At 44.1% G+C, this 120,972-nt stretch overlaps 3 protein-coding genes across 15 annotated transcripts; 1 reads left to right on the top strand and 2 right to left on the bottom strand.

Annotated features, from left to right (window-relative positions):
* Positions 1-7,180: 7,180 nt before the first annotated feature.
* On the bottom strand, positions 7,181-30,183 carry GGT7 (gamma-glutamyltransferase 7). Of its 7 annotated transcripts, none has more exons than XM_032607090.1 (15): positions 29,960-30,183; positions 23,576-23,811; positions 23,046-23,197; positions 21,680-21,797; positions 20,600-20,667; positions 20,312-20,385; positions 19,785-19,981; positions 17,776-17,863; positions 15,716-15,843; positions 15,457-15,545; positions 13,665-13,814; positions 13,427-13,544; positions 12,517-12,654; positions 11,270-11,362; positions 7,181-8,133 (listed from the first exon to the last, which is right to left on the bottom strand). In XM_032607090.1, exons 1-15 carry the CDS (start codon positions 30,126-30,128, stop codon positions 8,071-8,073), a joined length of 1,881 nt encoding a protein of 626 aa, XP_032462981.1. In that variant the 5' UTR covers positions 30,129-30,183; the 3' UTR covers positions 7,181-8,070. The 7 variants fall into 7 exon arrangements, with proteins under 7 accessions (XP_032462981.1, XP_032462976.1, XP_032462977.1 ...); XM_032607085.1 differs by having other exon boundaries at positions 11,263-11,362; positions 20,312-20,475; positions 21,668-21,797; positions 29,960-30,182; XM_032607086.1 differs by having other exon boundaries at positions 11,263-11,362; positions 20,312-20,475; positions 29,960-30,182.
* Positions 30,184-30,309: 126 nt separating this feature from the next.
* ACSS2 (acyl-CoA synthetase short chain family member 2) lies at positions 30,310-80,982 on the top strand. 5 transcript variants are annotated; one of them, XM_032607079.1, is made up of 19 exons: positions 33,150-33,517; positions 39,528-39,723; positions 66,616-66,707; positions 66,926-67,029; positions 67,277-67,349; positions 67,631-67,706; positions 67,868-67,982; positions 68,775-68,813; positions 73,184-73,321; positions 74,658-74,828; positions 75,137-75,270; positions 75,468-75,600; positions 75,682-75,738; positions 75,934-76,014; positions 77,144-77,252; positions 78,709-78,777; positions 79,135-79,311; positions 79,895-79,969; positions 80,110-80,982. In XM_032607079.1, exons 1-19 carry the CDS (start codon positions 33,172-33,174, stop codon positions 80,235-80,237), a joined length of 2,313 nt encoding a protein of 770 aa, XP_032462970.1. In that variant the 5' UTR covers positions 33,150-33,171; the 3' UTR covers positions 80,238-80,982. The 5 variants fall into 5 exon arrangements, with proteins under 5 accessions (XP_032462972.1, XP_032462974.1, XP_032462970.1 ...); XM_032607081.1 differs by lacking the exons at positions 33,150-33,517; positions 39,528-39,723 and adding an exon at positions 30,310-30,427; XM_032607083.1 differs by lacking the exons at positions 33,150-33,517; positions 68,775-68,813 and adding an exon at positions 30,318-30,427.
* A 450-nt stretch (positions 80,983-81,432) lies between these two features.
* Positions 81,433-114,967, bottom strand: GSS (glutathione synthetase). Of its 3 annotated transcripts, none has more exons than XM_032607092.1 (13): positions 114,880-114,967; positions 112,025-112,159; positions 96,746-96,891; positions 94,394-94,469; positions 93,952-94,091; positions 93,147-93,263; positions 89,725-89,805; positions 89,550-89,627; positions 87,978-88,044; positions 85,119-85,313; positions 84,551-84,632; positions 82,884-83,073; positions 81,433-81,998 (listed from the first exon to the last, which is right to left on the bottom strand). In XM_032607092.1, the coding sequence occupies exons 2-13, from the start codon at positions 112,151-112,153 to the stop codon at positions 81,875-81,877; spliced, it is 1,425 nt and encodes a 474-aa protein (XP_032462983.1). In that variant the 5' UTR covers positions 112,154-112,159; positions 114,880-114,967; the 3' UTR covers positions 81,433-81,874. The 3 variants fall into 3 exon arrangements, with proteins under 3 accessions (XP_032462983.1, XP_032462985.1, XP_032462984.1); XM_032607094.1 differs by having other exon boundaries at positions 82,884-83,032; positions 84,579-84,632; XM_032607093.1 differs by lacking the exon at positions 114,880-114,967 and adding an exon at positions 114,643-114,701.
* Between the last annotated feature and the right edge of the window lie 6,005 nt (positions 114,968-120,972).

The raw sequence follows: 120,972 nt of genomic DNA, 5'->3' as shown, positions 1-120,972 counted from the left end.
CATGAGGATGTGGACTCCATTAGGAGGGAAACGTTATCGAATTTGCTTACCCCCGTTTCCTCAGCACATAGCACAGGGTCTGGCACAGAGGAGATGCTCAGTAAATATTTGTTACTGTGCTGAGCCCAAAACGGCAGAGAAAAATAAAGAGAACCACAGGTGGCCAAAAGGGGGCACCTCAGGCACTTGAGCCCATGAAATTAACATCAAAAGGATTTACAAGAGCCTGGAAAAAAATTTTTAAGCTTTTTCTTTTAACTTTCAAACAGTGAGGTATAATTTACATACATGAAAATGCAAACCTCTTAAGTATATACCTAATAAATTTTTATCTACGTTCCTGTGTTACTACCACAGCAGCAGCTGTGGAAAACAGTTTGACGTTTCCTCAAAAAGTTAAATATAGAATTACCATCTGATCCAGAAATCCTGCTTCTGGATATTTACCCCAAAAAAGTAGAAGCAGGGACTTGAACAGATATTTGTACACCCATGTTCATAGCAGCATTATTCACTATAGCCAAAATGTGGAAGCAGCCCACGTGTCTATCAAATGAATAGATAAATAAAATGTGGCATACACATACAATGGAATATTATTCAGCTTTAAAAAGGAAGAAAATTTTGGCATGTGCTGTAACATGGGTGAACCCTGACGACATTATGCTTAGTGAAATAAGCCAGTCACAAAAGGACAACTACAATATTACATGAGTCCTCTTTCATGAGGTTCCTAGAGTAGTCAACTTCATAGGGACAGAGTAGAATACTGATTGCCAACAGCTGGAGAGAGGGGGTAATGGAGAGTTACTCTTTAATGGGTACAGAGTTTCAGTAGGGAAAGATAAAAAACGTTCTGGAAATGGATGGTGGTGATGATTGCACAGCAATGTAGTGTACTTAGTGCCACAGAGCTATACACTGAAAAAATAGTTAAATGGCAAAATTTATGTTATATATTTTTTAATCACAATTTTTAAAAATATGCCAGGGCCTAAGCCAATATCCTCATTTTTTCTGCCTTATTATTCATGTCCTTAAACCAAAGGAGGTTTTCCTGGTATTAGCAAGGATGTAGGGAGCTAGCAGCCAGGGACCCATTTGGGCACCTAAACATCCCGTAGGTGAAAATAGCAGGAGCATAGGTAACATAGATATTTGTTGCCACATGAAGGCAGCAAAGGAACAGAAACAGGCCATGAAATGGCACTAGGTAGAGCACAGTGATTACAAGATTGGGCTCTGAAGTCAAAATCCTCAAGTTCTGAGACCTTGAGCAAATCCAAAGTTCTCGTCATACAGATGAGGGAACTTGGACCAAAAGGAAGAAAAATGACTCATCCTATAGTGTCCAAAGTATTTTTTCCTTTATTTTGTTTGTTTGTAAACCCTTACATGGTTTTTATTTTGTTTTGTGTTCCCAACAGACTATAAGCTCCCCAAAGAAAGTATTTTTGTAATATCATCACCTGTAATATAACTTAACTTTTTTGTGCTACAGTTGCCTCATCTGCAAGGTGTGGATAATAAGGGTACCTTACAGATGAGGATTAGAAGATTAAATGAATTAGTAGTGGATTAAATGAATTAGTAGATATGAAATGTTTAGAAGAGTGCCTAGCACGTATGATAGCCTCAACAAGCAGCAGACTAATAGAGGCCTCTGAAGAGGTTATCAGGCTATTTCACAAAATGTTTTGAGCAAGAGAAGCAGTCCTAAGACATCGAGGACTATTCTGGATTCAGATTTAGATAAAGAAAAAGCAAATCAATTATTCTTTGATGTGAACAATTTGATTGGCATTTATTGAACTTCTATCTTTATATGTTTGTCCAATGGGCTTAAGCTTTGCAGTGATAAGATTGATAGTGAATACTTAAAACCATGTTTTTAAGAACATCAAACAGGAAAAAAATGAAGAAAGAATAAAATCACTTAGAGAGCATAACATTCTACTGTCTGTGGGATTCATCACAACAGTGCCAAATGACAAGGCTATCACATTTGGTTAGGCGAATGGTGTCTTGCAGGAGGACATCACTTGTAAATGGGTGCCACTCACTGGTAGACATTGTAATGTGTAACTTTATTATGGTAATTTACCAGTAGATGGCAGTAAAGTGCCTTGTTATTACAAAATCAACTCAACAATTTTCAGACAATAGGAGAAAGATTGCTCTTAGGAAGAAAAGATTGAAAAATAGAAATAGAGTGGTAACTACACAATTGAAAAAATGGAATAGTATCAAGAAATGACCACAAAAAAAGGAGAAGTATTCTTAGGACTTAAAAACCTGATCTCAGGGCTTCCCTGGTGGTGCAGTGGTTAAGAATCCGCCTGCCAATTCAGGGGACATGGGTTCAAGCCCTGGCCCAGGAAGATCCCACATGCCGCGGAGCAACTAAGCCCGTGCATCACAACTACTGAGCCTGTGCTCTAGAGCCCGCGTGCCACAACTACTGAAGCCCACGTGCCTAGAGCCCGTTCTCCGCAATAAGAGAAGCCACTGCAATGAGAAGCCCGCACAATGCAAGGAAGAGTAGCCCCCGTTCGCCGCAACCAGAGAAAGCCCGTGCACAGCAACGAAGACCCAACGCAGCCAAAAATAAAAAACAAACAAAAAAACCTGATTTCAAAAATATTGTGAAATTTTAAAACTTTTTATTAGAGTATAACATAACGACATGAAAATACACAATTCATAAGTGTAAATCCTGAAGAATTTTCACAAAACGAACACACGTCCAAACATCCAAATCAAGAAATAGAACACTACCAGCCCCACAAAAGCCCCTTTGTTCTCCCTTTCCAGTTATTACTCACACCCCTGAAAGTAAATAATATTCTGACGTCTAACTTCATAGATTAGGCTCATTGGGTGTTAAACTTTATATAAACGGAAACATACAAAATGTGCTCTTTTGAGTCTGGCTTCTTTTGCTCAATTTTGTGTTTTTGAGATTCATCTATATTGTTGCATGTAGTTGTAGTTTGTTCCTTTTCATTGCTTCATATGGTTCATTATCTGAATTTGTCACAATTTATCCATTCTACTGATGATGAGCATTTCAGTTTCCACTTTAGGTCTTTTTAAAAAATTTTGGCTGTGCTGGGTCTTCATTGCCTGGGCTCTTTGTTTCAGGCTTCTCTCTAGTTGTGGCACGTGGGCTTCTCCAGTTGTGGTGCACAGGAACCAGAGCACATGGGGTTCAGTAGTTGCGGTGCACGGGCCTCTCTCTAGTTGCCGCGTGTGGGTTTAGTTGCCCTATGGCACGCGGGATCTTAGTTCCCCGAACAGGGATTGAATCTGCGTCCCCTGCATTGGAAGGTGGATTCTTAACCATTGGATCACCAGGGAAGTCCCTAGTTCTATTTTTTTTTTTTTTTTTGTGGTACAGGGGCCTCTCACTGTTGTGGCCTCTCCCGTTGCGGAGCACAGGCTCCGGACGCACAGACCCAGTGGCCGTGGCTCATGGGCCTAGCCGCTCTGCGGCATGTGGGATCTTCCCGGACCGGGGCACGAACCTGTGTCCCCTGCATCGGCAGGTGGACTCTCAACCACTGCGCCACCAGGGAAGCCCCCTAGTTCTATTTTTAATAGTACTGTTATGAACATTCTTGCCCATGTCTTTGGGTAAACGTGTATAATTTTCTGCTAGGTATATACCTAGGGCTAGGATTGCTGGGTTTTAGAGTTTGCATGTGTTCAGCTGTAGTTGATATTGACATATTCTTTGTCTTTCTTAAACAGCTTTTTTGAGATACAATTCACATACTATACAATTCACTAATTTAAAGTGTACAGTTCAATGGTTTTTAGTATAGTCACAACCAGATAGGTCCAACCATCAACACAGTCAAATTTTTAGAACATTTTCATCATCAAAAAGAAAGCCTTAGATATCTAGATATTGCCCTCCTCCCAATCCCCCATTTTCCCATCCATAAGCAATCATTAATTTGCCTTCTGTCTCTATATATTTGCCTATGCTAGATACTCCATACAATACATGACCTTTTGTATCTGGCATCTTTCACTTAGCATAATGTTTTCAAGGTTCATCCATGTTGTAGCACATATCAGTATTTCATTCCTTTTAATGGCTGAATAATATTTCATTGTATGAATATACCACATTTTGTTTATCATTTCATTTGTTGATGGACATTTGTATATCTTCTTTGGAGAAATGTCTTTTCAAGTCCTTTGCCCATCTTTTAACGGTAAGTGTTCTTTATTTATTTGGGGTACTAGACCCTTATCAGGTATTTGGCTGCAAACATTTTTCTCATTTTTGGGGTTGTCTTTTCACCTCTTGACAGTGTCCTTTGATACACAAAAATTTTAAATTTTGATGCAGTTTAGTTTATCTATTTTTTTCTTTTGTTGTTTGTGTTTTTGGTGCCATATATAAGAAACCATTGCCAAATCCAAAATCATGAGGATTTACTTTAATGTTTCTTTCTAAGAGCTCTATAGTTTTCAGTCTTACATTTAGGCCTTCAATCCATTATGAGTTACTTTTTGTATGTGGTATGAGTTAAGGGTCAAACTTCATTCTTTCGTATGTGAATATTTAGTTGTATTAGCATAGTTTGCTGAAGAGACTATTCTTTCTCCATTGAATGATCTTGGCACCCTTGTGAAAAATCAATTGATCATAGATAGGTTTCTGAACACTCAATTCTATTCCACTGAGATGTTCATCCTCCTGCCAGTACCACAGTGTTTTGATTCCTATAACTTTGTAGTGTAGTAAGTTTTGAAATTAGGAAGCTTCATATCTTAACTAAAATATGAAGGAAATACCAAAAACATCCAACTTAAGAAGCAAACAGGTATATCCTGGAGTTATTTGAGGTGCGAGGGAAGAATATCATAAAAACTCTTTAAATTTCTAAGCTTATTATCTCCTTATTTCATAGTCAGCTAAAGTTAGCTTCTCAATATGAGGTAAATTTATATTTTCTACGGTAGATCAAGATAGTACAACCTGAATAAAGTAAAAGTAATTAAGAATATAATGTCCAGGTGAACACGGACCTTGTCTGTCTTGTTCATCAGTGTTCCCAGTGCATCAGGCAGTGCACGGCACAGAGTAGACACTTAAGAAAATATTTGTGGAATAAAATATGATATTTCATATACTGAGTGAGAAACAGGTTTTCCGAGATATCAGAATTTTGCTTTGATATATAAGAATTGTTCCACTGAACAAATCTTTTATTCAAAGCTGTCCTGTCATTATATATATATATATATATATATTTTTTTTTTTTTTTTTTTTTTTTTTTTTTTTTTGGCGGTACACGGGCCTCTCACTGTTGTGGCCTCTCCCGTTGCGGAGCACAGGCTCTGGACGCCCAGGTTCAGTGGCCATGGCTCACGGGCCCAGCCGCTCTGCGGAATGTGGGATCTTCCCGGACTGGGGCACGAACCCGTGTCCCCTGCATCGGCAGGCGGACTCTCAACCACTGCGCCACCAGGGAAGCCCTATTTATATATTTAAGAAGTAAAATGACCCCAAGATACCCCAAAAGCCTGCTGAGTGGAAGGTCCTATAACATCACTTGAAAGACAGCATAGGAGAGTTGGTATGACCACAGGTGTTACTCAAGCACCTAAAGATATCAGGCAAGGATATTCAAAGTTACATTGGAAACCACCCAAATATCCATCAATAGGAAACTGGTTAAACTGTTTAATGACCTATGGATGCATTGTTATAAATAATTAGGTAAATCCATGTATCTTGATATTGACATGGAAAAATGTCCATGTTATACTGGTAAGTAAAAAAAAAATGGATGTTGTAGACACTGTGACCAATATAATCCCATTTTTACTTTTAAATAGAATGATAATATATGTTATATCTACAGAAAAAAGTAGTTGGAGGAATACATACTAAATTATTGCCCATGAGATTTTTTGAAAAGTTGAGATTTTGAAGGCATGGATCATCTCTATTATATACTTATGAAATGTCTGATATTTGAATGATGGTTACATCTGTAATCAGATAAAGTAATAGTTTTTTTTTCAAAGAAGAGAGGGACATGATCTTTGGAGTCTGAGTGCTTTTATATCATGGATCTACCAACTATCAGCTGGGTGACCTTGGACAACTTACTTCATGTCTCTGAACCACAATTTCCACATCCATAAAATGGAGAAATTAATATCAGCCTCATAAGAATGTTGTACCTACCTCATCAGTTTCATCACATACCATCATTCTCTTAGTATGCTCTAGAATAGGGGTTGGCAAACTAGTGCCCTTAAGCCAAATTGGACCCTGTTTTTGTAAAATAAAGTTTTATGGGAATACAGCCACAGCCATCTGGTTACATGTCTATGCCTGCTTTTGCACTACAACAGCAAAGTTGAGTAGTTACTACAAGGACCATATGGCTTGAAAGACTGAAATATTCATATCTGGCCCTTTGCAGAAAAAGTCTGTTGACTGACCCCTGCTCTAGGAAGAATACACTGGCATTCTTTCTCCTCTTCACCATGGGACCTTTACACACACTGTTCCCTTTGCCTAAAATGACACTCCCACACCCCACATCTAATCCTTTTCTGTCAGTATTACTCATCTCTTCATTACCTTGGGGAAGCCTTTGCTGATCCCACCCCACAACTGAACTAGATTACCTTTCCTGTTATACATTCTCATAGCATTCCTCATATAGTTTATCATGATGGCAATTACCCTAATTATCTGCGCCCTTATTTATTTAATGTTTGACTCCCTATAGACTGCAAATCCATAAAAAAAACTGTCTGTCTTTTTCAATCCTGAATCTCCAGTGCCTAACAAAGTACCTGTAATATAATGGATAGGTACATTCATGCATGAACGATATAATTTGTAAAAGGTACTTATTGTCTGATATATACTGTATAAAGTATACTTTATAACAAATATTTTACCTAGTAGATGTGCAAATGGTTAAGAGCATAGATTAGGGGTTCAACACCCTGAGATTGAATCCCAATTCTTCCACTTAATACATGAGGAACATTAGACAAGCTCCTTAATCCTTTTTGCCAGTGTCCCATCTGTAAAATGGGAATAATATTAGTACCAACCTCATAAAGTCTGTAATGAAGATTTATAATGTAATTAATATTATCTACATAAAGCATTTAGCATAGAGCCTGGTACACATTAAGTGTTCAATAGATTCTATCTATAATTGTAATTATTTTTATTAGTGCAAGTCTTTGATGGACAGCAGATATTGTTACAACCCCCACAAAGTTGACTCCAGCTTGCCCTGGAGTCAGGGCTACTGGGACAAGGTGAGCCAAGATCTCCTCTTTCACTCCCACTCCCAACACAGCCAAACATAAATCAGGTCAGAGCCATGGTTAAGCAATATTCTTTCTTTAATTCCCCTTTGCAAATGGAAGCCCCTGAGCTGGTCCCCACCCCCACCCCTACCCCACACCTTGGGCCCACCCCAAATGAAAGGCCCCCAAATCAACCTGATGGGAGGAGGAGAGGAGCGCCCCCTCCCTAGGATGGTCCATTTAAAAAAATCCTAGTCATTTAAGAAATGAGGCTGGGGACAGGAGAAGGGAGCTGGAAAACAAGGCCAGGTCAGGCCCAACTGGAGATGCTGGGGTGGCGAGGACCCTTGAGAAGGGTTTGCAAGCACAGCCCTAAGCTCAGAGCCTGCATGGCTAAGGGAAAGGAGACAGACAGACAGATAGTCTGACTCCTCAAGGTCCTGCCTGCCTGGTCGTGGACACTGACACTCACCACCACTGCCACCACCACAGGCCTCCAGATGGAGAATTTTCCAGTTACTCTGAGATAGGGTTTGCTAAGCATCCCCTCTGGCCCCTGATCTGGGGCATCCCTGGGGTCCCTCTGAGACCAAACCTGGGAGAAGGAGGGACTCTAGGAACATGCAAAGGCGGGGAGAAGAGACCCCCGCCCCACCCTGCTGCTCTACAGGATGGTAGCTCCGGCTGCATCTGGGCTCCGAGGGTCCTTCACACCGATGATGAAGTTGTTGGTCCTCCGGCTGCCATGGACCCAGGACAAGACATCTACCTTCTCCACGTGGTGACCCCTGGCTTCCAGGAACTCAATCTCTTCCTCTGTGAACTCACCTGAAAACCATTCCCCAACATATACACATTCAGAGAGTTTAGAACACTGGCTCAGGAGTCTGACGGTCAGACCTGAGTCCTGGTCCTGGATGCCCTACTAAGGAGCTGTATGACCTTGGGCAAATTGCTTTACTACTCTGAGCCTCAGTCTCATCATGTATAATAAAATGGGTATTATCTGAGAACCTACCACATAAAGTTGTTGCAGGGATTAAAGAAGACAAGGCACACAATGCACAAAGCTCAGAGCCTTGCATATAGTAAGTGATTGATAATGTATAGTCATTCTTAATATTGGAAAAAGGGCTTGGCTTTGGGGGTCTTCATTCCACCTGCCTAGGCCAAGCTGCCATCATTACTTGCCAGGATTACCACATAGCCCACTAACGGGTCTTTCTGCTTCCAGTCCTGCTTCCTTACAGCCTATTCACACAGCAGCCATTAGTCAGCCCATGTCATTTGCCCTGCTCAAAACCTTCCAACAACTTTGATGACTCTTAGAATAAAATCCAAAGTCCTTACCAAGGCCTCTAATGCCCAAAATCATCTGGAAACTTGTAACCCTCTAAACTCCTCTCCTCATTTCCTTCTACTCTCTCCCTTGCTTAACTCTGCTCTAGCCTCCTTGCTGTCCCTCAAGTAGGCCAAACATGCTCCTACCTCAGGGCCTTTGCACTTGCTGTTCTCTCTGCTTAGAATGCTCTCCTACTAGATAATCACAAAACTGGCTCCCTTACTTCATTCCAGTCTTCAAGAACTTCCTTGGCCACTATCTAAAATAGCAGCCCCTGTTATCTTTACCTTGCTTTATTTTCTTTCAAAGTACTTGCTGCTACCTGCATCTTGTTTATTTATTTACTGTGTCTCTCTCCACTAGAATGTAAGTTTTTTGAAGGCAAAAATGCTGTCTTGTTCACTATTGAGTCCCAGTGCCTAGAACAGGGTGAGGACACAGTAAATGTTAAACAAGTGTTTTCTAGATAAATGAACAAATCCCCTCTCTCTCGCATAAGTTCAGGTCTTCATCATCTCTTGCCTGGACCATTATCCCAGTTTCTTCTTGTGTTTCTCTGACTTAAGTTCTCCTCCCTTCAATCCACCTCCCCTACATAAAACAAATCGTGTCATATCCCTCCCATGCTCAACTAGATGAAGTCCATACTTCTTAACATGAACCTCCATGGTAAGCCCTGTAACCTCACCTCCCAATGCTCCTCAGCAAAAATCTGATCTTCTTACTTCCCCAAATGGGATGATTTGGGGTAGTTCTTGAGATAAAGACACACATTAAACAGCATTACATCACCAAGTTGGAAATATATTCCCTTTGTGGTTCACTTTCAATCCTTTTGATAATAGAAAGGACTACGTTCCAGTCTGGTCCCCAACATTTCTAATCTCCTTTAAAAGAGAGAGCAGACCTCAGAACATTCTATGGGCAAAAATGTCTAACTAAAACCTAGAAACATTTGATTTTTTTGTAGCTGTTTATCATCTATTTGAGGCAAATGATGCCATTTTTCCATTTGTGATTATGATATAAGGTTTAGTTTTAAAATACATTCAGGTTAAAAAGGAAATCCATTTGTAGACACACATTATGTAAATAATGCTTTAGATGGTGTGCAAATCTGTCAAAAGTCATGAAGGTACTGGATAAATTCTGAAGTTTGGGAAACAATGTCTCTAGTCCAGCTGGCCCCCTGGCTGTTCTCTGAGCCATTTTTTCTGGCTTTGCCCAAGCTGTTCCCCTCAACAACCCGACCCCGTCCAGAGTGTTCTTTACCTCCACATGCCAAATTCCTGCTCATATATCAAGGTCCAGCCAGTTGTCACCTCTTCCATTAAGCCTCCTGGAGCCCTCAGGTGGGTGAACTTTCCTTTCACCAAGCCTCCGCTCGTCATAGCCTGTCTTAGACTGTGTGCCCTTCAAGGGAGGGCTGGGATGAGCACCCTCACCCCCACAGTAACTGAGCACAGAGCCTGACATTCTACAGAGACCTGAAGATGTTAGTTGAGCAATATTCATTTTCAAGGACTTGGCCTCATCACCCATCAGCCGGGATCCAAGTGTCACTGAGCAACCACAGGGTGTGACTACTGAGGAATTAGGTCTGTGGCTTCTACCATGCTTCAGTCCAGGAGGTATCAAGAGCCATGCGGTAAAGAACTGAGTCTTTGGTATCAACCAGGTATGTATCTGATATCAATTCTGCCATTTATTGGTTTGTCTTTGACTAGTTTATAACCTCTGTGAACATCAGTTTCTTTATCTGTAAAATGGGGAGACCGGATAAGCAAGGACCATGTCTCATGCAATTTTGTAGCCCCTTTGGACTAGCATAATACATTGTTCTAATAAAAACTCCTCAAAGGTGCACATACTTTCCCAGTTATGAAATTAAGCTGTGTCCAAAATTAAGCACCTGTCCTTTTTAGAGGAAAGTCTATCTCCTCACCATAATCTGTAAGGTCTATGACCTGACCCCTGCCTGCTTTCTGATCTGATCTTACCCTCACTCACCCTGGTTTCCTTTCTACTCCTAAACCACCAAGCCCATTCCTGCAGTGAGTTCTTTGCATTTGTTCCCTTGGCCTACAAAGCCTGCCACAGTTCTCTGCTTGGTGGGCTCTCTCTCACTCTCCAGATCTCAGCTTCAATGTCACCAAAGAGAACGCTTCCCCAGTCATCGAGTTAGTCATATACATCATCCTGCTTTAATGCTCTGCAGAGCATTTGTTTTGCTTTTTTATATTTCTTTATTTCTTTTCCTGTCTGCCTATAAATGCAGTATCCCTAGCACCTAGGATAATGCCTGGCACACAGTAGGTACTCAATACAAACTGTTGAATGAATGGTTTGCAAAATGAACAACTATATCTTATTTTACAAGTGAGAAAACCGAGGCTCAGAGTGGAGACGTGAATTTCCCAAGGCCACAGCCAGGAAATGGCAGGACAGGTTCCAATCCGCAGATCTTCCACTGTTCCAGTAGGAGTTGGTTAAAAGAAACCAAACTTTCACTGGCACAGAGTTGGTGCTGGGAGAGGCAGGGGCACCCTTGGGAGGAGCCCCTTTCTCCACCCTGCCCTGTGCCCACCCCATGGGGACCTTTGCTCTTCACTCACTGTCCACCTGCAGGAGGTTGGTCTGCAGGTCGGGGTGCAGGCGGCCACGGGCCAGGCTGTCACTCAGGTTCCGGTTCAAAGTCAGGACATTCAGTAGGACCTGTAGGCAGCCAAGGGGCAGAAGTCAGGGCTGTCCCAGAGGTGTGGGTTCAGGAATCCACAGCCTTCGTCCCTGGTCCAGACTCCTTAGTCTTTTGAACACTTATACCAGGGATGTCATCTGAGTTTCTCAACAGCCCCAGAAAACAGGCAGGCCTGTGATGACTGTCTCCATTTTACAGAGGGGAAACCACAGGCCAGAGAAAAAAATCCATTCATTCCAGAGTTTGGAGAGAGCTAGGGAAGAGGCATCACTAGCACCCAGTCTCCTTTAATACAATCCAAGGCTCTCCTCCCTTCCTCTTGGCCAGGAGAGGGCTAATAGCTGGGGCTGGTCTAGGGCACAATGTGGGTACTTTCAGCTTAGTGGCTGGAAGTATGGGTAGGCTCTGTAACCAAACTGTCTGCCCATTCTTACTAAACTGAACCTAACTTCTTAACTTCTCTGGGTCTCAGTTTCCTCATCTATGAAATAGAAGTAAGGATTCCTCCCAAAGTTGGGAAGCTTAAAAGGGTTACCACATGTAACACTGTGCCTGGCACTGAGTACAATCTCCATAAATGTTAGCTATTTGTTATTATCTTCATTTTACAGATGAGGAGACTGAGATTCAGAGAGGTTAAGTGAATTCCCCAACACCACACAGTTGGAAATTGGCAGGGACCCAGAGGTGTCTGATTCCAAAGCTCAGGTTTGTTAACTCACCATCTGCCAAAGTACGGGCCTGACACATATATCAGATGCTCAAGACATTCGTGGAACTGTTGTGAGGTGTTTTAGAAGGTAGCAGGCCCTTCCTTTCAAAAGCAGACCCTAAAGAAGGCTGCTTGTTATTCAGATGTTGACTAGAGGCATGATGGGACTAGAGATTGACAGAACCCAGGCAGCCCAGATGTTCTATCACCTCTCAATTCTACTGGTCCTGCGATTTCCCTGCAACCTGAGAAGACATGGCGATTCAGGGCTCCATTTTTGCTAAGAACAATGTAGTTCACGTCCCCAGTGCTCAGGATGGGCCTGGCACAAAGCAGCCTCAGCCCACGTTTGCTGCGTGAGTAGGAGATGAGGACAAGTCAGAGACATGAGGGGCATCTGCAGCCCAGGTCACAGCTTGCCTCCTGGCCACAAAAGGCCCATCATGGGGGAAAACTCACCTGGGTCAGGCCGCTGAGGCCCCGGGCAGCTCCATTGGCCCCCAGAGCAAGGTAGGTCCCACAGAGTCCTTCTGCTGGCCGGACCACAGTGGGCAGCAGGAAAGACAGTGGCCGCTTCCCTGGCTGCACCGAGTTCTCCTGTTGTCAGAGGACCGAGACCACAGGGGAATAAGAGGCGGGACAAGACAGGAAAGGGCTACTCCACCATTCTTCCAACATCTCCCTCTCCTGAATCTTCCACAGGCGCAGTCTTCATGGGGACTGGCCCATCCCCAGGCCACAGTCTGCTGTTTGTGAAATGGGCAGGGTCCCTGGATAACTGAGGTAGATAATGGGCCCACTGAGCTAAGGGGCTGCTATGGGGCTACCATGGGTGGCAGGAGAGGGATCAAGCCAAGAAAGATGACTATGAGAAAGAACAGAATAATCCCCACCCTGGTCATCTCTATCTGTCTTTGTCTTGCTGGGGTCCCAGCCTGCAGGGAGTTAAGAATGCTGCTCTCACAACAGACAATAATTCACATCTCCTTTCTTCTTGGGTCCTTCTTCAGTGCCCCTATAGTGCTCAGCATCACACAGTCATAAACTACTAATGCTGAAAAGTACCCAAAGCATCAAAAGGGGGCCAATATCCTCACTGTAAAGTAGGTGAAGAAACTGAGGACCAGAGAGGGGGGAAGACTTTCCCTGTGTCACACAGTGAGACAGTAGCAGAATGGGATGAGGTTTCTTTGCAGCCAACAGGCTCCAAGCCCTGGACTTGGGCTGGGGATGAAGTGGACACCTTGTTTAGGCTGTTTTTCTTTATAATATAATTTCATAGAAGAAGTGGGGAGGGAGGAGCAGTTATACTACTGCATCTTCTACCTAGCCTCAGGGTCCCCAGGGGAGGAGGAAAGCAAGGCCCTACCAGGCTAGGCGCAGGGTGGTTAGCAGTCCTGTTAGGCCAAGAGAAGTCCAGCATCTGGCTGTTGAGCAGGATCCCCGAGGGGGTGATGAGGCCGCTGCCAAAGGGCCGGTTCAGGGAGCTGGGGGCCGAGGTTAGGGCCAGGTGAGCCCTGCGCCCGCCCTCACTCCCACCCCCCGCCCCACCTCCTTCCTGGTCCAGATGATCTCTTGTGCCAGGTTCTAAGTCTGAGCTGGCATACCTGACCATGGCTACAATGAAGTCGTCAGGGCCCATGATCAGCACCTGGGCAGCCGTGGGAGCCCCATTTAGCTCATAGATGGGCAGGAGCGGGACAGGGGCTGTCTGGGAGTCATTGATCTGGCCCCGGAAGTAGGCAGCCTCCACTTTGCTGAAAAGACAAGAGGTAGGAGATGAACACACAATAGGCTCTCATTACACCCCACCTACCACACTTTGTGCTGTCTGTTTGTGCAATTATTTGATTAACATCTGCCTCCCCCCACTGAACTGTTAGGTCTATGAGAGCAGAGGCTCATTTATTCCTAGCATATAGAGAATAAACAGGAAATAGTTGTTGAACTGAATGAATTTACTTAGGTGTTATTCAGGTTTTCTTCTAGAGGCAATGTTGAATTCATTTCATGTTTAAGTCAAGTCTTTTAGTTACTTGACTATATTTATTGAATCCTTTCTATGAAAGTACCTGGAACACAGGGGATGCTCAGAAAATATTTGTTTTGAATGAACAAACTGAATTCATTTAACCTAGGGTTTGTAGTCCAGAACTAAAGTTTTATTAAGAGTTTAGCTAGAGGAGGGTTTTGTATACAGGGACCTTTACTTGCTATTAGAATTTTTTGTTCAAGGCACAGGAGGACTTGGCACAGCAATAACTATTTATTGGATAAATTAGTTAAATTAATTTAACATAAGTGTTCGTGTTTTAGAGCTAAATATGCATTGATCTTGAAAACATGAAATTTTCTATTTTTAAAGTTCAACTGAGGGTTTTTTACCTGATAATGGTTAGTTAGTTATTCTAACTGACTAGAGAATGACAAGTCACCAAGGATTACTGAGGACGTCCATTCAGTTTTCACCCACGAGGGCTAGTGGCCACACAGAGAGGGCACAGAGGGTTTTGTTTCAAGTGGTTTGGGGGCAGGCAGCGAGGAGGCTTGGTTTTTACGCTTTATCCTTGTGGCCTTGAGCTGGTTTTCGTTTTTGGTTGCTGCTGTTTCTGCTTTTTAATTATTAGCTGTTCATTTAGTTTCATCATTTGCAACTTAATTCATAGAGGGTTGTTTGAGTATCCGTATAAATTTATATGAACTATATTTTTGGCTTCTGATTTTTCCTTTAGCTAGCCTTTAAGTCAGTTATAGTAGCAGCTAAATAGTAATCAATCTTACCTCTATTGCCAATTGAGAATAACAATGATATTTGTTGAATATTTATTACGTGCCAGACAACTTACTAAGTGCTTTGCATGTATGATCTTGTTTAGTCCGCACCACAACCTCATGAGGCTGGCACTGTTAATGGCAGGCCCTTGTAGAAACTGAGACTTAGAGAGTTTAAATGACTTGCCCAAGGCTGCACAGCTAGTGGATGGTGAGGCTGGGATTTGAACTGAGACAGTCCGACTAGAGCCCACAATCTTACTATGTTATGCTGCTGATGTAAGTACATTTGAATCAAAATCCCCACCACCTCTAGTATTTGCTTGGGGGCTCTTTTCATTGTTATTAGGCTTTCTTTTTCTACTCAAAAGGGGGAACAGATGGGTCCATATAGGTGCCTGCTAGGGTCAAAAAAATTTGAGAGCCATATAAAGTAGACCACCTTGTACAGATGCGGAAACTAAGGCACAAGGTGAGGCAACTAGTGTCACACTGTGAGTTGGGGTTGAGCTGAAATTGACTTGGGCCTTCAGGCCTTATTGCTCCACCAGCTGCTTTTCACCTGATTCTTTCCCCACACCTGCCACCGCCTCTGCAGTAGCCAGGGTCCTGCCCCTCGGGACCCACCTGAGCATGTCATCCATGCTCTCAGTGATGGTAGAATCGTAGACGGGATCTCCCAGTCTGCTGGCCAGAGCTAATGCGATCTTCAGGGTCTGAAAACAGAGCAGGAGTGTGGAAGAGGTTGCCAAGCCCCTCCCAGCACCCACACCAGGTGCTGTGTGAGAAAACTCGGAGGTGATTTAGTCAGGCCTTCTGGCACTACCCCATCCCCCCACTCTTAGTGTCCCCAGGCCCAGGGTGGAGTGGAGGGGGTCAGCCTTACCTCCGCCACCCAGTGAAGAGCCTGTTCCCGGGATACCAGGCTGGTGAGGTTGAAGCCCTCGAGGATGTTGAGAGCACTGATGAGGGCAGGGCCTGTGTGTGGGGGTCGGGGACTGAGAACCAGGTGGCCTGAAAGGACAGGAAATTACCGACGGCAGGGGAGAGGTCAAAGCATCTCCACATCCCTCCATCACACAGACTGAAACCACTGCACTGAACCCCCTCATCAGGTAGGAAAACTACACTGGGAGGCAAAGGGACCCACCCAAGTTCACACGGCAAGTCAAGGGCAGGGCCAGGACTCCAACCCAGAACACTTGTCTTTAGTTTCCTCATCCATATGAGGAAACTAAGGCTCAAGAAAACTGTGATTTGCCCAGAGTCACACTGCAGTCCATTGGCAGAGCAGGGACAGGTGTCCAGATGTCCAGTGTCCTGGTCCACCATGTGTCTCCTTTCAGCTCCTCCCTTAGGCCAGGATATTATTCAGGGCTCCTGCTGGTCCCACCCCTGAAACTTCCTGGAAACAGCAAACTTCTCTTTCTATTTGAGGCCCCTGTTATTGGATGTTTGGACATCAAAGGAACAATAATAATACTTGACACATGACAGTTACGTTAACTAATTAACTCATTTAATCCTCATAACGGGTACTGTTATCATTCCCATTATACAGGTAAGGAAACTGAGGTACAAAGAGGCAAGCTGGTCCAAAGTTACAAGAGGTAAGGGGAGCCCAGAGTACTCAAGGTACTGACATTGCCAAGAGAACCCAGGCTGCGGAGGGCAAATGGAAATCAAATACTACACATTCAGTACCCATTCTGATCAGGATAACTTCCAACATCATCTCATCACCTCCTCGTGGGCACCCTGCGCAGTAGGCACTATTATTATCTCCATTTTAAGGAGGGAAACAAGGCTCTGAGTGGGAAGTGGCTTGTTCAAGGTGAATGGCACAGCTGGTACTCAAACCCAGGTCTTCCTGGCTCCAAAGCTATGCTCTTCCTCTGCTCAGTATAACACCACTTCTGGTAGAAGAATCAGGCTTAAGAGATTGAGGCCTGGAAACCTGAATGCAGAGGCAGCCTCTCCTGGAGCTTGAGGTTATCTGGGCCTCCTCGAGGGGAGAAAGCCTGAGAACCTTCTGAGGGACTCAGGAACCTACCACTTTGGGTTTGCAAACATGGCATTTACGCATGTCATAATGCTTGGCTTTCTGGGTTCCTCACTGGTTTTGAGTTTGGCAGGTTAAGTTCCATTCCTCCCCTGGGTCTCAGCTTCCTTTTGGCACAATGAGGGGGCAGGTCTCTGACTGTCCTGAAGGGTTTGTTCTAACCTGAAGCTAAGATGGATTTTGGTCTTATGGACTCTTCTTAGGAAGCATAGGGCAGTGAGTGTGAGGCTGGGGAGCGGGCTGAGGCAACACAGACCCTGAATCAAGAACACCTATGGGGCTTCCCTGGTGGTACAGTGGTTGAGAGTCCGCCTGCCAATGCAGGGGACATGGGTTCGAGCCCTGGTCCGGGAGGATCCCACATGCCGTGGAGCAACTAGGCCCATGCGCCACAGCTACTAAGCCTGCGCTCTGGAGCCCGCGAGCCACAACTGCTGAAGCTTGCACACCTGGAGCCTGCGCTCCGCAACAAGAGAAGCCACCACAATGAGAGGCCCTTGCACCGCAACGAAGAGTAGCCTCCGCTCGCTGCAACTAGAGAAAGCCCACGCACAGCAATGGAAGACCGAATGCAGCCAATAAATAAATACATAAATAAATCTATTAAAAAAAAAAAGAAAACCTATGGCCAGAACCCCAAATTTCAGGCCTTAGCCTTTGACCAGACCTCCCTCCCCATATCCTAAATATTTGGGGTAACCGACTCCACAACTACTTTAGAAGTAGGCTGACTCTGGCTTGCTTCAACGGTTGGCTGTTAAGGCAGCTCATTGCTTCGGTTTCTCTCTTGTGAAATGGGGAGGAGCCACTAGGCCAAACGGATGTGGCTGTGGACTGGGAGGCCTCTCCTGAGTGGGGACCCTGGGAGCTGGGGGAGAGGTCACCTCTGTACACGCCACACACAGGCTTCTCCAAGAGGGCACTGTAGTTGCTGAAGTCCTCCTCAGTTATGACACCCCCTGCATGCTGAGCCTGGAGGGGAGAGAATGACCCCCACCACTGTGAGTCACACACCACACTGTGAGCGTGCGGTTTAGCCTAAGGTATATGTTTGGATCATACACAGATCAAATGGTTACAAATATTGTGCCTTCTGCAGTTCCCATCATGGCCTTTAGGGACCCCATCAGCTGTGGGTACCCCAGGAAAAAGGAAGGGGAAAAGCACTAACAATAAGCACCCACTATGTGCCAGACATTGTACTGGATACAATCTATGAATGACCTCCTTAGCTTGGCATTCAAGGCCCTTAGTGATCTGGCCCCTGCCTACCTCTCCTACTTCACGTCCTGCTATTCCCCAATGAGCTCTGTACAGCGACCCAGAGTGACCTGCAGGTCCTGAACTCATGACTACATGTCTTTGCACATACTGCCCTCTGCCTATGTAGAAGGAAGATTTTCCACTTACAGCAGCACTTGCCTAGGAGATATCAAAACTGAATTCTGCATTTCACTATAACTAACTAAAACCACTCCAAAACCATGAACTCTGGATGACCCTCGTAGGACAACCCTTACGGGACATAACTGAGCACTTTACTGACCAATGATCTAATCTTGTACAAACTGATGGGCTCATTCTATCCAGCATGCTAATTTTTAATTCTAAATTAGCATAACCACTAGGAATCCTCTCCTTTTTTAGTACTTTTAAGTACCTGAAGCCTGTGACGTCTAATCTACCCTCAGTGACCTACACATTGAATTTCTTGGCTTTGTCTGGTAAGTTAATAAACTCAGCTTTGGGTTTTTCTCTCTTAAAGCTCTGATGGTCTTTGTTAGAGTTTCCTTCATCCCCTTCTCCACCACCAGGAGAGGATATGCAACCCAGGTCTGGCTAATCAGATCATTCCTTTTCTGTGCTACCGTGACTGGTTTGGGAATAGTCATGAGACCTATGATGGCCTGTGAGACATAACCTTGAGGCTTTGCTGGAACTATTTGAATGAGAAAGGCTCTTTCTCTGGGATGGCTTGCCGGAAGGATGGCTGCTGGAGAGCAGGTGTGGAAAGGATCTGACAGAGTGATTTCAAACAGAGGAAAGTAGAGTTGTGAGACGGAAAGAAAGAGATACAGAACAAGTCCTTACAATGTGGAAGGGGTCCCTGGACCCAGCAGATCTAAAACCAGTACGCTGCTGGACTTTCCAGGGATGTCTGTTTGAGACAGGCATCTATCACCACATCCGTAACTCCAATGCCCAGCACAGAAGCTGGCACAGAGCAGGCTCTCCATGAAAGTGGAATGAATGGTGGACCTGTTTAATTCCCACAACTGTATGGCAGAGATAGACATAACCACTCGCATTGTACAGATGAAACAATCACTGAGTTGGTCTGTGTATCCTTATCTTGAACATAATTTTCCGTTAGTGGTTTCGAACTATCAACAGTAGTTCTCAGAACCCATTACTGCCTCAGACTGAGACTCTTTGGGGTTGGGTGGTAAAGCCCTTGTGTCGATCCTCCCCAGTCCTGAGTCATCAGTGAAGATGGTGTCTCCCTCGGTCCCTAGAAAATCCAGGGAGCAGGGTGGGATTGTGGGCTCAGGGAAGCTGAGGCTGATCCTGGGTCTCCACCAGGCCTGGGAGGGCCAGGACAGGCCACTATACAGGTTGGTACCAGCCCTGGGGAGCTCAAAGGTACCTCTCACAATCAAGACAAAATATTCTCATCACCCTAGGAGGTTCTTTGTGCCTCATCCCAGTCAACCCCTCCAATTCCCCAAACTACTGATCTGATTCTGAGGTTAGTTTTGTCTATTCTAGAATTTCAAGTAAATGGAATCCACAGTAAATATATGCAGAAAGAAAGACAGGGAAGTAAGGGGGAAGAGGACTTCTCTGCAGTAGGGTCCTCCGCCGCAGGGCCGGGGGTGCCCCACACGCTCACCTCTGCCACCATCTCCAGTGTGAGGTTGCCACCGGCATAGAAGGCAGCGGGGCCATAGGTGCCAAGCACATCCAGCACCGCCGCCAGGTCAGGCCGTCGCAGCAGTGAGCCAGGTAGCGGCGGGTGACCCGAGGGCAGGAACGTCTCACGGAAGCGCTCAGACGCATTGGGTGGCGGCTGTTCAGCCAGGGCTTGGGCTGCGGGCAGGGACACGAGGCTGGGATGGGGGTGTCGGGACTGTACACGCAACAGGTGGGGTGGATGAGGGCTGAGAGGCCGGCCCTAAGCCCTCCGGCCCCCCAGAGCCTGTTACGGGGGTGGGGGTAGTGGTGGTGTATATGGGCCAATCCCAGATCCCCCTCCCCATTGGAGGATCCCTCCCAGTGAAGGTAGGGTGGTGTGGGGAGGGGGTCTGAGGAGCAAAGTGGAAGAGAGGCACTTCCTGGCTTAGGACCTAAATCGCAGAGGTTCCCTCTCCCCTCTCCATCAAACTCATGCCTTTCCCTCCACCTCCAGGCCCCACTGACCTAGATCATGGGTCATGTTGAAGCCATCTTGGGCCACAGCTGCTGCGAAGGCGAGGACTTGGGACCATGGCAGCCTGGGGGAGCCGGAGAGCAGGGGTGGAGGAGGTCCTGGGGGGAGGAAGAAGGGTCCTGGGGGGGGAGGGGGGTTCTTGGGAAGGAGAGTCCTGGCAAGGGAAGGGGATATTAGGAGGGGGGAGTTGGGAAGGGAAGAATCCAGGAAGGTAGGAGAAGGCCACCCAAGGAGGAGTGCAGGCAGGGGCCCCTGGTCCCCAGGGGGAGAACCTTTACCTGCCATAGAGCTGGTGAGCTTCGTGTAGCCCCTTCACCATTCCGGGAACCCCCACCAAGAGCCCAGGCTGGGCAAGGCGGGCAGGTGAGGGAGAGAGGAGACCAGGTCACTGGAAGGGGGGGCGCTGGGCTGAATTCCTCAGAGCCCCAAGCCAGGGATGGGGGCTGGCACAGGGGAGAGACACAGGCCAAGTATCCCAGAGGAGGGACAAGCTGTCCCCAGCAGGCATCCCTCCCACCTCCCTGACTTCCTATCAGCAAATGCAGAAAGGCCTCCTTTATCTGTCATAGCTGAGGGATTTATAAATTAAGCAAACCCTTTTAAGAGTCAAGACATAACAATTTAGATGGAAACCTGTCTAGATTGGATTATACCTACTCTTGCCTTTTAAAACAGTGGACAAGTGACCTTCATTTAACCTTTTCATTAACACAGCACCATTACTCTGAACTGTGATAATTCAGGGGTGTGTTTGGCTTTTGCCACTGCACTAAATATCTATTTTCCCAAGTAATTCTATTTCCTCCTTTGCTCTCAGTAGATAGTGGGCTTGCCTCCAGCAGTTCCTCTATGTCATGTCAGTTCCAATACGTCATGGGCTATAGGAAAGTCACCAATGACAGCCTCAGAATGAGATGTGTGAGTGATAGTGCAGCTACTTTGTGACATCTCAGACTGCTCGATGGCTCTTTTTCTTCCTTCTTATGTGCCAGATGGGCAAGGTCATCAGAGAAGTAATGTGGTGCTGCACTGCCTGTCATCAAACAATCAGATTTTCTGGTTCATTATTATTATTATTATTATTTTTGGCTGCACCTTGCAGCATGCGGGATCTTTCCCCTACCCGGGATCAAACCCGCATCCCCTGCAGTGGAAGCGTGGAGTCTTAACCACTGGACCGCCAGGGAAGTCCTGGTTCATTATTTTATTTTGGGGGCTGCCTATCTCCCTCAGAGCCTAAGAGCATCCTGCTTAACTCTTTCCCTCACCTCCATAGTAAATATTCAGCAAGGTAATGCTTGGGTTAGCAGAAGGGCAGTGAAGGGAGACACCCCCCACCTTCTCACCAGGGTCCCCACCTTGGTCTCCCAGGATCTCTGCAGGGCCTCTTCTCTGAGAGCCCCTGGGGCAGACTCTCGGAAATCAATTAGGTGGCTCTTATTCCGTCGGATGTCATGTACCAGCATCACACCCCCACTAGGAGAGACACGGAAGGGGGAGGGTGATGATAAGATGCCACTCCTCTGAACAATTAGCCTGCTGTTCCTCAAGCCCCCCACGCTGATGGCTAAAGGCTCAGTCTGTCATCAGGAGTCAGGTGTCTGAGCTCCCTCCCCAGCAGAGATTCAGAGACTCAGCTACCCTATTAGGGTGGGGAGTGAAATCAAGGGGTTGGGGGACCCAGAGTCCATGGACCTCTTCCAGCCTGTTATTGGAGCCTTTAATCCCTGACAAGGGAAAACCCAGAGACTGGGAAAGCGGGATGTTCTGCTCCCCCTCCACCCCCACCTCCTACCACAGTTGGACCCCTGCCAGCTTCCTGCACCTGCCTCTGTGGTACGTCCCTCTCCCTCTCCCAGGACTGAATTATGTAAGGACAGACTGTACACAACCAAAAGTGGAATTTCTTTCGTAGGGCCTGGAAGGCTGGTCTTTCAGGAGCCAAGATATGGACTTAGTCAGCTTGTCCCTTTTCTGTGGTTTGCTTCCATCTGAGATGGGGGTTACATCTGAGATAACTGGGCTGCCAGCTAACATAATAGGGAAAGCAGGACAGCTAAACAAAAGGGAGTGGTAGGAACTATGGCCAAGTGGACAGTACAAGCCCCATCATGGGAAACAGCTTCTATTCAGCTCCAGATAACTGCAGCCGGGTGAGAATGTAGGCCCAATGTTATTAGGTCTCCTGATTGTTCAAGAAATGTTAGAAATCTGGATTTTTATGAAAATTCTCAATTTTTTAACATCAGCAACCAAATTTTTAAAAATTTAAGTGTGCAAACTAAACCAGGCTGTGTGCCGGGTGTGGCCCATGGGTGGCCGGTTTATAGTCTCTGTTTTAAGAGGTCTTACCCTGGGGTGTATTTTTTGAGGATAGAGGATCCATTGCTTTCATCAGACTCACAGGGATGTGTTTTAAGGATTTGTAAACGCTAAAAGTTGAAGTATCACAGCCTTAATTAATGACAGTATACCCCCAACTGTGTACCTCACTTTAGAGTTTATGAAATCCTTTTCCCAGTTAAAGAAGAATCTTCTGAAAACACCTCCTTGGACTCCATGTAAAGAGAAAGGGGTAAGATTGGGTGTAGAAAGAGAAAATGCAAGGAGATGGGGCCCAGTTGCTCCTCTGCTCAAACTGGGAGAAGCGCACATGAGGCCCACAGACCAAGAGAAAGAAGGAGGCCTGGGGCACCCCAACCTCCGCAGCTGGGAGCTTCTTACCCGCCCAGGCCAGAACTGTGAGGAGCCACGATCCCCAAACACAGGGCTGCTGCCACAGCTGCATCCACGGAAGATCCCTGTTTACTGAGCACCTCTATGCCCAGCGATGTGCAGTGGGCGGCATCAGTCACCACAGCGCCCTGGTGAAAGATCTGGAAGGGGGAGGGGACTAGGTGGGGGCAGAAGAGGCCCCCTGCCTCCCTAAGGCAGCTCCACTAACCCCAGAACCTCCAACAGAGGGTAGGGATGGGAGCCCTGCCCTTTTATCCCCTTGACTCTCCCCTAAGAGTCTTCTTTCCTTACCTCAAGTGCCTCCTACCTGATCAGTTCCCTTCTTTGAGCTCTGTCCGCCTCACGCCCCGGGAGGCCCTCCCTTGAGACCTTCCTCTCCCATGTCACCGCCCTCTCCCCTTTCCATTTGCTGGTCCCCTTTCACCACTCAGCCAGTCCTCAGTTCCCAAGGTCTCCTTAAGCGCTTCTTCACCCCTCCTCCCCAGGTTCTCTCCTCTCCCCCTCCGCTTCCTCCTCACCTGGGGGTCCCCGAAGTAGATCTGCATGATGAGCGCCACAGTGACACCGGTGGCAAAGGTGAGGCAGGCTGTGACGATGACCGTGAGCCCGTCCTGGCGGCAGGAGCACTCGGACGCTGCCGCGGAGAACGGGTCTTTGCGCGTCTCCCGCAACGGCGACCCGTCCTGGCTGCCCATCTCCGACGACGACGACGGCAGCCGCTGAAGCCGCGCTGACTTCAGGAAGGAGTCCGGGTCTGCGGGCGGCGGGGGTCGGTCGGGGCGCCTCTTACCCGGCCCTACCCGCCCTCTAGGCGGGGCTATTCCGCGTCCCCCCCTCTCTCGGCCCCCACCCCCCAAACTCCACTAGACAGCACTGCTCCCCTTTCAGCGTCTCCCCATGCACCCCAGGGAGGGCGGTGGGGGGTGGGGGGTGGCCCTTGTTTGGAAGAGACAGGGAGGGAGCCCCAACTGGGCAGCAGGGCGGCTGGATTCCCATCCCTAGGCCACATGGCCCGGGACCCAGGACCCAGGGCTGAGAACACTTCCTGGAGAGGCAGGGGTTGGGTCCTCCCTGGAAACCAGATCTTGCCTCAGCTGGGGCCCAGCCTTCTGTGCAAGGAGGCAGCTCCATAAACTGAGCGGAGGGGCCCTGTCTTCCAACCTTGATTTCGCGATACATCCATCCATCCATTCATTCATTCAACAAATACGGAGGGCCTGCTATTTGTCTGGTCCCATGCTAGATGCTAGGGGAAAGGAACAAACAGTTCCTGCCCTCATGGGTTTTGAAAACCAGTGGAGGAAGAAGATAATAAACAAGTAAACAAAGGAGTATATCATTACAAGCTGTGGCAGGTGCTATGAAGAAAGAGAAGGATGACAAGGTCCTACTGTATAGCACAGGGAACTATATTCAATATCCTGTGATAAGCCATAATGGAGGGACTTCCCTGGTGGTGCTGTGGTTAAGAATCTGCCTGCCAATGCAGGGGACACGGGTTCGAGCCTTATCCGGGAAGATCCCGTCCCGGGATGCCACGGAGCAACTAAGCCCATGCGCCACAACTACTGAGCCTGCGCTCTAGAGACCGTGAGCCACAACTACTGAGCCTGTGGGCCACAACTACTGAAGCCCACGTGCCTAGAGCCCATGCTCCGCAACAAGAGAAGCCACCGCAATGAGAAGCACGCGCACCACAACGAAGAGTAGCCCCCGCTCGCTGCAACTAGAGAAAGCCCGCGTGCAGCAACGAAGACCCAACGCAGCCAAAAATAAATAAATAAATAAATAAATAAATATTTTTAAAAAGCCATAATGGAAAAGAATGTGAAAAAGAATGTATACGTGTATATATGTATAACTGAGTCACTTTGCTGTACAGCAATAATTAACACAACATTGTAAATCAACTATACTTCAATTAAAAAAAGAATAGAATTACAACAACAACAAAAAAGGATGAAATGATAGAGAATAATGGTACATGTTGGAGGCAATTAGCTGGGGAAGTCAGGCAAGGACTCTCGCAGAGGTGACTTTTAAGCTGAGAACTAAGGGATGAGGAGCCAGCCATATGTAGAGCAAGGAGTGAGTGTGTAGAGTGTTCTGCAAAGAAGGAACAGCAGGTGCAAAGGCCTTAATGTAGGAATAAGTTCGGTGCATTAGAAAACAAATAACCAAGGTTGGGGTGGCTCTGGTGTGGTGAGCAAGGGGAAAGGAAAGAGTAGTAGGTGGAGGCTAGGACAGATGCGCTGGGCCTTGAGGGCTTAGTGAGAAGGTTGGATTTTACCCTGAGAGCCACAGGAGGCCACTGGAGAGTTTTAAGCAAGAATGTGAAGCCTTCTGTTTTGTGTTTTAAAAAGATCCCTCTGGCTGCTATCTGGAGAACGGATCTAAGGATAATAAAAGTAGAGGCAGGGGACATTTGAAAGCTACTTACTTGCTGGGTGACTATGGACAAGTCATTTCAAGTCATGAGCCTCACTTTCCTCATCCTAATAATGGAGCTGATCCCTAACTGGCTGGATGGTACAAGGATTCAAAAAGGTGATGTATACCAGGCACTCTGTAGGTGCTCACTCAAAGTTATTTCCATTTCTTTTCCACCCTGGCCAGGGCTGAGACCCTCTTCCATCCCATAGTCTCCCTCCTCTGGGATATATTAGCGTTGAACCCAGGTCTTTAAATGGTCTAAAGGTCCTGGGTGTTTGTGAATAGTAAAGAAATAGCCTGATACCTTGACCTTAATATGTGACTGTACTCACATTGTGTTTTTAAAAGTTCATTCATTCAAAATATTTTTGAACACTTGCTACTATGGCCTAGGAGTATAACCCCTTTAAAAGTCTGTGGGATAATATTAAGAATTGACTGTTACATTTTCCTGTTTAAAATACTATCATGGTTCATCAATGCCAAAATGATAAAAATCCAAGCTCCTTAACCTGGTGTTCAAGGACCTCCATAATCCATACTCCCCTCTTTTGTATAAATAAGAAACCACATACATATATAGATAATTTTTAGAAATTCTTCATGGTGGTTACTTTTGGGGGAAGATACTGAAGATGGGAATGAGATGGAGTGGGAGAATTTTTTGTTTGAAATTTTTACCACTTACATATATTTCTTTTGTTTTTTAAAATCAATACATATATTTTTAAATAAATAGGAAAAACTGCAGGAGATAAGAATGGAGAAGAGGACTTTTACATTTTCTCACTGTTCTTTTTTTTCACCATGAACATATAATTTTTTTTTAATTTTCTATTTAAAAAAAGAGACTTGTCTTCTGGAAGCCTCCCTCAGTTGATCATGCTTGCTTCTAACCCTCAGCACCAGCACCAGAGTCTGTAAATAAAACTGATTTATAGTTGATAAACTAATTCAAGTTGATATTTCCAGGCACTTGTCCTTAAATCTGTTTTCTCCAATCAGATATGAGGAGCCAGGAGGTGAAGATGCTATGGCCCCATCAGAGTTAGATATATTCAAGACTTCTTATTCTACCAATAATTTATTATGAATATATAATATAAATGAATATTGTTTTCCATTTATTCAATAAAAATATTTACTGAGTATCAACTGTGTAAGTGGTGGGGAAGCAATACCATTGATTTTGCTGATGTGTAAGGACAACAGCAGGACATTGGGAAAAGGCTAGTTTGGGACCAGAAGAAACAAGTCATTTGGGAGAAAAAGGATGAGTTTAATTTTGGCTGTTCTGAATTTGTGGGACAACAGCAGAAGTTGTCTGAAGGCAGTTGGCTTAGTAGGCATCTAATTTTTATCTGCTTAGTCACCATTCCCCACTCAATTTTCTTTTAGAGAACACCAAATCCCCTCTCTCCTTCCTCATTCCCTCATTCCTGGTCAGAGTGAGTATATGACCTAGGCCTAGCCAATCAGAACAGGCACCTCTGTACAGTGATTGGTTCACGTTCACGTGACCAGCACCAGCACCAATGATTTTCAAACTCTGTTTTGTTTTGTTTTTTGCTAAAATATTGGGAAAGAGAAAGACTTTCTTGTCTAGGTTGCTAAGGTGGTAAGATGTAAGCCTGTTGCTACTGGGGACATCTTGCTCCCACAAGATGGGAGGTTTTCTGAAGATGAAGCCCATAAAAATGAAGGCAAAGCAAAAGATGGAGAAAATCCAAATCTTTTTCAGGTACCTCAATGCAGCTATGCCTGAAGCCCTATATCCTGAACTTTTCAGTTATGCTACCCAATAAAATTCTCTTTTTAGATGTAGCTCAGTTTTAGTTGGGTTTATGACAAATGAACCCTGAACAGAGTTGACTTGGTCCCTGGCTTGCTTACTCCTTTGAGGGGAGAATCACTAAAGATTTTTGAAACAGGGAGTGACATGATCAGAAATGCAGGGTGCTGGATGGATTGGGTTGGGAGGGGGTGGGGGAGAGTCAGGAAGCAGGAAGAATAGCTAGAAGCCTATGGGTAATAGAGATAAGAGAGGATGGTGGCTTAGTCTACAGTGGTGATGACAGGGATGGTGAGATGGAATTTGGAAGATACTTAGGAGGAAGACAGAGAGCATCTGACCACTGTTTAGAAGTGAGCAGAAGGGAGAGAATCATGGGTGGCTCCTAGGCTTCTACCTTGGGGACTGGATGGATGGCAGTGTCATTAATTGAGAATGACATTGGGGGAAGAACAGGTGTATGGGGAAGAGAGGATGAGTACAGCATGGAACATGTTGAAGGTGAGGGACTTTCAGGACATCTAGAGGCAGATGTCTGGGAGAGAGAAGAACACATGGGCTTGGAGCTCAGGAAAGAGCAAAGAAAGTTTTCGCCAGTCTTGGAGTGGTCACCATCTAGCTCTGTTTTCCACAAGGCCTGCTGTGGGGTGCCTGGCACTTGGTTCTGTGGAATGGCAGGCTAGAGGCTAGCTGGGCACAACCAAAGTCCTGCATAAGAGGATGGGGCAGTACCATCAGGTGGCACCAGCAGGTTCAGAACACAGGGGGTCATGTTAGCCAGCAGGCTGGTCCAGCTGGGCCAGAGGAGTCTTGGGGCTTGGAAGTAGTGCTGGGAGACATGGTATTGAAATGACTACACAGGTAGGATGGCAAGGTCCTTGGAACCTTAGTGCACAACTTGGCATAAGGTGCAGCTTCCTAGAAACTCAGGTGACCAGGGTCTCTCCTGGATTTTTATACAGTTGAGGGCAGAGCCTGTATTAACTCCTCAAGGAACTCCCTGAGGTGTGAGAACCCTTCCCTTGCCATTCTTTCATCCTGAGATCTTCTCTTTCATTCATTTATTTCTTCAACAGTTTTTATTGAAAGCTTAGCACTGCCCTCGATGGTGCAGAAAGGATGGTGAACAAGACAGTCATGATCCCATCCTCACAGGGCTTATAGACATGGAATAATCAAAGGTTGCACAAATAAATAATCACAGGTTTTGATAAATGCTAAGACATTCATAGGAAAGGAGGATAAAACATATCAGGGGTTTCCAATCTCTAGATTGGGAGAGATAGGCATTCCCAGTTGAGCTGGAAGAGGAAACTAAGACCTAGGTCAGGGTAGCTGTGCCCATTGACACACAGTGAGTCAGGGCAGTGCTGGGACCATAAGTGGTATTCTTGGCTCCTGAACAAAGGACCTGGTTTCAGGCTGGTATCCACCAGGACACATCCTCCCACTTCTCTCCCGGCTACCTCCTGATTCCAGGGCTACTCCCTTCAGAAAAGAAGTTTTAATCTGCGGCTTTGACATGTGATGACCATAAGCCTCCCCACCCTCCCCTCAAACCCCCTCCAGGAAGGGTACAAGATAGGTTGGCAGGGGCTGCTGGTCAGGGCCAGGTGACTGGAGAATTGTGGAGGGGGAAAGAATTTGGGGCTGTCAGGCTAGGAGTAGCCATAGAAGGGCCAGGCCAGAGAGGGCTGGGCAAGAGAAGCAGGATCTGCCAGGCTGGTGAGGGATAGGGCTCAAGTGCAGGCACTGAGAGGAAGAGAGAGTGAAGTAGAAGGAGGCTCTAATGCCAGGAAGTGACGTTGAGGGAATGGGGGATGGAGGATGGAGGATGAAGAATGGAGGGGAGGACAGAGAGCTGAGCCACATGGACAGGAGAAAGAGCATTAGGGAAGAAATGCTCAGAGAGCTCTCAGCCCCAGGTGTCCCCCAAGCCCCGTCTCCTCCCTCCCTACTCCCACCCCTTGCAGTTCCTGAAGAGGGCTGAAGAGAATACAGTAAAATTCTGGAGCCTGCTTCCTAGGGGGCAGGGTACCTTACTAACATCCTGGCCTGATCCACTGCTCTGGGAGGGGTGAGGTATCCACAGGGCAGTGAAGGTGCTCTGGTCCCCAAGGACTTTGAGAGGTCATGCAGTCCATCCCCCTGTCTCCCAGAACCCATCACTCGCAGATGGATGGGAATCATTTCTCTTTACCCCTCCCAGGACACGAAGAGATTCTCAGCTTCTTCTCATCGTCTCTCCTTCCCACAATCCCTGGCTGTGGGGAAGTTCTTCTCAAGACCTAGCTTCTATCCATCCTGCTGCAGTCTCTGACTTGGTTTCTCCTATCCTGTTCTCTGTGACTAGAGAAAATCCTCTTCTAGGTGATCACAGCTGTTCCTTAGGAACTCCCCGCCAACATTCCTTCCTTATTAGTTGGTTCTTCCCAAGGGGGTAACCCCAACCCCTCCTACTGCAGTCCCTAGCATCGTTCTCCCTTGTCGCATCCTAAGCCTCCAAGGAAGAAATGCATCCCCAGCCCCACCAGATAATGAACAGAGACAAGGGAGAAGGGAGAGGTCCAGAAGGAAGGGAATGAATTAGGGAGATGGAGCTGGAGGTGATGCTTCGCGTAGATGAAGGAGGACCGGGGACGTCCCAGGGGGCAGGGACGGGGCCAGCGGGCCTCACCGGTATCTGGGTCTCCCAGGAAGGCGTCCTCGTCCTTGCGGCTCCTCAGAGGGGCCGCGGGCGCCGGCTCGTCCTCCGGCAGCCTCGGGAAGCTGGTGATGCTCATGTAGTCCACCGGCGAGTAGGCGCCCAGGGCGCTCTCCTGACTGGCCTCGTTCTCTGCCGCCATCCTCGCCCGCGCCCCCAGCAGCGCAGCGCCTGCCGGAAGTGGGGCGGCGGGGGCCGGGCTGGGGCTTGAGGCCGGGGAGACGGTGGGGAGGAGGGAGGAGGGCGGGGCCTGAGCTCCTGGACCGCCGGGAGGGGGCGCCTCAAACCCAGACCCTGGAGGGTGTCGGGGTTTGACTCGGCCCCGCCTGCTTAGCGTTGTCAGCCTGCATTGAGAGCGCAGGCTGGGGTGTGGGTGTGGATGCAGAGCCTGGAGGACGGGTCCGGGCCGCGCAGTCGGGGGTCAGGAGGGAAGAGCACGCGGTAAGCGCGACCTTAGTGGCTCGGGGCACCTTACGTAGCCCAGGGACCAAACCCCTTCCTCCTTCCAGTTTGAGCTAGGATCCTCCTCAGACTCCAGGCTCCTGCCTCGGCTCGCAGTCCCTTTCACTGACTGCAAACCTCCTGTCGACCCCAGATACTGTCTCTAATGCCAAACTCCTCGAACCTCAGACCCCTCCTTGGACTCCAAGATCCTTATCCTCCTATCTCAGACTCTTCCTCCGACCCCAGACCCCTCTTTCGACTTCAGACTCCGCCTTCACCCCCGACCCCCAGCCCCAGCCCCTACTTCATGCACAACCTGCTTCATTTCGAGGCCCCTCCTTGGACATCTCTCCTCGGACGTCAGATCCTTCCCTGGACCCCCCACACTTCGTCGACTCCTCTTTCAATCACAACCGCTTCTAGAACCCCTGACCTATCAGCATAGGGCAGTGAGCCTAAACTTGAGCTTGTCTTAGGATCTTAAAAGCGGATCCCTAGATTCCACTCTAGCGATCATGATTTAATTGGCTGGAATGGGGTCTCTGGAACTTGCATATTTACCATTATTTAAAGAGCTTTTATTTTATGTGGTTCTGGAAAGGAAACTTTGAGAAAGAAATCATGGTGGTGGTGATATGGTAGGAGTGGGCTGGGTTGGGGGAGGATAAAAGGGTAGGGAATGGGTCTAAAGTCTAGGTATCTGGGTTCTATTCCCTCTGCTACAGCTTACAAACTGTGTGATCTTGGGCAAAACACTTAATCTCTTTGAGTATGGGTTTCTTCATTTGTAAAATGGAGAGAATGACTGTATCCATCTCTGGGTTGTGAGGACTAAATAACACATGGAAAGTTTTTAGTATATGGCTTGACACCTACTTAATACAGTAAATGCCATAATCATTATTAACATTTTTTTCTTAATCTCGTGGATTCTCACCTTGTCCAACCGGATCCGTCCTCTTCTCACTGAGGAATTCCAACTACACCATAGTTTGCACTACTACCCCATTTCCAGGGATGGGGTGTTGGTTCCCTATATTATTAGGCCTCTTTTCCAGACTTCCATTTCACAGTCCACAGGCAGAGGGAGGGGACTGGTCAAGCTCCTGGCCACACATCCCCTCCTTCCCCAACCCCAGGCTCCAGGCTCAGAGATGACCTGAACTGCTTGTAAATCCATTATGGGCCCAGCATCTGCAGTGCCACCTGTAGACAGGAGAGGGCAGCAGTGTGTTGGGAACAGCTCTGGGGCCTGAAAGAAGGGCTGGGAAGAGAGGGGAGAAGGGAGAGTGCTGCCCAGAACTTTGTGTGTGGGATGGAAAGATGACCATTTATAGTAGGACTGTGTGCCATTGCATATGCCTTTCTCTTCACAGAGAGGTTCCTGTCTCCTCAGTGAGGTCCATAGGGCTTATTATGCTTCAGTGAAGTCTGATCCCCTGAGTAGGGTCTGTCCCCACTAAATAAGGTCTGTGCCCCCTCAGTGGTGTGCATTCTCTCAGTGTAGTAAGAGGCCCTTCAGTGGGGTTGAGTCCTCTCAGTGGGGTTCATGTCTCTTTAGTAAAGTCTATATATTTTGTATCTCTTTGGAGGAAGCCCATGTGCCCTCAGTAAGGTCAGTGACCTTCAATGCCATTCATGTCCTATTAGCAGGGTCCACAGCCCTTTCAGTGAGATCTGAGATGCCCCAGTAAGATCTGTGTTCCCTTAATGGAGTCCATGTACCTTCAGTGAAGTGTGTGTCCCTTTTGTGCAGTTAATGCCTCCTCGATGAAGTATCGTCTTCTCAGTGGGGTCCATGTCTATTCCATGAGGTCTGTATCCCTTCTGGGAGCCCTGAGACCCTTTCCTCAGGATTGGGTAGGCTCTGGATCAAGGTCTGACCATGGGGAGGTTTGTTTGTTTGTTGTTTTTTTCCAGTTTAGGGTGTGCTGGCCTTGCAGCTAGCTGGACAAAGAACAAGAGAGCAGGTGGGAAGGGAGGCTGGGCCAGGTGGGGTCCTGTGTAGGCTTCAGGAAGTGGGGGCTACCTGCTTCTGGGCCTCAGAATCACTCTTGGAGTTGGATACTTAAGGATCCTTCCTGCCTTGACGGCCATTCTGTGAACCGATGGGCAGGAGTGGGCCCTTCTTGGTGGTAAGTGCAGGTGGGAGATGGAGGGTCCTGGCTGGTCTTTCCTTTCTGGAGTGGAAGAGATAGAGAGAAGCCAGAGGTGTCTGAGCCCAGGTGTGGCAGGAGAGGGGTCTCTTGGTGAAGTAAGAGACTGGGAAGGAAAGAAGGGTGTGATTCCTTCTACTTGCATAGACTTTGTCATTTCACAAGCCTTAGCGTCAGCCTGATGAGGCGGTAAAAACACCTGGAGTCAGGAGACCTAGGTTTGGCCCAAGTTACGGTCGTTGTTTTTTCTGTGACCTTGTACAAAGCCCTCCCTTTCCCTGAGTTTACCATTTATGCACTGAAATGGGTTTACTAGCAAAGACTGAAGGCGCCTCCTAGTCTTCACTTAATGAGTCTTTGCATTTTAGGTCTGGATGGAAATTCGTAGACCCTGTCACAGCCAGCCTCGCCACTCCCCGTCACTCCAGGGGCCCACCCTCTCTCCCGTCACGCCTGGCCCCTCCCCTTCTGCTTTCAAGCTGCGGTTCCACCCTTTCCGCAAGTCAGCTCCGCCCCATCCCCCAAGCAATGTTCGACTTTTCCCTATCGGTCTCTTTGCTAGCCCTGGTCCCACCTCCACCAGGCATGGCTCCGCCCCTCCGGGCCACCTCCCCCGCCACATGCCTAAGCCACGCCTCTGCTGTCAGGCCCCGCCCTTCTCTGAAGGCCCCCGCCCCTCGGTCGGCCTGTTTTCCCCCTCCTGGCCGTCCGCTGAGACCGCCAAGGCTGCAACGGTGTTCGGAACTTGAGGTGATGGGGCTTCCCGAGGAGCGGGGCCGGAGCGGCGGTGGGAGCGGGGTCCGGGAGGAGGCTGGAGCCCGGAGCCGGTTGCTGAGTTGGTCTCCGCCGCCCGAGGTCAGCCGTTCCGCGCACGTCCCCTCGCTGCAGCGCTACCGCGAGCTGCACAGGCGCTCCTTGGAGGAGCCGAGAGGTGAGGCCGGGCCCGGGCGGGCCTGAGAGACGTCAGGGAGGAGAGAAGTGGGGGGCTCACAGGAGAGTGAGGAGTTGGGGTTCCCTTGGGAAACTGAGGGGTCCGTGAGAAGATAGAGGTTTTGTGAGGGAAGAATTGCGGTTCTTTAAGGAGACGGAAAAGGGGTTCCGGGAGGAGAGGGGGGTTCTCTGAGAAGGAGGGTTCTGTAGGAAATGAGGGTTCCCTAGGAATTGGGGGGGTTCCTTGGCGGCTTGGGGGTTTCGTGAGGAGATGCAGGTTTTGTGAGGAGAGTGAAAGTGTCCTAAGAAGAGAACAGTTCCTCAGGTGAAAAGGCGGGTTCTTAAGGGCGCAGAGCGCCTTGAGGAGAGGCGGGCCACAAAGAGAATTTTCTTAGCCGCTTTTCAGACCAGCCTACCCAGTGCCTCCTGACATCTTTAACCTGTGAGTTAGTCTCCACTGCTGAGGGGCAGTAGGGTCCCATCCTGGGGTCCCCAAATTAGTAATGGAGTCCCAGATCTATTTTTAGTATTTTAGCAATCCCAATGGAAACTACCATATAAGACTGAACAAGTCACTAAAATGTTGTCTTTTAAAAAGAAATTAGGGATGGGATTGTAATAACTCAGAAATTCTGATAGGTAGTTCCATGTCTTTAAGAACGTGTGGGGAAAATTCCCCATCTGCCCTCAAGCTGGGTTAGGGGTCACAACTGTAGCTGAGGTGGGAGGCAGCATGATGTTGGCAGTGGGACAAGCTTGAGCCACTGAATCAAACTCAGAAAAATCTAGATTTAGATCCTGGCTCTACCACTCATTTACTGTGTGGCCTTAGGCAGATTTTAAAACCTGTCTGGAATTCCTTCTCTTTATCTATAAGACAGAGGTAATAATACCTGCCTCACAGTTTCGTTTGAGGGCAAAAATGAGTAATAAGTGAGGTGTGCATTATAGAGTGCCTGATGCACAGTAGTGTTCACTAAATAGCGGTTAGTCTGATAACAATAGGAACAAAGTGGATGAAGCAATTATTGAGTAATGCCGGATGAGACTGAATCAAGTGTAGAGTGGTTGATTGCTGCATGCAGTGTCCAAGTTTGAGTCCTCAGACCTCTTTTATTTTTTTAAGGTGTTCGTATAGATATTTATTGACTAAATTTGCCTACATAGAGAGTGTCTTACTGCTCATTAATGTATACCACACCTTAGACAAATATTACACTTAAAAGAGTCAACTGGTTGGTAATTCTTTCCTTGCCAAAAGTTTCTACGCTTTATAAAAGAATTCACAGTAGGCTTCCTTTAATAGGGAAATGAGCCAATATCTTTAAATAAAAACACAATCACATGGAACTTTCATAAAACACACTTATATCACACACCTGTATCCACCAACCACTCCAGGATTCTGACTTCTTGGGATAACACCATGTTTTTGTTGGGATTCTCTAGGAATAAAATGTAAAGACCAATTAATATACTGGTTCTATAATAATATCATATCTTCATTTTTCCAATGGAGACTGCCTGGTTGGCTCTCAGAGAGGTGATCTAATCTATAGTCTCACCCCCTAATCTAAGTTCACTTTCAGGTTAGATGTCCCCAGCTTGTTTCTTTTCTTTTCTTTCTTTCTTTCTTTTTTTTTTTAATTGTAGTTGATTTACAATGTTGTGTTAGTTTTAAGTATACAGCAAAGTCATTCAGTTATTTATGTATATCCTTTTTCAGACTCTTTTCCCTTATAGGTTATTACAAAATATTGAGTATAGTTCCCTGTGCTACACAGTAGGTCCTTATTTGTTATCTATTTTACATATAGGAGTGTGTATACGTTAATCCCAAACTCCTAATTTATCCCTCCCCTCCTACCTCAGGCCTCTTTTCACTTCTCTTCCCTCTCTATTTTCTCCTGTCATGAGTTCATCTGTTTCCCAGGGGTGAGGCATTTTTTTTTAATTGAGGTAACATTATTTAAGTTCCCTGTGTACAGTGTTATATTTCTACTTCTGTATACACTACAGTGTGGTCACCACCAAAAATTTAGTTTCCATCCATCACCATATAGTTACCCTCTTTACTCATTTTCCCCTCCCCAACCTTCCTCTCTGGTAACCACTGATCTGTTCTCTGTATCTACGTGTTTGTTTTTGTTTAGTTTGGTTTGTTCATTTATTTTGTTTTGTTTGTTTTTTATATACCACATATGAGGGAAAGCATATGGTATTTGTCTTTGTCTAACTGTCTGAAATGGTGAGATTTCATTCTTTTTATGGTTGAGTAATATTCATATATCCATATAATAAATATATATCTCTATATATCACATCTTCTTTATCATTCATCTATCAATAGACACTTAGGTTGCTTTCATATCTTGGCTATTTATTGTAAATACTACTACAATGAACATAGGAGTACATATATCTTTTCAAAATAGTGTTTCTGTTTTCTTCAGAAAAATACTCAGAAGTGGAATAATGGATTGTATAATAGTTCTATTCTTAATTTTTTGAGGAATCGCCATATTCCAAAGTGGCTGCACCAATATACATTCCCACCAACAATGTATGAGGGTTTCGTCTCTCCATATCCTTTCCAAAACGTGTTATTTCTTGCCTTTTTGATAATAGCCATTCAAACGGGTGGAGGTGATATCTCATTGCGGTCTTGATTTGCATTTCCCTAATAATTAGTAATACTGAACATTTTTTCATGTGCCTGTTGCCCATCTATATGTCTTCTTTGGAAAAATGTCTGTTCAGCACCTATGCTCATTTTTTAATTGGGTTGTTTGTTTTTTTGTTGTTGAGTTGTATGAGTTCTTTATATATTTTGAATACTAACCCTTTATTGGATATATGATTTGCAAATATCTTCTCCCCAGGGGTGAGCTATTGCTGTCACAAGAACTCCTTTTCTACATATTTAGCTCTGTATCCAGGATCTCACTTTTGCTCTAGTCTCAAATTTCATAGGTCTGTAGAGCATTTTATTCACACACCCTGTTGTTATACCATATTTAATATGACTGTGACTCAGATTTACCAATTTTCCCTTCCAAACCTGCTTTCCTCCCTAATTTTCTAATCCCTGTCAATGGCACCATCCCAGATCCTATCTATCTGTATATCTTATTTATTTATAGATTGCTTACTGCTTACTAAGCACAAATTCTGTTTGATTTGATGTAGAGACTATTATCCCCATTTTATGGAGAAGGAAACTGAAGCTTAGAGAGGTTAACTTAATTGCACAAGGTCACACAGGTACTTAGTGGTGGAGCTGTGATTTGAACCAAGGTAGTTTTGATTGCAGAACCTGTTCTCCCAATAGCTATGCTGTTCCTCTTCCCTGATCCACAGGCTGCCTTTCACCAAATTCTGTCAAATACTCTTTCAAAATCTCTCTCAGGTTACCTTTTCTTCCATTCCCATAGACCCTTTTAATTCAAGGGAGCAGCCTCCTAATTGCTTCTCTCTCCACTAGTCTCACTCATTTCCAATATTTCTGGTAGATTTAGATTTAGATTTATCTAAACACTATTAGCCTGATATTATGGAAACACTGCTTTCATATGTCACTTCAAAAACTTGCAATAGTTCCCTATTTCCTACAGCTTCAAATTAAAATTCTGCCTTTCTTTCAGAGCCTCTGGATAACTAGAACACCCCACCTTTCTATTCTTATCTTCCGCTACTCCCTACCATATACCCCTCATTCTACAACAGGTCATTCTTGTTGATATACTGGATACGCAAAAGTCCCTTTCCCATCTCCTAGCCTTTGCCCATTCCCTTCTGTTCCTCTCTACCTAGTCAAACCCCGACAATTCCACAGAGCATTCCCTGATCATCCCAGACCATTTTCATCTTTTCCTCTTCTAAACTTTTTCAGTACTTAGAATGTGTGCCAAAGAAACATCCAGAGTTCAACAGCTCCACCAGAAATAAACAAAAACAAAAACTAAGTGATCATGGACTTCCCTGGCGTTCCAGTGTTTAAGACTCCGAGCTTCCACTGCAGGGCGCACAGGTTTGATCCCTGGTTGGGGAACTAAGATCCCATATGCAGCGTGGCGTGGCCAAAAAACAAAACAGAACAAAGCAAAGCAAAGCAAAAAAAACTAAGTGATCATAAAACTCAGTTTTCTTCACTCCTTGTTGATGGACATAAATGTGGTTCATATATAGTTTTACATAGTTTATGCCTACTAATTATCACTTTAAAATATTTTTGAGTATACACACATACTCAGTGTAGTTGTAACAACATGGACTTCAGAGTTAGACCCATTTGTTCCCTCTTTAATGGCCATTTAGTATTCTATTGTTATCACTACCAGTATTGCTAGTTTTTATCAGTTTTTTCATTATTGGGCTTTAGGGTTGTTTCTAGTTTCACTATTATAAATAGTGTTAGTATAAACATCTCTTGAGTAATCTCTTTTCTTCCTTTGGTATTATTTTCTTAGAGTGGGTTCCCCAAAGTTAAGTTAGCAGATGAAAGGGTATTAAAAATGTTATGATTCTTGTCAGGCATTGCCCTGCTGTTCAGTAAATTGTGCTAATTTCTTATAATGCTGTTATCATATAAGAGTATCTGTTTTCTAGGGCCACTCAAGCATTGAGTTTAATCTTTCTTTTAGTCTTTGCTAGTTTTATTGGCATATAATGGCACCTTGGGGTTGATTTAATTTGGATTTCTTTAATTCATTGCAAATTGTACTCCATGTGATTTAGCTTTCAATTATATTCTGTCTTGTATATTCAAAAATATTTTATGTTAGTCTTATCTCTTTAATCAGATTATATAAGCTAAATCATCTAACCTTGAACAAGTCACTTTACCTCTATAAATTTGATTTCTTATCAGTAAAATGAGGGGGTGATAACCTCTAAAGTTCCTTCCATTATTAAGGTTCTAAGTGTCTCTCTCTCCTCTAGCTCCTGATCCAGTACTGAGATTATCCTAGGTGTTCTGCAGTTGTATGTTTAACCTGTTGAGTACCTTTTCTCCAAAGTAGCCAGGCAAATATTTCAAGATTATAAATCTGATCATGTCCTTCTCCTGATTAAACTCCTGTGATGGCTTTCCATTGCTCTTAGGGTAAATAGCAAATTCTTTATGCTTCCTTAGAAGCATTCCTTAGAATCCTTAGAATCCTTAGCTTCCTTAGAATTCTTTCTTAGAAGGATTGCCTTATCTGCCCAGTTTATGCATCAATTCCTGCTGTTCTTTCTGTAATTCTCAGTGCTTCGGCCTAAGGGAGTTCCTCTTAACGCATACCCTTGGTTCTTTTCTGTCCCATATTAATGTCTTTCTTGGTGGGGGCGTGGAGAAAAACTCCTATTCATCTTTCAGATTTTAGCAACAATGTCTTCCTCAGGGCAGTTCAAATGGTGACTTAGTAAATGTATAACCTTGGGCAAATTATTTAACCTCTCTGAGCCTCGATTTTCAAATCAATAAAATAAGAATGAAAATAAGGCCTACCTCCTAGGGTTGTAGTAAGAACTAAATAAGATAATGCATTTAAGGAGCTTAAAGCAACATCTGGCACTTAGCAAGTAACACTTGGGCAAGTAGTAGTAGGAGAAAGAGATGCTCATTAAATAATTGCTGAGAGTGAATGAACAAATTAAGCCTCCTATGTCATGGAAGGCTCTGTGGGTAAAGGATTTCTTCCTTTCACTAATTAGTTCATTTAAAAAGTTACTGATTGACTACAGCGTACTAGGCATTGTGGCTACAATTTAAATAGACGGTGAAAAATGGAGTGGCAGTTTTGAGAAGGGAGGGAAGAAATTTGAGTCAAGATTCAGCCCATAGGAATAGAAGGTGGTTTAGGAGTGTGGTGGGTGTTAAGATTTGATAGGTAGAGGAGGGACCCAGGTGGTAGGTCCTAGAGTACAGGCAGAGTTATGACTTGGTCCTGTGCATAGACTGGTAAGCTATCTGAGGATAAATATGTCTGAGAAGCTAAGTGATGTCTGGGCTTCCTTTTCTGTTGCAGAGTTTTGGGGAGACATTGCCAAGGAATTTTACTGGAAGACCCCATGTCCTGGTCCATTCCTCCAGTACAACTTTGATATGACTAAAGGGAAAATCTTTATTGAGTGGATGAAAGGAGCAACTACCAACATCTGCTACAATGTACTGGATCGAATTGTCTACGAGAAAAAACTTGGCGATAAAGTTGCTTTTTACTGGTAAAAACATCTATTTTATAGCCTGTGGCAGATAAAAAGTCATCCTCACATTTATATAGTATTTTATAGTTCACAAAGTACCTTAAAAATCCATGAATTCATTTGATGCTTACAACAACCCAGAAGAATAAGCAAAGTATCATTAACTTAATGTCTCAGGTGAGGAAAAATACCTCAAGTAAGTTAATGACTTCCCTAAAATCACATAACTAGAATGTGACAGAATTGACATTCAAAGCCAAGTGTCCTGACTTCTAGTCTAGTGTTCTCAACTTGGAGAGGAACAAGGTGAGAGGGTAAATGGAAGCAAACAGTACTAAGTAGCTTTCTTTCTCATTCTTGCTTTGGGAGAAAAATGGATATTGGATTTTTCACTACCACTACCACTGTTATCATCATTACCTTTGATTGAGATATATGCCAGACACTGTGCTCAAGTGCTTAGCAAATATTATCATATTTGATGCTCACAGCAACTAAGAATACATTATTTTCCTCATTTTACATATGTGAAAACTGAAATTCTGAGATGTAGATAAATGACTTATCTGAAGTCATACAACTAGTAAGAAGCAGGGCTAAGATTCAAACCCCAGTAGCACAATTCCAGAGTTTATACTCTTAACCATGACACTATACTATCCTTTTAATTTCTTATACTAGCCTCCCAACTTAGCTTTGCAAAGTAGGTATTGTTTGCTCCATTTTATAGCTGAAGAAATGGAGCACACATCTGTGCTTCATAGTGAATAAGGTCATAGCATGAGTAACTGGTAGAGCCAGGATTCAAACCCGTCTCTCTGATTCCTTGCTTTTAACACTAGGCCACACTGCCTCCCCAACTGAAACTGAGACCCCCCCCTCCTCCTAGCAACATAGCTTAGAGGAGGTGTTACAAAACTGAACCTGATATAGGATCTTGAAGTTCCAGTTATTGGAGTGTTGCTTCTGCCACCAACCATGAGCACTTTGGAATTGATCTGTTTCTTTTTAAGTAAGCCAATAGGAGCACGTTGGTATTTCATGGAAGAATTAAATTGGTAGTCAGTAAAAATTTGCCCAGTTTGTGTGATATATTGAGAAAAGCCCTAACCTGAGAGATAGGAAACTCAGATTCTTATTCCAACTGTGCCATTCACTTGCTTTGTAACCCTAGGCAAGGCATTTAACTCTCTGAAAGTCAGTTTCCTCATTCATAAAATGGGGGTAATAATTCTACCCTTGTCTTTATCTCTAGATTGTTATGAGAATCAAATATGATATTGTAAAAGCATTTATTTGTTCATTGGAAAACAACATACAGATATGAGTGGTCTGTTATCACATTACCATTGTTCAGTTTGGGGTCACTTTGCCACTGAAAGTCATGGCCTATTATGCCTGTTGAGACTTTGTTTAGCTTCTGCCCTGGGACTTTATGCTTGAGCTCCAGCTGACACTTGGGCCCAGCTCCTAGGTTCCTTAGGGATCAAAAAACCTTTAAAGGTTTTCAGAGGAGATGCTTTTGTCTAAATTTGTTACCTGGTTTGAAATAATTCAGGTGCAAGATGAAAGACTGAAAAACACAGGCCAGAGTTGTCCAATCACTGGATATTGCTGCAGAATGCTGAGGCCCTTCTTTTAGTTCCCCTACCATACATACCTGAACAGAGCCTGTCTCCACATTTGTAAAATGAAAGGAGTAGATTAGATCACTGTTCTCCCAAGAATGCTCTAGGAACCACTCACTAACTACTAGACATATTAGCAGGGGCTTCTTGATTCATGAAACAAATGAGACTGAGAAGCACTACATAATAAATTACCTTTTTGGGATTCCCAATGTATATTAATATAGTAAAGACTCCAAGAAGTCCTACAGTAAAGACACCTGATTAATTTTAACATGGGATTTTTAAAGTTTATTTGAGCCCCAAACACATTTTGTAGCATGCTATTAACATCAAAAGAAGCAGTATTCCATGGAACACCAATTTGGGAAGCACTCGATTATATAGTCTCTACATTTACTTTCAGTGCAAAATTCTGTAACTCTATAACAAGACATTTTCACTCCATTTTTACATTGGTCACTCAACCAATAAGAATTTTTAAAGATATTGGGTACACAGCCCTATGTTATGTGTTATGGTACAAGGGTAAGAAGAGTGGAGACAAGTACCACACTGGCCATTATTATTCAATTCTCAAGCTACAAATAAATCACATTTGTTAAAAGAAAGTAAAGTGCAAACATGCGAGATACTTGGTTACTTCCCTTTTCTACCTCCATATTTTAAAAATAATATGCTTACACTGCTATTTCTTCATCTTTTTTTTTAGAAAGTATTGACTTCCTTTTATGATAGATGAGAATTCAGTTCTTGTGTACTCCTCCAGCTTCCTTCTCTTTTTTCCTCAATATAATTATACCTCTGTTTTTTAGTTGATTTAAAAATCAATGTTTATGTTAGAATAATCTATCACAGTTGCAGTTCCTTTTATGTAAAGATTTTTTTTTCACAGAAGTTAAAAATCGCCTGCCATCTTTCTTGCACTATTTGCCTTTATCATATACTCAATTTTTTTCAAACTATCATATAATTTATTCTCTGAAGTGCTGTTTTTCTCCTTTGTCCTTTGTCTTGGAGCCCACCTTCTTCCCGCTCTACTTTCTATTAATGCTTTTAAAGTGACATCTTTTCAGTGATTTGTTCCAGTTGATACACTTCTTATGGAGCCATAGTATGACTTTCTTTTCAACCTAGGCATTTAGATAGCTATAATGGCATTAGAAAACCACATTTGTAGGTCACTTCTTGTTTTAGGGCATATCTTATATACATACTGAAATAATCCACAAAGGAAATAGTGCTCTTAGGAAAGTACTCCAATAAGCCAAAATAGAACAATATTAAGGAAGAATTTGGCCTTTTACTTTTGGCTTGACACATTGTAAATACTCACGGAAGAACAGTATTTTTAGAATTTGAAGTGACTGTTTTAGAGTCCATCTAGGCCAGCTCTCTTTACAGATGGGTAGATTAAGGATCAGAGAAGCTAAGTGATTTGCTTAAGGGTGATAAACCTCCTTGGAGACAGTGCTGAGACTAATCTCCAGATATCCTCACTCCTAGTCAACTTCTCTTTTTACCATATGATACTACAGTGGACCCTTGAACAACTCGAGGGTTAGAAGTGCCAACACTTGCACAATCCAACCTGCATGTAATTTATAGCTGGCCCTCCATAGCCTCTGTATCCGAGGTTCCACATTTGTGGATTCAACCAACAGTGGATCATGTAGTACTGTAGTATTTACAATTGAAAAAAGTCTGCATATAAATGTATTCATGCATTTCAAACCCGTGTTGTTCAAGGGTCAATAGTACTTCGTTATTCTAGCTGTGCAGTACTTGGCTGTGACCAGTGAAAAGAGAAATTAGTCATATTAGTTAAATTAACTTTAAATTAATTTGCTTAAAAATGTAAAATAAATGGTGTCACCAGGTTTAAATGGCCCAGACCCTTTAATGAATGTAAAATAGATTTACATTCTATTGGGGAAGACCAGACAGGCCTACATGAAACAGCCTGAAAGCAATTATGGATCAAATTGCAAAGAGCCACTTTTACTAATAGTTCACAGAAGGGAGAAAGCATTGCAGGGAGGCAGTATAACATAAAATTAGGAGAATGTGTTTTGGTGTCAAACTAACCTAATTTGAGTTGTGTTTCTGCCACTAACTAGCTTTACGATTTTGCACAAGTTACATAACCTCTTTGAGCCTCAGTTTTCTCAACTGTGAAATGTAGGTAAAAATAGTTTTTATCTCATGGAGTTGTCAGCTGAACAGGATTGAAAAGGATAACAAACCCATGTGTCCAATTCCTGGCACATTGAAAGCACTCAAATATTAGCCGCCATTATTATTATATCGGGACAGTGAGATGACCAAGTCTGTCTAGAGTAAAGGGTTTATGTAGGGAACAATTTATTCATTCAATACTTATTAAGAACTTACTATGTACCAGGAAGTATTTTGAACAAACAGACAAACTCTCTGCCCTCGTGAAGGTTATATTCCAGCTTAAGGAGACAGACAATAAACAAACCAACCAATAAATATGTGACAGGTAGTGATAAGTGCTATAGAAAAATACAAAGCAGTTTAAGGAAAAAGGAATGGCAATGAAGAATAGGGATTGATAAGGGAAGCACTCTCTGATAAAGGTGACATTTGAGCAGAGATATGAAGGAAATGAAGAGTGTTATGCCCATAGCTGGCTTGGGAAAGGGAAATATTCCAGGTACATGGAGGAGCAAGTGCAAAGGTCCTGAGATGGGAGTGTTCTGCTACCTGGGGTATTTGAATACTAGCTAGGAAGTTAGTGTAGCTGAAGCAGTATTAGCTAGAAAAACAGAGTAGTAGGGAATGAGGTCAGCAGGACACTAGATTGTATAGAATCTTGAAAGACTTTTGGGTTTTATTCACAGTGAAATGGGGAACCACTGGACAATCTTGAGCATAGAAGTAAAAATGATTTGACTTATATTTAGAATTATGTTTAGAATCTGTCTTTGTGTTGAGAATAGACTGTAGAAGGGCAAGAATAGAAGCACGGAGATCAATTATGAGACTATTATAGAAATCCAGCTGAACAATGATGGTGATTTAGACTTTAGTAGTAGCTTGAAGGTGGTTAAAAGTGGTCAAAATCTGGATCTATTTTGAGTGAAGAGCCCATGGAATTTGCTGACTTGGATTGGATTTGAGGAGTGAGAGAGAGAGAGGAGTCAAGGTTATCTTCAGCAGTGGATGAGGTCCAGGAATGGGACATCTTGACTATTTTTGGAGACCTAGGAAAGATTTTATGCAGGGGAATGATGCAGTCACAGCTGGGTTTAAGAAGATTAATCTGGATTCATATGGAAGTGAGAGTGGAAAGTCAGAGAACTGAGAGTTTTGTTATTCAAGGTAGAGATGCCTGAACTGGGATATTGCTGGTGGGAATGGAATTGAACAATGAAATGTTAGAGTAATTTAGAGGAAAGAAACCAACATAGGTAACTGGGTGTGTAGATGGTGGGCACACAGACAGAGAAAGTGAGAGAGAAGAGTCAAGGGTCCCCTTAGTCTATATAACACTTTACCTCTTTCAGAGGCACACAGTCATCTGATCCAGAGGCTAAATTTGCCCTTAAGACTTTGGTTTTAACCTCTCTTGCACTTTCTTCCCCCTAACATGGCAGGTTCGTGGGGGTTTATGTGTGTACATGTGAGAAGGAAATCAGTAACAAAGTTATTAGAAAAGTAATTCAGGGAGAGAGAGTCGGTGAGGAATATTAGAGGTAGCTCAAGGAGTTAAAGGGGTACTGGCAAACAGTGGGAGATTGGGGGATTAAGTAAGCAGTGGGAGATTATGGGGAGTGGATGGAAAGAGTGGTTGATGGCTATTATTCTGGTGATTTATATGAGCTGCTCAGTCTCTAGGTTATTCCAGGAGAGGAACCCAATCTCCAAAGCCCAAAATATTTGGTATAGTCCATTCCTTCTACTTTTTGCTTTGGGTTGCCTATGGCTATCATTATCTCTATACCATCTCCCCCTTCAACCTCAGCTGAAATCACTGGAATATCTCTCCACAGGCTCTATTATTCAGTCCTTCCTTAGAAACTTCTGAGAAGCAGGCGACTTTAGGACAGAAGCTCTGCTCTCAGGATCCCTGTATGTTCCTGAGTATGAGTTCCAAAATATGATATTTAGAACTGTCCAGATCCTGGTGGGGTATGTGTGAGTGTGTGTATTTGAGGAGGTGGGGATGGTTGGGAAGGTGAGATAAGCCCATGGTCTGACAAGGAGAAGATTGTCAAGGTGACATGGAAAACCAGAGCCCTAGAGTGTGTTGTCTTAGCATTCATGTCCAAGGACTCTGTTAATTATCTAGGTCCATGTTCTGGAGTTCATTTCAGTGAACTAGATGATCACTAGTTGATCACTAGTTCAGTGAACTAGATGATCACTATGGGAAGGGAGGGACTTTTTTGTCCTCCATCTATATCTCCACTGGTTTCACAATAGTGTATTTACTTATTCAAATATACCATTTGACCCTTGAACAATGTGGGTTTGAACTGCATGGGTCCACTTATACGCAGATATTTTTCAACAGTAAATACTACAGTACTGCATGGTCTGTGGTTGGTTAAATCAGCAGATATGGAGGAATCAAGGATATGGAGAGGCAACTGTAAGTTATATGCAGATTAACCCCTATGTTGTTCTAGGGTCTACTATACTTGCTAAGGAAAAACACTCATTTGAGAAAGAAGATGGCCTCAGACCATTCTCTTCCCCTCTCTGGGCCTTCCCTTTGTGGGAGTGGTGGGAGATGAACTACTGATACTCTGCAAGGTCCCTTCCAACACTGACGTTTCAGGATTCTGTGATTGTTTCTGAAGAGGAAGTTGTTTTTAGAAGTTCTGTTGCAACCTGTAGTGACTCTATGGTGACTCAGTAGGCAGGCTGGGCTTCTGTTGAGATGATAAAAGAAGAGGAGGATTTTAGAAGGGATGAAGAAGCTGAGGAAGAGAATCTGATCCCCTTGTCTGGTAATATGAACACTTTAGCATAAATGCTTTAAACTAACGGGAGATATGTGGGGAAATAACTATTGCTGGGAACAGTCTTTCTCCACTTGAATCAGGCGGGCAGATTGTGGAGGAGGACTGGAGGATTTCATGTTTAAGGTGGATCTCTAATTTTCTTCTCTCACTTCCCCTGAGTTTCAGACTCTTGATGCCTTAAAGAGCCACTCCCTAAAGTGATAAAAATGAAACAAGTAGACTGTGCTGTCCAAGTCACTAGTCACTTTTTGGAAGTAGGTGGGAAATGAATAATAAATGTATTATAATAATAATAGTATATGTTATACATTAATATATGTACTAACATATCTAATAATAAGTGTGTAATAAATGGAGACTGTCTTGAGGCCTGACTCAGTGTCCTGAGCCATGTCAGCTACCTGAGTTTGTGTCTGGGCTGATTTCTTTTACCAGTGTATTAAGTAAATATTTAATGAGGAGAATGGCTTTAGATAATGACCTTTTTCTGAGCCTTCTTTATCTCACTGGTAAACTGTCTGGGGTGAACAGGATACTTGCTAAAGTTACTTCTGTCACTGACCTTCAGAATTTCTATCACAAATGTAGGGAACTGCAGTGGCAAGGCAGCTAGGGAAGGTTGGGGGAAGGGGAGGAACCCAGTACTGGCCTCTTGTCCTTTGAAGAGAGCAGGTAGTTAGGTGGGAGCATGGGTTCTTGCCTTAGGGAAGCCTCACATTTACAACAGTAAATACAGAAGGCTTGGAGCTGAAGATGGGCCTTCTCCCTTTTCCTGGATTTGGTGTGGGAGAGTTTGGTCACTGGTAATGATCCCTAGCGTCTGATACCTTGAACCTCTGTGAGAATTTGAGACTCTCACTCCCAGACCTTTGAGGTCCACTTCCTGTACAAACCAGGAGTTGTAGCCCCAGTATCTCCATCCCCAACAATTCTCATAAGTGATCATTCTGATTCTGGGACACTACCAAGACCACAGAGTTCACACAATACCTATCCCATTGTTAGGCAGCTCTTTTACAAAGTTCTTAGATATATTACCTCCGTATAACTTTATCTCCATTCTCTCCTCTTCCCTTGGTCTTAGTTCTCTGCTCTGCGGCCACATAGAATAATCCCATTCTTTTCTCCACAAGACATCCCTTCAGGTATTTGAGGGCAGTATCCCTTTGCCAGGCTGAATGTAGAATTATAGATATCTAAATCTAGAAGATGCCTTGAAGATCATCTAGTTCAGTAATTTTCAATTTTCTAAAAGCATTAGAATCCTTTTATTCAAATATAATATTATATGTATAGTGATTGACAGGATCTGGTCTATGCTTGGGTTTCAGTAACTACTCCCACAAATTGAGCAAATTGCCTCACCTTTTTAAACCTAAGTTTTCCCATGTGTAAAATGGGAACAATAATAGTTCCTAGGGACTTCCCTGGTGGTGCAATGGTTAAGAATCTGCCTGCCAATGCGGGGGACATGAGTTTGATCCCTGGTCAGGGAAGATCCCACATGCTGTGGAGCAGCTAAGCCTGTGCACCACAACTACTGAGCCTGTGAGCCACAACTGCTGAAGCCTGTGCACTGCAAATACTGAGCCCACCACCACAACTACTGAAGCCCGTGTGCTGCAACTACTGAAGCTTGCCTGCCTAGAGCCCATGCTCCTCAACAAGAGAAGCCACCGCATGAGAAGCCCGTGCACCCCAACAAAGAGTAGCCCCCTCTCGCCACAACTAGAGAAAGCCTGCATACAGCAACAAAGACCCAGCACAACCAAAAAAATAAAATAACGGTTCCTAGATTGGTGTGAGGAATAATTGGAATAATCTGTGTAAAGGGCTTAGTGCTTGGCAAACAGTATGTTAGCTATTTTTGTCATTATGCCAAAGCCTCATTCCTAAAACAGGAAAAAAGCAGAGCTGATCTGGTTGAAGCATAGATTGGAGGACCAGAGCTACATTCTGTTGGCTTCTTTACCTTGTCACTGTGGTCCCTGTGAGATATATGTGTGGAACCTCCATGGATTTGCAGAACTCAGTTTGAAAACCCCTGACCTAGTCAGTGCTCTTGTTTTATGGATGAGGTAGTCCTGAGTCCACATTCCCAGGTTCCTTGTATGATATAGTTTCTTGAACAACTCCTTCATCATGCATGTTGGTCTCCTGTATACATACTCTAGTTGGCCAATATCATTTATTAAGTACTCTACCTATGGTATGCCCTGGACAGGGAATTATTTACAATCTCCCATAATGCCTAAGAGTTTTCTACTTATTCTAATAATAAACTATGTCTCCTCTGTGTTGTACGTGTATAATTGTTCCCTTGTTCTTTTGAACCTAGGTATGGTTCACAAGAACACTTGGCAGATGAGGAGCTTAAGGCTCAGAGAGTGGAAGTGACTTTGCCAGGTCACATAGCAGTTGTAACTTGTTCTGGACAGAAGAACGCTTACATTCTTTGTTATAGACACTATGCTTCTACTTCACAGACTTAGCTTCTTTGACAATCTGTCACTTATCTAGCCAGTAGTTTACTTAGATGGTTTAGGGCTGGCTTTAGAAATGTTGACTACAATTTATAATGATAATTTATAAGGCTTAACACATTAAAGGGCAAACCTCAAAGAAATAACATCCTTTCCTTAGCTGAGATGTGTTCATTCATCCATTCATCAAACAATTTTTTTTAACTGAATATCTACTATATATAGTCTGCATACTACCTTGAGAATAGTGGGTGGGAGGCACAGGGCAATAGCAAGGGGACCAGTAAGGGGGCACTGACAACAGTTCAGATAAGATGATAATGGAGACAACAGTAGAAGCTGTGAAAAGTGGTCAGATTTTTTATTTCTATTTTTTTGGCCACACTGTGTGACTCATGGGATCTTAGTTCCCTGAGACACCAGGGATTGAACCTGGGCCCTTGTAAGTGAGAGCGTGGAGTCCTAACCACTGGACCACCAGGGAATTCCCCAGATTTTGGAATATTTTGAAGGCAGAGCCAATAGGATTTGCTGATGAACTTGATGTGGGGTATAAGAGAATGGAGTCAAGAAACAAAGGTTTTTTTGTCTGAGCACTGGAAAGATGGAATTTCCATTAGTTGAGTTGGAGAAGAAACTGGGAGGAGAAGTTTTGGGGGAGGATCAGAAATTTGTGTTTCATACACAGAGATGTAAAATTGCAATTGTGACAAGTGCTAGGTAGACAATGAAGAATTTCAAGTAGAGATGTGACATATCAGAGTTACATTTTGAAAAGATCACTCTCTTGATCATGTATATATTAGAAAAAACAAAAACCAAAACCCAGAAAGCCTACCTGAGGATCTGCAGGCAGAGGTCCCAACCATTGCTTTATGACCTTCAGCAAGTGATGACACCCTTCTGAGCCTCAGTTTTCTGACCTTTCAAATGGGGATAGCAAATCTTGTTTTGCCAATCTCAAAAAATTGCTACAAGGATTAGCTGAGACGAAAGACAACAAAACACACTGAAAAGATTTATTACTATGAGGTGGTGCTAATACTCATACATATTACACATGTCTAAGGGCACTGTTAGGCAGAAGGGTTCAAGACTGGCAGCCACATATGACTTTTCTATACTTTACAAAATGTCCTTCTTTCCTCTAATGAACTTAACTTCTTTTCTCAAACTTGGCTCAAAATCCACCATTTCTAGGAAGTGTTTCATAATTGACCACGCTTAAGTTATTTCTTTTGCATTCCTTTGGTGATTTCCTACTCCTGCATTTTCTTGTTCTTGATTGCTCTTTCCCAATATTGGCCTGATGTGGTGGGTGGTTTAGATCTCTCCAATTAAAGATTTTAAGTTTATGAGAGTAAGGACTAGCCTCTCATTCCCTTACTTTCCTAATTTGGCAAGCAGTAGGCACTGATCATTGGATGGCCACTCTGGCAAAGATTGTCCATTTCCAGTCCTCTGTGGATTGGGAGTTTAGTAGGTAAAATGTTTTGAGGTGGAGGAAGAGCCTTTAGTCTAGGAACCTCTCTGACTTTTCCTGACCTACAGAATAAAATTTAAACTAAGCATTTGCGGCCCTATATATATGAGCCCTCTCTAGTCTATATTTTGAATCTTTAAAGTTTTGAAACATTCTTAAATTTATAGAAAAGTTACAAGTATAGCTCTTCCTCAGTTACTGGGGTCTGTGCTTAGGTAGAGACAGGAGAGTGGAGCTGACATGCCAGTGGCCTGGTGCTGCGTCTGTAGCAAAGTGTGTGTGACCCCCCTGAGACCTTTTAAATCCCACTTCAACCAAGAGCTGAAGCTAATCAGCGAATATGGGCTCTGAAGAAACATGAGGTCTGGAGGGTCAACTTTACTCTGCCCAAGAGCCGCTACTGAACGCCTCTATTTGAAAGCAACACCCCGCTGCAGGTGCTGTACGAGGTGATTACCTGGGTCTGAAAATCAAGGATTTTTTGGAGAGGTCTTCAAGCTTGCCTTGGCCAAGTGTATTCACCATGCCTGAGTGCTGATCTGCCAGCACCATATCAGGGTTTGTAAGCAGGTAGTGAACATGAGTCCTTTATTGTCTGCCAGGACTCCCAGAAGGACTTCTGTCTTTTCCCTCTTCTCGCCTTACCGTGAGGCCTCACAAAGAGGAAGAAATGCCAAGAAGGGCCAGGGTGGGGCTGGAGCTGGCAATAATGAGCAAGTTTAAGCTCCTCTATCCCCTCCGACTGGTGGGTTGTCTAATTTTCTAGTCAGATAATAAAACAGTATCAACACTTAAAGATGCAAGTACAATACAAATAACTTTTTTCTTGAACCATTTGAGAGTAAGATGCAGACCCTGAATAGTGTGTATTTCCAACAAGGACTTTCTCCTATATAACCATAATACAACTATCAAAATCAGGAAATCAACACTAATACACCACTACTATCTAATCCTCAGACTCCACTCCACTGAAGTTTTACCAGTTGTCCTAATAATGTCCTTAATGGCAGAAGGATCCAGTTCACAATTACACATGACATGTGGTTGTCATGTCTTTTTAGTCTTTTTTTTTTCTTTTTAGTCTTCAATCTAGAATAGCCCCTTAGTCTTTTCTTGATTTTCATGGCCTTGACATTCTATCTTTTCAATCTTTTTTTAAAATAATTTTTAATATAATTTTTTAAAAATTAATTTTATTTTTGTGTTGGGTCTTTGTTGCTGTGCGCGGGCTTTCTCTAGTTGCAGCGAGTGGGGGCTTCTCTTCGTTGCAGTGCGCGGGCTTCTCATTGCGATGGCTTCTCTTTGTTGTAGAGCACGGGCTCTAGGCACACGGGCTTCAGTAGTTGTGGCACGCGGGCTCAGTAGTTGTGGCTTGCGGGCTCTATAGAGCACAGGCTCAGCAGTTGTGGGGCACGGGCTTAGTTGCTCTGCGGCATGTGGGATCTTCCTGGGCTAGGGCTCAAACCCGTGTCCCCTGCATTGGCAGGTGGATACTTAACCACTGCGCCACTGGGGAAGTCTGAGATTTTTAAAAATTTAATGAATTTTTCAGCAGAGACCCCCAAAGAGTTGCCAATTTAAAATTTTATGAAGTAAGGATATTTTTCAAACCGCAAATATCAACTTATGTCACTATCACTCAATTAAAAATAACTTAACTGCATGAGAATATACATAGCAAAAAGTATAGTCCTTTATATCAAATAAATTTAGCTTTATGAAAAAACACAACTGATAGATGAAAATACTAGTATTTAGGATTGTCACTGGCCTGTAGACTGGCCTGTGTTTTCCCACTTCTGCATCTAAGCCACCCTTGTTCCTTTCTTCCTGAATTGGTCTCTTCCTTTTCTGGGCCAATCTAAACCTTGCTTATTCTTTAAGAACCATTTGAAATGCCATCTTCTTCGTGAAGCTTTTCCCGATTCTCCCTTTCCGACTCTCTTTCTTGCTCTCAGGCAGAATGAATAATAAAATCCAGACTTAGAAAGCACATTTAATGAAATATTCCACTCATTTACAGTTGAGGCAACTGAGACCCAGAGAAGTGAAGTAATTTGCAAAAGCTCTCACACTGTGAAAGGTAGTGAAGCTTGACCTAAATATATAGTTTTCCTGACTCCTAATCCAGAGCTCTTTCCCTGTCTACTTTTTTCCCTATTTGTTTCCCTGTCATTGTAGCATTCTTGCCCAGGAATGAGAGAGCTTTAGCTGGGATGTAAGGCTTTGAGAACAGCTCTCATCTAGTGTTCTAAGGTCTGATCTATTTATTAAAAGCCTTATGGTTTTACTGGAGAATCATTATTTATTTATTTGCCCTGGAATACATAACATAGAGTTGTCCTTGCAGGAAACGTTTCTGTATCATATCAACACATGCATTTCTGATTGATTTTTAAAATTGAATTGTATACTTTATATTTTTTAAATTAATTAATTAATTAATTTTTACTTTTGGATGTTTTGGGTCTTTGTTGCTGCACGCAGGCTTTCTCTAGTTGCGGCAAGCAGGGGCTACTCTTCATTGCGGTGCGGGGGCTTCTCATTGTGGTTACTTCTCGTTGTGGAGCACGGGCTCTAGGCACACGGGCTTCAGTAGTTGTGGCACACGGCTCAGTAGTTGTGGCTCGCGGGCTTAGTTGCTCCGCGGCATGTGGGATCTTCCTGGACCAGGGCTTGAACCCATTTCCCCTGCATTGGCAGGCGGATTCTTAACCACTGCGTCACCAGGGAAGTCCTCTGACTGATTTTTGATGAGAGGCTTATTTTTGAAACCAGTGTTTGTTTCTTTTTTGACCTTTTTTTTTTTTTTTTTTTTTTGTGGTACACGGGCCTCTCACTGTTGTGGCCTCTCCCGTTGCGGAGCACAGGCTCTGGACGTGCAGGCTCAGCTGCCATGGCTCACGGGCCCAGCCGCTCTGCCGCACGTGGGATCTTCCTGGACTGGGGCACGAACCCGTGTCCCCTGCATCGGCAGGCGGACTCTCAACCACTGCGCCACCAGGGAAGCCCGCCCTGACCATATTTTAATACATGGAAATCTATCCAAATGAGCAGTCAGACAGGCCTCTTGTTGAACTTTAGTTTCAGCTACTCTTGAGGATTACTGTCTTATCTTTTTTATTCTTCTTATTATTATTGAGGCATAGTTGACTTATGTTAGTTTCAAGTGTTCAAACTACAATATTGTAGTTTGATATTTTTATGGATTATACTCCAAATAAAGTTATTAAAATATTGACTGTATTCCCTGTGCTGAACATTACATCCTTGTACCTTATTTATTTTATATCTAGTAGTTTGTACCTCTTAATCCCCTTCACATATTTTGCTCCTCTCCTCACCCCTTTCCCCCCAAGGTAACACTAGTTTGTTCTCTGCATGTGTGAGTCTGTTTCTGTTTTGTCTTATATGACATCCAAACTGACAGAAACCTAAGTTTTTTGTATGGACAGCTGTGCTCCACAGACAATCCACTAGCTTCTAGCAGCAGAGTTGTTGTTGTTGTTAGATTCTTTTTTCCTTTGACTTTTATTGTTTTAGGTCTTACATTTAGGTCCTTGATCCATTTTGAGTTAATTTTCATATATGCCAGGTAAATGCAACTTATGGTCAGGTAAGGGTTCAACTTATGGATAGTCATGCTCCATGGACAATCCATTAGCTTCTAACAGCAGGTTTTAAAAAAATTAATTTTGTAGATATTTATAGAAATTTGTCAGGCACTGTACAAAGTACAAAGAATGTAGCAATAAACATGAGAAATCTGGTCCTTGTCCTCACGGAGCTCACAACCTGATGGGGGCAAGATTTTTACTTGTGAGCCAGAATTTTATTTAGGAAGGAAATGTTGCGGATAATGTGTTTTTCCTTATTTCCAGGGGGAGTGGGGAATGTCTCTAGGAGCAAATGGGTGTACAAGTGCTCCTGTGACACTTGAGCATTGATTGCCAAGGATTGTGAATATAGACATATGTGGGTTTCCTTGCCTGAGGTTTTGGATCTTTCAAAATCTTCAGAATACTGAAGAGGTCTTGGTGGGTATGATCTTGACCATAGGCTAAAGCTCAAAGTGGATGGGAGTCTTCTCAGCTTCTTTACAGTACTCCTGGAGATTCTTAGGAGAGAGGCTTCTCCGTGTTCATTTAGGTATAATCCAAATTGGTATAGTGGAACAAACACTAGCCTGGAAGTCAGAAACCTGGAACCTAGTTACAGATTTCTCCTGAATTCTCCTTGTGTGGCCTTGGCAATCGTGTCCTCTGGATTTCTTGTATCTTTAAAACAGGGATAATAATACATGTTCTACCTACTGCAAAAGTAGCTGTGAAGATCAGGTGAGGGAACTGTACTCGTGTAATGAATTAGCTGGATTCTTATTTGATGTACACAAAAACCGGCGAGGCAGGCATACAGGTTTCGTTATTTTTATTTATTTGTTATCTACCTCAGCTAAGTTTGTTCTTTTTTTTTTTCCCAAGTATAATCTCATTTCTCTGAAACTGACTTTTAAGACCCATTCTCCTGCCTCTGAAAGGAAGAAATGATAATCAAGGAGTCTAAGATACATTAGTGATTATCCCCCTCTTCTTGACTCCTTCCTCCCATCTCATACTTTACAGAGAAGAAAACAGAGGCTCAGAAAAGAGGGGAAATTTTGTGCAAATTCATACATTGAATTAGGGGTAAACAATAATCTAGGTCTGGTGACTCCAAATAATTACCTGAGGATCTTGTTAATAATCCAGATCCCTGGACCCCACCCAGCCTATTGAATCAGAATTTTCAGAGGGTAAGACTTCTGACTTGTATTTTTAAAACCTCCTCAGATGTTTCTGATGTGGTGGGCAGTGGCAGGGTGTCTTTGAAAAATAATTAGTTAGATTAGTAATCTAATGCCTAAAAGAATTTTGAAAAATTATGTAGCTCTTCACACATTTTAAAGTTCACATTTAAACATTTTATTGTAATATTAAATAATTGCAAAGAATTTAATTTCCAATGTGTTTTTTATTGTATACATGTATATATTTTATATATCTTTTTCAAAATCTTGAAACTGCAAATTTAGCTCATATAATTTATAGAAAATGTTTATCATATTACCTAATTTGAACAGCCAGTTCTCACTGTCAACATAGCCAAATCAGATTTACTTTGTTAGAAAATGCCTAACTTCTTTTTCAGTTAAAGCAGTTATGCTAATATATGACCTGTGATAACTATTTAACTTCTGAATTATAATTCTAGGAGAAATAAGGCAAGTAGACTTGCCATGAGTTTGTCAATTAAGGTGTTACTCCTTTCAATATTGATTTCTTATGGAAGCTCTCTGATTTGCTTTCTTGGGGCTCTCCCTCTGAAGTTATGCGTTTTCAAACTGCCCCTTTGTTTGGCACTCTGGAGGGTTTTTTTTAACCTCAGCATTGTATAGGCATAATAAGGTTTGGGATAAGAGAGAGAGATGGCATTTTTTTATAAAGTGGGAGAAAGAAAGTGGGAAAGGAGAGCCAACTTAGATCAATGTTAGGAAAGATTACATATGAAAGTTGAGTCTCTGGACACTTATTCTCTTAAAACTTTTCCTGCTCAGGTACATACAGGAATAGAGTACTCTAGCTTGAAAACTACTGACTTAAACTATGATATCTACCTAAATAACAAAGAACCATTGAAGTGAATATTTTTGCATGTGTCTGTTATACTTGAGAGACTTGATGTACATGTAGTATGTTGTTCCTGGCTGTTCTTCCCACTTTCTTTTTCTAACCCAGGCATATTCCTGTTTAAGGCAGCATTCCAAGTGCTATGATAATAAAGGAGCTAAGAGAGCTGCCCTCATTCACTTGTTTTGAGGAAGGCTAGCATAGTTGTTCCATCCAGGAACAACTGGATAGTAGGAATGAATGTGTATGATTTCCCTCCTGTAAGCAGGCATGTAGGCAGTGGGAAAAGGGTTAACTTCTATACTGGCCCAGGTCTGCCTTCTCAACAGAGAAGACATATGGAATCCAACTGTCACCAAAGCCACTTTGGGCAGGGCGAACAGGCACAAGGTCTCTGGAGCAAAGCCTGAAAATAGCTGGCAGGAGAACAGGGTGTAATTATAGCTCAAACTGCGAAGCATGTGTCTCACAACCTGAACTGCATATCCAAGGGCTTCTTCCAGTCTCTTCCATGGCATAGAGTCCAGAACTGAGCCCACTGTGGGGGCTCAAGAAACTCTTCTTGATATGTTTCCAAATCCCATTCCATAAGTTTTAAATATTTTTCCTCTATGTCTGTTTCCCGCTGCCTGTTTAGCATCTGTCTTCTTCATTTGTATCCTCTATTATCCCCTCTTTCCTTCCATGTTTTCTCACTCTGATCAGCCTAGATCTGGCTGATCATGTGAGCAGAGTTTATTTGTTCATATTTTTATCCATTCATTTCACAATTATGTATTAAGTGCCCACTGCGTGTCAAACTTTGTTTGCTAGGCACTGAGGAGGAAACAGATAAAACGATGTCCTGCCTGCCTTTAGGAACTCACAATCCAGTGAGGGAAACAGGTGTATACATATGACTATAATGTTAAAAATAAAACAAATAAGTCGCAAGTCTTTAGGCAAATAGAAAGAGACAGTATGAATGAATGAACAGTATGAATGAATGAATGAATAGTGCTAAGGTACAATCTTTCAGGAAAGGAAGATTTGTATAGATGTCTGCTTTATTCCCCAAATTAATCTGTGTGCTTTTTGCAGTTCTAATCAAAACCACAGTAAGTTCAAAAATTTTTCAGATATAATTCATAGCATATAGTTTACCCATTTAAAGTACAATTCAGTGACTTTTGGCATATTCAAAGAGTTGTGTAACCATCATCACAATCAATTTTAGAACATTTTCACCACTGCAAAAAGAAACCCCATACTCATTAACAATCACTCTTCATTTTCTTCCAACTTTCCTTGCCTCAGCCCTAGGCAACCACTAATCTACTTTTTGTCTCTATGGCTTTCGCTCTTCTGCACATTTCACATGAATAGAATCATACAGTATGTGGTCTTTTGTGTCTAGCTTCTTTCACTTAGTATAATCTTGTCAAGGTTCATCCATGTTGTAGCATGTATCGGTACTTCATTACTTTTTATGCAGAATAATACTCCATTGTATGGACATACCATATTTTATTTATCCATTCTTTAGTTGTATATTTGGATTGTTTTCACTTTTTGATATCTTGAATAATGCTGCTACGAACTTTGTGAACAAGGTTTTGTATGGATGTATGTTTTCAGTTCTCTTGGGTGATCATAGCTATACTAAAATCCACATTTGGTGCACTTTAACCCCACAGTTCTCAGGACTCCTACACTTTGATTTTCTTCTTTATGCTAATTCTGGTTTTGGAAACAACATTGCCCTTTTGGAGGCCATGTCATTTAGCAGGAGAATGCCCTGAACTAGAGACATATAGACTCTAGAGCTAGCCATGGGTGACTGTTAATATTTAAAATAGATTAAATTAAATTAAAATTCAGTTCCTCCACCACATTTCAAGTGTTCAATAGCTATATGTGGCTTGTGGCTACCATATTGGATAGCTCTGCTTTAGAATAATGCTGCTACTAATGTGCTAAGTAACCTCGAGGCCATCACTTCCCATCTGTGCATTAGGTTTCTCATCTGTAAATAAGGGTGGTGAACATCAAAAGCCCTATCCTTCTCTGCTATTCTAAGTGATTTAGGATTCAGTCTTTGGTGTTTGCCTCCTCCCACCTCCTCCTCCAGCCTTTTTCCCTGTTCAGCCAGGAGTACCCAGAGGGAACATTAAGCTGCTAATTGGTCAAGCTATGTTGCTCCCACTCCCTGCTCCCTTGGTGAAAGGGAAAGTGACTTGAGGGTATACTTATATCTAAGTGCTTCACATTTGTGCAGTGCTTTATGGATCATAGAACACATTATTTCTTAATTTTACAGAATCAAAGAATCTCAAAGTTGGAAGGGCCTTAAAGGTCATCTCAAACTTCACTGAACATGAATCACATGGTTGCTTATAAAATGAAAATTCCAAGGACCTCCCTCCCTCAGGAATGATCCAGTAGATGTCAGGGTTTCCCTGGTCCAACCTGCACACTCCTATGCTTCTGGACAGCTCTGACATTTAAAAAGGCTTTCCTTATATTGAACTCTCCCAATTGACATAGCTCTTCCATTTATAATTACAAAATGCTAGTCTGCTTCTTTCCCATAATTATCCTTCAGGTTCATTCATTCATTCAGCAAGTATTTATTGAGCATCTACTATATACAGGGTTCCTTGCAGGGTACGGGGGATTCAGCAGTGAACAAGACTAACATGGTCTCTGCCTTCAGGAAGCTTACAGTCTAGTAGGGGAGACAGACAGTTAGCAAAAAAAAAAGTAAATAAGTAAATAAAATAATTACAGCTTGAGAAAAATGCTACAAAAAAAATATACAGTTTTGTGATGAAGAATAACAGGAAGGACTAATGCTACTTGGGGTGGTCATGGAAAGCCTCACTAGGAAGTGACAGTTAAACTGAGATCTGAAACATGAGGTAGAGAAAACCATTCAAAGAGTTCAAGAAAGATAGGAAAAGAACATGGCATGTTCTGTCGGTCAGAAGGCTAATGTGTTTGGAGTCTATTAAGCAGAATGGGACAATGACATAAGATGAGTTGGAGAAGATACAAGACATAGTAAAGTTTGGATTTTCTTCTACATGCAATGGAAGACACTAAAGAGTTTTAAGCAGGAGGTGCTGTAGTCTGGTTTGTGTCTATAATAGGTCATTTTGCTTTATGTATGGATTGGAAGGGGGCAAGAGTGAAGTGGAAGACCAGTTTGGGGCCATTGTGGTCATCCAGGCAAGAGATGAAGGTGGCTTCTGCTAGGGTGGAGGCAACAGAGATACAGATATTTGAGACTTACTATCATGCCTCTCAGTATCTTCTCACCTCCAGGCTAAACAGATCAGTCCAGTCTTCCTCTTTTTTTTTTTTAAACATCTTTATTGGGGTATAATTGCTTTACAATGGTGTGTTAGTTTCTGCTTTATAACAAAGTGAATCAGTTATACAGACACATATGTTCCCATATATCTTCCCTCTTGCATCTCCCTCCCTCCCACTCTCCCTATCCCACCCCTCCAGGCTGTCACAAAGCACCGAGCTAATATCCCTGTGCCTTGCGGCTGCTTCCCCCTAGCTATCTACCTTACTACGTTTGTTAGTGTGTATATGTCCATGACTCTCTCTCGCCCTGTCAAAGCTCACCCTTCCCCCTCCCCATATCCTCAAGTCCGTTCTCCAGTAGGTCTGCGTCTTTATTCCTGTCTTACCCCTAGGTTCTTCATGACATTTTTTTCCCCTTAAATTCCATATATATGTGTTAGCATACGATATTTGTCTTTTTCTTTCTGCAGTCTTCCTCTTATAACAAGTTTGACTACTCTCATCGGGATGTTTCTCCTCTGGAAGACCTAACCCACTAGGTTAGATCCTGCCTTCTGATGCTTCTGTGAAGAACCCAGTTTTCCCCACCTATTTTTTTCCTCAGCTCTTTCCTCCTATCTTGTGCCTTACTTTTCTGCTAGTCTAGGGAACTAAAATCTCCAATCTAATGACTATCCTTCTCATATTAAGAGGAGAGCTCTAGTCTTCCCTGTCATTAATCAATTATAAGTTTTTCAATGATTTGACCACGAACCTTAAGTACTTACTGTGCCTACTGCGCTCAGAGGAGACAGAAATGAAGACATGATCCCTGCCCTCCAAGAACCCAGGGTATAAGGGGAAAGATAAGGCCCCAATAAATGCAATACAAGGTAAACCAACAGATCACAAGGAAAGTGAGATAAAGGGACTTGGAAGGAAGAAAGAACTTTCAGCTTTGAGGTAGGTGGGGGAAAAGAGAAACTAGGGAAGACTTCGTGGAAGATGTTACCTTGGAGCACCTGGGGCTGCGGGGTGGACAAGAAGTGCCCTTTTATATGGAGTGGTCAAGGATGACCTCACTGACAAGCCAACATTTGAGCAATAACTCAAAAATAGGGAATAAGTCATGTGGCTATCTGGGGGAAGAATGCTCAAGTAGAGGGCAAAAGTTCTGAGGCAAAGTGTGCTTGGTGTTCTTGCCAAACAGTGTGGAGGCTGTGTGGCTGGAATAGAGAGAGAGGGAGAGGAAGAGAGAATGGGAGTACTTGAGGACAGAGGTAATGAGGGAATAGACCATGTAGGAACTAGCAGGCCAGTGTGAGGACTTGCATTTTGAGCACAGGAATGACATGATCTGACTTACCTAATGGTGATTTTGGACTATGATAGTAGAAGTAGATGTGAAGGGAAGTAGTCTAATTCTACATATATTTTGAATCAGTAATGGATTACAGTAAAATTTGGAGAGTATAAGGGTAAGGTAGTTGCAGAAGTTTTCCTGGAAGAAAAATATGAGAAGATTATATACTTTGAGTTGTTCCATACCATATGGCCTCCAGGTGAGAGGGAAGTAGTTGGGTCTACAGCAAGTGTTCCCAATCTGTAGCCCATCAGCTAAATCTCTCATTAATAGTTTTGTTTGACCACAGTGTTTAAAACTTTTAAAAATTAGTTGTCATAAAATAGATAACTAATGAGGACCTGCTGTATAGCACAGGGAACTCTACTCAGCACTCTATGGTGACCTAAATGGGAAGGAAATCGAAAAAAGAGGGGATATATGTATATGTATAACTGATTCACTTTGCTGTACTGAAGAAACTAACACAACATTGTAAAGCAACTATACTCCAATAAAAATTAATTTTAAAAAATTAATTGTCAACACTTAAAAATTTAGAAACAGATTTCAGGCCTCTTTGAAAAACTGAAAAAAATGGCAACATTGAGACCTTATTCCCAGAGGGCAAAGTTAATAGACACTAAGTTTAAGTACTAGATGTCTCTTCTTGCCAGAGCATGTATTCTCCAGTTTTCCAGTCCCTGCCTCTCCCTATTGGACCCCCAAAACTAAGTGTCATTGCACATATGCTGCTATTTTCTTTTTTGGATATATTAAAAGGTTTTATTTACTTATGATTCAAATTTTTAAATTATGAAACATTCCAAACATATCATTTTCTACACTTGACACATATTGATATTTCACCTAGGCTTTTTTTAATTGAAGTATAATTTACTTACAATATTATATTGGTTTCAGGTGTATAACATAGTGATTCGATAGTTTTATACATTACAAAAATGATCACCACAATAAGTCTAGCTACCATCTGTCACCATACAAAGTTATAGTATTATTGACTATATTCCCTATGCTGTACATTACATCCCCAAGACTTTTTTATTTTATAACTGGAAGTTTGTACCTCTTAAGCTCCTTTGCCTGTTTCACCCATCCTTCCCCCCTGCCCAGCACCCCCCCAGCAACCTTTAGTTTTTTCTCTGTATCTATGAATCTGTTTCTGTTTCATTATGTTTATTTTGTTTTTAGAGTCCACATATAAGTGAAATCATATGGTATTTGTCTTTCTCTGTTTGACTTACTTCATTTAGCATAATACCCTCTAGGTCCATCCATGTTATCACAAATGGCGAAATTTCGTTCTTTTTTTTTTCCAAATATTTCTCCCATTCTGTGGGTTGTCTTTTCACTTTCTTTTTTTAAAATTAATTTTATTAATTTATCTATTTATTTTTGGCTGCATTGGGTCTTCGTTGCTGCACGCAGGCTTTCTCTAGCTGCGGCGAGCGGGGGCTACTCTTCGATGCGGTGCGCAGGCTTCTCATCGCAGTGGCTTCTCTTGTTGCGGAGCACAGGCTCTAGGTGTGGGGGCTTCAGTAGTTGTGGCACATGGGCTCAGTAGTTGTGGCTCGCGGGCTCTAGAGCGCAGGCTCAGTAGTTGTGGCGCACGGGCTTAGTTGCTCCGTGGCATGTGGGATCTTCCCGGACCAGGGCTCAAACCCATGTTCCCTGCATTGGCAGGTGGATTCTTAACCACTGCGCCACCAGGGAAGTCCCTGAACCCTATTGATTTTTGAGTTTGCAGCTCCTAGTATAGAAAAAAGAGGCCTGGACCCTGAGTCCTGGTCCCTGATCTGCCACAACCTATTGTACAATGTGACCTTGAGCACAGCAAATGGACTCTTTGGATTTCTTTGGAGTTAGGAGACTAAATTGGATGTTCTTTTATTTTTTTAACATCTTTATTGGAGTATCATTGCTTTACAATGTTGTGTTAGTTTCTGCTGTATAACAAAGTGAATCAGCTATATGTATACATATACCCCCATATCCCCTCCCTCTTGCGTCTCCCTCCCACCCTTCCTATCCCACGCCTCTAGGTGGTCACAAAGGAAAAATCTGTTAACATCCTAGAGGGCTAAGACTAGTGCTTTGTCCCCTCCCCTCTCCCAACCAGCCAGGGGCCCCAGCTGGGTGTGTATGTCAGAGAAAGAAGACACTGGAAGGAGTAAGGTGCCTATATCAATAATGTATAACTTAAGCCCAGGGCCAGGGAGAGGGATGTACCCTCTGTGTGTGTAACTGGAAGTGGGCTCAAGTAAGCTGTTCTTGTATAGGTTTGTGCTTATATATTCCTGGGCACCTTCTATGTACCAGGCTCTATTCTAAGTGCTAGGGATGTAGCAATGAACAAAACAGACAAGGTTTTTGTTTTCATGGAGTTTATATTCCAGTGAAAGATGCAGATAATATACAAGTGAATAAAATACATGAGATAATTTCAAGTAATAGAAAGTTCCATGAAGAAAATGAAACAGAATAATGTGATAGAGAGTTTCTGGTGGGGCAAGCTGTACACATACGTGGGTATATAAATGTGTGGTGCATACATACACTTGCCAAGGTCCATATGCTTATACTATTTGTGCCTATGTGTGCAAATGAGCAGCTTGTATTTCTACAGTGTTTTTTTCTTTTTTCTTTTTTTTTTTTTTGCGGTATGCGGGCCTCTCACTGTTGTGGCCTCTCCCGTTGTGGAGCACAGGCTCTGGACGCGCAGGCTCAGCAGCCATGGCTCACGGTCCCAGCCGCTCCGCGGCATGTGGGATCTTCCCAGACCGGGGCACGAACCCGTGTCCCCTGCATCGGCAGGCAGACTCTCAACCACTGTGCCACCAGGGAAGCCCTACAGTGTTTTTATATTAGTATATATGATTTTATGTATGTGAATGCATACAGGTCAGCTGGTTTGCATGGGTGTGTTGTATATGTTGGCATTTAGCTGTAACTAGAGATGTTCTGGTGTGCCACTCATCAGTGAGCCAGTTTTGGAAATGGCTTTTTCGCATCTGACCTTCAGGGCCATTTGCCAGCTTCCTCTCTCCCCGTTCCTTCCCACTTTAGATAGCACTCTGTGCTTGTCTCCTCTCAGCCCTAGGAGGGCTAAGCCAAGGAGAGGATAGTAACTAACACATCTAGCCAGGAACTGGAAAGAAGCTGATAATCTTCTGTGAAATCTCCAAAGGCCTGGCTTCCCTGCTAGTCGCTGTCCTTCACAGCATGAGGAGAAAGAGTCCTGACTTGAAATCAGAAGAACTGAGGATCTGTTCTTGGCTCTGCCACCTATTATTGTGTGACCTGGACCAAGTTACTACATCTCTCTGAGTTTCAGTTACCTCCTTCATAAGTACCCTGGGTAGTAAGGAAGAGGGAACAAAATGACCTTTATGGGGGGACTATGTGGTGCTGGAGCCTGAAGGAGGTGGGAAGGCATTCTGAGCAGGGGCAATGGCATGATTAAGAGTGTGGACGTGGGCCTTTGTGTATAAGGGAAGCCAGGCGGAACCTACTTAGAATAAAATTCAGACTTCTTACCATGCCTACAAGGCCCTATGTGATCTGGCTGCTGCCTACCTCTGATTCTTACCCCGCTTCTTGCTCACTATGCTCCAGCCATACTGGCTTCCTTTCTGTTCTTTGAATAGGCCACGCTCTTTACCACCTCAGTGCCTTTCCAAATTTTGATGTTCTCTTTGCCCAGGATCCTCTTCCCAAGACCTTACATAGTTGCCTACTTTTCATTACTTGGGTCTTAGCTCAAATATCATCTGTCCAGAGAGAGGCCTTTGGGGGCTTCCCTGGTGGCGCAGTGGTTGAGAGTCCGCCTGCCGATGCAGGGGACATGGGTTTGTGCCCCGGTCTGGGAAGATCCCACATGCCGCGGAGCGGCTGGGCCCGTGAGCCATGGCTGCTGAGCCTGCGCGTCTGGAGCCTGTGCTCCGCAACGGGAGAGGCCACAACAGTGAGAGGCCCGTGTACTGCCAAAAAAAAAAAAAAAAGAGAGAGGCCTTCCCTGACCATCTTACTTAAAGTAGCTATCCTCTAATATTTATGAATATTTGAAATGTACATATCCTTTGACTCAACAATTTCAGTTCTACTAATTCTACAGGTATATTTTCAAGTGAGTAAATGACATATTAAAAAAGATATTCACTGAAATATTTATTTGTTAAATATAAATTATGGCATACACAAACAGTGGAACATTACGCAGATGACGAAGAAATGAAATAGCACTGTAAGTCTTAATGGAAAATAATGTCAAGATATATTGTTAAATTTCAGAATAAAGCGAGATGATCAAGCTCTATACTTAAGATTTGTGCAGTTTATTGGATGTGTATTATATTTAATAAAAAACAAGATACAGAGTAGTGTGTATTGTATGCCATCATTTGTATAGAAAAAAAGAGAATACATAAACATAAATGCATGTATATATGCTTGTCTAATAGGCCTGTCCTATCGTTGAAGCAGCTTTTTCCCACATCCCCATTCCGTGCTTGGTTGGGGACTGTGAAGTACTTATTTCTCTTCTGAACAGGATTAAAATTCAGTTTTTTAAATTCATTTTTTAAATTTCTATCTTCAACGATATCCCAAGGACCTTATGAAAGATGCTAACGGTGTAGCCTTCTTCCAAAGTGATTTCTTGGTTACTCCTCACTAGTTCAGTTGCCCTATACCCTTCATCTTACTAGGAGTGGCCCTGTCTGCATACTGACTATTTCTGGAAAGTTACACAACATAGTAGTTACAATGGTTGCCAGGAGGCAGGGTGATTGGAGGTTAGGGGTGGGAGGGACACTTATCATTACATATCTTTTTATGCAGTACGATTTGTATGTATTACTTGTTTGAAAATCATAAAATTGAAAAATAATACTGAGGGGAATATTCTTATAGTTAAATCTTTGCATACAGTCTGAAAGTTCCTTAAGATGTCTTTTTGAAAATTATTTCTCAGTCATTATTATGTCATTCTTTATATCCTTCATAATGTTTATCAAAATCTGAAATTATCTTGGTTATATTTTTTACTTGTATATTTCCTGCACTATCATTGGAATATAAGCTCCATGTTGTCAGGGATCTTGCTTATCTTGTTCATCAGTGCCTTATTTCTATACATATATATAGCACATAGGAGTTGAATAAGCAAATGAATAAATGAAAGAATGACTGAAAGAAACCAGGCTGAAGCCTAGACAGGAGTAGGAGGCAAGGCTGAGGAGGTAGAAATCAGCTGATAGAGGGTAGTGAGTCTTAACTTTAAATGTGCATCAGAATTACCTACTGATTCTTTTTTTTTTTAATTCTTATTGGAGTATAGTTGATTTACAATGTTGTGTTAGTTTCAGGTGTACAGCAAAGTGAATCTGTTATACATATACATATATCCACTCTTTTTTAGATTCTTTTCCCATGTAGGCCATTACAGAATACTGAGTAGAGTTCCCTGTGCTATACAGTAGGTCCTTATTAGTTATGTATTTTATATATAACCTACTGATTATTTATACCAGCTTGTAGTAAAGAAGCAGATTCTTGGACGTTGTGATTGTGATTCTAAGTTTGGGCTCAGGAATCTACATTTTAACAAGTTCCCTAGGTGACTTGGGTACAAGTGATCTGGAGACCCCACTTGAGTAACACCAGTGCAGTGTTGACATCACTTTCAGGAAGAATCACATCCATGATATAAGTTCTCCTTAATACATGCCTAGGATGGAAGAGAGAAAACCATCATCCCATTTTATCATATTAAATGAGGTTCAGAGATGGCAGTGCATTTTCCTGTGACACACAGCTTGTGAATAAAGAATACCTTGTAAAGTCAATGTATCTGACCAGTCAGCTCCAGGTGTGGTGGCAGATGACTCACCCTCATGGGACATTCCCAGGCCTTGGTGTTACTGAATGGATTTTATGACTGTTTCTATTTTTTTGTTTGGGGAAGAGGTCATACTCCCTAATGACTGGCTCTTTCTGATGTATCTCAGGGAGGGCAATGAGCCAGAGGAGACCACCCAGATCACATACCGTGAGCTTCTGGTCCAAGTGTGTCATTTCAGCAATGTTCTCCGAAAACAGGGTGAGTGTGGGGATATGGGGAAAGGACTGGAAAGCCCAGCCTTGGGGTATCTGAGGACTTGGGGGAAGTAGACAAGGAATAGAAGGAATCTGGTAACAGAGGAACCGAAAAGGTCAGCTGCGGGGGCGGGGGTGTGGCAGTGGGTAACTGGATGAGAGGGAGCACGTAGCAGCAGGTGGGGTCCACCATGGTCCATGGTCTGTGTCCTTTACCTGCAGGCATTTGCAAGGGTGACCGAGTGGCCATCTACATGCCCATGATACCGGAGCTCGTGGTAGCCATGCTGGCGTGTGCCCGCCTTGGGGCTCTGCACTCCATTGTGGTAGGAATTTGGGCTGGAAAAAGGGGCCTGGTGGGGGATAGGGCTCAGGAGAAGTAGGTTGGGCCTGGATGATGGAGGGTCTTAAGAACCAGACTAAGGAGTTTAGAATGTCATAGGTTCCTTATCAGTTATCCAGTTTCTTCTATGACCTTGGCTTAGAGACCCTGAAGGTTTTATAAGTGACTCCTTTCCTTGTTCACTCGATCCCTGGGTCGCCCTCTCCTTCAGTCTTTCTTCCCTTCCCTAGTTTGCGGGCTTCTCTTCAGAGTCTCTTTGTGAACGGATCCTGGATTCCAGCTGCAGCCTTCTCATCACTACAGGTGACTACTTCTCTCACCCCTTCTCCAAAACCCCCCACACCCAAAGTCTTGGTCTTCAGTCAGCTAGTTGGTATTTGGGACTGCTCGGCATAAAGGGTAGGGGCAGCCTACCCTTCGTCTCCTGGTTCCACCTCAGCTTACCCTCTGTCAGCTCAAATCAGCTGGAAGAGCCAGAGACAACAGGCCTACCCAGGAGGACTGTGGACATTGTGCTCACTAGGGATAAAGGGCTAGGAGTGTGGTGCCTTCCTAAGGCTTGGAATGTCTGTTGCTCCCCAAAGATGCCTTCTACAGGGGGGAAAAGCTTGTGAACCTGAAGGAGCTGGCTGACGAGGCCCTGGAGAAGTGTCGGGAGAAGTAAGTGTGTTTGGTCTGCTGGCTACTGCCTTGAGTTGACTAGGCATTTCCCCAGTGCCAGGTCCCTTTTGTCCCTCCTACCCTAGATGGACATGGGTGGGTCTTGCCAAATTCTCTTTTGAGCCAACCAGCCCACCACTTCAGGCTTTTCTTTCCTCCAGGGGTTTCCCAGTGAGATGCTGCATTGTGGTCAAGCACCTGGGGCGGGCAGAACTGGGCACAGGTGACTCTCCCAGCCAGTCCCCCCCAATTAAGAGGCCATGCCCGGATGTGCAGGTGAGTCTGGTACTTCTATGCCCTCCTCTGGGCTCAAAGTGGCTCCCTCTTCCTGCCCAGGAAGTTCCCGATGTCCTTCTTTGTTTCCTCATCATAATGCTGAGGATCTGGGAGCAATCCTAGGAATGGCTCCTCTGGCAGGGCTGGCTGGGAGCTGGGGGACTTTGACCTTGGATGTAGGTAGGGAGCCCCTTGTACCTTGGGAACTTAGCATGAGAGATTGTGAGGAAGACTCCTGTGCTCGTTGGGGTATTCTAATAGGCACAAGGGATGTTCAGGGCTTGGGCTTGGGTTAGAAATGGGCTGACTTGGGTGACTATCTGTAGTCATCTTGATTACTGGGCTGTGGTTTGGGGTGGGCTACCTGTGTGGTCCCACCATGGAAGGACCAGGATCTGCCCCTCAAGATATGGCCCTCATTAGCTTTGGATACACACTTCTGATGGAAAAGCCCAATGGTGGCCTCCAGGTCTAAGGGGCATGAAGGATGAAAGCTCCAGGGTCCAGAAGGACAGAGGGTTCCTGAGACTCTGTGACTTGAGGGGCTCCGAGTGGTCTTAGGGCTAGAGAGACTTCAGTCTAGTCTAGGAAGATTGGAGACCCCTGTCCGCATTAGGGGTTCTGAGTATATAGGGGCTGTGTAGAGGATCAGGAAAATGCAGGCTGGGAGGACCAGTGAGAGAGGGGCCTGAGGGAAAAGAGGCAGCCAGAGGTTTGGGGCACAGTGACCCTTCCCTCCCACTCCCGTATCCTCAGACTCTGCTCACCACCCTTTCCGTGGGCTCTTAACAGGGTAAGCTGAAAGAGAAACCCAAGCGCATCTGGCCCCAGGTATCCACCTCTGCACTGCCTTGGGCACTGCTTCCCTACATGCTTGTTTGTGTGTCCATCTGCTCTTTGCCTGTTTGCCCCATTGAGGTGGCTGCCAGACCTAACCCCCTTCTCTCTGCTTCTAGGTCCTTTGCCATCTAAGTCACTCTGAAGGGTCATGAAACCAAATGCTTGTTGCTACCTCTCTGAGTTGGCGTAGAGCATGGATCTCAGAGAGGTAGCCACAGACATTCCATTTCACTCCTCCTGCTTAGGACCACTGTGGGAGAGAGGACCAAGTAAACTTGTCAGAAAGTTTTTACTGTGCACTTAGTTGAGGCAGAACCAGGAGAGACAGGAGGAGGAACAAGTAGAGGAGGTACAGACCTTGACCTTGGGAATTCACCATTAAGTTGGGCAGTTAGATGTGTATTACAAATGAAAACCTAAGTTTTACATAGGGCAGCAGAGAAGCTTCCTAAATATATTTATAAACTACTTTGGGATTTATAAACTCTGATATAATTAAATGCTAAATTGAACAAAAGTTACATTGTAGGTGGTTCTAAGAAGGGAGATCTCTAAGTGGGAACTCAAAGCCAATTAGTATAGGAGAGAGACTGGGCTTGGAGTCCAGAGACCAATTTTTAGCTGTATGACCTTGAATAAGTCACCTCTTCTTTCTGGGCTTCAATTCCCTTATCAGTAATGGAGAGATGAGAATATATGCTTTAAAGGAACCCACCTCCCTTACTAAAACAAAACATAAGAGCCACTATTCCTCTGAGTTTTACCATCCTCCTAGGGTGTCTTACTCTAAATCTGCTATGATCTACCTCTTAGGCTAATGGTAAATATAATCCCCCTTTTCTCTATTCTCATTAGCATGGTGGAGACAGATCTGATTCCCAGGAGACAATGCTTTCATCTTAAAATTCAGGCAGGGACCTAAGACTTTTCTCTTGAAAAAGGAAACAAACTTAGTGGTTAGAGTATAGGCTCTGGAGCCAGACTACTTGGGTTCAAACCTTGGCTTTGTCACCTGCTATTGTGGGAACTTGGGCAAGTTACTTAGGCTCCCTTGCTTCAGTGTCCCCGCCTCTAAAATAAGGATAAAACTGTAGCTACCTGATAGGGTTTTGTCAATGTATGTAAGGTGTTTGGCACATAGTAACTACTCCATAAGTGTTAGCTTTTATCATTTCTAATATAGCAGACAGGCTGGCATTTCTTTTTTTTTTTTTTTTTTTTGCGGTACACGGGCCTCTCACTGTTGTGGCCTCTCCCATTGCGGAGCCCAGGCTCCGGACGCGCAGGCTCAGCGGCCATGGCTCACGGGCCCAGCTGCTCCGCGGCATGTGGGATCTTCCCGGACCGGGGCACGAACCCGTGTCCCCTGCATCGGCAGGCGGACTCTCAACCACTGCGCCACCAGGGAAGCCCAGGCTGGCATTTCTAAAAGGGAATCTAGAAAAGAAATAGACTCTTACAATTCTTAATACCTGAGACCCTCAGGTCACAGGCTCCTGGATTTTTGTTTCTTGAAGGTGAAAATAGCCAGTTACCAAAAAACCAAAGACCATAAAAGTTGGCTTACAAAGTCCAGGTCTGAGGACTGCGGTCAAAGCTGCAGAAATCTTGGCAGAGCTCCAAACCCCTTCATCCTTAAGCAATCTTCAAGGGAGAGCCTGGTACAGTTGGCAGGTACCTTCCTCAACCATGTTACCTATGAGCTTCCTCATATTTTTCTCTCACACCTGGCGGCTGCCCTCCCTAAGGTTATTCTGGTCCAATAACAAAGGCCAACTCCTCGATTCTTATTTCAGAAAATTCAAACCTTTTCCTGGTTCAAAGCACTGGGCCCTCATAAGTATACACCTAATTCACAACCAACATATGTGCCACTAATTGAGCTCACCCTGCTTCCTGGTGCTGGTTATCAGCTCCACACCTGGAGTACCCACCCCACCCCTTCTTACCCACACCCACAAAAGAAACAGTTTTACAAGATTACAAGAGTCCCCTCACTGCCACAGTGTAACTATGCTTTGCCCTTACTTGTACCTAGTGCCTTTTCTATGACAACTCACACCAGCACTGTAGACCAGCGCCATTTGCCCAAGCATTCTTTTTTTTTTTTTGTGGTACGTGGGCCTCTCACTGTTGTGGCTCTCCCGTTGCGGAGCACAGGCTCCGGATGCGCAGGCTTAGCAGCCATGGGTCACGGGCCCAGCCGCTCCGCGGCATGTGGAATCCTCCCGGACCGGGGCACGAACCGCGTCCCCTGCATCGGCAGGCGGACTCTCAACCACTGTGCCACCAGGGAAGCCCCTGCCCGAGCATTCTTGACGCACTTCTGCTTAAATACATTAATGTCCTCATCTCAAGCAGATCATCTGGTGGGAAAAAAATTATCCATGTGACAATGTATGTGTAGACCCATATGGCTATTCCAGTAAAAAAAAAATAGGGTGTATTTTTGTGTTTCCTAGCTGTGGGCAGCTTCTCTCTCTTCTTTCTTTTTCTTCTTAATGGTGCCTCTCTTGGCCTGGACTTGTGATTGTTATGATCCTTATGTGTCAGAAGCTTCAAATTCTCCAGAGTAAGGGGCAGATAGTACAGAGAGAGGGGAGTTGTAATTTTATAATTTATCAAGGTATGTGTTGTCTAAAACTTTGGGGTTTTTAAATATGGACACAGTAAATTACCATAGAGCCATATAATGGGAGTAGGGTGTTTCTCTTACACTATCATGTCTACCTGCCAGCCAGGGCCATAGAACAAGAAGCTAATGAATATGAAAGAGTTTCGTGACAGCTGTAGCAAACCCCCAGTAGTTCCCATCATCACATTCTTATTTCATCTCCCAGAGGAGTTCAGCGGAACTGAAATAACTTCTCACCTTCATGACATTCATCAGTCCTCCCTACACCCCAGGACAATCCAAGGCTTCATGTTTACTAGGTAATACGGTTCTCTTCTGAGGTTCCCCAAATCCTGTGACTATTAGGGCAAGAATGACTATCCTCATTTTAAAAATGAGTGACTTGAGGTAGAGTGGCTTACCCAAGGTCATATACAGCTAGGAAGTGGCAGAACTGGGAATCTAAATCCAGTGCAACTTTTGGACAAATTCAGGGAACACACTTCACTCAGGAAAGAATAGACTCAGAAGACCATTTTTTTCAAACAGGTGATATAACTGGGAAAGTAAAGCAGTTTCAAAGAGAGTTTAGAAAAATGTCAGGATGACAGATCCAGAAGTAGTTATCAAACACATGCCAGTATAAGGGGGACATCCCTCTACTGGGAGAAATTTACCTTGGTCCTTTTCCACCAACTTAAGACAAGGTTTCCTGCTGAATGGAACCTCAAGCAAGTGTCTTTATGAGAAGCCCATTGGTACCAGTGGTGTAAAGGCAGGAGCAGAGTTGGGGTAGGAACCTCCAGATGTGGATGATGTCTAGACATGCAGAAAAAGATGCTTGGACTAAGATCTGTTGACTTCTTTTGCTACTAACTAATGGGGCCAGGTACCCGCCTTACCTGTGGCTCTGACTAATTCTGCATTTCTGAATTGTGTGGTGTCCACATTCCTGCTGATGAGCCACTAGTCCCATAAGTACATACGTGTATGTAGGCTTGTGTGTGCGTATTCACTCATCCAACAAAATTTACTGAGTGCCTTTTGAGTTCTAGGCATTTTACTAGGTGTTGGGGATTTGGTGGGAGGGGTGGGAAAGACAGACATGCCACTGCACTCATAGAGGTTACTATCTACTTGGGGAGACAGTAATCAAGCAAAATAAAGTAACAGCTAAATAAAATAACTGGAAATATGTGCTGTGTGGGAAAGAAATAAGGTGCTGTGATCAAGAATAATAGCAGGGGTGGAAATTCCCTGGTGATCCAGTGGTTAAGACTCCCCGCTTTCACTGCTAAGGGCCGAGGTTCGATCCCTGGTCAGGGAACTAAGATCCCATAAGCTGCACTGCGTGGCCAAAAAAAAAAAAAAAAAAAAGAATAATAGCAGGGGTGAGGGTAGGGATGGGAACCTATCAGATACTGTTCAGGGAAAGCCTTTCCAAGAAGGTGACATTTAAGCTAGGAATTGAAGAATGAGAAAGGACCAGCTGAGGGGCCCTCCTTAGCCTGAGGCCGGGTGAGAGTAGCTCTGGAGCAGGGTGCTGGAAGTACCAAAGAAGCCTCCTGTTCCGCTTCTATTCTCTCTGCCCAATTCCACCCTTGCAGGGCCCTTCCTCCCTCCCAGGACCCCCATCTGCCAGTCCCACCCTGCCCCTCCAGGTGCTAAGTAGGGGTGTCTTTTACACCCAGCTTGAGCTGTTCACAGTTCCTCCCTGCCCACCATTCCTGTCTTCTTCCCCTTGCAGATCTCCTGGAATGAGGGGGTTGACATGTGGTGGCATGAACTCATGCAAGAGGCAGGGGATGAGTGTGAGCCTGAGTGGTGTGATGCTGAAGACCCACTCTTCATCCTATATACTAGTGGCTCCACAGGCAAACCCAAGGCAAGTGTGTGTGTGTGTGTGTGTGTGTGTGTGTGTGTGTGTACACATACACTGTGTAGGGGTGAGAAGTGAGTTTCTGAGGAAGCATGTAATGACATGAATTTTACTGTACAACCCTGAGTTTCAGAAATGTCATGTTAGGGACTTCCCTGGTGGTCCAGTGGTAAAGAATTCGCCTTTCAATGCAGGGTACGTGGGTTTGAACTAAGATCCCACATGCCACGGGGCAACTAAGACCGCGTGCCACAACTACTGAGCTCGCATGCCTCAACTAGAGCCCTTGTGCTGCAACCAGAGCCCTCGTGCTGCAACCTACAGAGCCCACGTGCTCTGGAACCCATGCACCACAGCTAGACAGAAGCCCACGTGCCACAATGAAAGATCCTGCATGCCTCAATGAAGATCCCACATGTCGCAACTAAGACCCGATGCAGACAGAAAGTAAAATAAATAAATAAATAATAAATCTTAAAAAAAAAAGAAATGGCATGTTACCTTTTCTAAATCAAATTGACATAAATCCTCAATCACTGGTGGTGAGGCCCAGGGTGAGACATTCAGGTGGAAGCTTTCATGGTGCCCAGAAAAGGAGGAAAGGATGAATCCATGTGGCTGACATCTATGTTCCCTGCCCATACCCACATGGTTTGGTTGAAGAAAAGCTGCCTGTAAAGTCGAGGCCCAGAGTAGGCACAGGGATCACTCTTGGCCTTCTAGACTACAGCTCTTAGAGTTCAGTCCCTTCCACTTGCCACACTATTAACATCTGGTACCTCCCAGGGCACAGTGTGGGAGCTGGAAACACTTAAAACTCTGACTCGTCTGTTGACTTGAAAGATATGTCACTCTACCATCCACTCACCCATCCATAAATTATTCTCTCCACATGCTTTGGATATTCCTCAATGGACCTTTAGAGACACAATTTGGGCCTCTCTTTCCTAGGGATGGTGTACTGATGGAGTAAGCAAAGAAGATTATCTTTTTTTTTCCACTCACACTGTGTCAACATATAATTGAGTGTGTGTGCACAAACACACAATAGAGACACTATTAGATGTGAGTGTACTAGAACTGTTCATGTATGTGAGAGTAATGTGGGTGGTTCAGAAATACCATCTTAGGGTGTGGGTGTGAATGATGGACTGACTATAAATACATGTGGGGTGTGAGATGGGAACATGCAAAGAGGGTGGAAGAGAGATGGATGCTGTGAGAGGGATGCTGTCAGGACCAGAATCCCTGAGAAGGCTTTTCCTCTAGTTCTGTCCAGCCTATTTGGTAGTCAGTCGGGGTGAGCCCAAGTCCCCAACCTGAGGCCCTGTTTTCTCCCCAGGGTGTGGTACACACAGTTGGGGGCTACATGCTGTATGTGGCCACAACCTTCAAGTATGTGTTTGACTTCCATGCGGAGGATGTGTTCTGGTGCACAGCAGACATTGGCTGGATCACTGGCCATTCCTATGTCACCTATGGGCCACTGGCCAACGGTGCCACCAGTGTTTTGGTAAGCAGGGTGCTGGGACTCAGGGCTACTTGGTTTATTTAGGGGATGGACAAGATGATCCTGGGTGACAACCTCCCAAAGCCACTTGGTCTAGAGGCAGAGGGACTTATACAATGACCTGTTTCCTGGAGAAAGAGGAGTTCTTAGGGGGTTGTATATCCTGACTGGGAAGGTCTCTTGGCTTGTCTGGTAAGGGAGTGAAGCCATGGATTTGTCAGAAAGGGCAAAATGCTGAGCCTGAGGGGATGGCAGGGGAATGGAGGGACTATTGAGAAGGACCAAAAATGACCAGCCATTACTGGGGTCAGTTTGAGGGGATTCCCACATACCCGGACATGAGCCGCCTATGGAGTATTGTGGACAAGTACAAGGTGACCAAGTTCTACACAGCACCTACAGCTATCCGCCTACTCATGAAGTTTGGAGATGAGCCTGTTACCAGGTGAGACCCCTTCCCAACTGCTGCCCCATTGGTGTCCCTCAGAGCTGGTGCTGGCCTTTCGTGCACAGTCTTTTCCATTCCATTGTTCTAACACCCTGGCTTGGAATAGGGGAGGGGGCAGGAGAAGAGCCTGTGCATGTCTTCCTGGCTCCCAGTGGTGCTCAGAGCCTTCCTCTCTCCCCATTCCCCTGCCCAAGGCATAGCCGGGCATCCTTACAGGTGCTAGGCACAGTGGGTGAACCCATCAACCCTGAGGCCTGGCTGTGGTACCACCGGGTGGTAGGTGCCCAGCGCTGCCCCATTGTGGACACCTTCTGGCAGACAGAGACAGTGAGTAAGGGGTTCAGAAGGCTGGGGCTCAGGGACAGTGTGGGAAGACTGACTCAAACCTCTGATCTCTGACTTCTACAGGGTGGCCATATGCTGACGCCCCTCCCTGGTGCCACACCCATGAAGCCTGGTTCTGCTGTGAGTGAGGCTCCCTTGGCTGGTCCTGGGCTGGGCAGAAGTAGAGTCTTGGGGCATTTGGCCTAGGTAGAGAGTGGGGGACTGGACTGATATGTGTGAGGAATTTGGGGCTCTGGGGCTCCTTAGGAGAGGTAGAGAATTGAGTCAGAGTTGCCTCATTCCTCTCTGTGGGTCCTGTCTCCCGTTTGCTTCTAGACCTTCCCATTCTTTGGTGTAGCTCCTGCAGTCCTGAATGAGTCTGGGGAAGAGTTGGAAGGTGAAGCTGAAGGTTATCTGGTGAGATCCTGGCCCTTGCTCAGTGAGGAGGAGGCGCAGGGGAGGGTCCACAAAGGGGTACTGGACTCTCCTTTAGAGCTTAGAACCTAATCTTTCCCGGTAGCTGCTTTTGGCTAAAGCTCCATGGTTGAGGGTTTATCATCTGCAGAGAGACCCTAGGGGGGAATCCTGGATACTTTGCCTGCCTCTCTGCCTTTTGGCCCACAAAGTTCTTAAGGGCTCTGCTCAAAGATACCTGATGGTGCCTTTTCGGGTCTGGAAGACATCGTGGAAAATCATATAGGCTCCAGAGTCAACCTGCCTGGGTTCAAATCCTGGCTCTGCCTCTTCTGTGACCTTAGTTAAGTTACCCAACCCCTCTGAACCTAAATGTTCTCACTTGTAAAACAGGGTTATAATAGTACCTGTGTCTCCTGTGGTTGCTGGATTGATTAGATAATCCATGTGAAGGTTTTACTTAGCACAGAACCTAACAGTTAGTGCTTGATAAATGTTAGCTGTTGTTGTGATTGTTTTATTAACAGTTGTGAGGAGATCATCAGCCCCCACCCTCCACCGCACTTCATTTTTATTAAGAGCAAGTTAGTAACAAGGGCAAGACTTGAATCCAGGTCTTCTGACTCTTAGCCTAGAATTTCATCCATCCTGTCAATCTGCTGCCACAGGATATTATTGATTGGGGCAATGATTACTTACTTATGTGTGGGTCCCACATTTTTATATAATTGTTTCATTTGCATCAAACTGGACTGGCATCCCTGAGGGATTACCTAAAAGGAGACTCAAATTTACTAAATGCTTATTACTAACAGAACATTGTGCCAGGCAGCTTCCACATACTATTAATTTAATCCTCACAATAACTTTGGGAGGTAGAGATTATTTTCTCTAATTTACAGATAAGGATCCTGAAGTTCAGAGAGATAACATTACCTACCTGGGGTCACACAGCTAGTAAGTGGCAGAGCTGGGATTCCAAGCCTGGATTGTCTATCTCCAAAGCCTGTACTTTGTCCTACTTCTCAGGAATGGCATTCAGGCTATTTCTCCTAAGGTTTGACAAAGCTGTAATTGCCTTCCTGTAAGACAGTGTAGCAGATGTTACCACTGTGTCTTCCTCACTCTCCAGGTGTTCAAGCAGCCCTGGCCAGGGATCATGCGCACAGTCTATGGGAACCATGAACGCTTTGAGACCACCTACTTTAAGAAGTTTCCCGGGTACTATGTGACAGGAGATGGTGAGCCTTGGCTATCCCCTTCCCAAACCTCCCACCGAGATACATACTGTCCCCTTTCATTTCCAAGAAGAGTTGGTTAGGGTTGTGTCTTATATATCAGCGTCTAATATTCAGTCAGAACTACAGAGAAGATTATAAGAATGAGTGTTGCAGGAAGGCACTCAGCATGGTGCCATCTGAGATTTGATGTATGAGGGAAGAAGTTCTTATTTCCCTTGCTCCTAGGCTGAAAGAGATGGGGCATATGGCAGTATGTATTACTATGTCATGTGTATCCTCATGTCTGGAGCCTATGTTTGCCCATGTGTCCATCCACCAATCCATTCTTCCATAAATATTTATTGACCACCTACTATGTCCATGTACTTATCTAAGCACAGTACAGCTCTCATGGGGCTTACATTCAAGTAAGGGGAGACAGGCAAATAATTCAGCAAATAAATACTGCAGGGATGGCCACCATAGATGGGATGGTGAGAGGTTTCTCTGAAGTGACATTTGACCAGAGACCTTAAGGGTGAGAAGGAGGCAGGCATGGGAAAATCTGGAGTAAGAATGAATGTTCTGTACCAGTGAGACACAAGCTTAGAATGTCTGAGGAATAGACTGAAGCTTGTGTAGCTGGAATGTAGTGAGCAAGGGGAAGAATTTCATATCAAGTTGGAGAGGGAGATAAGATAGGGCCTCGTGAGCCATGGTGAGGAGTTTGGATTTTATCCAGTGTACAGTGGGAGACCATCAGGGGTTTTAAGCAGAGAAGTGATAAGAATTTATTTATTATTTAATAACTTTGCTTGTTTTATGGAGAATAGACTTCAGGTCAGTATGTTAGTTATCTATTGCCATGGAACAAATTACCCTCAAACCTGGCAGCTTAAAACAACAAATATTGTATTATCTCATACAGTTTCTGAGGACCAGGAATCTGTGAGTGGCTTAGCTGGTGGTTGTCATTCAGAGTTTCTCATGGGTTGCAGTCAACCTGTGGTCGGGGCTGTAGTCCTCTGAAGGTTTGACTGAGCCTGGAAGACACACGTCCAAGCTCACTCAAGTGGCTTTTGGCAGGAACCTTCAGTTCTTTGCCACATGGACCTTTCCATAGGGCTACTCATGACAGCTGGCTTCCCCCAGAGCAAGTAATCTGAGAGAATGCAACCAACACAGAAGCCACAGACTTCTATAATCTAATCTCAGAAATGACATCCTATCATTTCTGCCAAACTCGACTGATCACAAGACAAACCCTAGTACACTGAGAAAGAGGACTACACAGGGGTATGAATACCAGGAGGTAGAGATCAGTGTGGCCATCTTGGAGCCTGCTACCACAGCAGGCAAGAGCAGAAGCAGGAAGACTTGTTAGGAGGCTATTGCTGTGGGTGTAGCAGTTTGATGACGTGGATCTTGTATCCTACTGTGGGGTACTTATTATGGTGCACATTTCTTCTCTTCCCAGGCTGCCGGCGGGATCAGGATGGCTATTACTGGATCACTGGCAGGATTGATGACATGCTGAATGTATCTGGTGAGGGCCAGGGACCATTTTCCCTTCTTATTTACCCTGCTTTCCCAGCAACTCCCAGCCAAAGCCTTCTGAGAGAGCCAGGATATCCTCTGGCCAGACCATGCCTGGAGTACAGCAAGCATTCAGTTCTGGACCCAGGTTTTGGAAGAAGAGTGATAAACATTGAAATGTACCTGGAGGAGTGGAACCAGGATGGTGGGACAACTGAAGTATGTCCGGATGGTGGGACAACTGAAGTATGTCCTATGAGGAATGAATGAAAGGCCTTCCCCATTTGACCAGACCAGGACTGCCTTATTGGGACAGATGGAACAGGGGCTGGGATCTCTCTCATGGCACTTCCTTTCCCTTGACAAGGACACCTGCTGAGCACGGCAGAGGTAGAGTCAGCACTTGTGGAACATGAGGCTGTCGCAGAGGCAGCCGTGGTTGGCCACCCTCATCCTGTGAAGGGCGAATGCCTCTACTGTTTTGTCACCCTGTGCGATGGCCACACCTTCAGCTCCACCCTCACTGAGGAGCTCAAGAAACAGAGTAAGGAGCTTCCCTGGGCAGGGATTTTCAGGTCTGTCCTGATGGCCCAGGTTGCTGGGGAAGGGCTATAGTGAGCTGCTTCTCAAACCACAAACAGACCCCAGGGGGCCTTAGGGGCTAACTACCCTCTTCCCACCCAGTCTCTACTAGGTTAATAATGATTGACATTTATAGAATTCTTTCTCTGTGCCACCACTGAGCTAAGTGCTTTAAATGCATTAATCTATTTAATCTCTATAATCACCTCCATGAAATAGATCCTATTGTTGCTCTCACTTTAAAGATGAAGAAATTGAGGCTCAGAGAAGTTAAATCTCTTGTCCAAGGCCATACTGCTAGTAAAGTGGAATTTCAACTCTAGCAGGCTGATTCTAGAGCTTGAGTTCCATGAAGGTGAATTAATATAAAATGAGAGTGTAAAGAGACAATGTGTTAAAAGAGAGAAAGACAGAAATGAGCCTGAGAATGATTGTGGGCAAAACCTTGAAGAGGAAATAGGTTGGAAACAAAGCCATCTCTGCCTTGGTTTTGGGCAGCCTGGCTAAGGGTACTGAAAAAATGCATAATGATTTGTTGGTTACAGTTAGAGAAAAGATTGGCCCCATTGCCACACCGGATTACATCCAGAATGCACCCAGCTTGCCTAAAACCCGCTCAGGTATGTCCAGAGGCCTTGAGGGATTGGGACTGGATTTGCCAAGGCCCAGTGGTGGTGGAGTGTATGTGGATGGAAGTGTTCGGCAGGGCTGGAATGGGTCAGTGTTATCACCAGGTAACCAGAAGCCTGTGGTCCCCCAGGGAAAATCATGAGGCGGGTGCTTCGGAAGATCGCTCAGAATGACCACGACCTGGGGGACATGTCCACCGTGGCTGACCCATCCGTCATCACCCAGCTCTTCAACCACCGTTGCCTGACCATCCAGTGAACAGGACCCTGCCCATTACCCAGGATTCCCCCTGCTTGGCTTTCCAAAGTTTTGCCCACCCTCCCTGCCCTCATCCAGGAGTACTCAGGGCCTGTGCTGACCCACACCACCTCCCCGACGAGCTGTCTGGAACTGAGGACGAGCTTTGCCTCTGGGTGCAGGCAACTTCCTGCGACCGCCAGGCAGATGGGACAGGGCCCAGGTCAACCTCAGGCTGCTGTGCCCCTAGACTGCAAAGAGCCATTAGCGCCCAGAACAGTGACCTGAAGGCCATATCCCAAACCCAAGTTAAGTGTTCAGTGGGCAAGTGAGGGCATAGACTGAAGCAGGGAAGCAACTCTGTAATGCTATGTCAGCTCTCTCAGGAAGCATCAGTACTTATTTTGGGCATGCACTTGCCCTTAGAAATGCCTGTTTGTGAGTCCTGGAACAATTGATTATTATTTTTTAAACACTTTGCTGCTTCTGTTATAGGTCTGAATTCCCTTTTGTGCTAGATGGCTTGTCTGCCATTTGTTCCAGAGGCTGTGCAGGCAGTTTCCAGAGGGTTTTCAGATCATTTGTGTCTTAGCAGGAGTAAATGTGTTATGTTCCTAGGACCAGAGGAGCTTGATTTTCTTGTCCTCTTTTCCCACCCTCCCCTGAACAGAGTCTTGCCCATGAGAGACATTCTCAGATGAAGCTCTCTTTTCTTGCCTGTTGTACTCAAGCGCTGTGGTTGTAGGAATAAAGTCTGTGACCTCAAGAAGGTGGTGACTTGCTTTCTTGGTTATCTTACAGGCTGTGTACTTGCTAGCTGTTATGACTTGTGTGGGGAAGGGGAGTGGTTTTCCTCAGGAGTACCCCAATATTCACCTTCTAGAACTTTTGGTTTAGGCAGAGCTAGGCAGGGCTTCCAGGCCCTTTGACAAGCTCCTGAGCTAATCAGGAAAGCAAATGAAGCAGGATTACAACTGTGATGTCCCATCATGGTTGCCTTCCCTCCTGGGCTCCTGCTAGAGACCTTCTCTCTCCCCTATGATCCTGTGGGAGCATTAGTGAGTGACTAAGGATTGAAATTTCAGGGTCCTATCCATAGGGTCAGGAGCTAGGGAGACTCTGATTACAGCCAAGTTACTTCCCCTGCTCCAATCTACCTGAAGTGGCCCGACTCAGATTATAGCTTCTCCCTCCCCTAAATGTACAAACCAAGGAATCACAGAATCAACAAAGTAGTTTTATTTAAGGCAGAGGTGGGAAAAGGCTGTGCCCCTCTACCCTTTTCCTCCTACCCCTCAGTCCTATCCCAAGTCAGACACTGGAACTTGCTGGAAAGGCTGACAATGGGCTAACAGGAGGGTGGCAGTGTTATGGTCCCTTACCTCAGATCAGTTTCTTTTCAACTGTACCCACACCCTGAGGATTTAGGGGCCTCTAGATTGCACCTAAAGGAAACACAGCTTTTCTGGTTCTCAGATGGGAAAGCTGTGGGGAAGGTACCCAGCTGACCCTTCCATGAAGACCCTGGAAATCTCTAGAAGAGATCAACCTTCCCAAGGTAAGGGGAGGGCAGCCCCTCAGGAGGGCTAGGAGAGGAATGATAAGTACAAAGGATAGAAGGTCTTTCGAGTAAAGTCTGGGCAGGCCTCGCTGTGTCATCACACAGGGTATGGGTTGTCTAGGACTGCCACTCCTGCTGCCACACCACCATCAGCATGCTCGATGGCTTTGGTTCGAAGCAGATGTCCCACGTGCTTGTTCATCACAAGTGTCTTTCCCTGCCTATAGAAATGGGAGCAGGAGACACACAACTCCATCACCTGGACTCAGCCCTCAAACCCAAGACCTTCACTCGTCCCAGCTGAGCTGTACGTGGGTGACTGACTACACCTGAGAAGGTGCTAGGATTTTTGAATCAGATTTGGGTTTGCCTCCTAGCTTGGATATTATTAGCTCTGTGTCTTTGAGCAAGTTACTCAGCCTTTCTAAATATCAATTTCCTCAGTTTAAAATAGGGATAATACCTCTCACTTTGCAAGATGGTCACGAGGAATGAATAAAGCAGGAACAGCACTTAGCATGATGCCAGGCTCACATTTCATGTTCTGTAGCTGTAAATTTCCTTCCTACCTCTCAAGATGGCTGTGGTGGGGGTGGGGTGGGGGGCTGGGGAGGAACTTGCCAGCAGAGATACTGTAAGGAGAGTGCTTGGAGGGGAAGATAATAGAGAGGGCAGGCTCTGGTGGGGAGCATGGTAGGATCTGGAATTCCTTGCGCTGATCGTGGTGTGAGTATTTTGCAGGAAGTGGTATGAGGGACCAGGAACTGTTCCTTACAAATTCCCCAGTCTTCCTCTTCCTGATTCTTTAGTGCTCAAATCCAAACCCAGGGGCCACTCAGCTTTTCAAAGCCACTGAGTATCCTCTAGCTGGCCCATCCTACCTTTTCCCAGAATCCCCAGTGGCCTAGGACTGGACCCAAATTCTTTCCTTCCCTGGGGTTTCCCAGTCCAGGGTTATTTTCTCACCCATCTTGATACTACTTGGAATTTCCTTTATAGTTTCAAAGCACTTCTCATCTGGGCTTCATTTGATAGCCTTGTGAGGTGGGCAGATCTTGGATCCTTGGCCTCATTTACTAGATAAGGAAACACACTGCTTGGCTCACCTGACATAGACCCCGAAGATGCCCAGCTCTGAAATGCATTGGACCACTCGGGCAGGGCTGCCAGGTCGTAGTAGACAATTCCCAAAAGGTTCAGGTTCTATCTTCTCCATGAGGATGTAGGAGGCTCTCTCCTCACTGTCCTTCAGCCGCTCCAGGGCCTGTACCATCTCCTCCCCGTATAGGTTGTTACCTGCAATTCCACTAAGCAGTCACCCTGGACCCTCTCCCCACCTTCTCCACCCTATGCTCCCACTTCTAGGGCCACGTGGGCAAGTCAGGAACCTCAGTTCCTGACACCAGCTCAGTGAACCCAGGGCAGGCCTGGCTTCCAAGGAAGAAATGTCACCTTAACAGGAGAGCTCTTACACAAGCGAACACACCTTCCACCACACCATCCTGCCCTGGTTCTCTTCATATCTGTTTATGGCTGTTCCTTCTCAGCCTTCCTGACTGGCTCCTGCCCCTCTTAAATACTGGGGTTTCCAAGGAATCAGTCCTTCACCGTGTTCTCTCCTCCACGTATATACTTTTTTTTCCAGGGAGATCTCTTCCAAGGCTTCATCTATATCCTATAACTTGTTTACTCCCAAATCTCTAACTAAAGCTCCCTGCTCTAGACATCACAGATATCCCATGGGCTCCCAAAATAAACTCAACATGTCCAAACAGAACTCATTACTTCTGCCTGACTCTGCTTCTCCTGGAACTTCCTACCCTCAATCAAGTGAAAGGCATTCTTGAGTCATTTAACTCCTCTCTTTCCATTACCTGTCGTGAACTTGGACATGTCTCTTCAGTTTGTACTCCACACTGTCATAAGCCCTAGCCCAGCCTTCTACATTGCTCTCTGGACAACTATACCCGTCTCCTCTATGGTCTCTCTGCCATCAGTGTCTCCCTACATTCCAGGACACGCTCTACCATGGCTGAAACATGGATCCTAGATCAATCATGTGTCCCTTCCCTCCTTAAAACTTTCTAATGGCTTCCCGCTACCCTTAGGATAAAATCCAATTTCCTACATATATTCAACGTCCTTTATAATCAGGTCCCAAACCATCTTTTCCAACCCAAATCCCTGCCTTCTCTCACCTCCCACACTGCACTCCAGCCTGACCAGTTACTCATTAATCTCCAAACATATCACACTTTCACGGACCAGTGCCTATGCCCGAGGTTGCTTCTTCTGTATGGAATACTCTTCCCCCTTTTCCACCTGGGAAACTGGTACCTAACCCTTAAGGCCAAGATCAAAAACCATCTCCTCTGGGTCAGGAGACAGACATGATCCCTGCCCTCAAGGAGTTCAAACTAAGCAGGAAGATATCCAACCTCCTGATATGCCTCCATCCTGCTTCCCCACAATTCACCCTCAGGCACCTCAGACTACACTTGCCCAAACCCTCCAGTGCTGGTTAATCACATTCCCTTGTGCACGGGCATTTCTGCAGTGTAGTGGTTATCACGTTCGCCTCACACATTCCCTTGTGCTCCACTGCACTTGACCAAAGGGTCTCCTGGGACACTGTCCAAGGTGGGGACATGTGTCAGTTCCTCTTGTATCCCCCAGAGCCTGGGACCGTGCCCATAGCAAGTGCAGATCAGCACTGGTGACAGCCTGCTGGCCCCCTTTCACTGAGCAGCCCTGCAAAGGGGGAACCACCTACCTCCACCCTCTCTCTGGGGCTTTAGCACGAAGCAGCTAGGGGCAGCAATGGCCTCAGTGATAGCCTGGTCCCCTTCTTCACCCTGGCAGGAGGCAAGAAAGCAGTCACTAGCAGTCTTGGGCCAAAGAGGCAGGAGCCAAGGTCCTGCTGGTTGTGTAGAGCAGCATCAGAGGAAGAGCAGGAGGAGGAAGAGCCATAAGCCCCTTTAGGCTGGATGCTACTATCTGGATATGACCCCAGCAAGCCCCCTGTAGCAGTGAGTACAGTGACAACAAGCTTTCTTGGGCAACAGTTCAGGAGCAGCAGGAGGTCTGGAAAACGGGTACAGATATTCCTCAATTCTTGCTGTCTACCTCAGCCCCTTCCCCTGGTTACCGTCCCCATCTCCACCTTTGCTGTGGGAGCTTACAATGGATTCCAGCCCTCCTTCCCAGGGCTCTAGGGGTTTTCTCAGAGCATCACTGACCCAAGTCCAGCCCAGTGCCAGTTCCAGCCTCTGCAACACATTGGGCTCTGGGTCCCTGATACCTAGGGGGCCTGTGGTGGGAGAAGCGGGCTGTCCACGCACCATGTCCAGTGAGTAGAGGCCAGCAAAGGTGGCACGGAGGCGGGCCACGGCCTCAGGCTGGCCGGGGAGCAACACCTCCAGCATGCCTGATCTGCTCAGCTCCTGTTGCACCTTCTTAGTCCCAGCCAGCTGCGTGGCAATGTCCGGGCACTTGACAGCACATGACCTCTCCAGCAGCAGCCGTGCTCCCCAGTTCTGCAGAGAGAAGAAACCAAAAGGAATTCTACTTTATTTTACTTTGGCTGGCCTTTAATGAGCATCCTTCAGGTGTCAGGTATCCTCACATTCATTATCTCCCAGGGTTATTGCAACATCCTTTTGAGGCAGGTATGGCCCCTCCTATTATGCAGGATTCTTGCCCTTATGGAGCTTATGGTCTAGCACAATGACACATGACTATAATTAAAAGGGAAAATGACAAAAGGTGAAAAGGTGTAGAACAGTTGATGAAGAGGTTTGAAAGGGGTGGGACACTTGTTTATGAGCTCAGCTTCCTACTGTACTACAGATAAAATACAAACTCCTTACCACGGCCTATAAGATCCTGTAAGGATCTGCTTCTTGTCTCCTTTTCAACCTCATTCCATGCCATCCCTCCACCTCACTCCCACCTTACAGCCACACAGGTTTGTCAATCCTCAAACACAAATGTCATTTCCACCTCAGGGCCTTTGCATTTGCTGCATTTCCCTCTGCCTGGAATTCTTGTCATTTTGGCTTTTCTGATGGATGGCTGGATCCCTCTCATCCTTAAATCTTGGCTCAAAGTCATCTTCTCAAACCACCCTATTTAATGTGGGTTTCCCCATAATTCTCTGTGTTTCCACCCTGTTGTTTCAAAGAGTTTCCCCCAGCTAGAAAAAACCATTTTTTCTACTTTTGTTTACTTTCTGATGACCATCTCCCTGACCAAACTGTGAGCTCCATAAGGACCCTTGTCTGTCTTATTTCCTGTTGTATCCCTAGTGTCTAACACAGTGCCTGAAGCTTTGTAGGTGCTCAATAAATATTTGTTATTGTTGTTTAATGAGGTGAAATTGAGTGGACAGGTAGAGTCTAACAGGTGAGACTCAACAGGGAAGAGGTATTAAGGTTAACAGAATAATATGAGCAAAGGCCTGCTGGTGAGTAATCGCAGGATGAGTAGTCTGGTGGGCCAGGAGTTTAGGGTGTGAGAGGCAGGAAAACAGCAGAGGATCATGCCTCCCAGCTCTAGTCCCCATTCTCAGGCACTAGAGGGACAGTCTGTCCTTGACTCCAGACCACATCAAACTGCCCACAGCAGGATCAGGGCTATGGCCTGAGGAACACCCCCTCCCGCCATCCCACTCTCACCCCCCACGCATGCTGTCCTTTCTTTGATGTAGTCAGTCCACCTGCAGCATCTCTGCCTGGTCTTCACCAATAACCCCAGCCACCTAACAACTAGGCTAGTGTTCTGGGTAGAGTTAAAGGTACCCTGAATATCAGAGAAAAACCCAGAAAAGTACCCCATTGTGGGAAGTAGGGAAAGCAAAACTCAGAGATGAGCAGGGCCTTGCTCATGGTCACCTGGCAATTCACTAAGCCTAGCAGATTCACCTCCATGTCTAAAACTGGTCTGAGTTTCTCAGTTCCCTAAAAATGTTCTCCCCCTTATGCACTAATTTCCCTCCTTGTTACCTCAATAAAGTTTTCTTTGGCCCTTTCCCCAAACCCCTTGTCCTGGAACCAGGACATTTTCCCAATAGACAGTGGGATTGACAAACCTGTGGGGCTGCAAGGTGGGAGTGAGGTGGCGGGATGGCATGCAATGAGGTTGAAAAGGAGACAAGAGGCAGATCCCTATACAGCTGGGCCTTAGGGAGGATCTTACATTCAAAGAATTATCAATCTGGAAGGAGCTCCCTCAATTTTCTAGTATAGTTCCTCACCTTACAGAAACTGAGCCCAGAAAGGGTCAGGAACCTGCCCCTGGTCACACAGAGGTAGAGCCAAATGCTCATGACCCCTAGACTACTGCTTATGGTATTTTCTAACTTATTTTCTCCTTTACCTTCTCCCAACTGAAAGTAGGGCTTCTTAGCTTCTCCATGCTGTGGATTAGGGGCAGGGGGAGGAGAATGATATACTAGGAAAGCCACTGGACTGAGAGTCAGAAAGTTTGGGAGCTCTCTGTGGGACCTTAGATAAGCACCTGCATCTCTCAAACCTTAGTTTCTCCATCTATATAATGGGGATAATTACGCACCTCACAGAGTGGTTATAAGGATTAATTGAAATAGTGGATGTGGAATGTAATTTTGAAACTACCTGGTAGGATAGCAAGCTAAGGTGATATTATCATTACTGTCATTAACATGAATGGACAGCAGATAAAAACTTTCTGATGCAGATAAAAGAGAAGTAAGAGTTGGCAAGAAGGAAATGGTCAGTGGTGTAGTGGCACTGGTTTGCATTGGCTAGTGAGAGCTGACTGAATCCATCTCTTCCCAGCTCTGTTCAGAGATGTTAAGATGGGTAGCTTTGAAACTGGCCAGGATGGGAGTATTTGCAACCTAGAAATCAGAAAATGCTACAAATAGGGGCTTGTCTCCACAGAAAGATTGTTACACATTTACCAGCATATCCCTACAAACAGTGTGAATGGCTGGTGCATTGTGGTTTCCTGAGGATTCAGATTCTAGAAGATTGTGTGTAGAGGGTGAGAGGTAGCAAAAAGCTTGTGGGAGGACAGGAAGTTCCAGCAGCAAGTTCCCTCAGGAAGAACTGAAGCCAGAGCTCAGGAAATAACCTAGGTTGTTCTGACACCTGAGTTCAATCTCTGAAGAACGATGGTAGGTCCCAGAGGCAAAGAATGGTCTAACAGAAAGTACCAACCTGTAGACTGTAATGACTTGGCATGTAGCCATCCCGGAAGTAAACCACAGCAACTTCCTGGTCGTCCCTAGAACACAGGATGGAGAAAGCTGTTGTGTTAAATTAAAACTGATGTGTTCAGGGACTTCCTTAGTGGCGCAGTGGTTGAGAATCTGCCTGCCAATGCAGGGGACATGGGTTCGAGCGCTGGTCCAGGAAGATCTCACATGCCGTGGAGCAACTAAGCCTGTGCGCCACAACTACTGAGCCTGCGCTCTAGAGCCCACGAGCCACAACTACTGAAGCCCGTGTGCCTAGAGCCCGTGCTCTGCAACAAGAGAAGCCACCACAATGAGAAGCCCCCACACCGCAACGAAGAGTAGCCCCCACTCGCCCCAACTAGAGAAAGCCCGCATGCAGTAACGAAGACCCAACACAGCCAAAAATAAATAAAATAAAATAAATAAATGTATAAGAGATAAAAAATAAAATAAAACTGATGTATTCAGTGGTTCAATCTATTTCAGGGTGCATCAAAATGCATTTGGCTTCTTTCTTTGAAAGTCATTGCACAGGGGTAGCCTGAACAGGGATTCATTGGAAGTATGAAAGTAGACGCCCACACACCATCAATGCTTCCACTAAAAAATGGAGGTATGCAGTGGGGAATGCCTTCTAGTATTCCAGATCTAGAGTCATTCTAGTAAGGCCGAAGGCAACCAGAATCAAATGAGGTAAATTTTTAAAAAGTGGGCTCAAAATTACTGAGCAGCAGAATCATATTGCTATATATAATCATACTGCTGGCAAAACACACTTGTATTTACACTGCTTAAAGTAGCTGACTTTTTTAAATGGTAGGGGGTGAGGGTGGGGAGATGCAGAATATGAATCTAGTTAAGCCACATACTGTCTTTTTGAACTTCTTCCCCTTTTCTTTGATTTATTTGATATTGTTTGATTTATCTGGAAAGTAAATTAATGACTTTGTTTTGTTAAGATAGAAGCGCACTTTGAAAATAGTAAGTGGTATTGTGAAATGCCAGGAGGTTCTTAATTTTAAGAACCACACATTTCCAGGTCTAAATATGTGTGCTGTAAGCAATGCTACCCAAATATGTGATACTGAAGTCACTTGGTGGTGGCCCCTGAAGGGAAGCACAGGGCCTGGCTTGGAACACAAATCCAGGCCCTTTGAGATCTTGCATAAGACCTCAGAGAGCAACTCCCAGACCAATCAAAGAATGAGCTGGCTACTCCTCTTCCTCCTTGACTGCCCAACCCAACTGCCCAGGTCTGACTTGACTAGCCAAGAAGGCCAAGAAAACTTTTGGGAGCCCAGAGGCATATGAAAACCAAGGTTATCCAGAATGTCAATAGTTCTGATACAACCCGTTAGAAGCAGAACTTGGCTTGTCCAAAATTTCCTGGGATGGTGGGATATTTTCAGAGTTCACCCTAAAGTTCAGAGAGAAGGAAGCAAGCCATCACATCTCCCAGAAGAATGGATTATTTAGGGGAAGTGGGCAGCAGGATGAGTTTCCTAAATCAGCCCTCTATTGGATCCTTGGGGAATGCTCCCTGGACACTTACATAAACAGTCTTCGGTCCTGGTCTAGAGACCCCTTTTCAGAGACATCTTCAAACTTTCGCCGGATTACATGGATATTCCTGGGAAAGATGGGCAAGGCTCAGAGTGGATGCTCTGTTCTGAGTGGCTCTCCCCAGTCCTGGGGCTACATCTGGAGGTCTCCCCTCCTTTACTTACCTGGCCAGTAGCTCATTCTCTATGGCACGCTGGTCAAATATATTCCTTTCCTTCTCTTGGGCAATCAGTAGCACCCGAGCACTGGGGAAAGAGCACAGGTGGCCCAAGGTGGCTACAAATCTTGTCTTCCCTTCATCCCACCCCCTCAGAAGTGAGAATGAGAACACGGCTTCCCTGAAAGAGTAGATATTCTCTCTACTCAGGACTGCCTCAGGATAGACACCTGAGGCTACAACACATTATTTCCTGAATATAGAAAACTTGAAAAAATGGACATGTCTCTGCCCCTTCTCCAGTAGGTAGATGAAATATTGTAATGATGTCAATCTTCTGTGCAAATTAAAATTTAGATTTAAAACCATCTCAAAAACCCAAGAGGACTTTTTCTTAGAATTTAACATAATGATTCCAAGTTCTTCTGGAAGAATAAAGATGTGAGAGTACTGAAGAATATTTTGTAAAAGAACAATGCTGGGAGTTAGGGGATAATGACCCTATTGCTAGATTGTGAATCATATAATAAAAGAGTGTGTGATTCTTTCAAAAAGAAAAAAAAAAGAATAGCTCAATGGAATCCTCAATGGAATCCAACAGAAACACTATAGAGAAAACTATGAATAAGGCATTATCTCCTGGGGCCTCCCAACATTTCTGTGAGGTACACAGGGCCACGTTTGGTCCCACCGTATTAATGGGATCACTGGGGCTTACCTGGCCTCTTCCTTTCTGCTTATCCACATGTTTCTTAAAGGAGCAAGAGCTCGAGGACTCAGGGAAATGCTAATGTCAAAGAATTGTCTGTTTGGCTACCGACCAAGCTGTTTTCAGTTATCAAGAACAGGTCCAGGTGTCTCCCACCAGACTCTCTTAGTGTCACTGCTCAGCAGTACCAAACTCCATTTTTGCTGTAGCTGTATTGCTCTGTGCCCAAGGCTTCTTGCTGAGCTCTTGGGTGGGCAGACTTGGCTTAGGATTTTAAGTGTGGATTCCTGACCTCCCATACTTGGCCTCTTGTCTATCTTTGCTTCTCCCTCCCTCAGCTGAACCTCTTGGACTACACTCTGCCTGACTCCTTTCCACTTAACTAAAACACAGGTCCTAGTATGCCCCTTCTCCTGGCCTGCCTGAGATCTCACAAGCCATCTTGCCCTGAGAGAGTCCCGAGGGCCAATGACCTTGCTCTTTACTTTGTAGCCTGATCTGCTCTGCTCATGAGTGGGAGGTGGCACTTGGCCCAGGCTGGCCCACCTCCAAGAAAAGGTGGAGGAGAGGCTGTAGGTTAAAGTGGAACTGCATGCTCTGGTTAATGAAGCCTCCTGCCAAATAATCGGACTCAGACTCGGAAAGCATATTCTACCTCCTCCTGCCTTTAATTCTGAGCAGTCTCTTGACAGCAGGTCTAGGAAAGTTATCAGCTAAGGGAGGTGAAGTAGCAGCAGCATGCTGACTGGGAATGAGGACGCCAGAGTCCCAGTGCTGGCTTTGCCAGTGATCTATGGTATACCCTTGGGTAAGTCAGTTCCTTTCCTTGGGCCCTGATTTCCCCATGTATAAGATAAGGGTGTTAAATAAATCATAGTTCCCAACCTTTTATATCAAGAATCCCCTTTTCTTATCCCTACTCTTTCTAACCACAGACACTATATTTTGAAAGAGTTTGAATAAATGTCTAAATTGAAATCATTTTCCTGGCTTAATTTTTTAAAATTCTTTTAAAATATATGAGATAATTGATGAAAATTCATCTGTTCTACAAATGCTCGCACCTCAGTTTTTCAGTCTATACTATGGGACCATTCCTTTCAGAAGAACAGTGTAGTAGAGAGAACACAGGCTTTAGGGGCAGATAAACGTGAATTCTAAACTTACTAGCTGTGTGACTTTGGGCAAGTTATTCAACCTCTCTGAGCCCTCCGTTTGGTCTTCTGTAAAACAAAACTCTTTAAATGGTAGTAATTATTACTATCATTATCGTTATTATTGAGAGTACCATATAAAGACCCTCACTGAATTTTTAAAAGCATTTTTCAAATCTATGATTTCATTTAATTCTTACTACCACCCTTTTAGGTATTATTATTACTCCCATTTTACAAGTTTGGAAACTGATGTTCAGGGAAAAGAACAGACTTTAGCAAAGGTCATATTTGGGTCAGCAGAAGTGCCTATTTGACTCTCAAAATGAGGGAATCCACTCCTGGCTCAGGGACCCCATAGCTCCTACCTACCAGTGCCTAATTCTGAGCACACAAGTCTTTTCTCTCCATGTTATTCACAGCCTGGCTAGAGAAACCCTCTGCAGCATTCGTCTATCAGCAGGTTCCCTAGCTGACCCATCTCCTGGCTTCACTCTTAAAATACAACCTAGCCAAGAGTTCTACTTGAAAAAATATTTGTCTGATGACTTCCAAATGCTCAGAGTCTGAGGTTTCTTGAGTCTTAGTGAGGCTTAATAAGCCCAGAGAGGCTCTCTTGGAGGCAATAAAGTGATTAAGAATGCAGGTTCTAGAGGGAGATGGACTCTGGGCTCTACCACCAACTCACTACTTGACCTTGAACAATGCACTTCACCTCTCTGAATCTCAGTTTCCTCATCTTTAAAATGGGGGAGATGAATAATATCTACCTCAGAGTGTTTGAATTTAGGATTCAATGAGATCCTGTATGTGAAGAGCTTAGCACAAAGTGTGGCACTAGTAGATGCTCATTAAGGGTAAACTATTAATGCTATATTAACATAGCAATAACTGTTAGTACAGTGGCCGCTCACTTATCCAGAAGTCATATCTGGAACATCTAGCATCTTTACACATCTGGAACATGGTTGAGAAATAGGAAGGAAGCAAAAAAATGCCTCTGAACAGATACTATAAAATCCCTAAATCAAAGTTTATGCATTTACTCATCAAAAAGGCCCTCACACTCATTAGACACAAATATAACAGATCATTTGCTTTCCCAAACTACAAATCAAAAAGGAGGTATAAGGATGGCAGTGGAGATTCTAAATTCAAGCAAAGTGACAGCAGTAAGAAGAGCTGTTAGTAGGAAAACAGACAGAAAAACTATGAAAAACAGAATAAGAGCATAAAGCCTAATAACTGGGGCCATTAGTGCAGGCAAACAACTTCACATGCCTCTCTCACTCCAGGTAGCACCCCTGCATTACATCAAGATGCAATCACTGACTGTCATAACCATCACCTGTAGCCAATGAGAAAAGATTAAATTATTATCAGCATCTCTTATTTAAGAAGGAAGCCCAAAACTCCATTAAAATAATTTTGGTACTTCAAAGAGTAAGCTTCTATCTCAAGAAAAATTCCCTCATGATTTCCTAATGATGTCAGGCAAAGAAGTTGCTGCATCCATGAATGCTGAATCTAAAGCAGGATTCTGCTGACACTTTTTCTTCCCCTTACTTGGCTGAGCCGTAGAGTTCCCAGGCTTTGGCAATCCCCATGGCCAATCCCTTGCTGGGATTATTGGAGAGGATCTTGGCAGCTTCTTTGGTCTTACCCAGGACATTGAGAACATGTCTGTTGAAAGAGAGATGCCTACTTAGTAACTGGATGGACCCGGAAGACCCTTCTGCCTGTGACTCATAGACAATTATAGGAACATCACTTTGAGAGTCAGCTGAGCACTAAAAAGCATCCTACCATCATGCTCTTGTAGGATCCACCTCAGGCTGGAATGTGTTGGGCTGCCCTAAGCCTGGCCCCTCGTGTACATGCCCAGAGGAGCCCTGAGACCCTGTGTTTCCACTCCACACAAGCCTCCCAATGAACTGAAACCCCTTTACCTGAGCCCCAGGTACTGTCTGGAATCCAGCTACAGACCATCTGGAATCACAGCAACCTGGAGCATCACTACTGACTAGAAGTGGATGTTGCTAGGGTCCAGCGCTCAGAAGGGAAGCCCCTGTTCCCTCTCTGCCTTGGATTCTGACCTCATTTCAGGCCTCTTTCTTACCTCAGGACCCTCAGAGATACTGTTCCTTCTGCCTGGAATACTAACTTGTACAATGAAGGGGCAGGACCAGATGAACCCTGAGGTTCCTTCTTTTTATGACACACCGAGACTTAATTACAAGTGGAAACTGTGCTACGAGGTGGAAACACATGACCCAAGGCCCAGGAAGGCACAGTCAGCATTGGAGATCCCACAGTCAGCTCATCAGACTGACACCTCACTAGTGTGCCCAGGATTGCCCAAGGGACCCACCGATGCACAGCAGGGGTCCGGGAGGCTAGGCCCCCAAAGCTGGCGGAGATGGTGTTGATTTCAATCTGTTTCAGGGCTGCAGAGCCATCTGCGTTGCGCTGGAACATGTAGTCTGAGCGATTCAGGCCCAGGAACACCGTCTGTGGGGAAAACTGAAGGCTGAGGACATTTGCCCAGGGGCTGACTCTGAGGGCCTAGCCACAGAGCAGACAGGTACCATGAACTCTATGCAAAGGTGCCAGCTAACACTCCCAAACCCAGTGGAATCATTCTTTGGGACATTCCAGGATTGGCCACTAATGTATAAACCCAGTGGGGACCAATGAGAGGCAGATTCCCATGAGCTCAGGGACTAGGCCAAATTCTTCTGGTTAAAAAAAAAAAAAAGAGAACAAGATGGGAGGGGCAGGTCCCAGACTGGGGTGAAATGGGGAATGGTTACCTGGGCAATGCCCTCTTTCAGGACTTGCTTGTGGATGTCAAAGAGATGAGCAGTAAAGTTGTCCCTTTTGATGGTGCTGAAAGAGGAAAGAGTATTTTCTAGGCTACATCAAACATTAAAGGTCAAGGATTTCCATTGTCTCCTGAATCCTCTCTGGGTCTACTGGCTCAAAATTGAACACCCACACCAACCCTGTAGAGAACAGTGGTTTAGAACCCAGCTTTAGAGCCAGATGACTTGGGTTCAAATCCCAGCTCTACCACTCACTATTGGGCAACCTCAATCATATCACCTCTATGCTTCAGTTTGGTCATCTGTAAAATGAAGAGGAATATAATTATATTTATAACAGAGAGTTGTAGTGAAGAGTAAATGAGATATTACATGTACAGAATTGAACATAGTGTGTGCTCCCAAGAAGAATTCAAAACTGGCATACGATATGACCATTGTGTAGTTGGTAAGCTTTCTAGTTCTCCATAGCTTCCCCTATGTTCTGGGACCTCCCAGGACAAGTCTTTTCCACCTCTTCCATGGCAGCACTCAGAGATTAGAAGACAGCAGTTATGCCCTGTGCCCCAAAAGGTTTTTCTGACTCAAGCTAAATATCCTAATTGTTTTCTTCAACCAGTCCTTATATGATGTGATTTCCTCAAGGAAGCCTTCCCTACCTGGGTCAGATCCCCCTGGTGTACACTCTCATAGCACTGTGGACCTCTCCTTTATAGTACTGATTGCAGTTGTAATTTTCCATTTTATTTGTGTGATGACTAGTATTGTCTCTCCTATTTGACTGTAAACCACATGAGGATGGGGACCATGTCTCTGCTAGCTCATCATCATGGCCCAGTGTGCTACTGTGACATGTGGCATGAGGTAGGACCCAGCCAGTATGGTTTTCTGGAGCCTTAGGAAGAAACACCCACAGGTAACTAACTTGTTGCCTCTCAAGATTCAGGGTGGTCTCTGCATGCCTGCTCAAGCCTAACTCTCAGGCTCACCTTGTTACAGGGACCCCACTGAGCCCATGTAGCTCAGGCCTGCCCTGAAGTTCCTCTCTCTCCAGCCAGCTCTCATGGGGTTCCGCAGCCCTTGGTGAAGAGGAGAGTCCCTAAGCTGGGACTCTCCTAGGCTGCTATTCTAGCTCATGTGACCCTGGGCCTTTTCACCCTTACAAGCTAGGGTTTGTATGTATTTCAGAGGAGAGGGTAATAGGGAAGACAGGGGTTGCAGAGATGGGCTGCAGGGAAGGTCTCACACATAAATGCAGCTTTAGGATAAAGGTCATATATCAGGCTGCTCATATTTCCCACAATCTAGAATCACAGGTACAAAAGCTGGGCCCATCCCGAGAAAGATCTGAAGAAAAGGTGGTGGAAAGGTTTGTACATTCAGGACTCAGTGGGTTTTTAGCTCCAAGTCAAGGTTTCCAAACTTCTTACCATTATGAACCCTTCTCGTTTTCACCCTCACACCAATGTGCACATTTTTAAAAGATTTTGTGGGGACTTCGCTGGTGGGCCAGCGGTTGAGACTCCGAGCTCCCAATGCAGGGGGCCCGGGTTCGATCCCTGGTTGGGGAACTGGATCCCGCATGCCGCAACGAAGACCCAGTGCAGCCAAATAAATAAATATTTTTTTAAAAAAAGATTTTGAAAAATTAATGAGACATGCAATCATATATATATATACACACACACACACACACATATATATATATTTAATTCTAACTTAATTCTAAAATAAAGAAATTTCCCTTGCTCCAGGGCCTCAAGGGGAAAAAAGATCAAAAGATCAGAGAGGGGGGGGATAGAGTGAGTCATTTCAGGGGTTCTGTATCCTCGTGAACTGGGTGTGGCCCAGTCTGCACCCCGTCCCACCCAGAGATAAGAGGCCTGAAGTGACAAGAAAGGGTCACTGCTTAAGAGAAGTAGGAAATCTGACTTTAAACCCATAACCCCTCCTGCCCTCTGTTTTCTCTCAAACTAGGTTGACTCTCCCTAATTACAAATGGAAATTTCAGTCTTCAAAGCAGGGGGGTCAAGGGTCAGAGAATCACAGAATGTCAGTGTTGGAAGGGACCTTAGATTTAGGCCAACCTCCCATTTTACAGATGAAGAAATTGAGGCCCAGAGAAAGAGAGGAACTTGCTTGAGGCCATATAAATAAGTGGTAGAGCCAGGGTTAGAAGCCAGTCTCCTAACTTCTATTCTACAAATGTTTGTTTCTCCTGGGGAGTACCTGTCCCCCACCCCACCAAGTCACCTGCCTGAGTAATAGCTCATGACTCCCCAGTCTTCCAATCTCTTGGTTCTAGCACCTCACAGCCCCCGAAGCCCCACTGCCCTGTACCTGGAGAGAGTTTGCTCCAGAAAGGCAGCGTTCTGGCTGACAGCATCCACCAGCAGGTTGAAGTCCATTTGTACAGCATAGGCCTGCTCCAGCAAGGCACTCGGGACCAGTGAGGGGAAGAGTGTGAATGGGGCATAGCTCACCACCTGATTGAGGAAAGAGTGCGCACGGGTAGAACACCTGTGAATGGGTTGTCTTCCTGCAAACATAACCCCATGGAAAGGGTGCCCTACATTTATTGAGGACACACAAACTACAGAATAGTGGTTACCTCTGGGAAGGGAGGGCGGAGAACAGGACGAGGAATGGGTATAAAGAGAACTTGCAGACTTTGTTTTTGGCCATTTTGCTTCTGATCTTTTTTTTTCTTTTTAATGTAAAGAGATAAAATATTACAAAGTCTAGAAGACAAATAAACCAAAAAATTATTGAGCACTGACTGTGTGCTCAGCACTGTTTTAAATACTTTACGTGGATTCATCATTTAACCCTATGAGAAAGATACTATTATTATCTGTACCTAATAAATAGGTAAGGTAACTAAGTCTCAGAGAGGTTAAGTAACGGGTCCAAAATTATATAAAGCTAATAGGTGACACTGGGATTTGAACCATGAATGTTACTAAACAACAACCACAATACACACACACGCACACGCACACACACACACTCACACATACTCTTAGCCAGTTCATATCCAAGCCCAGTCCCCTTGCCTTCTGGTTGGGGGAGAGGGAAAGTCCTGCAGGTAGGGCTGCAGCAGAAGTGGACTCTGGTCTCCAGAGAAGGAGCCAGGATTGGTTTCCCCCCAGTATTGGAGATGGTGACCCAGGTTGCCAGGCCTGGAGTTCAGCTGCATTCTGAGTTCTCTGGACTTTGGCAGAGCCAGGAAACCCAAATACTATCTAGAATACTATTTTTAGAAGGGGATAATGCATTCTGAGATTTCCAACAACAAATGAACTAGAACTTGGGTAACAGAAGGTAAGATGACTTTGTGACTTATATTATGACTTTGTGCTTATATTATGAAGCATTCCTGAGTCTAACCTCTGAGTTAATATGCTTGTCATTATAATAGTATGAGTTAAGGGTGTTAGAACTTGGCATTTATATATTTATTTTTTAAAAAATTATTATTTTGAATAGATAATACAAACACATGATATAAAATCAAAAAAGATACAAGGATGCATAGTGAAAAGTACATCTCACTCCCACCCTAGCCCCAATGACCCAGTTCTCCTCCCCAGAGGCAAATGGTATACTAGTGTCTCACATATCCTTCTAGACTAATGTATACGTATACATACATATTTTCTCTTTTTACACACACACAAGCATATAATACATACATTGTTCTGTCCTTAGCTTTATAAATATTTCAGAGACATTTCTGAATACATTCAAATAGAGCACTCTCATTCTTTTTACTTTATTTTTTTACATCTTTATTGGAGTATAATTGCTTTACAATGGTGTGTTAGTTTCTGCTTTATAACAACGTGAATCAGCTATACATATACATATATCCCCATATCTCCTCCTTCTTGCATCTCCCTCCCACCCTCCCTGTCCCATCCCTCTACGTGGACACAAAGCACCAAGCTGATCTCCCTGTGATATGCGGCTGCTTCCCACTAGCTATCTATTTTACATTTGGTAGTGTATATATGTCCATGCCACTCTCTCACTTCGTCCCAGCTTACCCTTCCCACTCCCTGTGTCCTCAAGTCCATTCTCTACGTCTGTGTCTTTATTCCTGTCCTGCCCCTAGGTTCTTCAGAACCTTTTTTTTTTTTTTTAGATTCCATATATATGTGTTAGCATACACTATTTGTTTTTCTCTTTTTGACTTACTTCACTCTGTATGACAGACTCTAGGTCCATCCACCTCACTACAAATAACTCAATTTCATTTCTTTTTATGGCCGAGTAATATTCCATTGTATATATGTGCCACATCTTCTTTATCCATTCATCTGTCGATGGACACTTAGGTTGCTTTTTGAATTATGGTTTGCTCAGGGTATATGCCCAGTAGTGGGATTTCTGGGTCATATGGTAGCTCTATTTTTAGTTTTTTAAGGAACCTCCATACTGTTCTCCATAGTGGCTGTAGCAATTTACATTCCCACCAACAGTGCAAGCGGGTTCCCTTTTCTCCACACCCTGTCCAGCATTTATTGCTTGTAGATTTTTTGATGATGGCCATTCTGACAGGTGCAAGGTGATACCTCATTGTAGTTTTGATTTGCATTTCTCTAATGGTTAGTGATGTTGAGCATCCTTTCATGTGTTTGATGGCAATCTGTATATCTTCTTTGGAGAAATGTCTATTTAGGTCTTCTGCCCATTTTTGGATTGGGTTGTTTGTTTTTTTGATATTGAGCTGTATGAGCTGCTTGTAAATCTTGGAAATTTATCCTTTGTCAGTTGCTTCATTTGCAAATATTTTCTCCCATTCTGAGGTTTGTCTTTTCATCTTATTTATGTTCTCCTTTGCAGTGCAAAAGCTTTTAATTTTCATTAGGTCCCATTTGTTTATTTTTGTTTTTATTTCCATTTCTCTAGGAGGTGGGTCAAAAAGGATCTTGCTGTGATTTATGTCATAGAGTGTTCTGCCTATGTTTTCCTCTGAGAGTTTTATACTGTCTGGCCTTATATTTAGGTCTTCAATCCATTTTGAGTTTATTTTTATGTGTGGTGTTAGGAAGTGTTCTAATTTCATTCTTTTACATGTAGCTGTCCAGTTTTCCCAGCACCACTTATTGAAGAGGCTGTCTTTTCTCCACTGTATATTCATTTTGTACATTTTATCAAAAATATGGTGACCATATGTGTGTGGGTTTATCTCCGGCCTTTCTATCCTCTTCCATTGATCTATATTTCTGTTTTTGTGCCAGTACCATACTGTCTTGATTACTGTAGCTTTGTAGTAGTCTGAAGTCCGGGAGCCTGATTCCTCCAGCTCCATTTTTCTTTCTCAAAATTGCTTTGGTTATTCAGGGTCTTTTGTGTTTCCATACAAATTGTGAAATTTTTTGTTCTACTTCTGTGAAAAATGCCATTGGTAGTTTGACAGGGATTGCACTGAATCAGTAGATTGCTTTAGGTAGTATAGTCATTTCCACAATGTTGATTCTTCCAATCCAAGAACATGGTATATCTCTCCATCTGTTTGTATCACCTTTAATTTCTTTCATCAGTGTCTTATAATTTTCTGCATAGAGGTCTTTTGTCTTCTTAGGTAGGTTTATTCCTAGGTATTTTATTCTTTTTGTTGCAATGGTAAATGGGAGTGTTTCCTTAATTTCTTTTTCAGATTTTTCATCATTAGTGTATAGGAATGCAAGAGATTTCTGTGCATTAATTTTGTATCCTGCTACTTTACCAAATTCATTGATTAGCTCTAGCAGTTTTCTGGTAGAGTCTTTAGGATTCTCTATGCATAGTAGCATGTCATCTGCAAACAGTGACATCTTTACATCTTCTTTTCTGATTTGGATTTCTTTTATTTCTTTTTCTTCTCTGATTGCTGTGGCTAGGACTTCCAAAACCATGTTGAATAATAGTGTTGAGAGTGGGCATCCTTCTGTTGTTCCTGATCTTAGAGGAAATGTTTTCAGTTTTTCACCATTGAGAATGATGTTTGCTGTGGGTTTGTCATATATGGCCTTCATTATATTGAGTAGGTTCCCTCTATGCCCACTTTCTGGAGAGTTTTTTTTACAATAAATAGTGTTGAATTTTGCCAAAAGCTTTTTCTGTATCTGTTGAGATGATCATATGGTTTTTATTCTTCAATTCATTAATATGGTGTATCACATTGATTGATTTGCATATATTGAAGAATCCTTGCATCCCTGGGATAAATCTCATTTGATCATGGTGTATGATCCTTTTAATGTATTTTTGGATTCTGTTTGCTAGTATTTTGTTTAGGATTTTTGCATCTATATTCATCAGAGATATTGGTCTGTAATTTTCTTTTTTTGTAGTATCTTTGTCTGGTTTTGGTATCAGGGTGATGGTGACATCGTAGAATGAGTTTGGGAGTGTTCCTCCTTCTGCTATATTTTGGAAGAGTTTGAGAAGAATAGGTGTTAGATCTTCTCTAAATGTTTGATAGAATTTGCCTGTGAAGCCATCTGGTCCTGGGCTTTTGTTTTTTGGAAGATTTTTAATCACTGTCTCAATTTCAGTGCTTGTGATTGGTCTGTTTATATTTTCTATTTCTTCCTGGTTCAGTCTCAGAAGGTTGTGTTTTTCTTAGAATTTGTCCATTTCTTCGTGGTTGTCCATTTTATTGGCATATAGTTGCTTGTAGTAATCTCTCATGGTCCTTTGTATTTCTGCAGTGTCAGTTGTTACTTCTCCTTTTTCATTTCTAATTCTATTGATTTGAGTCTTCTCCCTTTTTTTCTTGATGAGTCTGGCTAATGGCTTATCAATTTTGTTTATCTTCTCAAAGAACCAGCTTTTAGTTTTATTGACCTTTGCTATTGTTTTCTTTGTTTCTATTTCATTTATTTCTGATCTGATCTTTATGATTTCTTTCCTTCTGCTAACTTTGGGGGCTTTTTGTTCTTCTTTCTCTAATTGCTTTAGGTGTAAGGTTAGGTTGTTTACTTGAGATGTTTCTTATTCCTTGAGGTAGGATTGTATTGCTATAAACTTCCCTCTTAGAACTGCTTTTGCTTCATTCCATAGGTTTTGGGTCGTCATGCTTTCATTGTCATTCGTTTCTAGGTATTTTTTTATTTCTTCAGTGATCTCTTGGTTATTTAGTAGTGTGTTGTTTAGCCTCCATGTTTTTGTATTTTTTACAGATTTTTTTCCTGTAATTGATATCTAGTCTCATAGTGCTGTGGTCGGAAAAGATACTTGATATGATTTCAATTTTCTTAAATTTACCAAGGCTTGATTTGTGACCCAAGATATGATCTATCCTGGAGGATTTCCCATGAGCACTTGAGAAGAAAGTGTATTCTGTTGTTTTTGGATGGAATGTCCTATAAATATCAATTAAGTCCATCCTGTTTAATGTATCACTTAAAGCTTGTGTTTCCTTATTTATTTTCATTTTGGATGATCTGTCCATTGTTGAAAGTGGGGTGTTAAAGTCCCCTATTATGATTGTGGTACTGTTGATTTCCCCTTTTATGGCTGTTAGCATTTGCCTTATGTATTGAGGTGCTCCTATGTTGGGTGCATAAATATTTATAATTGTTATGTTTTCTTCTTGGATTGACCCCTTGATCATTATGTAGTGTCCTTCTTTGTCTCTTGTAATCATCTTTATTTTAAAGTCTATTTTGTCTGATATGAGAATCACTACTGCAGCTTTCTTTTGATTTCCATTTGCATGGAATATCTTTTTCCATCCCCTCACTTTCAGTCTGTATGTGTCCCTAGGTCTGAAGTGGGTCTCTTGTAGACAGTATATATATGGGTCTTGTTTTTGTATCCATTCAGCCAGTCTGTGTCTTTTGGTTGGAGCATTTAATCCATTTACATTTAAGGTAATTATTGATATGTATGTTCCTATTACCATTTTCTTAATTGTTTTGGGTTTGTTATTGTAGGTCTTTTCCTTCTCTTATGTTTCCTAGAGAAGTTCCTTTAGAATTTGTTGTGAAGCTGGTTTGGTGGTGCTGAATTCTCTTAGCTTTTGCTTGTCTGTAAAGTTTTAATTTCTTCACTGAATCTGAATGAGATCCTCGCTGGGTAGAGTAATCTTAGTTGTAGGTTTTTCCCTTTCATTACTTTAAATATGTCCTGCCACTCCCTTCTGGCTTGCAGAGTTTCTGCTGAAAGATCAGCTGTTAACCTTATGGAGATTCCCTTGTATGTTATTTGTTGTTTTTCCCTTGCTGCTTTTAATATTTTTTCTTTGTATTTAATTTTTGATAGCTTCATTAATATGTTTCTTGGCATGTTTCTCCTTGGATTTATCCTGTGTGGGACTCTCTGGGCTTCCCAGACTTGACTATTTCCTTTCCCATATTAGGGAAGTTTTCAACTATAATCTGTTCAAATATTTTCTCAGTCCCTTTCTTTTTCTCTTCTTCTTCTGTGACCCCTATAATTCGAATGTTAGTGTGTTTAATGTTGTCCCAGAGGTCTCTGAGACTGTCCTCAATTCTTTTCATTCTTTTTTCTTTATTCTGCTCTGTCGTAGTTATTTCCACTATTTTTTTTTTTTTATAAATTTATTTATTCATTTATTTATTTTTGGCTGTGTTGGGTCCTCGTTTCTGTGCGAGGGCTTTCTCTAGTTGTGGCAAGCGGGGGCCACTCCTCATCGCGGTGCGCGGGCCTCTCACCGTCGCGGGCCTCACAGGCTCCAGACGCGCAGAGCTCAGTATCTGTAGCTCACGGGCCCAGCTGCTCCGTGGCACGTGGGCTCTTCCCAGACCAGGGCTTGAACCCGTGTCCCCTGCATTGGCAGGCAGACTCTCAACCACTGCGCCACCAGGGAAGCCCTCCACTATTTTTTAAAAAAAATAAATTTATTTATTTTTGGCTGTGTTGGGGCTTCATTGCTTTGCGCAGGCTCTCTCCAGTTGTGGCGAGCAGGGGCTACTCTCTTTTGTGGTGCACGGGCTCAGTAGTAGTGGCGCATGGGCCCAGCTGCTCCGCAGCATGTGGGATCCTCCCAGACCATGGCTTGAACCCGTGTCCCCCGCATTGGCAGGTGGATTCCCAACCACTGCACCACCAGGGAAATCCCTTTCCACTATTTTATCTTCCAGGTCACTTATCCATTCTTCTGCCTCAGTTATTCTAGCATTGACTCCTTCTAGAGAATTTTTAATTTCATTTATTGTGTTGTTCATCATTGTTTGTTTGCTCTTTAGTTCTTCTAGGTCCTTGTTAAACGTTTATTGTATTTTCTCCATTCTATTTCCAAGATTTTGGATCTTTACTATCATTACTCTGGATTCTTTTTCAGGTAGACTGCCTATTTCCTCTTCATTTGTTTAGTCTGGTGGGTTTTTACATTGCTCCTTCATCTTCTGTGTGTTTCTTCTCATTTTGCTTAATTTACTGTGTTTGGGGTCTCCTTTTCACAGGCTGCAGGTTCATAGTTGCCGTTGTTTTTGGTGTCTGCTCCCAGTGGCTAAGGTTGGTTCAATGGGTTGTGTAGGCTTCCTGGTGGAGGGGACTGGTGCCTGTGTTCTGGTGGATGAGGCTTGATCTTGTCTTTCTGATGGTCAGGACCACGTCCGGTGGTGTGTTTTGGGGTGTCTGTGACCTTACTATGATTTTAGGCAGCCTCTCTGCTAATGGGTGGGGTTGTGTTCCTGTCTTGCTAGTTGTTTGGCATAGGGTGTCCAGCACTGTAGCTTGCTGGTCATTGAGTGGAGCTGGGTCTTAGCATTGAGATGGAGAACTCTGGGAGAGCTTTCGCCGTTTGATATTACGTGGAGCCAGGAGGTCTCTGGTGGACCAATGTCCTGAACTTGGCTCTCCCACCTCAGAGGCACAGGCCTGACACCTGGTCGGAGCACCAAGACCCTGTCAGCCACATGGCTCAGAAGAAAAGGGAGAAAAAAGAAAGAGAAAATAAAATAAAATAAAATAAAATGAAACAAAGTTATTAAAATAAAAAAATATATTAAAAATAAAAAAATTTCAAGAAAAGAAAAAAATGGAAGAAAGAAGAGAGCAACTAAATCAGAAAACAAATCCACCAATGATAACAAGTGCTAAAAACTATACTAAGAAAAAAAAATGAAAAACAAAAACAGACAGACAGAACCCTAGGACAAATGGTAAAAGCAAAGCTATACAGACAAAATCATACAAAGAAGCATACACACTCACAAAAAGAGAAAAAGGGAAAAAAAATATATATCTTTTGGGAAGTCTGAGGTCTTCTGCCAGTGTTCAGTAGGTGTTTTGTGGGAGTTGTTCCACATGTAGATGTATTTCTGATGTATTTGTGGGGAGGCAGGTGATCTGCACGTCTTACTCCTCCACCATCTTGAAGGTCTCTCTCATTCTTTTTAATGGTGGTATAGTATTCCATTCTTTGTATATACCATAATTTATTGAATCTAGCTTTCTATTATGAACATCAAGGTGGTTTCCTTTGTTTCCTCCATTACACCTTGATGTTTCCGTGAACATCCTAGAATATACATTCTAGCTATTTTGTGTGTGAGAAGGTTCATAAATTTCTAAAAGTAGAAATGTCAGGTAATTAATGTAAATCCAATTAAAATTTTCAAAATAATTCCTAAATTGCCATCCTCAGCATCAATTTAAGACAAAATTAAGGAAGGGTGTTTGTGAGAGTAAGGTTTTTTTCAGCTTGAAGCCTTTAGGAGTTAGAGTGGGAAATACTGCACATATGTAAGGGGTGACTTAATACACTGAGTGCATGTGTGAACACTGCAGGGGTATTTCCTTGGTTTTAAAGCTCAGAACTCTGACTCCTCCAACAAATCTCATGTGGCATGAAAAACTCCCAAAGAGTTTTTCTGTTAAGACTTCCTTCTGCCTCTGTCCACGTGACTCATTATGCCCACTTGGATTTGGGATCAATAGTATAGCGCTGTTTTCTGCTGTCCATAGGCTAAAGGCTGAAACACAGTCTTTTCACTTTTGATAGACACACAGACATAGAGTCATATTCTTCTATTATAAGAAAAACTATAGCACATGCATGGCAATAAACACTCATCTTCACAGCCAGGAAAACAATACAACAGAGAGTGACAGAAGTAAGAACCCCACCTTATCTAAAGGGGGCAGTCATAACTCCACTCTAGCCAATTGCTGCCAGGAAGGAAAGTGAGCCAGGAAAACCAAATGACCTGATTTTTCAAGATAAGCTGGGTATTTAGAGCTTTTTTGTTTAATTTCATGATTTTAAAAAATGTTGAATAAACAAAATAAGAAATGAAAGAGGAGAAATAACAACTGATACCACAGAGATATAAAAAATCATAAGAGAATACTATGAACAGTCATATGCCAACAAATTGGACAACCTAGAAGAAACAGACAAATTTCTTGAAATATACAGCCTGCCAAGACTGAATCAAGAAGAAACAGGGCTTCCCTGGTGGCGCAGTGGTTGAGAGTCCGCCTGCCGATGCAGGGGACACGAGTTCGTGCCCCGGTCTGGGAAGACCCCACATGCCGCGGAGCGGCTGGGCCCGTGAGCCATGGCCGCTGAGCCTGCGCGTGCGGAGCCTGTGCTCCGCAATGGGAGAGGCCACGACAGTGAGAGGCCCGCGTACCGCAAAAAAAAAAAAAAAAAAAAAAAAAGAAGAAACAACTTGAACAGAGCAATCACTAGAAGTGAAATTGAATTTGTAATAAAAATACTCCCAGCAAACAGAAGTCCAGGACTGGATGGCTTCACAGGGAAATTCCACCAAACATACAAAGGAGAACAAATACCTATCTTTCTCAAACTATTCCAAAAAATTGAAGAGACTGGAGCACTCCCAAATTCATTCTACAAGGTCACCATTACACTGATACCAAAACCAGACAAAGACACTACAAATAAAGAAAATTACAGGCCAATATCTTTGATGAATATAGATGCAAAAATTCTCAACAAAGTATTATCAAACTGGATCCAACAATACATAAAAAGGATCATATACCATGATCAAGCTGGATTTATTCCAGGGTCACAAGGATGGTTCTACATTCACAGATCAATCAATGTGATACACTACATTAACAAAAGGAAGGATAAAAATCCCATGACCATCTCAATAGACACAAAAAACACATTTCACAAAATTTAACATCCATTCATGATAAAAACTCATCAAAGTGGGTATACAGGGAACATACCTCAACATAATAAAGGCCATTTATGACAGACCCACAGCCAACGTAATACTCAACAATGAAAAGCTAAAACCCTTCTTGCTAAGTTCAGGAACAAGTATGCCCACTCTCGCTGTTTCTATTTAACCTAGTATTGGAAGTCCTACCCACAGCAATCAGACAAGAAAAAGAAATAAAAGGTATCCAAATTGGAAGTGAAGAGGTAAAACTATCACTATTTGCAGATGACATGATATGTTATATGGAGAACCCTAAAGTCTCCACCCCAAAACTATTAGAACTAATAAATGAATTCAGTAAGATAGCAGGATACAAGATTAATATACAGAAATCTGTTGCATTTCTACATACTAATAATGAAATATCAGAAAGAGAAAGTCAAAAACAATCCTGTTTAAAATCTCAAAAAAATAAAATCCCTAGCAATAAATTTAACCAAAAAGGTAAAAGACTTATACTCTAAAAACTATAAAAATATTGATGACGAGAACTGAAGATGATTCAAAGAAATGGAAAGATAGCCCATCCTCTTAGATTGGAAGAATTAATATTGTTAAAATGGTCATACTACCCAAAGCAACCTACAGACTTAATGCAATCCCTATCAAAACACTCATGACATTTTTCACAGAACTAGAACAAATAATCCTAAAATTTATATGGAACCATAAAAGACCCTGAATTGCAAAGCAATCCTGAGAAAAAAGAACAAAGCTGGAGGTATAACCCTCTCAGACTTCAGACTATACTACAAAGCTAGAGTAATCAGAACAGCATGGTATTGTTAGAAAAACAGACACATAGATCAATGGAACAGAATACAGAGCCAGAAATAAACCCATGTACCTATGGTCAATTAATCTACCACAAAGGAAGCAGGAATATGCAATGAAGAAAAGACGGTCTCTTCAATAAGTGGTGCTGGGAAAACTGGACAGCCAAATGTAAAACAATGAGATTAGAACATTCCCTCGTACCATATTCAAAAATAAACTCAAAATGGTTTAAAAACCTAAATGTAAGACCTGAAACCATAAAATCCCTAGAAGAGAACACAGGTGGAACACTCTTTGACATAACACAAAATGAAAAGACAACCTACCGAATGGTAGAAGATATTTGCAAATGATGCGACTGACATGAGGTTAATATCCAAAATATACAAACAGCTCATATAACTCAATAACAAAAAAACAAACAACCCAATCAAAAAATGGGCAGAAAACCTGAATAGACATTTCTTCAAAGAAGACATACAGATGGCTAACAGGCACATGAAAAGATGCTCAAGATCACTAATTAGAGAAGTGCAAATCAAAACTACAATGAGCTATCACTTCACACCTGTCAGAATGGCTATCATCAAAAAGACTACAAATAACAAATGTTGGAGAGGATGTGGAGAAAAAGGAACCCTCATACACTGTTGGTGGGAATGTAAATTGTTTCAGCCAGTATAGAAAACAGTATGGAGGTTACTCAAAAAACTGAAAACAGAACTACCATATGATCCAGCAATTCCATTCCTGGCTATATATCCGAAGAAAGTGAAAACACTAATTCAGAAATATACACCCTAATGTTCACAGCAACACTATTTATAATAGCCAAGATATGGAAGTAACCTAAGTATCTATCAACAGATGAGTGGATAAAGAAGACATGGTATATATATTCAATGGAATACTACTCAGCAATAAAACGGATGAAATTCTGCCATTTGCAACAAAGTGGAGATATTATGCTTAGTGAAATAAGTCAGTATGATATCAGCATACTGTATAATGTCACTTATTTATAGAATCTAAAAAATAATACAAATGAATGTATATGCAAAACAGATTCACAGATATAGAAAACAAAGGGGTTTCTATATGTGGTTACCAAAGGGGGGAGGGACAAATTAGGGGTATGGGATTAACAGAAACAAACTACTATATATAAAATAGATAAGCAACAAGAATATACTGTATAGCAGAGGTAATTATACCCAATCCCTTGTAATAACCTATAATGGAGTATAATCTGCAAAAATACTGAAATACTATGCTGTACACCTGAAACTAACACAATATTGTAAGTCAACTGTACTTCAATAAAAAAAAAAATGTTGGCTCTGACTTTTTAAAGACAATCTGGTGAAAAACCTGTTAACAATGCTTGCCTCTGGGGAGGGAAAACCATTACTGGAGGAAGGACTTATTCTACACTGAATACCCTTTTGAATTTTGTACCCTGGTCATGTATTTTAAAAAATAACTTAACTCTCTAAACACTGCAGAAGCCAACTATTTAATCTGCACGTGGCTGGTCTGTAGGCCTGATCTACAGGATAAAGTTCACACTCTTCTTCTGCCCAGTACCCAAAGCCTCTTGGCTGTCTGACTTTGGCCTGACTCTTTCCCACTATATCCACTTATGTCCCCTGCATTCAGCTGCATTCTCTTGAACATGTTTTGCCTTTTCCTTCTTTGGGGCCTCTGCTGTGCTGTTCCTTTCTGTGATTTGTCTTTTAAGATATAGTTCAAATACTACTAATGAATTGATCCTTCTTCCAGGTGTCCTATACAGTATCCTGGGAGAGGCAGTAAAAAATGTAATTTCAGAGCATGGACTCAGGACGCAAACTCCTTGGATTTGAATTCTGGCTCTGCCAATTATACCACCATTTAAATGACCCCTGGGAAGTTACTTAACTTCTCTGGGTCTTGGTTTCCTCATCTCTGCTGTGGTGCGGATTAAATGAGTTAGAGATTCCAAAATGTTTAGAATAGTGCCTGGCAGGTAGTAAATACTCAATCATAGAACTGACATTATTATTTTTTTAAAGACTTTTTTTGATGTGGACCTTTTTTTTTTTTTTTCGGTATGCGGGCCTCTCACTGCTGTGGCCCCTCCCGCCACGGAGCACAGGCTCCAGACGCTCAGGCTCAGTGGCCACGGCTCACGGGCCCAGCCGTTCCGTGGCATGTGGGATCCTTCCAGACTGGGGCACGAACCCATGTCTCCTGCATCGGCAGGCAGACTCTCAACCGCTGAGCCACCAGGGAAGCCCCTGATGTGGACCATTTTTAAAGTCTTTATTGAATTTGTTACAATATTGCTTCGGTTTTACGTTTTGGTTTTTTGGCCACAAGGCATGTGGTATCTTAGCTCCCTGACCAGGGATCGAACCCGTACCCCCTACATTGGAAGGTGAAGTCTTAACCAGTGGACCACCATGGAAGTCTCCAGAACTGACATTATTTAATTTTGTCTGGTAGTACATTCTCCAACTAGACCATGAGCTCCAGAGGTCAGAGCCTCTGGCTGACTCACCTGTGTCTTCAGTGCCTAGAATGGACAGGCATAGAACAGGCACCTGGTAAAGATTTGGAATGAAATCCCCCACACATACATACACATACACACATTTCCTGTCTTTTTTCTCTGGACTGGAAATCTCACTGAGGACTGTGCCTTTTCTAGGCTCCATTGATTTCCAAAAGGACCAGCTGCTGGACCTGCACACAATACCTATTGATTAACAGAAGAAATAAAATCTCGGAGTGGAAGGTGCTTCATCATGGGTTCACACAAGAAGTTCACAAAATCTGAAGTTCACAAACCATGCAATTATATTCCCAAAGCCAGAGGCAGACTTTTTATAGTATCAGCCTACCTTAGGTGACAGCCATTCTCATTCACTTGGGCCTCAGTAAACAGTTATTGAATTTGGACTCTCTATCAGGCCCTTAACTAGGTTCTGGGCACACAGAGACAAAAGAGTATGTGGCTTGGTAAAAAAAAGCATGTGGCTTGGGACTTCCCTGGTGGCGCAGTGGTTAAGAATCCACCTGCCAATGCAGGGGACATGGGTTCGACCCCTGGTCCGGGAGGATCCCACATCCCACATGCCGCAGAGCAACTAAGCCCGTGCACTACAACTACCGAGCCTGTGCTCTAGAGCCCGCGAGCCACAACTACTGAGCCCGTGTATCACAACTACTGAAGCCCACGTGCCTAGAGCCCATGCTCTGCAACAAGAGAAGCCACCATAATGAGAAGCCCGCGTGCCACAACGAAGAGTAGCCTCCACTCACAGCAACTAGAGAAAGCCTGCGTGCAGCAACGAAGACCCAAAGCAGCCATAAATAAGTAAATTTATAAATTTGTTTTAAAAAAAAGTATGTGGCTTAGTTACTAATGTGGATAATCATAAGGTATATGTTAAGGCTAGAAGAGCTTGTCTAATATGCTTCTTTGTGTAAAAAATGGGGAAAAGGAATATATACGTATTTTCTTGTTTAAAAGAATAAACAAGAATACTAAAACACGGGTTGCCTTCAGGGAGGGAGAAGTGAGTGGCTAGGGAATGTGGAAGGGAGGGTTAAACTGTAAACTCTTTGAATTTTGAAGCCTGAAAATGTCTTACTTAGTCACAAAATTAAAAGTTTTTCTCTTTTAAAGGACGAGATTTTTTAAAGATGTGGTTTAGACTAAGCAGTTCTACTTTTATGTATCAACCCTAGAGAAACACTCATACAGGTGCCCAAACAGGCATGTACGTGGACGTTCCCTGTAGGGCTACTTGTAGTCATAAAACATTAGAAATCACCAGAACAGCCATCAGTAGAGGAAAGCTAAACTGTGATCCATTCACACTTGGAATCCTATGCATCAGAATGAAGCTGACCTTTACGGAGGGAGTTGGAAAGAGTTCAAGACAGATTGTTAAATGAAAAGAAAACAAAAATATATCACAGCATAATATATATCATCCAATTTGTCTTTTAAAAACTATATACAGTTGACCCTTGAACAACATGGGTTTGAACTGCACAAGTCCACTTATACGCAGATTCTTTTCAGTAGTGGATACTACAGTTCTACGCAATCTGAGGTTGGTTGAATCCATGGATGCTGAACCTCTGACACAGAGGAACCACATATATGGAGGGCCGACTATAAGTTATATGCAGATTTTCAACTGTGCAGAAGGCTGGCACCCCTAACCACAGCTCTGTTCAAGGGTCAACTGTATTTCTTTATATACATATATATGTATGTAAATGCACAGAGAAAGACCTGGAAGGATATACCACAAACTAATTACAGGGAAGGCAGTGTGACTAGGGGCCCTTAAAAAATAACAGTTTACTGGGCAAGGTGCTTCACATGAATTACCTTCTCATTCTCTTACCAACTCCATGAGGTAGTCCCCATTATTATTCCTTTTAATATTTGAAGAAACTGTAGCTGAGAGAGGCTATGTAACTTGCCTAAGTCACACATCAAGCCCCAGACTTAAATTTGATTACTCCAGCATGGTGCTTTTTAACTTTACATACTTCTAGAGATCAATTTTAGTTATTGAAAAAAAAGATAATCCAAAGGAGCTGCCTCCAGCCTGGCAGGGGCCTAGTAGGATCCAAGCAGTGTGGTCAGTGCTGTGAGGAGGGGTCAGGGGCTTACATCCGAGGAGCTGGGCTCTTGTGAGGTCCTCAGCAACACTCCCTCCGCCAGGGCCCGGTCCACAGCCTGCCTTGCCAGCTCCTCCAGCTGCTGTTCATCCTGCAAGAGGCTCCCCCAGCCGGTGGCCATCCCGACCTGCAACAGGAGAGAGGAGGGCTGACAGATGGCCTGGGGCCCTGCAACTGGCAGTGTGGTACGGGGGGAGTGAACACTGGCTGGCAGTTCTTAACAATTTCCATGAGCACAAAATGGAAAGCTTGACAAAGCATTTCCACTGACACTCCTTCTTTTGAGTCCTAATCCAATGATGACCTTATTCTCACAGTAAGGAAGCGGAGGCTCAGAGAGATGAAATGACTTGCCCAATGTAATGACTAGTAAAACCTGGACTTGAACTCGGGTCTCTGGACTCCCAGCCCAATGCTTTCCATTGGAGAAAGAGGCACTAATAACATATGTGATCGTGGCAAATTCTTTCTCCTCCCAGAGCTGCAGGTTCTCTACCTGTGAAACAAGGGGTCTGGGGTAGACCATGGTTTCCAAACCAGCTGAATATTCTGGAGAGCTTGGAAAAGAATACAGATTCCTGGGCCCTACTAGAGATTCTGATTCAAGAGGTCTGAGGGGAGAGAAGGGCTGAAGCTCTGTATTTTTAATAAATTTTCCTGGGACAGGAACTGCTGCAATATATTATTAATTTCCCTTCTAGCTCCAACAACCCATGTCGGCAGGTTTCAAATAAATTATGTGGGAGTGGGGGAAAGGAGCTCTTTGTGGAATACTATTAAATGCAAATAAGGTGAACTCCTCCCTCATACTAACCAGAGGCAAACTCACTAGCAGGAAATGATTACATTCCTTGTATGGACATCTATCATCATAGAACCAAAAGACAGAAAATATTCTTGAGAAATCATATTAGCAGGATAGAAATAAGTGAAACCCAAGTGCCCAATGTAATAGGAGGAGTCCAACTGGCTGCCAGAGACACACAGGGTGAACCAACTCACACTTTGACACTCACTGATTTTGCAGCAGGCCCCAGGGGTATAAGAAAATCTGGATAAAAATCTGGAAACACCAGTCATTAGAACATGGCTGCCCAGCTCAGTGGTCCCAGGAAGAGAGCTGGAGAATGACAAGTAACCTCCATCACATTCAGCTCCATCCCCCACTCCCCATGACAGAACTGGTGCTAGACCAATAATGATAGTCTGTCGGCCTCAGCACAATGTTTTGAAAGAATGAGCATGTGATTTCAAGAGGGTCCTGACAACAACCCTGTCAGGTGAGACATAGATAAGGGCAGTCATAGTAGAGAACAAAGCTCTGAGGTCAGTCAGACCTGGGTTTGAATCCATAATAATTACTTCCTTTATAAATAAGGTCACCATGTGGATTAAATGAAAAAAAAAACCTGTGTGTAGTTCCTTAGCAGTGTTTGAAGCTCTATACATGGGAGCTTCTTTTTTGGCTGTACCTACTTTACAGGTAGAAGACTTGTCAGAGGTCAACCAGCAGCCTGGTGGCAGAGCCAAGACTAGAACCTGTGACTCTGACATTAGAGCAATGGAACCCTCCATTGGCCCCCATCTCTTCACAACTCTGGGATTCTATTATCTCCGCCTGCTGTTGGGTTTTTGTTTAGCTGGCATAAACGCTGATTGGTATCTAATGCCAGGACCCTGACTGAGGATGCAGAGAAAGATAAGACAAAAATAATTACTATGAGAAGTGCTAATTGGGCCCTTTGTTTTTCTCATTCTACAGTCTCAATCCTTCTTGTGGCTTTATTCCTGTTTTGCTGATGACACTCGAATCTATAACTTCACTGCAGTGCTTTTCCTGACCTTCAACGGAGAATATCCAACTGCTTACTGAGCGTCTCCATAGAACCAGAATAGAATGTGTTGTTGTCTCCCCATAAATCTGCTCCTACTCTTGATGAACCCGACCCAGGCACCCAAGCCTTGTACATACGTCTTTCCTACACCCCATTCTCCCCAAATCCTGTGGATTCTATCTCAGTATACAGTACTCTGAATTCCTTGATTTCTCTCCACCTTCACCGTTAGGAGGCGTGGTTCCGACTACCACCATCTCTTCCCTAGGCACGAAACAGATTCGGAGTGATGTATCTTCAGGACACACCGGCTAGTCTCCCGCTTCCAGGCCTTGGCATTTGCTGTCGTCTCTCTTTGGGACAATCCCCACCGCTCACGACTTAGTTTCAGAAGCCGTCCCTGTTCCCCGCCCAGGGCTTCTTTCTACGACCCATCAATTTTCCCTGTATCATTGGGAATAGTGTGTCTTGATCACTTCTCTAACTCCAGCGCCTACTACAGTATTCAATGAATGTTAAATGAAAGAATGATGAATGAATGACATACTGGAGCCAGATCACCAAAAGCCTTAACACGCCCACAAGAAAACCCCGGTCGGACTTAAAAGCCAAGGGCGAGGCCAATGCCTGCGTGAGGCCCGGGGCAACAACACGGTCTCCTGCCCAGGCCTGCCCCACCTCACGGCCCGCTCGCTCCCACCAGAGGCAAAGTTTGGTTCTAATCGCTTCCACTTTTGTTGTTTAAAAAAAAAAAAAACTCCGGCTCTAGTCTCACCGGCACCGAGTGCCCGACACCAGCACAATCTGGAGTCAGGAGATCTAGGAAATCTGCAATCGAGAAGCACCAGCCCCACCCCCTCACTGGACACCAGCTTCTAGGTCCCTGCCATGGGTATGAGCTGAGACATCTCCTGGTCTCCGGGGCTCCAATCGCTGACAGACCCCTCCCTCATGGCCTTCCTCCCGAAGAAACGTGACCCTTGCCGGCCGCCGTTGCCGTGCCCCAACCTACTCGTTCGTCGTCCTGCCGCTCTCCGTACTCAGGCCCTCTCGCGCCTTTACCGGAGCTTCAGGGGGCGGGGCCTCTATGTGATCCAACGCGCTTGCGCGTCCCCTCCCACCCCCCCATCCCCCGCCCCCCCGCCCCCCCCCCCCCCCCCCTCCCAGGCAGGGCTTAAAGAGCAGCGGAGCTGGACGGTGGCTGGGAAGGGGCGGTCCGTGTGAGGACAGCTTTGGAACAGCACCTTGGGAAGGAAGGGAGGAGTCGTGTTGGGGCCGCCGGGAGCTACGGGTTTGAAAAGCTAAAGCTCGTAGGGCGTCGGAACTGCTGACTTCCGACGCAAGATGGGGAAACTGATACTCAGAATGGGGCAGTCACTACCTTAGGGACACACAGTTGGTGGTAGTGGGTGTGGTAATAGAGGCCCAGAGACAGAGACAGAGCCCAGCACAGGGTCCCATAACACGTTAAAGGCTGAGCCAGTGTTGGAACCCAGCTGGGTCCCAGAAAAGAACACCCGATTTCTCCAACCCTGGGACAGCTGCAGGAAAAGCCTTAATGGTAAAAGGAAAGTAATTTCATTTTTCCAGCAGTTTTAAGGTTAGGAACGTTTGAGGGTGATCCAGTGTTTCACAAAATGTCCAATATCACTCGCATCAGGATCTGGTGCAGTTTTTTTTTTTTAATGCAGGTTTTTTTATCCCTACCTCCATCTCACCCCTTGGCAGCTCCCCAGTTCTTTAACTGTGCCTTCTTTCTGGATTATGATAGGATTCTTCTCAGTCTGAAGCACCTGATATGAATTTTAATTAAACTGAATTTATCAGTCTGGGCTCTGGGGAATTAACCATGAATAAGACAGAGCCCTGGCTTTCACATCTGATTAAAAAGGTAGACAGGTAAACAGTGTTTTTCTGGGGAAGTAGGGAAGGCTTTTGGGGTCTTGAAGGACAGGTAAGCATGTGTAAACAGTGAAGGAAGTAGTGGTGGAGGTTAGAGGCAGGAAAGGGGCTAGTGTACCAAGTAGCAGGAGCAGAAACAGCAAAGGCAAATAATCCTGAATGTGGCTAGTCTTGTTTTAGAGACAATGAGGAGTGTGGTGTAGATACTGAGGAGGGTCTGGGGGTTGGAGCAGGCTTTTAGGAGCTCAGTCTTGGGGAGGGAGCCTTGGATGCTAGGTTAAGAAGTTTAGCATTTGTCCAATGAGTTGTCTAAGGATATTAAGGAAGAGGGAGACATGGTGTGTTAGGTTCTGGTTACACCATGGCAAATGGTTTGTAAGTGGGGAGACCAAGGCCAGAGAGAGATCTCAGAGGTAGTTAAGGTGTGAGATGATGAGGCGGGGCCGAGAAGATGGAGAGAAGGGGACAGATTAAAGAGATATTTAGGAGAGAGAACTCCGACTGATTGTAAATCAGCGGCCCAATCCAGAGTACAGGATGTTTCCAACTCCTTAAATAAAGTATGTGGGACTTCCCTGGTGGTCCAGTGGGTAAGACTGCTTGTTCCCAATGCAGGCGAACCAGGCTGGATCCCTGGTTGGGGAACTAGATCCTCCTGCATGCATGCCTCAACTAAGAAGCCCACATGCCACAACGAAGATCCCACGTGCTGCAACTAAGATCCAGTGCAGCCAAAATAAATAAATACATAAATATTAAAAAAATAATAAAGTATGTACATTACCTACAGGACAGACTGAGCTTTCCAATCTTGTTGGTGGGAAGGAAGGGATAGGTGGTCTGTTTATTGCCACAACTGTGATTTCATGATGTCCCTCTTTTGTCTGCTTTTGTACCTAAGGGAGAGTCTGAAGCAGCAGTTACTATAATAGGCCCCAGGTGCCAGAAAAAGTCCACCGGGCTAACAAGGAACAAAGGAAGCTATTTCTAGGGCAGCATGAAATTAAAAAATCATGACCCAGGGTTCTCTGTGCAGGTTCTCCTCTTCCAAGATGGGTGCCAAATGACGTGTATCATGTGCCTATTTGTGAGATTTGGGGAGGATCCCAGACCTTAACACCCCTTTGGTTGTGTCCTCTCACATTGTGGCAGGTAAGGTATTTTCATTCCCATTTTGTAGACGTGGCAGTTGAGCCTCAGAAGTTATGTGCCTTTCTTGCTCCCTCTGCCCAGATGCTTTTCCTCTAAATCTTGGCATAAGTGGCTCCTTCTTGTCATTCAGATGTTTCCTTCTCAGATGACATCCCCACCTGATCAGCCTGTGTCACATTTTCCTGTGTACTTTCTACATAGCACTTATTAGTATCTGAAATTATTAATTTTATGTGTTTCCCTCCACTAGAATGTGAGCTCCATGAAAACAGGGGCAATATCTGTCTTGGTCACCACTTTACCCCCAGCACCTGGAATAGTAGATACTCAATAATATTTGCCGACTGATGGAAATAAGCTGGGGAGGGAGGAAGGGAAGGAAACCAACATTAAGTGAAAGCTTGGGATGTTTCAGGTGCTTCTCATAAACTATCTCATTTGATCCCCTCACAGCCTTTCCAGGTGGGTACTGTATCTCCATTGGGTGATAAGAAAACATGGGAAGTGAGGTCAAGTCAGTCGTTTGTTACTTTTGAGGCCATAGGCTCCTTTGAGAATCTCCATTAGACACAAACTTTTAGCAGACCATGTGGAGGAATTCAGAGACCTCTTCCGGCCTACTCAGGGATCCCAGATCAAGGAATCCAGGATTAGGGAACTTGCCTGAGGTCCTTCTGGCCTCAAGCCTTTGCTGGTTCCTCCCTCCATGGCAAGGATAGATTCCCTTTAGTGGACATCAGGGAACCTGCTGAAGATTTTGGAGCAGAGCGAGTTTATGATGTCTTGAGCCTTTCATGTCTCCGACCTGAGTTCAAATCCTGACTCCACAAACTATCAGTGTGACTATGGGCAAGACTTCTCACCTCTCTGAATCCCACTTCCCTCACTTTCAAAATGGAATCTGTTTTTTGGTTTTTTTCTAACAATGACTAATCTTTATTTGATCTGCTCGTGAAGTGCCAGGTACTTGGCTGCTGGCTTTACAGTTATCTCACTTTCACCACAAACCTATGAGGTGAGTACTGTTATCATGTCCATTTTACAGCTGGGGACTTGGAGGCTTGAAGAAATGCCCTGACTTGCCGAAGATCATGCAGCTTTACACTCTTAGCCATTGTGCACCTACACACGTACCTTGGGATGTGCCACAAGCTCAGGCTTCCCAAAGCTGACTTCTGAATCCACTGCAAACTCTGTTGGGTTTGTGGGAACATTTGAGTCTAAATTAGTTTAAGGAAAAGGCAAGGAGGGCTGCACTGCAGTGTGAATGGAGGCCAATCTCTTTGTATGTTGCCTTTCCCCCTGTAAGGGCCTCTGGCCAAGCCTAGACTGGGCCTCTTGACTGGGACATCTGTGTCGTCCCAGGGTCTGCATTGCACGGAGGTCTGCATTTGTGCACGTGGCTGCTGTCTTTTTTTAGCAATGATATCACTCTGCCTGGAATTATGAGGCTGTCTCCACGCCTGACTGGGGGCCACTGCTTGGCCGTTCAGAGCGGAATTCCTGTGTCTTCCAGCCCCTACCTACCACAGGCCTGGCCCAGCCATGCTGCTCAGGAAATGCCTTTGGAATCAAAGGGAGGGCTCTTCCATGTGTTGAGGATTTACTGTGTGCCAGGCCTGTCCCGGACACTTTACATGTGTTATCTCATTTACATGCCCCAGTAATCCTGGGAGGGAGAAGTTACTGTCTCTATTTTACTGAGAAGAAACAGACTCAGTTGGGCTTTACCTTAGGCCCACTTGGGGTGATTGATGGCACCAGGACTGACTCTAGGGCTTGTGTGCTCATCGTGCATGATGAATTCTTGAAGCTGTGAGCTGATAAAGGGGATACACTCCTCAGCACCCAGGATCCTCAGAGACTTTCTATCAACAAGCTTCTAGTCCAGCTCTCATTTCATCCATGAGGAAACAGGAGCCCAGAAAGGAGTGATGCCTTACTTATAGCCCCTCTTTTCCGCTTACTACTTATCCATTGTTTTTTTAAAAAAATATTTATTTATTTATTGGCTGCATTGGGTCTTAGTTGCGGCACATGGGATCTTTCATTGCAGTGCTCGGGCTGTTCGTTGTGGTGCACGGGCTTCTTTCTAGTTGTGGCTCGGGAGCTCCAGAGCATGTGGGCTCACTAGTTGTGGTGCACAGGCTCTCTAGTTGTGGCTTGCGGGCTCCAGAGGGAATGGGCTCTGTAGTTGTGGCACGTGGGCTCAGTATTTGCAGCACGAGGGCTTAGTTGCTCTGTGGCATGTGGGATCTTAGTTCCCTGACCAGGGATCGAACTGGCATCCCCTGCATCGCAAGACAGATTTTTTTTTAATTAAGTTTTGGCTGTGTTGGGTCTTTGTTGCGGTGCGCGGGCTTCTCATTGTGGTGTCTTCTCTTGTTGTGGAGCATGGGCTCTAGGCATGTGGGCTTCAGTAGTTGTGGCACATGGGCTCAGTAGTTGTGGCTCACGGGCTCTAGAGCACAGGCTCAGTAGTTGTGGCGCACAGGCTTAGTTGCTCCGCGGCATGTGGGATCCTCCCGGACCAGGGCTTGAACCCGTGTCCCCTGCATTGGCAGGCGGATTCTTAACCACTGTGCCACCAGGGAAACCCTCAAGACAGCTTCTTAACCACTGGACCACCAGCGAAATCCCACTACTTATCTTTATCTACCTTTTGGGAAGGGTGAGATCCACTTTTACTCACCATTATACCACCCAAGTAGCCCAGTGCCTGGTCCTACTTGACACTCAGTAAATGCTTTTAAATTTTATTTAAAATAAAAACATTGAGAAAAGTATAAATGTTAGTATAACAGACAACCATATACCCACCACCCCACTTGCGAAATAAAAACTGCTAATATAGCTGAAGGCCCCCTGTGTGCCCCTCTACAACTGCACCTCCCCAACCCCTGGCGAAGTTAAGAGTCTCCTGAATTTGGTGTTTATTATTCTATGCCATTTTTTTTTTTTTTTTTTTTAAGTACGCGGGCCCCTCACTGTTGTGGCCTCTTCCACTGTGGAGCACAGGCTCCGGACACGCAGGCTCAGCGGCTATGGCTCACGGGCCCAGCCGCTCCGCAGCATGTGGGATCTTCCCGGACCGGGGCACAAACCCTTGTCCCCTGTATCGGCAGGCGGACTCTCAACCACTGTGCCACCAGGGAAGCCCCTATGCCATTTTTTTATTCATATACCATAAAATTCAACCTGCTTAAGTATGCAATTTAGTGGCTTTTAGTGTGTTCACAAGACTGTGCAACCATCACCACTATCTAATTCTAGAACATTTTCACCCCCGAAAGGAACCCCATACTCATTATCAGTCACTCCCCCATTCCTCCCTGTCTCCAGCCCCGGCAATCTGCTTTCTGTCTCTATGGATTTGCCCATTCTGGACATTTACTATAAATGGAATCCTGTATGTGGTCTTTTGTGTCTGGCTTCTTTCACTTACCATAATGTTTTCAAGGTTCATCCATGTTGTAGTATGAATCAATATTTCATTCCTTTTTATGGTATGGTATTCCATTGTGTGAATACAGCACGTTTTGTTTATCCATCACTTGGTGGACGTTTGGGTTGTTTCTGCTTTTTGCTATAAATAACGCTGCTATGAACAAGTTTTTGTGTGGATATATGTTTTCAGTTCTCTTGGTTATATAAGTGGACTTGCTGGGTCATATGGTAACTCTATGTTTAACTTTTTGAGGAACTGCCAGACTGTTTTCTAAAGTGGCTGCACTGTTTTCCATTCCCACCAGCAATGTATGAGAGTTTCAATTTTTACATCTTCACCAACACTTATCTCTTTGATTATGACCATCCTAATGGGTGTGAAGTGGTATCTCATTATGGTTTCAATTTGCATTTCCCTAATGACAATGATATTGAGTGTGTTTTCGTGTGCTTATTGGCCATTTGTATATATCCTTTGGGGAAATGTCTATTAAAACCTTTTACCCATTTTAAGGGCAAAAATATTATTGAGTTTTAAGAATTCTTTATATATTCTGGATACCAGACCCTTATCAGATATATGATTTGCAAATATTTTCTCCCA

The sequence above is a fragment of the Phocoena sinus genome, chromosome 15 (genome assembly GCF_008692025.1).
Source record: "Phocoena sinus isolate mPhoSin1 chromosome 15, mPhoSin1.pri, whole genome shotgun sequence".
NCBI lineage: Eukaryota > Metazoa > Chordata > Mammalia > Artiodactyla > Phocoenidae > Phocoena > Phocoena sinus.
The sequence above is the reverse complement of the archived record's forward strand: the minus strand, read 5'-3'. Positions and strand labels throughout refer to the sequence as shown.

Bases quoted from the DNA above. Each gene is read 5' to 3' on its own strand.
- GGT7 (XM_032607085.1), bottom strand. From the start codon at position 30,128: ATGGCGGCAGAGAACGAGGCCAGTCAGGAGAGCGCCCTGGGCGCCTAC. The intron at 19,982-20,311 runs GTCAGTGGGGCC...CCCTGCCCGCAG, and splicing joins CAACATGACCCATGATCTAG to CCCAAGCCCTGGCTGAACAG. The intron at 12,655-13,426 runs GTAGGGCCTTGC...CTCTGACAACAG, and splicing joins ACCACCCTGCGCCTAGCCTG to GAGAACTCGGTGCAGCCAGG.
- ACSS2 (XM_032607079.1), top strand. From the start codon at position 33,172: ATGGCTCCGCCCCTCCGGGCCACCTCCCCCGCCACATGCCTAAGCCAC. The intron at 67,983-68,774 runs GTGAGTCTGGTA...GGCTCTTAACAG, and splicing joins GGCCATGCCCGGATGTGCAG to GGTAAGCTGAAAGAGAAACC. The intron at 75,271-75,467 runs GTGAGACCCCTT...CCCCTGCCCAAG, and splicing joins GGAGATGAGCCTGTTACCAG to GCATAGCCGGGCATCCTTAC.
- GSS (XM_032607092.1), bottom strand. From the start codon at position 112,153: ATGGCCACCGGCTGGGGGAGCCTCTTGCAGGATGAACAGCAGCTGGAG. The intron at 96,892-112,024 runs GTAAGCCCCTGA...TTCCTCAATCAG, and splicing joins AAGAGCCCAGCTCCTCGGAT to GTGGTGAGCTATGCCCCATT. The intron at 84,633-85,118 runs GTGCGTGGACAG...GCCTCCTGCCAG, and splicing joins GCCTCTACTCACTGGACATG to GGTGAAGAAGGGGACCAGGC.